At 40.1% G+C, this 144,179-nt stretch overlaps 2 protein-coding genes across 3 annotated transcripts; one reads left to right on the forward strand and one right to left on the reverse strand.

Moving 5' to 3' along the window:
• The first annotated feature begins 67,307 nt into the window (after positions 1-67,307).
• On the forward strand, positions 67,308-119,243 carry LOC149312522 (solute carrier family 2, facilitated glucose transporter member 9-like). Of its 2 annotated transcripts, none has more exons than XM_089524791.1 (12): positions 67,308-67,550; positions 74,722-74,820; positions 84,337-84,497; positions 86,912-87,036; positions 89,377-89,522; positions 92,881-93,013; positions 95,961-96,148; positions 100,400-100,510; positions 103,976-104,077; positions 106,660-106,735; positions 109,862-109,989; positions 118,084-119,243. In XM_089524791.1, exons 1-12 carry the CDS (start codon positions 67,500-67,502, stop codon positions 118,336-118,338), a joined length of 1,575 nt encoding a protein of 524 aa, XP_089380917.1. In that variant the 5' UTR covers positions 67,308-67,499; the 3' UTR covers positions 118,339-119,243. The 2 variants fall into 2 exon arrangements, with proteins under 2 accessions (XP_089380917.1, XP_089380916.1); XM_089524790.1 differs by lacking the exon at positions 118,084-119,243 and adding an exon at positions 112,379-112,446 and having other exon boundaries at positions 67,446-67,550.
• Positions 119,244-137,285: 18,042 nt separating this feature from the next.
• On the reverse strand, positions 137,286-139,430 carry LOC149312523 (dopamine receptor D5-like). Its single transcript, XM_089526898.1, has 2 exons — positions 139,367-139,430; positions 137,286-138,814 (listed from the first exon to the last, which is right to left on the reverse strand). Exon 2 carries the CDS (start codon positions 138,780-138,782, stop codon positions 137,853-137,855), a length of 930 nt encoding a protein of 309 aa, XP_089383024.1. The 5' UTR covers positions 138,783-138,814; positions 139,367-139,430; the 3' UTR covers positions 137,286-137,852.
• Positions 139,431-144,179: the final 4,749 nt, after the last annotated feature.

Below are 144,179 nucleotides of genomic sequence, written 5' to 3' on the forward strand. Positions count from 1 at the left end.
TAATAATAATAATAATAATAATAATAATAATAATAATCTTCTGAAGCAACAGAAAACACGCTTGCTCCATCTTCCACCTGGCAGCCCTTTGGATATTTAGAGAGGGCTGTTATATCATCTCACAGGTTTCTCTTTTCTAGGCTAAGCAAACCTAGCTGCATAATTTTTTGTTGCCCATCTACAATTTGATTGCACAAGCATTCAGTTGCACCATTGACCCATTGCACAACCCATGAAGCAAAATGGTGACAATACAATACCAACAATATAGTGGGTTTAATAAAAATATGGTCAGTTCAACAGGGGGCTGTGCCAGGGGGAAGGAGAGAAAGGGGGTATGTATAGGGGAGCCCTCCATGATCATGCTCTGCCAGTGTGTCACTGGGTGCACTGATGAGCCATATAGGCAGCTAATCAATTGGTACAATGGACTGGCAGCTGGGCTGGGTGGGATGAAGGAGGTGATTGGTGGCTGGTGGCAGTGTGTCCATGTGCCTTTACACATGTATTTGGGGTGGAACAGAACATATAATGGTGCAGCGTAGCTTGTAGCCATGAATGCTCCATTTTGGAGGATCCATCCTTACAGCAGGAGGGGACAGTGTGGACTGCTTGTCAGTGCTCAGCCTGTTGTGGGAGCCAACACTGATATCACTGATATCACTGATATGGTCAGTGGATTCTTCCTCTTAATTGGGAAATCCCAGCGGTAAGACAGATTTTCTGCTCCACGTGTCTCCAAGCCTGTCTCACATATCTTGGTTCCAAGTTGGTAATCGCTTGAGACTAAAAAACCAAATCTTGGCCTGGTAGCAAACAGGTAGCTCATACAGTTCCTTTATGCCCTATGTTGATAAAAAGCATTTGCCAGCAACAAATGAGACGCTTCATTCATTAGCTGCAGCTTCTTGACCAACCTGAAGGGCAACTGACAGAGACTGTTGTGTGACAACCCAGTTTTGAGGTTACTAGTGCCTGTACCACTTTGTCAAGTCCAGTCCAGGAGCAGCTGTAGCAAATGTCCCACCCTAATCTGCTAAAAAGCAGTCCAAGTAGCCACAATACCCTGGGCCTCCTGTATTTAGGCTATAATAAATGTTTTCAATTTTGTCATCTATGCATATATATAGTTTTATCTCACTCACATGAGCAAAATTTCTACCATTGATTTTATGCAGAACTGGAACTGCAATTTCATCTCAAGAAAAATTTGAAGAAAATTTGGAAGTTCCTCCTTGAGCAAAATATTCACAAATTTTTTTGGGAACCCTCAGTAATTTGAACTTTTAATGAGATTACAAAATGTTGGGGAAAATGAGGTTCTGCACAGCTCTAGTTAGAGCAGGAAAGGTAAGACTTAAGTATGTCGCCATATATCTTTCCTCTGGGAAGTTTTGGACGTTCCTTCACCCTAATTATTGAGAATACATAGTTACCAACAGGGATGGGTCCATACTCTGGCAATGAAACCTCTAATTGGTAAAGAACATGTCAAGCAGAAAATTACCCAGAATAAGCAAAATTTATTACTTAGTTGTATTAAAAACATAAAACAAAGCAGAAATGCTATTCATATGAGAAATTTAAAAAAAAACACTTTGAAGTAATTAATTTGTCTTGTTCCAAGTGAGCCAACTCCCACTTCCTCATAAATCTATGCCAAAAAAGACACAGATTTTCCTGCCTTGCAGACTATGTGATCTACTGCTAGGAAAAATGAAGGTGAAAGTCGAGGTCATTCCAGTTTTGGGAACTGGCTCTTATGGATTGGTAGTACACAGCCAGGTCAACCTCTCTTCTGTCTCCATGTGACTTTGGAGAAAGAGAATGCAGTTGTGTTGCATTGCTCAACCAACCAGGTCACTTGAAATTATTCTTAATCTATCGCCCTTAGGAAAGATGTATAAAGAGAATGACACATCTTGCTTGGCACTATCTGGTTGTCTTGGACTGCTTTTTGTGGTAAATGGAAATGCTCACCTTGTCTGGTGTTACTTGCCACACTTGAGCTGCACACCTAAAGAATATCTCCACTCTCTTCGTCATACTGAATAAAGTTCTTGGAAGCATAGCAGAGGGATCTGAGGCTGGGGAGTAAAGGATATAGAAGAAGAAAAAACGTTGGGAAAAGAATTGGAAAGAAAAAAGGTAATTGGCTACTATACATTGTGGCAAGTTTGATTATATAATATTATTGTGAAGTTTATTTCCTGTTTTTTGTGTAATAGTAAAATTACAAGGGCCTCTGAGCAGTTAGATACCCCTTGTATTTGCATTCCACATAGATATCCATATTTATTATACTGTATTGTATTTATATCACCAAGAGTTATTCTGTTTCCCAGGCAAAGGGCAAGGTGTATTATCTCTGTATCAGGATCCCTGAATTTGCCTCCTAATTATTTTATTTATTTTAAATGTGTGTGTTTTTTCCTAGGCATCAAATGCAATGGTGTATTGAATTTTAATTTATTTTAACTGGCAGGGAGGCAATAAAGTACAGTTGGTGCAGTTATCAAAATCACTTGGCTTGAATTTATTATTTAAATCAATCGAATTATGTCGGGTGCATTTTAACATCTTGCTCTACTTTGTGTGACCTAATAGAAGCTAGAAAAATGAGATATAACACGTTATGAGAAACAATTTTAGCTTGCGAGTGAGAAAGTTACATACTTACAGCTTTTTTACTGCTTTTTATTTTGTGCTTTAAGCTAGTTGATTGGTTTTAGCAATGTATATTTGCTAAAATTTTCAACGTTGTATTTCTTTCAGTAAATTCAACATTAGACCTACCCTATCCATTCAAATTATGGATATCTCACAACTACCTTTCAATTTGTGTGGGTTTACTGTAAGTAGGGCTAACAAAAGATTTAGCCCTTCGGCTTTCCTGCTTTCTACTCCTCTGGTTCAATTTTAAAAATAAGGAGAGAACATTTTTAGTCTCTGTCCGTTTTATTTCGTCTTTTCTAATTGTATGGATGGTTTTCAATAACCTAAACACAATTCTAAATTGAAGCAGGCTTACCTTTTCAGATAAGATTTTTTGGTCCTCCATGGAAAATCTTCTTATTTGACTTTGATATGGCCTCCAGAAAAATAGGAGGCTATTGTTTCTTTCTTCTTCTTCATTTTTAAAGGTAATCAAAGCTATAAAATCTGCTTCTCACATTCCTGTGTAAAACTTTTCGTATCCATAAACAACCCTTAAAAATTAAGTTTATTTTTAATGGACAAGATTTATCTGCTTAACTTGTATGGAAGATATCTGCGGCATCTTAAGAGCAAAATAGGGAGTGGCTAGTAGGTTGCTGTGGATGATCTTGAAGGCAGTACCACTGAGAAATTAATTGGTGAGTCAGCACCACTCATCCTCAGCTTGGCCAAAGAGGACTCTTCCATGGAAGTATGTCTAGAATGTAATAACCGCTTACCCAGGATAACCCTACTGATGTTGCTGGTAGCTGAAACCTTTTTTAAAAAGCAGTAGCCCTTGGCTGAAAGCAGGAATAGGTAATGTGCAGGCCTTGATGTTGCTAGACCACAACTCCCAGCATTTCTCACCATTGGCTAGGGGCTTCTGGGATTTGCCATCCATCAAAATCCATGGAGCGATATGGATGTTGAGAAACTGGAGCGTGTCCAAAGGAGGGCGACAAAAATGGTGAAGGGTCTGGAAACCATGCCCTATCAGGAACGATTTAGGGAGCTGGGGATGTTTAGCCTGGAGAAGAGAAGGTTAAGAGGTGATATGATTGTTTAAATATTTGAAGGGATGTCATATTGAGGAGGGAGCAAGCTTGTTTTCTGCTGCTCCGGAGAACAGGATCCGGAGCAATGGATGCAAGCTACAGGAAAAGAGATTCCACCTCAACATTAGGAGGAACTTCCTGACAGTAAGGACTGTTTGACAGTCGAACACACTCCCTAGGAGTACAGTGGAGTCTCCTTCCTTGGAGGTCTTTAAACAGGGGCTGGATGGCCATCTGTCGAGGATGCTTTGATTGAGAGTTCCTGCATGGCAGAATGGGGTTGGACTGGATGGCCCTTGCAGTCTCTTCCAACTCTATGATTCTATGATTCTCCTCTTCCTTAGAAAGAGATACACAGATCCTACTAGAAGGAGGAGAATAAGAATGCTATTTCATCCTTCTGAGGTGTGTTGAGGTTGGTGCTCAAAAGGGCTATGGTGGCACATATCCTGTACTTTGTATCTATAAAAAGATGTTGATTGAAGTTATTGTTTATTAATTTATTCTGATTTTACCTACAAATGATGTTTCTGTGTTCAGTGAAGTACCCAAATGCCTCAGCCAATCCGTAGAAGTTGGTTCACCCAGATGGATTTCAGATTCAGGAAGTAGTCAGTATTCCTTCCTTCTTTCCTTATGAAGCTATAAAGAAAGCTTCTCCCACCATAGTACTTTCAGGGAACCCCAGGCAAAACAACTGGGAAGAATATTTCCATCTGGTAAGAGTTTATTTTACCATTATTATGAATACTGTATCTACAAGGTGGATATCAGATGGAATTTTTTTTTCTGTAATCTAGGGTCCTATTACAGTTGATGCTGAAGTCCCTAGAAAAACATATTAAGGATTAGGAATTTTCAGAATTATTGGTAATGAATACCTATTTATTTATATAAAACATATTTATTTATATAAAACATATTTATATAAAACATTCTTTATATAAAACATATTTTCTCCTGGTTTTCTTTATCCAAAAATTTAAAAGTTAAATTAGGAGAGTTATTTGCAATTACAGTGAACTGTGCAGACAAAAATAAGGAGGAGGAGGAGGAGGAGGAGGAGGAGGAGGTCAAGCTGAATGTACATCCCAGGGCTACAGTTCCAAATTATCATATTTCATATTATCAATTATGTCCCTCTGGAACCGGTGGTGCTAATATACATTTTTGGAATGACTCTAATTGTTTTACACTCTGGAAGTTTGGGGTGATAGATAACATAGTTTTCAGTTATCCAGTCTTATAAAACTACTAAATGTTATAGATGTTCTTTTAATATTTTAATTCCTGGAGTTTAGTTTTAATTATTCCAATATGGAATTATTCCATTCTGGGATCACAAGAGAGGGTTTTGTAAATATTTATTTGTTCATATGCACATTTCAAGGTAATTACCATACTTCTGATGAATTGATTTATTTTATTAAATCCATATATAAAAAATGTTGCATTGGATTAGTTGGATAGCCCAATACTAAAGATTTGCTAGTACATTTTAAATAGTAATTGAAGTGTGCTAAGAAAATATATATAAGCCATTGCAGCCCACCTGCCATATGCAGCAGGTGACCACAAGGGCCTTGGTACCACTGAAATTCCATACATGTCTACACTGAAACAAGCCCCCCTGAGTTTAATGGGACTTACTCTCAGGTAACTGGGGTGTAGAACTGCAGCCTGAAGCTGTTCTTGCTGGAAAATCACTAAGAGGAAACAGGAACATCGCCAAATATTTCTTAGACCCACACATATTGCTACATTTAGCTGGAAGCATCATACATTGCTGTGATAAACTCAAATCATTTTTAAAATGGGGGGAAATCTTACTTTTATCAGTGCATCTATTCTGCACAATACTACTAGCAAAACCTGTGATGTTCCATAACAACTATCACCAATACAACTTCCACTGCTACATGTTTTTCTGTCTATATGTTAAGGCAGGGGTAGGCAACCTGCGGCCCGCAGGCCAGATGCGGCCCAGCGAGGCCTTGGGACCGGCCCCAGCCCGGTCCTGCTGCCGATTGCCGCCGGTGCCTTTGGGGGGCAATTGTCTATAGAAGCCTCAGAAACATGGATTTATATTAACATTTTTTTAAAAATCAGCAAATTTTTTTGCGTGTCCTCCATTTTTTTTTTAAAAAGTGTCTTCCATTTGAAAATTTTGTCCTACATTTGTCCTGGTTTATTTATATATTTAATTTTTTAAAAAAAAAAATTAATTATTTATTTTTTGGCCCGGCCCCCAGCTGAAACCCGGCCCCCAGCTGAAAAAGATTGCCTACCCCTGTGTTAAGGGAACACACATGGTACAATGAACTGGGACTCTAGCTCTTCAGAATACAGAGATGGGAGAATTAATTGAATCTCCTTTCCCCCCCAAAATGATCAACGCATTCCCATGCACACACACACATATACAAATATAGCATGTATAAGTCCCACATATTTATATATACTGTGTATACACACACATATATATACACACACACCCTATTGTGGGGTCTGGTTCCCAGACTCTCCATGGATACCTAAATCCATGAATGTGCAAGTGCACAATTTATTTCAGTATGCCTCCTCTTCGTGTTGCGAATCAGTCCACCCATGTGATGCTTCCTTTTTCTAATAGGGCTGCAACTTCATCCTGTAGCTCAGTGTCCTACTTGAGGTCTTGCAGGACTGAAATTTTGGTTCTTGCCCTACAAAAAACACTGAAGAAACATAATGATATATCACAAAAACATAAAATATTTAAAATATTGACCTAAAGACAATATGATGGTGAAAGAACCACTTTAAACTTCTTGGCCAATAAAATTTGTTCCCACGTGACTCAGTATAGTCATTTTTCCTGACTATACTAGTATGTCTGTAACTTGCCTGGTTTCACTTAAAAGATTTAATCCCCTTCTTCATTGCCATCCCCTTGTATGTCGTGCCTTTAGACTGTAAGCCTGAGAGCAGGGAATTTTCTAATTATCAAGTTGAAAGCCACTCTGAGAGCATTTCTGAAGAGCCAGTTACAAATACAATAAATAAATAAATCTAAATTATGCTTGCAAGACATATAGGGTACTCCTACACCCACTTACTAATGCATCCGAGGAAGTAGATTTAAGTCTACAAAAAAGTCAATTTCTTTCTTTCAGTTAGTCTCAAAGGTGCTACAAGATCTCTCTACTTATTTTACAGAGTAAGATTACTGAATGAAATGGGACTAAAGTCTGTCATAATTTCCCAAGAAAATCTTCAACAGGCAAGATTTTTGATCATTCTGTTTCAAAACAGAGTATAATAATATAATGCTGCAGACCTTGAAATACTAAATGTGTCTTAAGGTCTGAATATATTGAAGGCTCAATTGTAGATTGAGTGCTTTCAACCTGATTTGTGTGACCATAAAATTTAATCTCTTTAATTAGTTTAAAGTTTAAACCCTGATGACACACTGAGTACAATCACGTAAGGTCTTATAAAAAATCACTTAGTGACAAATTCCTTTTAAATTGTTATGCATAATATGTAAATTAATCAGAATCTCATTCAATTAGTGCAGACTGAATCATGCAATCAGTAGACTGGACTGTTGTATGGAGGTTTGAAGCTAGTTGACTCCAATTTCTATTGATTATACAGCTAGAGATGCTGACTCATTAATTGAATGAGTCAGGCTGTATTAATTGCATGGGACTCTGATTAATTTATGTTACGTGTTTAAAATTGGACAGGTCATATGAGCATAATAAAAACAGTTATTTCAACAGAAGCATGGCCTATTTTCTGTATTAAACTACAGTATAATGAAATGAATCCACTCAGGTGACCTAACATCACATGGAAATTTGTGCTGCGCTTTTGTAGCTGGTTTAGGTGTGATTCTTCAAGAAGATCAAAATGTCTAATTATTTATTTAGAAGTCTGTATATAGTCTCTTTCTGCTGGTGCTCAGTTGGTGGAATCCAAAACACATTACAGAAGATGCCTCTGTGGAAGATATTTTACAATTGTTTCAGCCACTGCTGAAAATGCTGCTTTTCTTACAGTCCTCCAATTTATCTTAGCACACAGAATACTTGGAACTGACAATCCCAAGGCTATGTATGGGAAATGAGAACCTTCGTATAGTGATGTCCTAAGCTACAAAAGGCCTCAGAGTTCAAAAAAAGCACTTTCAAATGTTCATATAAATAAACCAGGAGACAGTGATGCTTACAGTACAGCTGTAATTGCACAGGGAGAGAGAGGCCAGGCATTGAAATTATGGGGTCCTGGACCCACACAGCACACACTACTGCAGTGCAGAGGCCATGTTTGATGGTTTCCATCTTATGCATTTGGAATAAGATTTCTGGGACAGTGTATATGGAAGTGGGCAGAGATAGAGGCAGTAAAAGGGCTGCTTGGCCCTTCGTGTACCTAATGCTTGCTCCCTTTCTATGTCAGGTAGTGGTTTAGGGGGAGATGATAAGAGTTTTGTTGTATAGAGTAGGGCTCTGGAACTGCGTTTCTAGGGTCCTGGGGCCTGGAGCTGGGGAAGGAGTTTATCCTGGGGGTTTTGCTCTTACCTGTACAGTCCTGCAGCTTGGGTGGGAGTCCCCTGAGTTGCTTTCCAGTTAAAGACCAGCTGAGGAGAAACCCAGTCATTGGATTGTCCCTGAGGTCAAGTGTTTCACCCAAGGGAATTCTGAGATGGTAGTCATGGGGTGATGCTTGGCCTCAGCTAAACCTACATGTTAAAAAAGCAAATCTGGCCACCAAAAGGGACATTCTTAGATAGTTGGCATTAGAAAGAAAGATGTCAAAAGAAAAAGTCATCCCTGCATGCATGTTGGAATAAGCCTTGAAGTGGTTTCTAGAAGGTTCCAGTTTTAGCCTTCTAAAATACATTCAAGCTGCTTTTCTTTTTTGTAGTGCAGGAACCTATCACTAAAATTCCCGTGTTATTTCTGCCTCTGGTACCAAGGTTTCTATTAAAGTAGTAATGCCCAGGAGCACATCCACTTTGTTAACTGAGGTATACCTATAGTATCATCACCATATAATCATAACCATAGAATTGTACAGTTGGAAGGGGCCTCATGAACAACTGAGTCCAACTCCCTGCTCAATACAGGATCTCCAGCTAAAGCATTCCTGGCAGAGAGCTTTCCAGATATTTTTTAACATATCCAGAAAAAGCCAGATCAGGGCTGCAGCAACCACATGTGGCGGCCCTGATCTGGCCTTTCCAGGGCACAAAGAGTGGCTCCTTTTTGCATCCTGGAAAGGACACAATAGCCACAGCACCATGGCTATATGGCGCTCCTTCGTTACGGCATTATGCGAACACAGCACTGGAGGAGCACCATGACGCTGCATGCCGTATGGTGTCACAGCATCCTGGGGGCAGAGCCGAGGTGTGCATCATGGAGACATTACACCCCTGACTCCACCCCCCACCTGCCCTTTCAGGCCGTTGTGTACTGGCTCAAAGTATCAAAGTCAGAATCATCCAGGGCATAGAATTTCCAGTTCCTATGTATGGATGTGGAAGCTGGATAGTGAAGAAAGCAGATAGGAAGAGAATCAGCACATTTGAAATGTGGTGCTGGAGAAAAGTTTTACAAATACTGTGGACTGTCAAAAAGACATAGAGCTGGAAGGGACCAACCCCCTGCCATGCACGAATATATAACTAAAGCACTCCCAAAACAAGCCATACAACCTCTGTTTAAAGACCTCTAAAGATGGAGAGCACAACACCCTCTGAGACAATCTATTCCCACTGTCAAACAGCTCTTACAGTCAAGAAGTTCTTTCTAATGCTTAGTGTAATTTGAACCCATTTGAAAATAAATTTCTAAGATTTGTAATAAATTTTGTAATAAATTTGTTCAAGAGCAAATCAAGTCTAAACTCTCACTAAAAATCAAGCAAATAAAAACGTAACTAATTACTTTTTTAAGGTAACCTTTCAGGCTCTATGATATTTTGCATGACTCTCTATGGCACTTCCCTAGAATTATTTTCAGGAAAAAAGATATTTTCCTTTATATAACAACTTCTTTCTTTTATGATGATCAGTTGTATTTGTATTCCAAGGATTTGTACAGGAAGAGTCAGAGAGAGCGAGAGCTAGTGACCTCCAAAGACAAGGCATGGGCAACTGTGGCCTTCCAGTAGATGTTGGATTACAGCTTCCATCATGTGTTGCTACTGGCTATGCTGGCTAATGATAATGAGAAATGTAGTCCAACAACATTTAGAGGGCCGTTTGTTTTCCCTCCTAAGCTATTCACTTGTTTCAGAAAACAGACAATGGGAGGCCAGGAATATTTATGCCCCCTGACTAGTTGTTTCTGATTCTTGGCTGTTCCCACTTTGGGTTTAGCATTTTCCACTTCCCAACAGCAGTGCAGTTGAAAAAATATTTCATTGTGTTGTTTTAAATCTGTTCTGTGTAACTTGGATTACATTCTAGGTTAAGAAACAGTAGAAAAATATTAGCAACACACTCTTCCAGAACAATTTATTATTCCATATATTTCTGTTATACCAGCTCATATTTCTGACTGTGGCATGTGTCATTCTTTGGAGCCCAACAAAGGAAAGATACTTGCCCTCCTCACTTATTTCTCCCCCACTCTCCTTATTTCATACTGGGTTTTGTTATGTGATGGCTCTTTACCTAAGGATGCTGGAGGGAGTTTCTTTCTTTACCTCAGGCCCCATTCCCACTAGCTCATGTGCCCTGGGTAGATCTGGTCCAGATTCGCTAAACTGGTACCGAATCTCCTCGGAAAGAAGTTCCCACCTTTATGGCTTAAATCTAATAAAATACTCAAATTTTTTGGAATGGCAAAAAAATAGCTACCAGTAGGTGAAAAAATGCAACTAGCAATTAGGGTGACCCCATGAAAAATAGGACAATTCTCTTATACATTTAATAATTGTGTGGAAGAGGCGATTTAAGCATGTGTACCTTGTCATGCAAGCTCCCCCGATGACATTTTTTCTTCCACCCAACTGTGAGATGTCCTTTTCCCCCCATGTAGCTACCCTGTTAATAATGCAGAACCTTTATCACATGGGATAATGGGTGGTTACAGTTTCATCTACCAGCAGACAGTCTCCTGATGTCATACTAATAGAATAGTTTAGATGAATTGCTTGTAAGCCAGAAAAGAAAAGAAAAGGTTGTTAGATGAAAATTGACCTGGAAAATTGGTCATAGTTGAGGGGGGGGGGGAACCCAAGAATTCACCAGATGCCAAGACTTTTTTAGAAACTACTTAAAAATGATTCAAAGATGGCATTTTATCCCATTAAAAATTTCCAAAATATACGAAACAGTATTCAAATGGTAGGATCATGGTACCACATGTGGTGAAACTGTCCCTTTTTGAAAAAGTACTGGAAAAATCTCTATAATGTTTAGGAAGATTTTAGGAATTGATTTCAAAATGCTACCGAAAATATACCTACTTAATATGATTTTAAAAACCTACAAAAAAAATTGAAAAAGGACATTGGAGAATGCTGTTATATATGGTCTCAGCAGCAGGAATACTTCCAGCAAAAAAAATGGAAAGAGAAAGAAACTCCAACCATAGATGAGTTTTTGATCAAATTAATGGATATGCAAGAACTAGATATACTAATCGGTTGGTTAAGTAGACGAAAGACAAGGAAAACAAAAAAGTGACTGGGCTCCGATATTAAAATGCTGCAAAAAGAAATGGTTATGAAAGAGGAAATGAAAGTATAAAAATGGATAACCATCAGGTCAAAAACAAGAAAGATTATTGTTAGCAGACTAGAGAAACTGTTTAGAAAAGACTTGATTGTATAAATTTGAAGACAGGGAAAATAATAGGGGGGAATAGTTTGTTGGCATACTAGAATAACAAAAGGAAATACAAATGTTAAATATGAAGGAAATTGAATATAAGATGTAAGAAACTGTACTGGTGGCAATGTCCTTTTGTCATGCCAGCATGAGCAAGGCTAGGAAGTGCTAACAGTAACCAACCATTCTGAGACAATAATTAGTTACTGTGTCTATCTATATTTTTTCTTTTTTTTCCCTTTCACATTAGTCAAACTTGATGATGTAGTTTTACACAACACTATTTTATCCTCGTAACAGCCTTGTGAGGTTAGACTGAGAATCAATTACTGATCCAAAATCATCCAGTGAGCGTTGTAGTGAGCAGGGATGGAAAGCTGGCTTTTTCAAGTCTCAATCCATCACTTTGACCACTGGAAAATTTTCCGCAGGCAAGTTTGACTAATGTGAAAGGTATCTGATCTCCTATTCTGCTTCAAGCAAATGAATTAATATGCTGTTTATTTTTAGTGTACTCTTAAATATGCAATCTGTTATTTATTAGATGAAACCATTCAAATGTTGCTTCCCTTAGGTTATTGAACTTGGTTTGTTCCTATACTATGTGTTGGCCAAAAATAGATTTTTACCCAACAAGGCCATTTCTGTTTGTAATTTGAGATATCTTGCATTGCTGCCCTTGCTGAAGAGCCCATATTTCTCATGTTAATATAAATACAACTTACTCCTAATATGAATAACTTTTAAAAAGTACATTTTTCAGTGCACCACTAATTTAAGACTGTTGGGATGTTACTTTCATATTTTCAGAATGTAAATGGAAGGGGTAGATAAAAAATTTCTTCCCATTTGCATGTGATTTCTGTGTACAGCACAGTGTCTGGCAGCCAAAATATTGTCATTAATATGCGCTGCGCAGCATATTGTGGATGATATACATGCTTAACTGCAGCTCATAGAGAAAACAATTCATAAACTCTTTTAAAACATAAACCTCGATGAAGTTGAGGTGGCCCACAAAGTTATGATTTTTCACCAGATAAATAGTAGTCTTGAGTGCAAATTTAATAGTTCTGGATTTGTACTACTAAGGTTTCTGCTGTAATATTTCACTGTATTAATGATTAGGTTTAGGGGTATTTGTCTGGATATTTTCCCCCTGGGCCTGCAGCCAAGGTGTAGTGGAAATTCTTCTGTACTATCTTCTAAAGATTTCTTTACTGATGTAGAAAGAGTTTTGTGAAAGTAATTTCAGCAATCGCTTCTGCAAAATATCTTCTAATTAGAAGGTAAAGTGTTACAGTATGAGTGAATTCTGTCTGTTAGCTGGGCGGAGCAGCAAGAATAATTGCCGATATTCTGAAAGCTAGAAAGAAAGAAAAAAGGATATCTATTTCCTTGCCTCAAATTATTTTAGATGCATCAGCACCCATGTGATCAGAATTATAAGGGTCTCAGATTCCAGGCAGAATTTATTTCTGAAGAGAGTTTCAGCTCCTGAATCCAGGCCTTATAAGGTAAGAATAGTATATTTTTTAAGTTTGTGCAAACATGATGTGGACAGTGCTTACTATTAATAAAGTAAAAAAGTGAGCAATCAGATTAAGAAGTTATGTCTACAATCTCAGGAATGTATACTTGAATGTATGGTCTACCGAACTCATTAGGACCTTTCATAGGTCAGGCTACCAATGTATTTCAGGATTTAATTATACCTTAGAATTGCTGGCGGCTTTGTTGTGGAGACTTTTACAGTGTAATTTGTTCTTTATTTCTGAATCTGTAGATCATATTTCAGAATAACCCATCTCAGAAGTGTTGCTTTATATTTTTAAATACAGTATACACTCGACTATACGTCAAGCTAATGTATAAGTCGAGGGTAGGTTTTGGGGGCAAAATTATGGATTTTGATATGACCCATGATAGGGTTGCCATAATTGTCCACTATTACCAGGGACAAAATGTAGGACAAATTTGAGACCAAACTGTAGGACAACTGCAGGATAAAACTCAGCCCAAAATGTAGGACATTTAAGGTCCTCCATTTTTGATGGATAAAGTCGAGGGTAGAATCTAGGGGCATGTGACAAAGGATCTAAAGGATAAAGTGAGGAAAGCAGTGCCAAACAACTTACAAAACTCTAGCAAGCACAACTGAAGAATGAATGGATGAGAGAATAGAGAGTGGTCAATTCTTCCAGAATAGATTATTCTCTTGCTTTTCACCAGGGCATTGTTCCTTTTTAAATAAGAGTTAAAGTACAGTACTTACATTGACCTGTGGATAAGTCAAACTGTTTGGAGTCAGTTTTTTGTCTTAAATTTCTAGACTTATACATGAGTATATACAGTATGTACTTCTCAAAGTACAGCTCAGTTTTCAAAGCATATTAACAGAGTAATGGGTACGGTTATCTTAACTGTTCAGTCCTAATTTTCCGAAGTGTGATTTGCAATACCAGTGAATGCAAGAAACAGAGTGTGCTGTCTTTTAACCCCTCAACAGTTAGTTCAGTTTAGGTGCAATTTTTGCAATACACGAAGTCAGTGGGAACTCAATAATTGTCCCTCTTCGTGTTCTTTTGATGTGTAATGTTGTTTTGTCACATGTGTCTAGAGATACATTTTGCTTTCACCCAAGCAGCAGCCTCTATGAATTATCCTCTTTAATTGTCTGACTTTGCTCTTAGATATTTGGTGATTACTTCTATAACTCTCTATATTGATTTTTCCTTTTTAAAAAGAGTATACTTATATGAGAGCCAACATGGTGTAGTGGTTTGAATTTGGGCTAGGATTTTGGAGAGCAGCATTCAAATTTTAGCTCAGCCATGTTGACTACCTGGGTGACCTTGGGGAAGTCACACTTTCTCAACCTCAGAGGATACCAATGGCAAACCCGCTCTGAGGAAACATGCCAAGAAAACCCTGTGATAAAGTCTCCATGGGTCCAAATACATTTGAAGGCACACAACACACACAAATTCTTAGAAAACTGATTTATGCAGGCTGTAGAAATATCTGATATAAGGGATACAGAGCTTGAAAATGACTAATTACAAATAATGAGATATTTTTTATTAATCCCTTTTCCAATAACAAAAGTATAAATAGCAATTGCAACTTAGAGGCATAAAACTATCCTTTTCATGATGCAATTGTAACATCTAATTAAAGCATGGAAGTAAAGAGTTACAGGTAATGTGGTCACCTGTAACACGTTAACATTTTTGTCATGCCAATTAAAATTTGCTATGGTCGTATGACCCATTCAGATTAAAATATCCAAACCTTGATAACAGAGAATAAAACTTTAAAAAAGAGGTACTATTATTGTTGAGGTCCTTACAATAAAACACTTTTAAAAGTGAAATGGTGAAGTGTGCTGATTGAAATAACAGCAGTGACAATGAAAACATCAAGAGAGATGCTTTCAGTAACAGTGACACACTATTGACTATGGAGACCAAAAAATATAATGAAATGACATTTTAACATTAACATATTATAAAACTGGCAATGGAGTTATTTATTGGTGCAACAAGTAATCCTTACTAGCTGATTCGTTAAAGTTACCTTTCAAGGACATTTTAAAGAGAGATTTGATGAGTTTGTTTCAAGTTTTATGTAATGTCAACCCTAAACTGTTGTTTCTTTTTAAAGTTTTTTTAACGCAGCAAGTAATTACAAGTTAATTTTTCAAAGCTGTAACAATGAGGAAATTACTTTGTAATATTTACTTTACAAATCCTATTTATAGTTACTTTTTTAGCTGATTATGCTATATAGTGGAGGGGAAATATCACATGCTTCAGCTGCTGGCTTTTGAGGTCTCTTCTGCCATTGCCTCATACTGTTATGCATTATTCCAAGAATACACATGAAAGGATCATGTATTTTATGGCACAGGCCAACAGCTTGAAATATACACTTATTTCTTATTTGTCTTGTAAGTAATTAAATAAGTTAATTATTATTAACATCTGCATTATTGTTCTGGAAGCCACATCAAGAGTACTGGAAGTGATGTAATATCATTTATGGTTCCCATTTTTGCTGGGTTTTTACCTCTGTTTTTTTCTTTTTGCAGAATATTTTTTGGGTGTGGGTGGTTCTGGAAGGTTAGGGAAAGCAAACTGCTGTTTTATAGGATGGGGGAATTGCTTTTGGTTAATTTTCAATTGAAATATTGTCTGAAAATCAGAAAAAATAAGGTGGATCTTGGAGCTTTGGAATTTCATGGAGGTGCACATAGAGGTCTCAAGGACCGCATGTGGCCAGTGTGCCACATTTTCTCATCCCTGCTTTAGCCTAAGAAAAGAAAAGCAATGAGAGGTGTGGTAATGATTTGTAAATTATTTTAAGAGCTGTTTCATAGAAGTTGGAGTAAACTGGCTTTCTGTTACTCCCAGAGGGCAGAATTAGAAGCAGTGAATGGAAATAGCAGGGAACCAGGTTTTCACAAGTCATAAGGGAAATTTTCCCAATGATACATGTTGTTTGGCAACAAAACAGATTGCCAAGGGGGTGGTGCACTCTCCTTTTATGGAGTTATTTAAGCAGAGAGTAGACGGCCTTCTGTCAAGGGTAAAAACCAGAGACAAAAATGAGAAAGCAATAGCGCAATATGAAAAAAGGTGGAGGAAACTTCAACTGCTGCAAGGTTTTTACATGTTTGGAAAAAAGAGATAAACCATCTTTTTATACGGAATTATCTACTATATCATTTTTAAAACTTGGTTAATGTATTTGTATTTGCATTTGTATTAGTATTTTTGCTTTCCCTTCCAGTCTTTTGTCCCCAGAGGCTGCAGGAATTCTTTATCATTACATCTGTTAGGAAATGTTCATGAAGTACAGTTGGCCCTCCTTATCCACTGATTTTTTTATCCACAGATTCAAGCATCCAAGGCTTGAAGATATTTTTTTAAAAAGTATAAATTCCAAATAGCAAACCTTGATTTTCCACTTTATATAAGGGACATCATTTTGCTATGCCATTATATTTAATGGGACTTGAGCGTCCAGGGATTTTGTTATCCACAGGGGATCCTGGAACCAAACCCCAACAGATAACAAGGACCCACTGTACAAAACACTAGTACTAGTCTGAATAGGGGTACTGAGTCAATAACCGCATCCCAAATGAACCTGACAGTAATATCAGTAAAGTTGTAAAATAGTTGTTAGTCCATTTCTACAAAATAATAAACTGTTATATATTAAATTTTATCCTATCTTTCCTATTAATTTGTCTTTGTAGCTTTTTCCTTCAGTGCTAGGGTTACCTGGAAAAAGTGATGTCTGGGCTATAAGTAGGATCCTGAGTAGAATCCCCTTGGCAAATTCAAAGATATAATCATGTTAGTCTACAGAATCAGTATGTAGAGATATCTTACAGCACCTGTGTGGCTAACTGAAGGAAAGAAGTTGGCAGCATCATGAGCTTTCCTACAGTCATCTGAGGAAGTAGACTGTGGTCTACAAAAGCTCATGCTGCCAGCTTCTTTCTTTCAGTTAGTCTCAAAGGCGCTACAAGACGTTTGGAAAATGTTTCTTTTTCTCCAGAATATAGTAGATTGGAATTTTGCCCTGCAGAAATGTTATCCCAAAATCAGTTTAGTTCAGGAATACTGAGGTGGGATGGGGGAAGCGAACAGATTATAAGAATGGGGTCGGATTCACTCCTAAGATTTGAGTATTTTTCTCTTCTCTAGCTCACGCACTTAAAATCTTGCCTAAAGTCAAATTGGGAAGTGTTATTTGGCTAATAAACGTGCACAGAGAATAAAAATACAATATGCTGCTTGGTGCTCAGGAACACTGAAACCTTATCCAGAAGAATGTCTCCTGTGTTCTTCTATCAATGTATGATGGGGAAGTGGGACCTGACTAATTGGTCCTGCCCAGTAAGTAAAATAAGCCCTCTCTATTGCTAGCTGGCTTCCTTTCCAGTGCAAAATGAAATCAGTGTCATAGTCTCTAATAACAGACATCCATTACCATAATTTGGCACTGTAATTCTTATAATATTTTCAATGAAGGGTGGAAATGAAATTAAGAAGGATGGATTGAAAAAAATATATATTGAAAACCAGTTGTTTCCTGCTGTCCTGCCTAAGGGATGAATAATCCACTCTGAATAATTTGCAGTTATCTGAAGTCTAGATTTATTTATTTCTACTTTTATTTTTCCCTTGGCAATATTGAGAAAAAGAAATGCCGCCTTTTCTCTGTTAATTGGTCATTTGTAAGGGGAAAGGGTATGTGTATGTATGACATATGTATGACCTCTATGTATTAGTATGAAACTGACAGTTCCCTCCTATAGGAACCTTGCAGATGTAAACATGCAAAATAACTGGTTCTACAATATAATAAATTGTTATATATTAAATTTTATTCTATACTTCCCATTCATTTGTTTTTGTAGCTCCACTTCCTCAGTTCTAGGGTTGCCTGGGAAAAGGTTTATCTCCAGAACAACAGGACAAACCTCTGCATTTTCCCATTTTCTTTTTATCCTTAAAATCTGCTGAGTACTCACATCATGGCATCCAGGTATGAGTGTTAACGAAAACAGATGCTTTGATTTATTTGCATACCTCTTGCCCTAAAAACATGCCTCACTATTCCATGTGGTTCCATTCACAGTTGTCCCGGCTGCATAAACTTCCCCACAAAAACCCAAACAAATTTAAAGCATGTGTTTGCTCCCTTCTTGCATCCTGTATCAGTGGAGTTTCTCCCACGAATCAGTAGCTTTCACTTACTATATAGACACTATTAATTTATGATTTTATCTTAGTTCATTAACTAACAAGTAATCCACTGGCTCATGCACTGATGCAAATACCAACTCCGTGGCACATGGAGTTCAAGGGCCGTTCCTGTTGCCTTATCAAATTTGTGCTGTCAAAACTGGGCTTCTCCTGTTTTCACCTAGATTGCCTGATAAACACTATCACTGAAATGCTTAATATACCTTGACATGTCTAGATTCATTCCATTTTTCAAGCACACATTGTCAGTTTTTAGACCACCACTTTCCTCCCCCACCGCCAATTGCACATTTTCCAAGTGCACACTATAAGAACAAAAATAAAACTGGATCCATGGTGGGAGGGAAGACATCTTCTTTTGTTGGATAGGATGTTGACAAGCTGGACCATGTCCAGAGGATAGCAACCACAATGGTGAAAGGTCTGGAAACTATGCCTAATGGGCAGAGGCTAAGGGAGCTGGGTGTATTTAGCCTGGAAAAGTGAAGGTTAAGAGGTGATATGAGTAAGCTCGCATGGGGAGATAGGGGCTTTCAGATAGTTTGGGTTTTATAGGTCATATAACCAGCATTTTCTGTGGTGTCTGGAAATGGACTGGTAGCCAGTGAAGCTTTTTCAAGAAGGGAGTTATATACTTCCTGTAACCAGCAGTCTAATCACAGCATTTTGGACATGCTCAAGTTTCTGAACTGTTTCTAATTGCAGTTTCATACGGAATGCATTACAGTAATCCAAATGGGATGTAATCAAAGTATGTGTTACCATGGTCAGATCTGGCTTCTCCAGGAAGAGATGCTGCTAGCTCATTTGTTTTAATTGAGCAAATGCACTTCTGCCCACTGCTGAAACCTACACCTCCAGGTTCAGGGCTAAGGCCAAGGCTAAACGAATTTTAGATTTCTGGGAGAGTGTAATCCCATCCAGCACAGGTTGAATCAATACTGCCTGATCTGCCTTCCATCTGACCAGGAACATCTCTGTATTATCTGGGTTAAGCTTTGCTTTGTTCGCACTCATTCAGTCTATTACTGTCAACAAACACTTTTTTAAAAAATACTGAAACAATTCCTTTGGAATTAGATGGAAAGGAGAGATAGAGTTAAGTGCCTTCAGAATATTCCAGACAGCCTCTCACGGGGGTTTCATGTACATTTGTCCCACCATTTGTGTGGACTTCAGATCTGCGACCGTCGCTTACTCACGAGGAGCAAATGGGGGGTTAGAATGGGGTGCACACCAAGGCCTATAGGGCTTCAATATCTGCAAGTTTCCATTTTTGAGGGGGGGATTGATCTTCCATGAAAACAGAGGGCTGACTGAATATGTTAAACAGCATGGGCAGAAAAACAGAACTCTGAGGGACACCAAAGATCAATGCACAGAGTGTTGAACAAGAATCCCCCAACACCACCTTCTGAGTGTACTCCTCCAGAAAGGACCAGAACCACTGTGGAACAGTACTTCCAAATTTGATCCAAGAGATATAACCCAAAAGAATGGTCACTGGTATCAAAAGTCATGGGGCCGGGGTCAGCAGAACCAATAGGGTCACATTTCCCCATTCAATTCCTTTCATAGGTCATTCACCTAAGCTGCCCCTGTTACATTACTGAAGCTAGTTTGAAATGCATCCAGATCATCCATTTCATCTTCCTGGAACTGGGAATCCATGACATGCCCAGAATTTTCCCCCAAAAGGGATATTGATGGAATTCAGGGAGGTCCCACCCCACATATAAACCCTCACCACAGGCTCTTTTAGTCAGGACAAAAGTCTACTTTGCTAAAGCAAGACATTCACTATTCCTACAATCCACTCAGCCTGTTCCCTTCTGGATGCTTTAATGAGCCATTTTTGTGGTGGGTCTCCCCTTCCCAAGGATCTTATCCTCATCTTCGGGCTGCTCAAACAGAAATCAGTGGGAGCTTACATCTGGAAAGACAGACATGGTTTACACTGTTAAGCTTCTACAAATAGTATGGAGAATAGGTCCACTGGATTTTCAAATTGTGAAACGCCCGAGTCAAATGTCCAAGACATTTCCATGCCTGAGACAGAAAATGCTGATAGTATCAACCCATACAGGTTGACAGGAAGCCCAATTCATTTAAACTTTTTTCCATTCCTTATGAAAGGAACGGAAGTTGCAGACTAAAATTGAAATCCTGAAATGTGGCATTCTGGGGTGAGAATTGCTAGCGCATAGCACAACAGAGAAGGAGCAGATGGCCATATTAGTTTCTGGATGGCCATATTAGTTTCTGTAATAGTATTTCAAAAGTACATAAGGGTACAAAGTTCGCACCCAGATCTGACACAAGGCCTGAACTGCATATGTATCTCTTTTGTGAGGCCTGTCATCTAACATGATTGTGATGTTCCAGGTGGCAACTGCATCTAAATTTACTCTTTCTGACTGGTTTCCAGAATGCCTTACAATTTCTGGATTGTGTGTACACAGTGACGCAAACAGTCTCACTTTATGTGATTTTCAGCCACTAGGCTTCACAAATGTCACACCCATACTCATTCACTCATCTCAATTATTCAAATAGCCTTCTGATAAAGCATGCAAATATTATACAATAATTATATGTTATAGGTAGACTTCTGATTCAGCTGCGAACCTCACCTTATCACCTAGTTCTTGGTTCTAAACTTGTTCAGCTGACCTGGCCCACATGACAACCTCATTTCATCAGTATTTCCAAGACGCTTGGATTTGTTGTCTCGTATTGTATTTTGTGAAAATATATTATTTTCCAAATTAAAAAAATCACCACTGTTGCAACTTAAATTCCACTTGTCATACTACGTACCCATGGGGATGCTGTAACGATAATTCAGGAGTCAGAGCGTCCCTCGGAGCACAGAACCACCACATTAATTAAAAATGGAATATCCTGCTGTGACAAAATACCTGAAAAAATGCAAGGTCAGTCAAAAGAAAACAAACCAAACCAAAAAACCTCAAGACAAAACATCTCATAACTTAGCAAAAGACATCAGGGAGTTCCTCAGACCCTTCTAATGCCACTTCATTCTGTCTTCAATCAATGTTTTAGACATCCTTGGATGTCTATACATAGGCAAAACTGTTCAAGAATGTTGCAGGAAATTTTTGAGTTTAGAATGGTAAAGCAGCCTATTTTTGGTCTTTTCATTTGCATGTGTGTTTACCCATAAGTCTGCTCCATTCTGTTCCCACATTAAACTGTTAGTTTAAAAATATCGGCACACAGCCTCAACCAACCAACCAACCCACACATTGTATTAACATCATGTTAAATATATTTTTCTAAAATATCATTAAAATATGCATTTGTAAACATTTGTTGAATGGAGAACTTCATCAGAACATTTGAGAAGTGAAGAGGCTGGTAGCTAACTGAGCTAGCGGATAACTATGTTTTGATCTGTACAGTCTGTACTACATTGTTACAGATCATAACAGTTCATTTTGGGAATTTCTCAAGGGATTTCCCTGGATGCACTGAATACTGGCATTTGTATTCTATATGTGTTGCTCAGTGTTGACATAATAATCTATGCAGAACTGGAGAAATCAGTATTTGTTTTGCCTTTTTTCTATCAAACTCCTACACAAATTATATCCAGTGTTCCTGAAAAATAAATGGTTTCCTGTCCTTTTTTTCTTCTTCTTCCTCCCAGCAATAAAAGGAACAGAATTATCTATCCATATCCTTACTGGAGGAAAAAATGACATGAACTAAGCAGCTAGATATAATAAAGTTAGACTATGTACTGGTAGAGAAGCCTGCAATAAATTTATAAGATAAAAGTAATATATAATCAGACTTGGCCTTCTTCCACAACAAAACAAGGATCCTTTGGTCATGTAAATATGAGATAGGCTTTTCTTTTCGTGTCACTTGTTCATTAAGACCAGGGTGGGAACCATACAGCCTTCAAGATATTTTTGGACTACAACTCCTATCAGGTTTGCTGGCATAGTCAATGCTGATAAATGCTGGCTGCTGCAGTCCAATAGCATTTGGAAGCCAGCATGGTTCCTGCACCCCTGATTTAAGCAAAGACATTTTATAAGGTCATATTTTGATTTACAGCTCTGACTCTATATCAGCACATCCATTTTCTCAGGTTTTCTCTAATTTACTGACATTTTAACATAATTTCTCTCTCTCTCTCTCTTACCATTTTCTTTGCTAGCATTTATTTCCGTTCCCTTATCTCATTTATCAGTTTAGATAATAAATCCACACCAAACTTTTATTTTTAATTCAGTTTTTTTATATATATATTCTGAAACATCTTATTCTCTTTCATGAAAGAAAATACCAGAATTTTCTGTCAGTGCTCCAGCTGGTACAGCAAATGTGTAGCCAGGACAACTCTGCAGATTTTTGAAAGGGTGCAATATTCTGTATCAGTACAATCCATTGACAAAGGATTTTGGGAATTCTGGTTTTCACCATTGCCCCCATCACTTTTGTGGAAACATAAGGCTGAATCTTAGCTGTACAAGTTCATAATTCAAAGTAGCTGACAGTTTCTTGACATACAAACACTGTGTGTGATCTTTTTTCCAGCTGCCAGTATAATCAGTGTAACTAATTCAATGCATTGGGTGATCAATGTAATAACATTTATATGCTGCCTGATAACAAGATTGCTGGACTTACAGTAAATATAAAAGCAATCAGCATGAATAATATAAATGATCAAATGACTCCAAATTTCATCATATATATCTTCTTTAATGTTTCCTCTTTCTAATTGGAATATACATGTTAACTTTTCTTATAATGCTATGAAATTATAGCAGACTTGGTTAGAGAGGCGTTTTAAAGTTTTCTGTAATAGTGGCCTGTTACAGACTGCCAAAATAAAGCTGCTTTGGGTCTCTTTGGAGGTATGCTGTTTAAATGATGCATGCATCCTAAGAATCTGGAAGCTGCACCAAAGCTGCCCTCCAGTGCTTAGGAATGGAGTGTGGCTTTGGCGCAACCTCCGGACTCTTAGGACCCATGCATCATTTAAATAGCACACCTCCAAAGAGACCCGAAGCAGCTTTATTTTGGCAGTCTGTAACAGGCCTTTGTTATGTCTAAACCCGAAGTGATTTTAAAAAAAATTAAAAATTTAAAAATCTAACACCAGTACCATCCCCCCTCTGCTGTTGATAGATCATTCTCTATTTAAATAAAAGATAAACATAATGAATATAAGCAATGAGGAGATAAAAAGATATATAGGATAAAATATTTGTCTTGTATATTTACCAATATCAATAGAATTAATACAATTAATGCAAATACATTATTTCCTTGGTACATTAAATAAAACAAAAGGCCCCTTGAGAATTCTACCTTCATCTGAGTTATAACTGTAGCAATAATACAAATAAAAACAACAGTGCAAAACTGAGGAATATATAGACCATTACAAGAGATGTTTAGGAAATCCAAAGGAATTATATTTGTATGGAAGTCAGATTTAAGAACAGAAATATCAGTGAAAGTAACAACCTAGGAATCAATATTTGTCCAAACTGTAAAAAATATATTACATAAATTGTATTACTGTTCAGTCAAACTGCATAAAAATTAATAGGAATGTGTCAAAATTAGGCTAGAGAGATTGGCAATGTGGGTGTCTAAACTGCCAAACAATAATTAGCTTCTGAGAGAAAATTAAGAGCCGATAAGACTTTTTACCTAGCCCTAGAATCATAGAATCGTAGAGTTGGAAGAGACCACAAGGGCCATCCAGTCCAACCCCTGCCATGCAGGAAATCACAATCAAAGCATCCCTGACACATGGCCATCCAGCCTGTTTAAAGACCTCCAAGGAAGGAGACTCCACTACAGTCTGAGGGAGTTTGTTCCACTGTCGAACAGCCCTTACTGTCAGGAGGTTCCTCCTAATGTTGAGGTGGAATCTCTTTTCCTGTAGTTTGCATCCATTGTTCCGCGTTCTAGTCTCAGGAGCAACAGAAAACAAGATTGCTCCCTCCTCAACATGACATCCCTTCAAATATTTAAACAGGGCTATCATATCACCTCTTAAAGTACAGGTTGGGTTTCCCTTATCATTTCTTGGGATATTCTTGAGAAATATTTTCGATCTTGGAATACCTGTATTTGCATACACATCTATAATCGGATAACTTGGAGATGGCACCCAAGTCTACATACAAAATTCGTTTGTTTCGTATACACATCATATACATAGTCTGAATAAATAATTTTGTACATGAAACAAAGTTTGTGTACACTGAACCATCAAAAGTCAGAGGTGTCACTATCTCAGTCCCTCAAGAAAAATGTTTTGGTTTTTGGAATATTTCAGATTTTGAAATCCCAGATAAGGTAGACTCAGCCTGTACAAAGAAGGTGCCAGACATTCTACAACAAAGACCATTTCTCTAGTAACTGTCGGCTATACTGTACGTAGCAGGGGCATTTATAGAAAAGGATCTCAGGGTTGAAATTGCTACATTTAGGGGAGACAACCCTTCAAATAAATGGGTACCAAGTCATTAAAGGCTTTAAAACCAGTGCTTTGAATTTGACCCAGAAATGGACTGGAAGCCAGCACAGAAGAAAAGGTACTGCCATAACAGCATATACTGGAGCCTTGCCTTATGTAGGGACCCATTCCGGACCCCCCCCCCACACACACACACACACATAAGGCAAATAATGCATAAACTTGTGCTCACAGTGGTGTGACGCGTGTGCACCATAGGCACACACGCCATTCAATGTATTGCAGCGTGGCTTCTGAGTAAAGAGGAAGTCGTGTATGGCATGCCTGCATATGGAGCAGTCATGCTGTAATTGTTTGGACTATTGGACAAGGTGATGTTTGTGACAATATTCAAAGGCAACCATGTATATAGCACATGGCAGTAATCCCAATTAGTATGGTATGGCTCATGGAAGTAGTTGTTAATTCTTTATTTTGTACTTTTATATGAATGAATGAATGAAATATTTATTTATATCCCGCCTCTTCTGTTTTGGCGATCGAGGCGATTAACAACATGATTTATACAATATACAATAATAAAAACAGCAAAAAAAACCTACAAAACCCTGACCCTAACCTTCCCTTCTAAACTATAAATTTTTAAAAATAATAAAAACATAAATAAAATATATGACAGCACATCAAGATTATTATACAATCAACGAATGAGAAGGAGACATGGTGAGTTGGGTGGATTCAATCGGTTCTGGACATAATCAGTCAGGGAAGGCCTGCCAGAAGAAAAAACTTTTTGTCACCTTTTTGAAAGCCTCTAGAGAAGATAGTTGGCGAATCTCTTCCGGCAGGTCATTCCAAATTTTTGGAGCGGTGGCAGAGAAAGCCCTCCAGGAGGTCACCTCCAATTTGGTCTTCCTTGGTGTGTACAGAGTGTACGGGATAACGTACAACGGAGTGCATGGGAAGGATTATATACATGTACAAAGCCCCTCACCCCCCACAACAATTGGTTGAGTTAATACAATTAATTGTCACAATCTTGCACATCTAATTGGAAAAGAGACTTGTGAGCAATTTCTGGACTTGTTGCAAACACTTTAGGTGGAAGAAGTGTATGACTGTGACATTTGATTGTATTAATTCAACCATTCACTATGGCTCCAAACAATGGGCCAAAAGAAGTGGCTGGAAGTCACTTCAGGGGTGTGGCGTTTAGATGATGTATGCCCCCAAAGTGACCAAAAGCCATGGTGAAGCCACACCAAGCAAGCAAGAGCAAGCTCTTCCAGGAGCAGATTTTATCCACTTCTGCCACCTGTCAGCTCTGGCACCACAGTGGCAACCCACTTTGCAAGCGGGCCTTGTGGTCACTACACTCCTGGGTCAATCACTGCCCAATCTCTGCTGGAGCAGCCAGAGGCCACTCCTTGCTCCCTGTCTGCTTTGGGACCAAGTTACCAGAATGAGTAGTAAATGTTACCAACCCTTGAGAATGGAAGGGAAGAAATTCTACAGCCCTCTAGCTATCAGGAGCATTTTTTTCTCTTGAATGTATCACATATGAGAAGCTTGTGTGGGTGTATGCATGTGGCCCTGCCACCAGCAACACTGGCTCCCTACTCACTGACAGCCCTGGATCATTGGCTCCTGTTGTATCTCTGATAAACCTTGTGGGTTAGCAATTGTTCAATAGTAATGCTAGGTGTTTCAAATACCCCAGCAGGTAGGCAGGCAGGCATTTTATCACCCAGACATGGATGGAGAAATACACAGCAGTCCCTCTTAAGGCTCTGACCTACAGCAATGTTGTTGAAGCTGGTGCAATGGAACTAATATTCTCCCCCAGTTTCCTTATGAATCAGCCACTCCTAAATTGATCTGCTGGTATCATCGTGCTACCGGCAGCAGGCCTGGAAGAAATGCCTCACCCACTCTCAACTGATTAACTGATATGACCATTGGCATCAAGTGTCTTTACAGCCTAAGAAAGGAGCATGAAATATAGCGAAAGGTTTCTTGGTAAATGTCAGGGGAATGATGGTGTTTCCATTTATTTCCTTATAACGGGTCATAAGGATGTTGTGCTGATATCTGTTGACTTGATTTCAAATAGGAAGGCTATTTCCTAGCCAGATTCCAGTTTACAATCAAAACAGGGCAGGACTGATTATTTCTCTTCATGGATCTACTACAGAAAATGGAAGTGGCAGTACTACAGTTTTGTTTTTGTCTATCAGTAGTACATAATCTATACCATAAAATAATTTCATTTAAACACAAACTTCCCTAAAAAAAAGTTTCAACTTTAATGAAAACTAAGATTACCCATGGTTAATTTAGTTATACTTTTTAAAAAAAACCATGTTGGAACAAAAAGTTGTTAACTCTTTTTTAAAATGTCTCCAGTGTCAAGTTCTGATTTGTTACCTGATTTGCATAGTATGCAAATTATTATAATCATGCATATTATTAATTTGCATTCTGATTATGCAAATTCAATACATTAATCTTTGCAGTTTTTCTACTATTATGTTTAAGCCTCCGTACCAGTACCAATCTAACAGCTTTCTTCCCCTCCCAGCTGGTATGAAGGGAGGGAGACATGCAAGGAACCTTAGTGAGTAAAGGGACTCCCTTTACTCTCTTTAGTTTGTTTGGAAGTGAAGTTCCTCCATGCTCAAACCGCTAGCACAATCACCACACAATGCAAGGCCATCTCTGCTTGCCTCCTGCTTGCCTCCTTTCCTTTCCCACCTTCTAGGCCTGTACAGGTACGGGATGAAGAAATGGAAGAATAAAGTGGCACAGGCCTGTGCAGTAGCAACCAGAGCCCAGAGGGTGGGATGAGGCTCCCACCAATGCCAGTCTTCTTGCATGGTTTTCTGCATCACCGCTGCCACATTTTAACCTACTTATCAGCCTGGGTTGAATGAGAAATCCACTATTTACTGCTTCAACTGGCCCAGCCATCCGGGATATCTTTGGTTTCAATCTGGGATATTCCAGGTTTTCTGGGACAAATGGCAAGCCCATTTATAATGGTATTTAGTGCTACTATATAACTGAATGATTTCTTCAACAGCAATTAGAACTGATTCACACTTGCAGGTTTGTCACTTGATACCTAATTATCCAATAGATATTGGAACTGTCCTTATTGATAATCGTTGCATTGACTTTTCAGTGACCTGCCTGTGTTTGATCTGTGATAATTGTTTCATTTATCATAATTACCACTTGAAGTGCAAACTGATGTAATGAACATGCATTCATTCATGCTACGCTAGACAAATATACCAAACTCCATGCACACCAATGGTTTGCAACAGATTACATAAAGGTGCAAGTCACTTATTTATATCCAGGGTCACACAGTATATATACACCCAATTTTTCCAGATCAGTATTCTCTGAAGATGTCACCCACAGATGCTGGCGAAACTTCAGGAATAAACTCATCTAAAACATGGCCACATAGCCTGAAAAACCCACAAAAAATTATACTTACTTATAGTTTAAAAAATAAACAAGAAAGATCATTCTTAAATGAAGAGGTCAGGTTGGAAATTATCTATTGCTGCCTCTATCCAATTTTTCATATTCTTTGTTTTCTAATCAAAACAAAGCAGTCCCCATCTCCTGGTAAACATATGATTCATTCCATCATGCAACAAGCAGTATTGTTTAAAGGACATTCCAGTATTTAATACTGATGGTTGTTGAGTTAAATACATTTTGCTGCAGTCTGACTTTCTGAGGTTATGGCTGTTTTGTTGTGCATGACCTGTTCCAATAAACAGTGCATTACCATTTTCATGAGAGTCCTTGTCCTACCCCTAAGCAAGCTTTGTTTTGTATCAATGTTGTGAATACCCCTACCAAATAAAAAATAATTTTACTGCATTTTTTAACAATGTGTAATGGTCTATATAAACTTTTCGATCCTACTTCTACTTCATGAGGTTAACTGGGACTGAGGAGCAAGGCCATTGGATGTGAAGTCGAAGGCTTTCATGGCTGGCATCCATGTTTTTTTGTGGTTTTTTGGGGCTACGTGGCCATGTTCTAGAAGATTTTCTTCCTAACGTTTCACCAACTCACACAGCATATATAGACCTACTTTTTCCAGGCACACATTCTCTGAAGATGCCAGCTGTGAAGGGATTGTTGGCCAATCTTTTCTTATCTCTTCTTCAGTAGCTAATTGCCCTTCTCATTTAATTGGCCCCTTGGGGCAAGGTACTGCTACAGCAGAGATAAGATAAGTCAGTCTACTAAGGAGCCTTCAACATTTCCAACATCCAAAGACTAATCACGCTTTATTCTGAATGCTCCTGGGTGGACAGTTTGTTCACAGGCAGGATCTTTCAGCACCAAGGAATGGGCCAGCACTTGCTCTACTTTCAATCCACAATCCAAATAATTTGGGGACAATCCTGAGGCCTTTTCATACTGCACAACAATAGTACTGTGGTTCCATTTGAATTGCCATGACTCCATCCTATGGAAAGCTGGGATTTGCAGTTTGGGGAAAGACATTTAGGCCTGTTACAGACAGCCAAAATAAAGCTGCTTCGAGTCACAGTGGAGGTATGGTGTTTCAATGATGCATGTGTCCTAAGACTCCAGGAGCCACACCAAAGCCACGCTCCAGTCCTTAGGGCTGGAGCGTGGCTTTGGTGTGACTTCTGGACTCTTAGGACGCATGCATCATTGAATCACCATACCTCCACTGTGACTCGAAGCAGCTTTATTTTGGCTGTCTGTAACAGGCCTTAGAATTCTCAGCCAGGCAGTAACTTTCATGCCTCTGATAAAACTGCAAACTCCAGGATTCCATAGCACACTGCCATGGCAGTTAAAGTGGAATCATAGTACAGTTGTCCCCTCCCTTATGCAGGGGATCTGTTCCGGACCACCCCCACCACCCCCTGCTTAAGGAAAAAAAACGTGGCTGCTCACAGGTGCACACGCTATTGTTTTTTCTGGCACACAGCGCCCCAACTTCCGGTGCGGCTTCCAGCATATGCTGAAAGCCACGTAAGGCATGCCCATGTATGACACGGGTGCACTGTACTGTAACTGTGTTGAGTGAAAGGATCCTAGGTAAATATTTGTGAGTATTTATGATGTGACTTCCATAGCATTCAGCTAGATTCTCAAAGACATGGCCCAGGTTCTTACACACCTTACATTATTTCTCAATTCTGTATGAACCTGCTAGAAGTTTAAGATCCTCAATGGAAGACTTTCTCTCAGTTCACAGGTCTGTCAGGTGAGGACATGAGGAAGAGCCTTCTCAGTGGCTGCTCCCCGGCTATGTAGTTCCCTTCAATGGAAGGCTAGGCTGGTACCTCCTTTGCTCACCTTTCACTGGCAGGCAAAGGCCTTTTTATTTAAACAGACATTTAATTGGTTGTGGGAAGTAGTTTTTAATGATGTGTGGGTGTTATATTTTTACCTTTGGTGGTCATGTTTTTAAAATGATTTTACACTTAGTGGCATCGTAATATAATAACAGATGTTACTGTGTTTTAACTTGTCAAGCTTTTAGCTTTTATTATCATGCTTTTGGATCTCATACTGGGAGAAAGGTGACATACAAAATAAATAAATAAATTATTATTATTATTATTTATACCCTGCTCTTCAGCCAAAAGGCTATCAGAGCAGCTTACAAATTGTTAATTAGACATTTCCCTGCCCTCAGGCTTACAATCTAAAAAAGACAATACACAAAAACAGAAAGGAATGGCAGTGGGGAAGGGGAAAAGTCCAGCAGATCTTCTCTCCCTCTGAGGCCTGGACCATGGCAGATGGACTGGAGGGAGGGCCCTTCTTCTTACCCTGATTAGGTCCCATTATGTTTATATAATTAAATATTAGTATAAATAAATAAATACTATACAAAATAAATAAATAAATAAATGCCTATCTTGTACATAGAGAGGGAGATGTATGGAGTGCCAGATATTGCTGGATTGCAACTCCCAATCAGCACCAGCCAGCAGCATAGTCATGGAGAGGGATGCTTCATTTTGCAATTCAGTAGCATCTGGAGCACCATATTTTGAGGTAGACATCTTATTTAATTAGCTTACAGTCCCAAAGGAATAACCGTGTGACCTCACCCACACTAAACAATAATAAGAATTGTTAAAGTCTAGCAAAATGGGCAGGATGGTATAGATGCCTATTTCTCTGTGTGTTCATGTGGAAATCTGATTTGACTTTATTTACCTGGTGTTTACTTATATCTAGCTGTACTCAGCTTTAGAAAATCCCTGAAAGTAACTATGGGATGATGAAGAATATATGGAATGTAACTGAACAGGCCACTTACAAAGAGAAAAAGAGAGAGAGATTTATATATACATGCTATTGAAAGAAAGATCAGCATTTTTTAAACAACTGTGGTATTGTTTCATATTTCCTGTTGACTCTGTCTCTTTCTAATGCCAGGAAGAACACACGTTTTGAGATAATATGGCATGGCTAATTAGATACAAGGAAAGAGGTTGTTATTATTTAATTAAGCTTCAAACAAACTCTTTAGTGTAACCTTCATCAGGCCTTAATTTAATAACAACATATTTATCTGTGTCTTTGCATCAGGAGAGCAATTCACCTGCTGAAGATTAATCTATCATAGAAGCTGACAAAAAATACATGTATTTAATGCAACAATCTTTATATAGTTCACATCAGGTATAAAGTGACAAGATTTTTAAAGACTTTGAAACAAACTATGTGTCTCCTGTGAACATACCTAATTCAGGTCACCCATTCCAAAAAAAGATAAAAGCTGTAATACAAAGCCAATGTATTATTCATTTAACATCAGTAAAATGTGTGCATGCCTATATGTATGTTTTGATCTATCTATGATCTAATGGCATTAGTGAATAAGCTCAAAAAACCTTAAGTCATAACAGAAAATACTTTCCTGCACTCACAGAATTCCCCCACAGCATATAATTTTAGGTATGGGATAGCATGTTAATTTGCACTATTGTTCTCCCTCTTTGCCACTACTCCTGCTGTCTTCATTGGAGCTTTTCATTCCTTTGTTGGTGGCCTGTACCCATGAATGGTGCCAAGTTTAATAGATAGCTAAGAAAGGGAGGGAAGGGAGAACAGGGAAGAGGAATCTCACAGTGCCCTGCCTTGTGGCACTCAGGTGTCCATAAAAAGGAAAGGCCTGTGTAAAAAAGAAATGAGGCAGGGAAGGCCTCATGGATGAAAAAAGACAAATGGGGATAGAGGATGAGAGATCTTGACAAAGAGGCAGGGAAATCATGCTACAGATGAGAAGGAGAAGGAGAGAGAGGAGTGAAAAGGTGTGTGGAAGAGAGGAAAGACAAAGCAGAGTGGACAAGGCAGACAGATAAACAAGAAAGAACATAAGATGGAAGGCGGTGAAGAGATGAGACGTTGGGCACGTCTACATGGGCGATTTACACTAGTTTCCCCTCTCCCTCATATTGCCTGTCCACAAGATGCAGGGCCAATGTCTCAGTTCGACTGTGGACTGCCTTAATGAGTGAAGGCCAGTTCTGGATTGAATCTAGGACATTTGTTTTAAACCACATTTTAAAATCTCACTGGAAAATCCAGAACAAATGGGGTGGCTGTTTACATGTGCATCCCACTGTGCTGCGCACTGCTGCCACTACTGGCGCATCACACCCTCGGAGGTCACAACTAAGTGTTCAGCCATGTGATTAACACTGGGTTCCTCTTTTTCAATCTAAGAAGGCGCTACTTACACCAGTGGCCATGGCACTTAGAGGAAACACCATATAACTTCTGGGAAAGCCCATCAGTATAACCATAATCCAAGTTTATGCTCCAGCTACAGAGGCAGAACAAGAAGAAATTGAAGGATTATGTGCTGGAAATCCAGGAAGAAATTGACCACACTTGTTGTTAATTATAGGTGATTGGAACACAAAAATAGGAAATAAAGCAGAATCAAAGATTGTAGGAAAATTTGGCCTAGGATCAAGAAACCATGAGAAATACTGTATGTATTTTGTGACACCAGCTGTTTGTCCACCACAAACATATTCTTCAAATGACTAAAGACGTGACTGCATACATGGACATCACCTGATGACCAATACTGAAATCAACTATGTAACTGGAATCAGAAGATCAAGTACCGTAGTTGTATTATTTCTGCAAAAACAAGACCAGGAACAGATTGTGGCACAGACCATGAACTGCTAATATCAAAACTTAGAGTAAAGCTAAAGAAGAAGGAGACATCAATATTTCATTTATGTGGATGAGTGAAACATGGGGTTTTCCAGTATTCATGCAACTTTTTCAGTCTCTCCCAAGCTTAAAAAAGTAATGGGACTGAGTATAATAATGGATGGGATTTTTCACTTGTGTTCCAGTAAGACTGTTGCATGTAGTACCATAACCATTTAGGATTAACAAAAGTGTAATCAGCATTTCCTTCTCAAAGTATGCTTTTAGATTTGTAATGTAAATGTTAATCTAGTGGCACTTTCTCATCTCTTTCTATTTGTCTATCATGAATGTGCTTTACATTTCATTATTTTACTTCTTAACTTCTGTCAGGTTGTCAGCATCTTTAAATGCAGGATACTAGACAAACCCAAACATTACTTAGTAATAACAAATGTGGGGTTGGCTGACCCATATTTAAGATGGTCAGTTGTATCTTTGCATTTCCAGGTTCCATAATCCATCTTAATCTAAGTATTTCCTAATTCTTCCTGCATCTATCCATTTCATGGACTTCAACGTTAGGCTATGTACCACTTATTTGTTTGTTACATGCATCCAAGGAGTTCAAAGAAGCGAACATCGCCCCCCCCCCCAAAAAAAAATCATTGGTTAGACTAAGAGATAGTGACTTGTCCAAGGTCATTTTGTGAGCTTTCTGGTAAAGGTTTGAATCCAGGTCTTTTCAATTCGAGTTCAATATGGTGTGACTCTTCTTAGTGGACTCTTCTTACATGACTCTTAGAGAGTCCTGGAAGCCAGTTCAAGAGAACAAATGAGCAAGTACACATGCTGCATGCCAGTGTCCAATACACTTTAAACATTTTTCTTAACCCAGATTGAGCAGGTAGTCCAAACTGTGTGGGTTGCTCATGCTGGAAATGACATCCTACATATTGAGAGGAGCACTATTCTCCTGCACTTGAGGTTCTGTTAAAATGAGGAAGCTGAATAATAAAACACTCCTCCTCATCATTCTGTCACTGCTACAGGAGAAAATTGGCAGTCATTCACATTTGTATATAGGAATCCAGTGAGGTAATGCATTATTTAGACATTGTGAGAAGAAGTTACCCAAGTGTGTAATACTTCAAAGCGTGTGTATTACTCAGAGGACGGGAATAATGAAGTCAGCAACCACAAGTATTAAAGAAGTGTAATAAGTAACTGATTTTGGCCACACATCTGTGAAATGCAAATACATTGCTAAACTTTACTGTTAGTACTTTCCCACTGAAACAAAAACAAGTGTTTCCTTTTCCCCATTCTTCTTGCTGTAGTGTAAAAGTTGTTGGAAGCAACACTTATTATGAATGGTGATAAATTATTTAAAATTGCAGTGCTACACAATCTTAACTAGGAATGCATCCTACAGAACTCAGTGGGCTGTACTGCTCAGTAGGCCTTTATAGGATTAGACTGTATAATTGAAGAGTCTTCTCATTGTTTTAAGAATAACTCCAGTCACAGAGTTGGGGAGCTGAGCAGAACACGTAAGCAACTGCATGGCAGTTTTTGCAGAAGATTTATAAACAGAATTGTCCAATCATATAATAATAATAATAATAATTTGTTTTATTTATATACCGCTATTCCAAAGATCATAGCGGTGAACAGCAAGTAAGCTAATTAGCAAGTAAGCTAATTTGCCCCCAACAGTCTGGGTACTCATTTTAGCTCCCTCCTCGGAAGGATGCAAGCCTGAGTCGAGCTTGGGCCCTTTTGCTGGTCTTGAACTTGCAACCTTGTGGTTTTGAGTGAATGGCTGCAGTACAGGCATTTAACCACTGCGCTACCAGGGCTATGAATTAACTTCTGCATCCACTGCTGACCAGTTGCTTCCATGTCAAGTGTGTAGGGGTAGAATGCAGCACTTTGGATAGCTCTCGTAACATCTGCAATAAAACCCAGTGTAGATTCACTGAATAGTACAGAATTATAGTGGTATGATTCCACTTTAACTGCCTATGGAATGCTGTGGTTTAGTGACATACTGGAGCACTGGCTGAGAATTCCACATTAACCCCACTAAACTGCAAATCCCAGTAATCCACAGGATGGAGCCATGGCAGTTAAAATGGAATCATAGTGCTATAATTCTGCAGTGTGACTGGCTCCCTCTGAATGGGTCTAATAAGGAAGAAGTACACAGGGACGTTGCAAAAATAGAGATAAAAACGGCTATTGGCATTGGGGAGTGAGGAGGATTCAGTTTGGCTCCATCCAATGAGGATTCTTGCCTGCCAGAAGAACAGTTGGTAGAAGCTGCCCTGATCTAGGTCATAATGATCTTTTCTGTTCCCACAGTTGTTCAGGGCTTCTAGGGAGAAGGATGCTTCTAGAGATCCAGTGCTCATTTTCTCCACTCTCTACTGAGACCTAGGCATACAGAAGCCAAGGAGGCATAACAAAACTTATGTGGAAGGAATTACATACACCTCTGCTAAAAAAAACAAAAAACCCTTTCAGCTTGCAGGATATAACTCACGTTGAGAACTTGTAGTTGCAAATGGCCTATAAATGTCATAAATAAGCAGACACATGTAACCACTGTCGATGCGCCTGTTCATGTGGATCTGTTAGTAGCATTTCATATTGCCAGTCATGGTGTCTTTTGGGATCAGCTATCAGGATGGAAATCCAATTTTGCTGATAATTGGGTTTGAGGAGGTGACGTTTGGAGAAAACCCGTCAGTTTCATGGTAGTTATCCTATGATGTTGTATGGGACCCTGTCTTGATTCCCATGATATTAAGCATCTGCATAAAAATCCAGAATGAGATCATTTTTAAAAATGAGTCCTATTAAGATGATCACACAAGGAGTAACATTGTGTGGTTAAGGAGTTAACTTAACATGAAAAAAGGAGCATGCTAGTTCTCTTATCTCTATAATTTGCTCTCTTCATGTGGGGAGCGGAGACCTGAAGGGGATACCATTGTCTCCAGACAAGGGTTCCTGACTGTGTTAAAGAGATATGCAATAAAGAGACAGGACTTCAATTTCATTCACCCTTTCACACACGGATTGTAATTCTTTCTGAATACGGCTTTGATGTGAGATGCCATCAGAATGCTGTTGACATCTACCTGTATTTTTCTTCTTTCTCTCTATCCTTCTCTTTTAAAAATTCAATTAAATGTGATGTTGAAGAAGTACTGGATCATTGTTTTCAGCGGTGAGGAAAATCCATGAAAGACAGAGATACTATGAGCTGGGAAGTGCTGTTCAGCCTGTTCTGAACTGGTCTGCCCTCCTCCTGGAAAATGTGGTTTTATATTTGCAAGCGCTATTAAGTCTAGCTCTTTTTTAGCGACCCAAGTCCTTCTGTGGCATAAAGCACCTTTCATCAACTGAGCCTGGCACACTATTTGGACTCCTTCCTTGCAAGGAATAATCTAGCCAAATTCATACGTGGGCTGATAACTTTGTTCTTAAATTACTGTAGTGTATTATAGTACTGCCTTTGAGGACTCTTCAACTACTCATAATAATACTGCTGCAAAATATTTGTTAACTGGGGGCAAATACAGGGGTACAGTTTGCAAAATCTGAAACAATATATGTGCAAGTGCAATTTATAAGTCAAGATCAGCACTTTAAATTGCACTTGCACATATATTGTTTCAGCTTTTGCCAGCTGTACCCTTATATTTGTGCTCAGTTAACAAATGTTTTGCAGCATTAGTCTTATGAGTAGCTGAAGAGTCCTCAAAGGCAGTACTACAACACACTACAGTAATTTAAGAACAAAGTTATCAGTCCATATATAAATGTGGCTAGACTATTTCTTGCAAGGAAGGACTCCAACTAGTATGCCAGCCATACATTTTGGGACCAGGGTAGCTCACCTACATGTTGAGCCTGGTCTTGGAAGATCTGCTCTGAGTCTGATTGGCATCTGAGTTAAGGCAGGTGATCAGCAGACACAGGGCGTTTTCACTTGTAAGTTCCTCCTATAAGAATCTTTCATTGCAGCAGATATCATCCATGTTCTCTTTCTGATACCAAATGAACTCTTTTATTAGTTCACATATTTTTAGGATACTTGGAAAATCTATCTATGGGTATTTTATGCTGGAACTTTTTACCTGCTGATTATCATTTATATCTTTTACTGTGTCTTATAAGGCTCTGAGAATTTTGGCTATACTCAGTGGGGCTTGCATCTAAGCAGACATGTATAGGATTCCATTGTTAATAGATCAAGAAAAGCATTCACATACAGTGCTGGTCTGGGCCTCGTACAAGTGACTGGATGTGGTCTTGATGAGCCTGATACTGCATCCGGCATAACCAGTAGTTATGGTGATTAGTTGCTTTCAGCTGCTTAGGGCCTCAGACCAACATCTTCTAGTCACTGTTACTCATGGCACTTACTACCTTTAGAAGAATTGCTGCTATTGAATTTGAGGGAAACCACGCTTTAGTGGTGACTGGTGGCTTCGATGAAGGTGGGATGGTGAATCAACCCTGAATGTTAGTACAAAGTTTAAAGGAGCTATTCAGGGTTCTGAACCTCATCTCCCCAATAGATTCAGAACTTTGGACAGCTCCATTAAAAGTCAGATTAGTGCCTGGAGTGAATTCTTTGCTTCACTTAGATGGGAGCCACCATCTGCCAGCAAATTACACATTCACCTATTGAACTCTAGACAGCATACATGATTCTCCTCTTCATCTCCCCTAATTTATCCTCACAATAAGCACAGGCAGATCAGGCTGATGGCCACCCAAGGTCACCCAGTGAAACGTGGTTTAGTGTAGATTGGAAACTGGATCTTCCAAGTTCCAGTTGAACAATGTCCAGTCCATTAGATGGCTGTGTTCATCTTGGTGTTTCTGAGATATATGGCCCTGATGTAAAATGACACAGTGAATTCATATCTGAATTAGGGTCCTCATAATCCACATTTCCCAGGTTCAAATCCAACAATAGATGATCTTCTGCTGTAGTACCTCTCTAGCTTGTTTCTGCATCTGGAGTTTGATAATGTTACATGTACATCATGCCTTTTACTATACAATGGGCCCTCGTCTTATGCAGGGATCCGTTCGGGATCCCTCCACGTAAGGTAAATTCTGCCTATGCTCAAGCCCCATTGTAAACAATGGGGCTTGTGCACGGCGGCGCACAGAGCGCAGAGCGCAACGGGCGCGCGCACCCATGCAACTGAATAGGACAAGCCACCCCTTCCACCCCACGCTCGCCCTGCGGCTTGAGTGCGTATGCTCAAGCCGCGTAAAGCACGCCCGCGTATGTCGCGGGCGCGCTGTAGAACTATCAAGTTCCGCAATCATATAGCCCCTGTATTTTTTTTTTTTAATATACTGTTTACCTCTAAATCTACAAACAGCCTGGCTCCTTTTGCTGTCTCTGAGGCTGCTACTGCCTGTTCCTCTTCTTCGTATTTACCATCTTCTTATGATGGTTGCAACTTATTCTGATAGTGACTTCACTGTGTGAAAGCACTATCTCAGTGCAATGCCACACAGAACATTTTCATACTGTTTCAGTACTTTTAAATTAAGGCAGTTCACATATTAATTCAGCTGACAATTATCCACTAATCAGAGAGGACTACATGTAGGTTTGAACTGGCACATAATCTACCAAATAATAAATTGGCAGCACCATGAGAATTGCCCCGGGGAAATTGTTCCATTTCAAAATCTTCCAATTGCAGATGGACATACATCCAAGGTAAACATAAACTGGGGATGAAATCCAGCCTCAGACATAATGAAAGTATGTTTCTGTAGATGTCAAGAGAGCATATGTGTATTGGTTGCTTTTGTTTTATATAACATAGGGAAATTTCCTTTCTTATTCTTGATTTCTGGGGGCGGAAGGGAACAAAGGAACTCTTGTTAATAAAATAAATATATGCATGCATTTTATTAGAATGAGATAAAGTCTGTGGCAAAGATATTTTTTATAAATGTTCACATTCTGCACTGCAATAGAATTCAAGGTCGTGACATCAATTAAGTAAGCTATGATACAGTAAAATATTAAGTCCATAGTAAAAGAGAGAGGAAATTATTTTTGTAGAAAGGAATGAGATTCTTTATTTCATTCTGTTGGATGTATGCATAAAATTAAACCTATTAGGCTGATGAAAGCATTTGAGTCACACATTTCTAAGAACATTGTTTTGCTTTAAAAAGCATGATGTATTACCGGTATATATTCCGACCACAACAACTTGCATTTTAAGGGGGAAATCAACAATTTAAAAAACTGAACTGCTGGATCACATGTCTATCTGGTTCCAACATTTGTATTGTAGAAATATAAATGTCTACTTGAGAAGATAAATCAGCATGAGATTTAAATTCTTTATTCAAAAAAATATAAGATAGAAAGAAAACAATAGGACCACAGCATTATGTACTGAGTTGAAATAGACTGACTCTCAAGTATTTGATTGTAATAAAACAGTTGATCAGACTGCACTTATGCAGCAGTAGAAATTATTTTTAGACTACACATAAACACTATTTCTAGCACTGGTTCTTAGGGTAGCCAGATTTCATGTCTAAAGAAACTGCTGGGTTGCTTCATCTGGGGAGACACATGTTAGAAAGAGTAGATCAAGAGGAATGAAAAGTTTGGTTTTATTGTATGAGGTAGCTTTACAAGCCTGGGTACTTATTTCCTCCCTACTGGTATCAGGCTCATTAGCTTAATGTGAAGGTGTTTCCATTTATACCGCATCAGGACAACATCAGCACATAAAAAGTAATTTGAATTTTAATGCAGATGAAATATGTTTAGGTTTGATACAATCAGTATATTTCATTTTCCTTTTACAGTGATTTTGGGCAGATGCCAGTATTAATGCTATGACCCATACTTACATTATATCTGCTGCTCCATCTGTTGATAGCTACTGACTTTCAAACAGAACTCTGTAAAAGTCTCTGCTTAATAACAGAACAAGATTCAAACAGTGTAAGTGGGAGATACAAGAAGAAGAATTTTAATCTGAATAGGATCTATGGAAGCCTTCCATGTTCAGAAGCAGAATGCTGAAGGGATCACCTGTTTAACCCTCCTCCTTCCTACTATTTTTCATCTTAATGGCCTGTTACAGACTGCCAAAATAAAGCTGCTTCGGGTCTCTTTGGAGGTATGCTATTTAAATGATGCATGGGTCCTAACAGTCTGAAGGTCACACCAAAGCCACAATCCATTCCTAAGCACTGGAGTGCAGCTTTGGTGCAGCTTCCGGATTCTTAGGACCCATGCATCATTTAAATAGCATACCTCCAAAGAGACCCGAAGCAGCTTTATTTTGGCAGTCTGTAACAGGCCAATGTACAGTGGGAGTAATGCAGGTCTCCAGATATTGCTGGTCTGCAACCCCCAGATGTCCTCACCATTTGCTGAATGGGCTTTTAAAAAGGCGAGGGAAGCAGAAACTAAACAAATTAAAAGTGGCTTCCATTTTGCAAGTTGGAAATAATGGTGGGACCTATGTCTGGAAGAGCTAAAGATCAAGCCATTTTTTTTTTAAATGAACCCTATAGTCTCCAGCTGTTTGAAAGGATTAATTGCTCGTTCTTGGATGTACATAGAGTATAGTTATCCCTTCATATCTGAGTCAGTGACCGGGGGGGATCCATTCCAGACCCTCTCCTCCACAGATGCAAAAAAAAACGTGGGACTTCAAGGCCTGTTGTTTGTAATGGCGACATGATGTGCATGATTGGGGTCAATGGGGCTTGTCATCCATAGATGCTTACATCCACAGAAGGCAAGCCTATGGGTAGCAAGGCCCCACTGTATTATTGATGCTACAGTGGTTGGGAGATGAGGAGGATAAACTCAGAAAAGGAATATTTGATTAAAAACTACTCACCTATGCATTTATATGTGTCAGCAGGCAGCTCACACGTAGTTCCACTAAAATAGCAAAGTCCCATAGCACCTTATAGACTAGCAGTGTTATTGTTACATAAGCTTTTATTGTCTAGAGTCTATTTCAGCTAAGGCATGAAATGTTTATGAGTTTAGAGAAAGAAAAACAGAAGCACAGAGTGGATCAAATGTCATGAAATAAAAAAAAAGAGTACAGACTGTAACAATAAATAAGTGTCAGTGGAATCACAGATTGTCAATGCCACATGCATACTGCCAAATGGGGATAAAGGTTATGCCATTGTAACTTTAATCTGAGATGTTACAAGATTCTTTTGTTGCTTTTGCTACATACATTTCTACTGTGTTTCAAAACTAGGGTTATTCGGGGAAGACAAGAAGGAAACAATTGGGCAGATCTCATGAAACTTAAATTACTGGTATCAACAGCACTTCAGATAAAAGCTGGGTAACCATATTTCTTGCAGTCTCTCCGCCTTCTAAAAATTCTTACATAGGAGCTGATAGAGTTTAAAGAGAAATGCTTAAGGGGAAATTTCCATCCCCACCATCTGTTTGAGCTGGAGTGGAACACTGGACATTTACTTGCCTGTAAAAAATGTAATGTATACCATGGTGCTTTGCCCTAAGGCTAGAGTGGCCGAGTTACAAGGTAAGGCTGTTAGATTTAGCACTGACATCTCACAGTCAAATAGCTGGGCTTCTTTGCTTTAATAAGCAGGTGCTTGGTGCGTCCTTACTCTGACCCAGGATAAGGTTAAATATAAAACAAGCTGGCTTTGATCATTTGGCTCACAGCTAAGTAAAAGCCATAGAAAACCAACATAATCACTGGTTTACCTAGGTTTGACTCTGCTAAGTTTACCCTAGATTTGCCATTTCCCATGTTTCCAACATTTAACAGTTGAGCAGCAATGTAGGTATACAGTAGTGTTCCAAGAGCGAGCACAGGCATTTTAAAAGATATTGTTTTAATGGATGCATCTTATTATAGAATAATAGAATTGTAGAGCTGGAATAGACCCCAAGGGCGATCCAGTCCAACCCTCTGCCATGCAGGAACTCTCAAGCAAACATCCCTGACAGATGGCCATCAAGCCTCTGTTTAAAGACCTCCAAGGAAGGAGACTCCATTACACTCTGGGGAAGTGTGTTCCACTGTCGAACAGCCCTTAATGTTAGGAAGTTCCTCCTAATGTTGAAGTGGAAGTTATTTTCCTGTAGTTTGCATCCATTGTTCTGGGTCCTGTTCTCTGGAGCAGCAGAAAACAAGCTTGCTCCCTCCTCCCTTCAAATATTTAAACAGGGCTATCATATCACCTCTCAATCTTCTCTTCTCCAGGCTAAACATCCCCAGCTCCCTAAGTCGTTCCTCATAGAGCATGGTTTCCAGACCCTTCACCATTTTGGTCACCCTCCTTGGACACACTCCAGTTTCTCAATGTCCTTTTTGAATTGTGGTGCTCAGAACTGGACATAGTATTCCAGGTGGGGCCTGACCAAAGCAGAATAGAGTGGCACTATTACTTCCCTTGATCTAGACACTATTCTTTTATTGATGCAACCTAAAATTGCATTGGCCCTTTTAGCTTCCGCATCACACTATTGACTCATGTTCAGCTTGTGGAGCCCTGGTGGCGCAGTGGTTAAATGCCTGTACTGCAGCCATTCACTCGAAACCACAAGGTTGCGAGTTCAAGACCAGCAAAAGGGCCCAAGCTCGACTCAGGCTTGCATCCTTCCGAGGAGGGAGCTAAAATGAGTACCCAGACTGTTGGGGGCAAATTAGCTTACTTGCTAATTAGCTTACTTGCTGTTCACCGCTATGATCTTTGGAATAGCGGTATATAAATAAAACAAATTATTATTATTCTTATTACTTGGACTCCTAGATCTCTTTCACATGTAGTCTCATTAATTTGGGATATTCCAGAACACATAGAGCATAATCAGCAGTAGCCTTGAATCTCTCTCTCTCACTCACTCTGGTTTCCCTCCATATGCATACTGTTGCTCCTTCGAGTGACAGACTCCCCCCATACCTCAGTGACCATGAATGTAAATTAGGCAATAAAACACTTTTAAAATCTCAGGAAAAAATACGTTATTTGAAAGAGTGGATTAAAAATTATTTATCTGAGTTATAAATTACCCTCAGCATACAAAAAAGAAAGAGTGTTCCCAGACACACAACTTAATACAGATAACAGAAAATACAACAGACACAAATCCATGTAATACAGGTAACTTCATCCACACAAACATGCTGTATTACAATCGTGGGCTAACAAATACAAATAAATTTAACGATCTATTACCTGTTAGGTTTCTTTCATATCATGTAGTAATATTTTAATCTCTTTTTTAAAAAGTAAGGATAAAGACATTTGCTAGTTGCTTTTTAAAAATAAATTCAAAGCAATATTTATCAACCTAACCAGAAACCAATAACAAGACAAGAAGGGAAACAAGTAGAATTAACAGTTCAGTCTTTAAAATGAAGGAAGAATATTTTTTACTAATTTCATTCAGCACATCAGTGTATTTTACTTTAATTAAAAATTTTAACCTGTAGATGGGACATAATACTTGCAAAAGCATGAGGTTGTGTATCGACTTTCTCTTAAAGTGGGGGACAATAAAAACTGTGGAGCTGAGTAATACAATTTCCCCATATCCTTCACAATTTCCTGCATCTTTTACCTGTAAAGTCTTACAAGAATCTCTCTCTCTATCATATACAAGTGCAAGAAAAGATGCAACTTTTCCCCTACAAAGAAAAAAGCAACAAGATAGGGGAAATGGCCATTGGAAAAGTGTTGTGAATTCCCCCCCTGTCCCTTCTTCTTTTGCTTCTATTTGCAACATCCAACAGGTGTATATTTAAAAAGTCAAGGAAAAGTTAAAACTCTGCTTGATCCATAAAGGGTAAAATGGAGTCTAAAATCTCATACATTTTTTTTACTGAAAACATACCTCTAAGTTTCTTTACAACAATAATGCCTCTGAAAATGTAGGTGTATTCTTTTCAAAATGTATACAGTTCACCCGCGTCATACACGGGCGCCTTTTACGCAGCTTATGCTAGAAGCCCCACACCATTTAATGACTGGCGCATGCACTCGCAGCACTCCCGCCACCTTGCCGCCTCATGCACGAGCCCCATTATTCTCAATGGGACTCGAGCATAGGCGGAACCTGCTTTATGCGGCAGGGTCCAGAATGGATCCCCACATAAGGCAAGGGACCACTGTATATTCTTAAAACTACAAACTGTACTGTATTGATTTTCTTCATCCTATCATATTCACCTAGAGCAGCACAGTTAAAAATGTACAGACCCCTTTCCTGGATGTTCTTCTAATTTTCAGAAACAGCAAGATTGTTTCAGATCTTTTTTATAAACCAACTCTGGGGTGGTTCCCACTATGGTTTAAACCATATTGTGATTTGAAATGATCCTATTTAAACCACCATGGTTCCCATTTAATTCAGATCGCTGAAGTGATTCAGAAAGGGGGGGGCATGTTTTTTACTCATTTAACCTATGTCAAAAAGGCGCTGGGTTAAAGGGATGTTTTTGAGATGAATCAATTTATACTCAAACAAATCAATTCATCCCAGTGGGAACCACAGGTGGATTCAAATCCACCCCAACCCAAGTGGGAACTACGTGGGGCAGATTTGATTCCACTGCCAGTGATGGGGGGCAGCTGCAATAGCCCTGGCCATCTCTCCATCACCAGCCTCCCTGCCTGTCTGTACCTGGACCACTGGCTTCTCTTTGGCCTTCCTGCAATCTCTTTCCCGCCTTCTCCGGGTGCGGGGAATGGAAGGAGGCCACAGGGAAGCCGATCAGAAGCCAAAGGAGGCCAGAAGAAGCTGGTAAGGAGGCCGGGCCAGGGACAGTCGGGGCTAGGAGAGGCGAAGGTGCCTGATCCAAATTGGTAGAATCGGCACAAACATAGTGGGAACCAGGAAATATTTTTGTGCTGATTCATCAGTTCGGATCAGGCACCGATTTCTCCGTAAATGGGAACAAGTCCTGATAGTCGCATGCATTTGAACTGAATTTTTTACCATACAAATCTGTAGAAGAAAACTGTGTACAATTTGGCACTGAAGATTAAACATCTATGCAGTAATGATACCACCTACCACCAAAGCTAATACTTAAGATTCAAGATAACCCTAACAGATTGGAAAGCTGACTGCAAAATGAATTCCAGTAGGGATAAATGTAAGATCATGTGGGGAGGAAAAATCAAATATATACACGTAAGATCGGCAACATCTTGCCAGCAATACATGTGAAAAAGACTGAGGGGTCTTGCTATACCACAAGCTTAGTATGCGGCAACCTGGTGGCATGGCAGCACAACCAAACTGGTGAATATGGCAGTGACTTTGGGTCCCATTTTGGTCAGACCTCACTCGAAGTACTATATCAATTTCTGGGCACCAGATTTTAATAGGGATATTGGTAAGCAAGACCAATGAGGAATGATTGAGGGAGAAGTTGAAAGGTGATATGATAGCTATCTGATGGGCTGTCACATAGAAGAGGAAGCAAAGTTGTTTTTTTGCTGCTTGAGAGTATAAGCCCAAAAGCAATAGATTCAAACTACAAGAAAAGAGATCATGACCAAGTGGGGAAAATTCATAATAATAAGAGCTGTTTTAACAGTGGAATCAACTGAAAGCACTGGACTTCAGTGGAAATTATTAAACAGATATTAGATTGCTAAATCTTAGGGATGCTTTAGCAGTGCTTTCTTGCTGGCAAAGGGTTTGAACAGGATAGCCTTTTCAGTCTCTTGCTATTCTATGAAAAGCACAGAGGAGCTAAAATCCCACATGTAGAGAATATCCACTTCTTCTAATGGACTTTAACATCCAATAAACTGCTATACTCACTATATTGTTCTCTACAATACTATACTCTTCTCTACAAAAAAAAAAGGGGGGGGGGGATAATAAAAAAAAGGAACAGTTGTGTTACTTTTGTGAGTGAATTCCATTCATTATCTTCCAAGTTCATGTTGTTGTGTGCCTAGTAGTTTCCAATTTATGGTGACCCTAAAGTGGACCTATCCAAGGTTTAGGAGGATTCTTTTGGCAAGATTTGCTCAGAGGGAGTTTGCCTTTGCCTTCCTCTGAGGCGGAAAGAGAATGACTTATCCAGGGTCATCCAGTGGGTTTCCATGGTTGAGCAGGGATTTGAACCCTCGGCTCCAGTCATAGTCCAACACTCAAACCATTAGATCATGCTAGCTCTTATCACTTGGCATCCAAAGGAAGTTACCTGTTGTTAGCTGATTCAACTACATTTTTAAAGTTGTCAATAAGCTTTCTGTCATTGCTTTCTCTGGTTTGAGTGTTGGAATACAACTCTGGAAACCAAGGTTTGAATCCCTGCTTGGCCATGGAAAACCACTGGTTGACCCCTTGGCAAACCCCTCTGAAGAAAGCTTGCCAATAAACCCCCATGATAGTTTCATCTTAGGGTCCCTATAAGCTGAAAATGATGAAGGCATATGACAAGAACAACATTGCTTTCTATCACTAGTGTATACTATAGAAGATGCTGTTGAGAACTGAAATAAAGGTCATCATAAAAATACCTATTTTCAGTTATTTTGTCTAGTATGTTTAAATGTTATGGTATCTTTCTGATATCCAGTTTCTGAGAACAGTGCTGTTCCCTTGGTTCATATATGTCTGTGTGATATTTTAAACAACAATAATAAATAAAATGCATCTGCATTTTTTACTATATTTTGGATTAGGTACTTGATAATCTAGTTTACTATGACTCATGGCATTTATAATTTTATAATGCAAGGTAGCCTGCCTATTGTTATATCTGAAAATCATTTTCAATTGCCTTGGCAGTTTTTATTCCTTTTTAATAACTATGATCACTGTCTGGTTTAATGATGAAATATGTTGTACTGCTTGCAGGCTGTAGAGACTTTAGAAGAAGGTAAGTTAAAGTGAGAATCAGGCCAAAATAAACAACTATAATTCAGAATGACATCTCTAGAGGATTTATGGACTAGACAATAGTAAATATTTTTTGTACGCTGTTTCCTCATATATTAGTGATGCTGATTTACAAAATATTGATCGATCTTACTCAACATAAAGCCTAGGTTAATGATTCACTCACCATTCATGAAACCTTATAAAAGAGAAAGTTACAAATGGGAATAGGTGGGTTTAATGATTGCTCAGTCATTTTTAAATCACATCAACTTTTTCTTCCGTCTCTGTGGCATATATGAGTGCTCTTTAGACTGTGACTAAATTTCAAGTAGTCACTGAAAGCTGAGAGACCTCTGAGAAGTGTAAGTACCAAATTTGGTTTTTTGGTTTGCATTCTTGCTTTATCTAGTACAAGAAAAGTTTATTTGTCAATGTAAAGAAATTACTCTTTGTTAGAAAAAAAACTTGTTTACATATTTCATATCTGTGTTTTAAATCTCATTATTGTAACATCTGATCCACTTTCTTGTTTTTAACTCCTTTGTGCACAATCCCACTTAAAGTTATGTAATCTAGTTTATGGAACTAAAAGGTATGTTACTGGGGATTATTCTATGACATTTGGAAGCAAATTTTTACAGTTTTTCACTCAGAAATATGTAATTACATATTATTATACTATTCTTTCTGTGCCACAAAACATGTAGTAAACTTATTTGTTTCAATGCAGTCACTGCCATCAGTGGAAATTGTCCCCCTTTTGTGTATATACACCTCCATCCACCATAAAACACATATACTACAATTGGAAAAAAAGTGCACTGTTTTTGTCAGCTGTTCTTAAAGAAACTCAATTTGTGAAGCTATTTTTAATGCCACCGCATAATTATTTGTTATCCTTAATTATAGAGTTTTAACCCCTGATCACATATAGGATAGGACTATTGGGATCTGGGCTGTACCACAGACAAAGTCAACTTCGTGTGCATGATATCTATTTTATGATGTTTTTGTAATTGGTTTTAAACTCTATGTAAACCGCTTTGATCTTTTTGGAAAAGCGGTATATAAATAAAAATTATTATTATTATTATTATTATTATTACTATTACTATTATTATTATTCAAGAATGGTTTTCTGAAAGAAACATTGTTTTTCTGAAGCAAATATCTATAATTTTCTATTAATCTGTAGGTTATATTTCAGAGGGAGGAACTCAAAAAACCTTCTTGAAGTATTCCTCGCCTAAGAAAACCTATGAAATTTATGGGGTGACCATAACTGGACAGGCACCTTGAAAACACATGCACACACACACACACAAAATCAATCAATCGATCAGTTATACAAATAAAGACATATTTCAGTTGAGCCAAAGACAGAACTTCTGTTTAGTCGGGATGAAGCTTCAGTTTCTTAGTCCTCATCAAGCCATTAGTATGCAATCCACATGGGGACCAACTGAAGACATGAGGAACTTCCCTGGAAAACAGAGACAGAAGGAAAAGAGAGAGAAAGTGGAACTGTGTGTCATGCATACTGTTGAGGCATCTCACATTCCTGGGCAGACTCTTCCAGGTGGCTTCATGTAGATTGCAAATTAACATAAAGGACAGAGGTTTCCCAACAACGCAATAAAATTCTCTCATATCTCCCAGCAGGGTACAAAACAACATCCTGTTTTAAACAAATGTTTCATAAAACATTGCTTTGTTTTATACATAGCATAACAAAACTCTGTATAAAATATTTCCCTCCCCATTGTTTTTTTTTTTAAGCAATAGTAACGCACAGAGTGGTGAGCAGTTTTGGAGACTGTTAAAGCCTACATACATATTTTTGTTCCTTATCACAGAATTATAGAATCATAGAATCAAAGAGTTGGAAGAGACCACAAGGGCCATACTGTCCAACCCCCCTGCCATGCAGGAACTCTCAGTCAAAGCATCCCCGACAGATGGCCATCCAGCCTCTGTTTGGGTATGCTTTGATTGAGAGTTATTGCCTGTGAATACTGGACAAACAAATACCTGTCTTAAACCAATTCCTACAATGGGAAAAAAAAGAATTTTGATAGCTTTTGACTTTTGACTCATTTTTTTTAAAAAATTGCATTAAGTTTTATCAAATAACAAACTTATAAACAATCGAAATAATAGAACTTGGGAATGAGAAAAGAGTATTTCCATACATTCTTTCAAAGTTGTAAAAAGATCCAAAAAGGGAAATCATAGATTTCCTGCAGCAGGGTTGTCAGTATCAAAAATGTCCTTCCAAAAACCAGCTTAGTGCAAAGTTGGAGCAAAATGAGATATCTTGTTATTGACATAATCAATAAAAAAGACCAATCCTCAAGGAATGTGTGTGTCCTTTTTTCTCTGGATCTGTTCTTGAAGGAATAGGAAAGTTTTTCTGACAACCATGTCCTCATAGGACATGGTTTCCAGACCCTTCACCATTTTAGTCGCCCTCCTTTGGACACGCTCCAGTTTCTCAATGTCCTTTTTTAACTGTGGTGCCCAGAACTGGACACAGTATTCCAGGTGGGGCCTGACCCTTTATAGAAGTGATTGATACCATTGATACTATTGAAATTTATCATTTGCTAAAAGAGAGGGGTTAAAACTCCAGATCCGAGATCACTGTCCCCTGTCCTGTCCTCCAATTCATGATGACCGAGGCATGGTCAAAATGTGTAATGTCATTGATTTGGACATCAGTAATCTCAGGAAGGCGCGACTTAGAAATAAAGAAATAATCAATTCTAGATTTATGGGCACTGGGAAAAAAGTGTATTGCCTCTCATGGGGATGTGTGGCTCTCCAGGGATAAATGAGAGAAGCTGTTAATGATATTTAATAAAGGTGAGGTATTTATGTTTCTCTTAGCAGAATGACAGGATTTGTACATGATTCAGAACTTTGTTTGCATTCCCACATATGCTCATCTCCTCAGCTGATAATCTTGAAAGGTTTTAATAAAAGATTGGAAGAAGAGGTTTTGATCTTTATTTGGGGACTAGAAGGTGCTGAGAGTGATCCTCCTGTCTGCAACTGAACTCTTTAGAATAGTGGTCCCCAAACTTTGGTCCTTCAGGTATTTTAGACTTCAGTTCCCAGAATTTTTGACAGTGGGCCCAAGCTGGCTGGGGCTACTGGGAACTGGAGTCCAAAACATCTGGAGTACCAAAGTTTGGGGACCACTGCTTTAGAATGATAAATTGACCTGCTGGGTCTCTTATTATTAGTTCCTCTATGAATGGACATAATTTGTCAAGCAAAAAAGCAACTCCTCTAGCTTTCATAGAGTTGCCTATCATATACTGGGTTTTGGAAAACTGAGCTGGAGAGGATTTGAAATAAACTGAAATTTGACAGCTTTTGACTTTTGACTCGGTTTTATTCAAAATTTGACTAGGTTTTCTTCAAAAGCAAATACATCTGGCATTGCTTTAAATTTTTCGTTATTTTTACTGGAGGGACAGAAACACATGTTTAAATGTTGCACTATAATCAACTTTTAACACTGCCCTGGATTGTTCCATAGTACAAGAAAGTAAAGCTAGACGTGAGCTCTCTAATTTGTCTGGGTTTTAAGCTTGTGCTTCCAATTCAATCATGCCATTCAAATTTCCAGTAATGTACAATGAAAGAGGAATATTTATCATGGCTGATGATCAGGAGTTCCTAACTATGCATTTCCTTTCTGAAAATAAATAAATGAGCATGTGTGTGGTGGTAATATTTTGAACATTTCATTCAGTAGAAACAGGGATGGATGTAATTTTGCTGTTGACCTTGATTGCAATCTTCCTATATGCCCCCCCCACACACACACACACACAACACTTAATTCATTATGCCTGTGAGTACTTACAGAAATAATAACCTATGCTTCATTAGATATTGGCAAAACCCCCAGATTTTATAGGCTTTTTTAAAACTGTTTTAACAATTAAGCATTAACCAAACATTGGAATGAAACACCGGAGAAGTAAATGCCAGACAAGGAGTGCCCATAAGCTGAAGAGCTGCATATCTCTTTCCTCTTTCAGGGAGAATTTATTATTGACAGAGCCATTAAGAAAAAGCGAAATGCTATTAATGCACTAGAAAAGAATCTTAGGAGCGCTACAGACCGCCCCTTTGGGGCGGCCTGTAGGCACTCCTTTCCCCGGTGTATCGGGGCCTCAGCTGCCAGACCGACAGCCTCCGAGGCCCCGATCCACCGCTTTCCAGGCCACGAGGAAGGGGCAAAAGGCCACTTCCCCGCGGCCTGGAAAGGGGTGTCCTTGGGGCTTCAAGCCCCAAGGACACCCGACAGCAATGAGGAGGAGGAGAAAGGGGACGTTTGGCCCCTTTCTCCTCTGCATTGCTGGGTGCAGCCATCTAAAGGCTGCGCCCAGCGACGCAAACCTGGAAGGAGCTCCGAAACGGAGCTCCTTCCGGGGCCACAGAAAGGGCGCACTAAGCGCCCTCACACAGCCCCACTATGTCACAACTGCTGCGCCTCGTTTGGAGGTGGCGCATTCGTTACATAGTCATGGCGGCGGCCATGTGGAACGGCCGCCGCCATTTTGTGTGCGCTCCGCACGTGCTAGGGTTGCGGGGGCACGGAAGTGCCGCCGCTTCCTAACCCTAGGACGCGCGGAGCACGCACTTTTAGGCCTGTCTATAATGGGCCATAGAATCAAGCTTGTTTTGTTTTGCTTCCTGAAATGAATTTCAGGCAGATTTAAAAAAAAACCAGTGGTTAATTAAGATTTTTGAACTACCATCAATAATAATAATAATAATAATAATAAACATCCTGATTCTTTTTACCGAAGCACCTAGCCACACTGTTTATTATACAGAGGCTGAAAAATTAGATAACTTAATATTTTAAAAAAACCTAAAATATAATACTCATTAAACAATCATTTCTGATGAAAATAATTCTAACACATTAGCATATCCAGCATTTTAAACAAAATTTTGCATTATTTCTTTGAAGCCCTACTTAGAAATGTGGCAGCTCCATCTAGTGAGGAAGGTAGGCTATAACTCTAGTTCTCTAAAATTGCAAAACAGGTCTGGCTTTGACAAGTTGCAAGCAAGACCTAAGGCAGTGATTCCCAACCTGTGGGTCGGGGACCCCTTTGGGGGTTCAATGACCTTTTCATGGGGGTCACCTAAGACCATTGGAAAACATCTATTTAATTACAGTTATGAAATAGCAACGAAATAATTTCATGGGTTTGGGTCACCACAACATGAAGAACTGTATTAAAGGGTTGCGGCATTAGGAAGGTTGGGAACCACTGACCTAAGGGATGACAGAGCCGGCTGGCCAAAGTAAACCCCAATGGTTTCAGTGAAAAGACTTAAGTATTAAACATGCTTTTTTTCTAGACCAATTTCCGAGCATTTAGCAGTGAATATTTGTACATGCATAGAATTAGAGGATGATTTTATAAAGATTAAAAAGCAAAGTAGGATAATGAAATAGCCAGCCAGCATGGTTGAGCAATGTGGATGTTGGACTGAAGACCTGGGTTCAAATTCCCAGTAAGTCCACTAGTGTCCTTGGGCAAGTAACAATCTCAGCCTCACAGAAAGGCAAACCTCCCCTGAACAAATCTTTGCCAAGAAAATTCAGTGATAGGTTTGCCTTAGGGTTGACATAAGTCAGAAATGATTTGAAGGAACACAGCAACAAAGGAGGATGAAATTATCAGAAAGATTGCAAAACTGGAAGCAGAAGATGGAGATGCTCCGTTTTTGTTGCAAAAATCAGGAATAATTTCATAGTATGGACCATGAACTATTAATAACAAAAATTAGAGTAAAGCTAAAAAGAAGAAAACTAAACCAGCTATCATGCTGAAATATCCTTGTTTAATTTAATGATAATGTGAAAAAGATTTGCACTTGTAAGCTTAATTAATTGGGATTCAGATGAGCTACTGACTGAAGCTAGAGACATTGGCAAGAAGGAATGCAGAAAGACACTATCTATTAACAAAAAGAAAGAGAAATCTACCTTATATGGAGCATATGGATGACAAACACTTCAAACAATAACCAACAGATGAGAAGCAAAAGTAAAGAGTAACAGAAATACAATCAGAATCCTGGATGCAACTGTTTAATTACTAGTGTGTAGTGATGAAGAGAACTGCTTCATTATTCAATGCAAAGAAATAGACACTGACAGCAAAAAAAGAACAAGAGACCGCTCCAACAAGAGCCAAGAAATCAAAGGGAAATTTAATCCAAAGGAGAGAATGCTCTATGATCATCAGGGGAACAAAATGCATGACACAAATAAAATAAAAAGATAATGGAAACAATACATGGAAAAACTATATATAAGAGATGAAATGATAACAGGTTCATTCAAAGAAGTACCATATGAAGATGAAGATGCAATTTTAGAAAGTGAAATGGAAGCTGAACTCAGAGCACTTGGGAGAAATAAATCACCAGGACCTGAAGGCATATCAATAGAGCTGCTTCAAGCTACAAATACAGAAACTACTCTAGTTCTAACCAAAATCTCTCAACAAATATGGAAAATAAAACAATGGCTAACAGACTGGGAATTATATATATATATATACACTCCTACAAAAGAGAAACAAAAGAATGCAGTAACCATGGAACCATTGCATTGATCTCTCATGAAAGTAAAGTCATGCTCAAACTTCTAGAACAAAGACCTCTACATTAGATGGAGCAATAAATGCCAAATATTCAAGCTGAATTCAGGAAATGAAGTGGCACTAGGGATCACATTGCAAACATATACTGTATAATGGAATGTACCAAAGAATTTCAAAAGAAAATCAACATGTACTTTATTGATGGTATAGATCATGAAAAGCTATAGTCTGCTTTTAAAGAAAGGGATGTGCCACAACATTTTATTGTTCTGTTGTGCAACCTTTACTCAGGACAAATGTCTACTGATAGAACATACAGTTGGCCCTCAGTATTGGTGGGCTAGCTATCCACGGATCAGGGCATCTGTGGATTATTGTCAATGGCAGCACATGCACATGACTGCACCAATGTGCTCTCATTCATACTGCATGTTCATTGACCATGATGGTACTTGAGGTCCCATGCTTTTTGTTATCTGGGGGAGGGGCAGAACAGAACCCCCACAGATGTAGATGGCTCATTGTAACACAGAGAAATAGAATGGTTTTCAGTCAGAAGGGGGGGGGGGCAGGCATTCTATCACCATATTGCTTTAAACTTGTATGCCAAAAATACCATATGCACAGAAGGATTAGATGCAGAGAAAGAAGCTGTGAAAAACTGACAGAAGAAACATCAACAATGTAAGATATTCAGATATCACCATATCACTAACACAAAATAGCAAAGAACTAGAACAATTATTAAAGAAAGTCGAGGAGAAAAGTGCTAAGGCAAGTTCAATGCTGACCACAAAGAAAACAAAAATAATGACCATGGATGATTTAGCATAGATGATGAAGAAGTTGAAATAGTTAAAGATTTTCCATACTTTGGATAAGTTATTAAGAAATCAGAATAAGACTTAGACTTGGAAAGGCAGCTATGAAAGAACAAGACAAGATCTAGAAGTAGAATGATATTTCACTGAATACTAAAGTTAGAATTATCCATGCTATTATATTTCCCATCACTATGGGAAATGGATGTGAGAGCAGAACAGTAAAGAAAGCTGATAGGAAGAAAATCTACTTATCTGAGATGTGGATCTGGAGAAGAGTTCTACAGATACCATGGATTGCTAAAAAATACAAATCAATGGGTCCTAGGTCAAATCAAGGCAGACACCTCCCTAGAAGCCAATGACAGACACAAAGCTGTCATACTTTGCGCATACCATGAGAGGGCACAATTCACTAGGTAAGACATTAATTCTAGGTAAGATAGAAAGCAGCATGAAAAGAGGAAGACTGCATTCCAGGTGGAATTTTAAGATGGGGAGGGCTTAGGGAGTTATACTATGGAACGTACATTTTAATGTTGTAAGCCGCCCCCATTGTGTTGTGCAGAGGGGCAGGATAAAAATAAATATTATTATTAATAATAATAATTATTATCAAGGAAGCCATAGTTCTGAGTCTGCAAGAATTGAATGCAGCTATTGAGAATAGGGTGTTCTGGAGATGTCATTGTGGCATAGTGGTTTGAATGTTGCACTATGAATTTGGAGATCAGAGTTTGATTCCCAACTCAGCCATGCAACCCATTGGGTGACCTGTCTCATGTACTGTATATACGCATGTATAAGTCTAGAAATTATCAAAAATTTGACCCCAAAACACTGAGTCGACTTATCCACAGGTCAGGGTAAGTATTATACTTTAGCTCTTATTTTAAAAAAGAATCATCACCTGGCAAAGGTAAGAGCATAATCTCTCCTGGAATCACTGACCCCGTCCCCTGCTCTATTCTCTCGTCCATCCAGCCTTTAGTATTAGCACAAACATGCCTTTGCAATTTTGTAGGTTTGGGGGCATTGTTTTCCATTGCTTCATCCTTTAGAGCAGTGGTTCCCAACCTGTGGGTCGGGACCCCTTTGGGGGTCGAATGACCCTTTCATGGGGGTCGCCTAAGACCATTGGAAAACACCTATTTAATTACAGTTATGAAGTAGCAATGAAAATAATTTCATGGGTTTGGGTCACCACAACATGAGGAACTGTATTAAGGGGTCACGGCATTAGGAAGGTTGGGAACCACTGCTTTAGATCATTTGCTCATGTCTCTAAGTTTTACCCTCAGCTTATCCATGGGTCATGTCAAAAATCCTTAATTTTGGTCCCAAAACCTGATCTCAAGTTATACATGAAGTCGACTTATAGTCGAATATATATGGTAATACCATTTTGACAGCACAGAGAGAACAGGTTTGATTTTCTCTGTGGGTTAACAATGTTGTTGTCCTAATTTCAACACAATTGTGACACTGTAATTATAGCAACAAACCTAATTGTCCCTTGAGACCTCAGCTGTATGAAAAAGCATTCTCCATTTACATGATGTGAAGTAATGTGTCGGTGTTTGATTAAGGACATGGATAGCATTATCATAGTGCATTATTTCTACAATCAGTCTTGGATCACTGCTTTTGTTGTAAAGACATACACATAATCCCAAAGCTAAATACATTTCATTTCCTTAACAGAGACATTACTTATGGAACATAAGAATGGTATATTAGGTTGTGATTAGTGCTTGCTTCATTAGTCCCTTGAATTTGGATGGCTGTCAGTGGCAGAGTGGTGAAGTCCCACTTCATCTCAATTACATCAGTCCCATACTTCTATAACTGTTATGGCTCAACTGTATGGAATCTTGGGACATATAGTTTAATGAGGTACTTAGAATTTCCTATCAGAGAGTTCTGGTGCATTTCCTCAAGAATTTTAAATACTTTGTTGAATTGCAATCCCAGGATCCTGTAAGATGGAGCCATGATGCTCAGAGTAGTATGAAATGGATAAAACTCTGAAGTGCGTATATGTGTCTGTTAGAAGCCACTGTACAGCTATCCTGTCTTTTTTTTTTATTGTCAACAGATTTTGTCTGGTAAGGAAAAAGACGGATGAAACAGTGGAATAGCTTGGGAAGATTACAAGTGGAGAGTGACAGTAAAGCAGTTTCACTCCACCTTATTCACTGTCACTCTCCACTTGTAATCCTCCCTTGCTTTTCCACTGCTTTGTCTGTCCTTTTCCTTACTAGACTAAATCTGTTGACAATAAAAAAGACAGGACAGCTGTACAGTGGATTCTAATGCTGGAGAATCCTGTGTCTGGAAATGCCCAGAGTCTATGTAACTGATGATGCTAGCAAACAGCTAAAGCTATCAAGGTATCCAGCTGGTAACCAATATAGTGTTGGAAGATTATTATTCTTTTGTCATCAACTGCACATAGCACTCCTCTTGGAAATTTTCTCTACAGATGCAATGAAATGTTCTTTTTCACAAGTGAAAGCTAAGATCAAAATGTTCCAAAATGATTTCATTCCTTGATAGGTTTTTGCTGCGTAAAATCAGGCTTTTAGAAACAAAACTTCTGAGAATGTTTGGAGGTTAAAGAACCTTCTGCTAGTTAATTTTAAGATAATTTTTTTCATTGCAAATCCCTTTCCATATCATCAACAGATAACAAAAAATGGAGAATAACACAACAGATACCAAGGAGAAAAGCCCTTCTGAAGTTAAAGATAACCCTGCAGTAAAGAAGAAAGTGGTAAGTGAGATGTTCTTATTTTGAAATCAATAAACATGCAAGCAGTACATTTGGCATGGATGTAAATTATCAGTGAGCCCATTAGAGTATCTTGTGAATGTGTACAGTTTTATCAGTTTGGCCATGCTCCCAATCTTTCTTAGGCAACATGGATTTCATATGCTTACAATTGTATTCCACTGATCCAACCTCCTTTTCATTGCCAAGAATGGCAGCCAAGATCTTGAATGATCATATATATCGCAGGAAAAAAGGGAAAAAATATTCTTTGATATTATTAAATCTCATCATTAGGTTACTAAAAATAGTGAAAACACCACCCATTAGTAGGTTTCTGTTCCATCAAACTGTCCTAGCTTACTTGTCTGTCAGGTTGCATTGTATGTTCATTTTAAACTAATTCTTAAATTCTGCTGCCTTCATAAACATCTAATAAATTACTTCCCTTAATGCACCACTAGTATTAGAGTAGTGAGATATCATGTCTCCACCTTCTGCTACCACTCTGGATGGAAGCTCTATTGCTGGGCTACAGAGTATCTATAGAGATAGGCCTCCTAGCACTACCAGACAATAGGCACTCTCCACCTACTCCATCCTTCCCTCCTTAACATGTGTGAAGAGAGGGGAAGAGCTGAAAAAAAGCATGAACAAAACACAGAAAGGCTAAAACAACTTGGTCCTAGTCCCTAATCCCTCCCCCAGGATCCAGGCATTTTAGGCCCCATATAGACAGGCCAAAATAAAGCTGTTTTGGGTCACTTTGGAGGTATGCTGTTTAAATGACGCATGCATCCTAAGAGTCCGGAAGCCATGCCAAAGCCACACTCCAGTCCTAAGGACTGGAGTGTGGCTTTGGCATGGCTTCCAGACTCTTAGGACGTATGCATAATTTAAACGGCATACCTCCAAACTGACCCAAAGCAGTTTTATTTTGGCCTAATCTGTACAGGCCCTTACACTCTACGTAACCATGGCAGCTGTCCAGGGTAGGGTGCTGCTAGTTGGCCTTCTGCTGCACTGAAACACAACCACTGCATATGACCAGAAAGTGGCAGTATGAAAGACATGCAGTACATGTACAAAGCATATGGAAGGACTTTGTGGAAGGTGAGGTAGCTCGCCAGCACATTAGAGTAGATGCACTTATTCAGGAAAGCAGAAAGCATCGGGCAACACAAAATATGTATCACTTTGTTGGTATGTACTCTAGCCAACTATGTCTTTCCTCCCCTGACCCACAGCCAGTTCATTAGAGGAAAATATAGTTGCTGGGCAGCTGCCTGGTATATTTGTTCACCTGTTTACTGTACCTCCAACACCAACAGTCTATATGCCCATAGTACAGCGGGTCCTTGTTATCTGCTGGGGTTTGGTTCCAGGATCTCCTGTGGATAACAAAATCTGTGGATGTTCCAGTCCCATTAAATACAATGGCATAGCAAAATTGTGTCTTTTATATAAAATGGAAAATCAAGCTTTGCTATTTGGAATTTTTACTTTTAAAAAATATTTTCAAGCCATGGATGCTTGAATCTGTGGATAAAAAAATCTATGGATAAGGAGGGCCAACTGTATATATAAAACCATATAAAGCTCCCTTCTGCTCTTATTGCAATATAAATCTCATTCTGATATAAATCTCATATAAATCTTACTGCTATATAAATCTCATTCTGATCCTATTTTACACAGGAAGCATTCATGATATTTCATCAGAGATGAAATTTCCTAATTATCATATCAGTCATCAAAATGTGTACAAAACTACATATTTTTACAATGCTACAATAACTTAAGCTTATTTTCTGGGCTGTTGGGCCAGTCACAATCACTTAGGGGTATAAAACATTTTAAAACATTTTCTATAAAAGAAAACAAGCTTTCTTTCTCATATTTTAATATGAAACTATTTACTCAACTGTGGCATGGTATTTTTCAACCCACCATGCAAATGCAATGTTCTTGGAGTTACATAATTACAAAGTGTTCCACAGCAAGGACTTTCAGAAAGCTCAGAATCTGTTTTTCACATTTTATATTTTCCAGACTTAGGCCTGTTACAGACTGCCAAAATAAAGCTGCTTCGGGTCTCTTTGGAGGTATGCTATTTAAATGATGCATGGGTCCTAAGAGTCCGGAGGTCATGCCAAAGCCACACTCCATTCCTAAGCACTGGAGTGCAGCTTTGGTGCAGCTTCCGGATTCTTTGGATGCATGCATCATTTAAACAGCATACCTCCAAAGAGACCCGAAGCAGCTTTATTTTGGCAGTCTGTAACAGGCCTTAGTTAATGAGGATTTTGGGTGCCTCATTCATGACTGACTGTAAGAAGATCAGTTTAGCCTTTAGTACTATGACCAAATATCACAAATGCCAAATCAGTGTTTGCTGACTTATCATGCCTCTCATTCTGATTTTTCACTTATGGGTACTGATAATATTGTTATTGCTATTGCTACTGATAATATTGTGCAGTCAATCAGTTTTTATGAGTGAAATAAATATAACACAATTTTTATTAGCACTGTATTAGTCTCATCAACTAGCTACACCTCAGTGCAGAAAATCAAGTAACATTGGAACTGCATGTATTAGTCAGAAGCTTTTCACTCCAGGATTATTCAAACACAAAACTAAAACAATTTTTAAAAATAGAATTAAATGCAAAACTAAACAGCAATTTAGCAACCTAGATTTAGCTATTACTATCAAAATTAAACTGTTCAGGAATTATCACTTCTTTCTCCATATCATCAAAATATTGATAGTGGTAGGGAACTTAGGAATTTTTTCCTGACCTTGGCAGACAGTACAAAATTAGTGGTTAATAGCAAAACTGCCCCTTCCCAGGGCATTGAGGTTACTCCCCTAATTCATGCTGCATGCTCAAAAGGGAGCATTACCTATTTTCTTCTCCAAATTTAGAGCTACAAAGAGAAAGGTAGGATGTGTAAAATGTGAAAACAGACCCAGTCACCGCCCTCTCACTCCCAAGCAATTGCAGGGCTAAGAGGAATCCCATGCTCCTTCCAAACTATGGCTGGTGAGCAGGTGAAGGCCATATAAACATGCAGTTTACACACACTGCAGAAAACAGCTTTTAGCCCAGATGTTTCTATGCTTAGGACAAACTTTTCAGTCTTATGATCAGTTCTGCTTCCAACACCACACTAAATGGCATATGTGATTAGCTCCAGGCTTCTTCCCCACTATGGAGCTATAAGGAATGTAGATGATTTAACCAGAGCTTGGAAAAATAACTTTTGTTAACTACAATTCCATACCATGCAGCATTGGCCATATTGACTGGGGATATGGATATGGATGCATACCCGTCTGATACTGGAGGTGGCATAAAGCCATCTTTACCAATATCCATTGAGGTCCGCTGCCTCCAAGAATGTATCCAGACTCCTTTTATCCAAGTTGATAGGTGTAACTGCATCCTTTGGCAGCAAGTTTCATGTTTTAATTAAGTGTGAAGAAGTACTTCCTTTCATCAGTGCTGAAATTTTTCATCATTCAGATTCAGTGGATAACTCTGATGTATAGTATAATGGTGGGGGTGTTGTTGTGTGCCACCAAGTCATTTCCAATTTATAATGATCCTAACAGATTTTTTTGGCAAGATTTATTCAGAGGAAGTTTGCCACTGCCTTCCTCTAAGACTAAAAGAGTATGACTTGCCCAAGATCACCCAATGGGCTTCCACAGCTGCATGGGGATTTGAATCTTGGGCCCCATTCATACTGGTCTAAAAGACCTGGAAGGAACTGGGCTGATCCGGATGCCCCTCCCCCGAATCGCTCCGTTAGCAAGTGCCCACTACAAATTTGAAATCGAATGCATTTTGACCTGCAAATTCAGAAATCGAATGCATTCAAGTCTGCTGGCGAGGTGGCCGCTGCCAATCAAGCTATCGTCATGGTGACGTTTGCAGGGCATCGGGGAAAGTGTCCTCCCTTTTTAAAGAGCCAGGCACAGGGGTTTCAGCGGCTGAAGCAGGGAGAGAGATGCCTCTCTCTCTCTCTTTTTTTTTTATAAACCTGTGGGCTTTGGGGTCAGATCTGCCCCTGTCCCAGGCAAAGGATGGGATTGCCATGCATTTTTTTTATGCTTTTAAAAGCAACATTAGCTTTCCCTTTGCTTCCCTTGCTGTATCTGCTCAAGAAGACAAATCATGCGCATATTTGCTAAAAAAAAATTGTTAAAGATGTAACATTGATTGTTTGCAACATTTGTAGCTTCCCCCTCTGCAGAAGGCAAGGAGATCCAAGGATATAAAGTGCAAGCCCAGCTCCATCTGCCTCTGGAATACAAACATAATGTATTCAATGCGCATATATGCTCCAAAAAAATTGTTTTAATTTGAAAAGGGGGGGGGGGTTGCCTGACATGAGCTCCGTTCGTGACCTGAATTTTTAGCTCCTGCAAGGGAAGGAATGCCCAGCGACAGAGGGCTTTGGGCAGGGGATGCAGGGAAAAGAGGCTCCTAAAGAATGCCTTCCCTTGCTCCCTTCTTCCCAGGGCTCTTTCCTCCTCCCCCTCCCCTCCGATGAGGGGAGGAAATGCCTTGCCCTTTGCCCACCCTCTGACCTAAATCCCTCCCTCAATTTGCCTCGATCGTGATCGAGGCCAAGTTCTCATTCCCAGGACCCGGGGTTTTCCAAAAGAAACGGTATTTGCGCCGATTTCAAAAACACCGCGCTAGGGGCCATTTAACACGGAACGGGTGTGCAAGCCCCGGATTCGCTTGTGTGAGATTCGGGGTAAGTAGGAACTTCACGTGATTGAATCGGTTTCAGAACCGATTTTTTTTGTAATGTGAATGGGCCCTTGGTCTTCCAGAGTCCTAGTCCAAAATTCAAACTGTCTCCTATATGATTTCTCTGCAGTATGCATAATTGTATATACCTCTGTCACATTTCCCCTTACTCATCTTTTTTCTAACCCCCAAATTTCTTTTCCTTATACAATAGTTCTGTACTTCTACCAGTATTATAATGTGGACTTTTATCCACATTATAATAGAGAGGAGCATAGTGGGATGCTCCTGTCAATATTGAGGTATAGCATGAAGATTGTTATATGGCATTGCACGATATCACAATTATCCCATGATTATCACATCAATAAAGAGGCATTCTAGTGCTGCTTTTTATTCATGGGAAAAAGCGGTGCTAGAATTCTTCCTTATTCAGGCAATAATCACAGGATAATTGCAATATTACACAACGTCGTGTGATAGTCTTTGTGCATTGTGTAATATTGACGGTAGCATCCCGCTATGCTCTCATCTTTTCCCCCATGGGATAAAGTCCTATGTTTTTAGGTGCAGTGACCACAACTATACACAGTGTTTCAGATCTAATCACATCAAGGAGGATTTCTACAAGGGCAGAATGCTAGTGCCAGTTTTAGTTTCAATTCTCTTTAAAATATCCCCAATATATCTTTAAAAAAAAAAAGGCAGCCACACCCTTGGTTGACAATTTCACTGTGCTGTCTATCACAACCCCAAATTCACTTTCTTAGTCAGTCAGTGCCAACTCATATTCTGTCAATGAGCTGACAAACCATGTTCATTTATCCAGCAAAATACCAGCATGTTTTAACTTAAATATTTTACGACTTAAAAATCTAAGTTAAAATATGCTTGTGGTTTTCTATGAAGCATTTACCTTTGGTTCCACACACTAGCAGAATAGTTTTATTTCATATTAGTTGTACCCAGCCATGTGTTGCTGTGTGGCTCAGTCTGGTTAAATGGAAAAGAAACAACAAAGAAAGCGCACGTTTCTAAAATATTTAACTTCACAATGCATGTGGGTATGCTTGCCAACTCTATAACATGCAACATATAATTGTCCATGTGAGAAGCAATCCATGTCTAGATCGAAACTGCAAATTTTTAAAGATTGGCCCTGAGCTTTGTTGATGGTAATTGCAAATGCCAGTCGAATTGGGAATTGCAATCTCTTAAATTGATATGGCACCCCGTTGGGGTGTGTTGCTGTTGCATCCAACAAATGGCATTGTTTTTTTTAATGAGAAAACATATTTTTACCTGTCACAGGTGTGATATCTATATAATAGTAGGTATATGAAAACATAGTAGGTATATAATAACATATTAGCTATATACGAACATGTGTGTATTCGAATGGAACGTTGTGTCAAAATTTCAAAGCAATCGGTGAAGAACTTTCAGAGATTTAAGATTTTGAACAAATGAACATTTATATTTTTATTTATAAAGATTTATTTGATAGTTGATATTAACTTGATATTTATTTGATAGTTATTTATTTGATAGTTGGCACAAAAAACTGGAGCATTCTCCTGTGGTGGCTGCCTACATGAGGACTGTCCTAACTGAGGTGTGCATAACTTTGTTGTTGTTAGCTTGCTTCAAGTCAACTTCGACTCATGGCGACCGTGTGGAGATTACTAGCTTTTATTTCCACACTAGGCGCTGTATGTAAATGCACAGCGATGAATTCTATCGCATAGCCCCATCCCTGGGCAGTACTCATCCTGTACCTGACCTAGGCTTGTCCTGGACCCTTTAAAGAACAGGAAAATCCCATTCTTTAAAAGGTCCAGGATAAACCCAGATCAGGAACATGATGAGTACTGCCCGGGGATGGAGCTGTGTGACAGAATCCATCCCTGGGTGTTTACATCCTGCACCTAGTGCGGGAATAAAAGCTGGTGCACTAATCTCCTGTGAATGAGAGGTCTTCAAGCCTCCCTATCTCCCTATCTCCCTTCCTGCTCAGGTCCTGTAGTCTCAGGCTTGTGGCCTCCCTGTTTGAGTCTATCCGTCTGGCATGTCTTCCTCTCTTTCTGCTTCCCTCCACTTTCCCCAGCATAATTGTCTTTTCTATTGAGTCATGCCTTCTCATGAAGTACGACAGCTTCAATTCAGTCAGCTTGGCTTCCAGGGAGAACTCAGGTTTCCTTTGTTCATCTTTTTGGCTGTCCATAGTATCCTCAGCATTCTTCCCCAACACCACATCTCATGAGTTGATTTTCTTCCTATCTTCCCTGACTGACAATTTCACTTTTACAAGAAGTCTTAGGCCTGTTACAGACAGGCCAAAATAAAGCTGCTTCGAGTCACTTTGAAGGTATGGTATTTCAATGATGCATGAGTCCTAAGAGTCCTAAAGCCACACCAAAGCTGTACTCCAGTCCTAAGGACTGGAGCGTGGCTTTAGTGCAGCTTTTTGACTCCTAGGACTCATGCATCATTGAAATACCATACCTCCAAAGTGACTCGAAGCAGCTTTATTTTGGCCTGTCTGTAACAGGCCAACATGACCTAGTTGTTCCAGGTAGCTTTTAACTAAATGTAGTTTACCACTTGTACTGTTGTTTTTATTGTTGTGGCTGCCTCAAATGGTTTTATTTCACTTTATTTAATGTTGTAAAGTAAACGGGAAACATTGCCTCAAGTCGTAAAGAAATATATAAAATATAGAACTATTTTAAATATATAAAAATAAATGCATGCAGAAAATTAACTTGGGGATGAACACTTGCGTATCCATGCTTCATTATTTTCATAACTTCTATTCCCTTTCCCTAGTCAGTGTGAGTTTACCTACTCTACTCAAGAAAAGGAACCCTAACAGTGCAAGATGGAACAGGAAAGATTACTTTATCTATTTTTTTCCTCCGCTAGAAAGAGTGTAGCCCAGAGGCAAACTTTTCATTATACATCTTTATGTAAGACAGGAAGGAAATCATGCCACCTTCCAAATGCTGTTGGACTGCAGTTCTCTGCAACACAAGCTGGAACAGCCAAGGATAAGGAGTGCTGGGAGTTGCAGTCCAACAATATTTGGAGGGCATCATGATTTGCAAACCTGCGTAAGAGGCAAGGAGGAAAAAATGGAAATAGGTGCTGCGTCTGATATTCTCATATTGTCAACTCATAAATTAAGCTCTCAGATCAGCTTCTAAAAGAAATAGACATTGAAGAGATTAATAACAGTATTGTGCGGCTGTTGGTACATTTTAAATGAATGTTAGTGTTAAAGAGTTAGAAGAGACTCAGTGTGCTTATGAGAACTCACTGCCATTTATATGCTACTAACTTAGAATGGGAAGCTAAAACGACAGGGAATTTCTTCATGTATCACATGTCTTAACACCGCCAGTTATATAACTCTTAAAGGGTGTGTCAAACTGGTTTGCCCCCAAGATCATAGAAGTGTTTAAATACTATTCCTTTCAGAAATTTAGTGCATCATACACTCTGTGATATGGCAAATAGAAATTTTACAATTCCTATCGGGTTTTATCCAGGAAAGCCAGATAGAAAGTTTAGCAACATGCCTGAGTGAAACAGCGTCCAGTGTACACTGTACAAGTTAATTCCAGCAGGAGATTAAAACAGGGCTGTTTCAGTGTTCTTAACTGCAGCAACTTAATGGATGTGAATAGGGTGAAATGGTACAGAACCTCATAGTTCTGCTGTGGAATGTTTTGGAAGCAATGGGAATGCGCCTAAACTACAGATATAGTTTAGGGGATTAGCCTTAATGCAGAAATCCCTCCCCAATGGGGAAAGAACACATGGGCACCCCATCTCTTCAGCATTTTAATGAGACACAGGCAAATGCCACAGCCCTTTCTGCCAAAAGGCAGATGTTTGAGGAGAAATGGTGTCACCTTCCACTTAGGGTGTCACCTGGTGCAGACTGTATCCCCCTAGTCACTGGCCTTTGTCTTCCTCTGAGCATGAGAGAGTGGGTTTTTATGACACCAACCCTAGTGATGCCACTGGTGATAGGGTTGCCATATGTCGGAAATGACTTGAAGGCACCCAACACACACACACACACACACACACACACAAAGGTGGCACAATGGTTAAATGCCTGTACTGCAGCCATGCAGGGGTAGCTGTGTTGGACATTTAACAGACACAAACAAAAATCATAGAACCATAGTTGGAAGAGACCACAACGGCCATCCAGTCCAACTCTCTGCCATGCAGGAACTCTCAATCAAAGCATCCCCGACAGATGGCCATCAAGCCTCTGTTTAAAGACTTCCCAGGAAGGAGACTCCACCACTCTTCAGTGTGTTCCACTGCCCTTACTGTTAGGAAGTTCTTCCTAATGTTGAGGTGGAATCTCTTTTCCTGCAGCTTGCATCCATTGTTCCTGTTCTGTTCTCTGGAGCAGCAGAAAACAAGCTTGCTCCCTCCTCAATATGACATCCCTTCAAGTATTTAAACAGGGCTGTCATGTCACCTCTTAACCTTCTCTTCTCCAGTCTAAACATACTCAGCTCCCTAAGTTGTTCCTCCTAGGCAGGGCATGGTTTCCAAATCCATCAGTGATACCTTTACTGACCAACTGAAATGCACAATATACTTGTTGCAAGTTTTCGAAGCTCTGTAGGCTTCTTCAAGATGTTACAAACCGCACAGGAGGGGGGAAAATGCACAGTTGGTGATGTCAGGCAGGTGCCTGCATGTTGTTCCAGTCCTTAGTGAAGAGATGTTATGATGGGGAGGATATCTTTTGCAGGCAGCCTCCTCCTCCTCCTCCTCCTGTAGTGCAGCCACTTAAAGCACAAGGTTGTGGGTTCAATCCCAGCCAGGGGCTCAGGGTCGACTCATAGGTTGCTAAATGAGTACCCAGCTTGTTGGGGGGGGGGGGAGGCAGCTAGCTTCCACTTTGCAAACCGCTTAGGGCAGTGATGTCCAAACTCTGGCCCTCCTCCAGGTGTTTTGGACTTCAGGTCCCAGAAGCCTCAGCCACCTTGGCCAATGGTCTGGGATGCTGGGAGCTGAAGTCCTAAGCGACTGGAGGGCTTTGGACAACATCACTGGCTTAGGGAGGGCTTAAGTGCACTGCTAAGCAGCATAGGAATGTACTTGCTATTGCTATCTATGGCTAGGTTTCCTTTTACCCATCCGCTGCCTCCTCCACCAGCCTGCCGTTGAGTTACATAAGGAGCCCATGTGCTGCAGAACAAACGCAGCCTTTCAGAGCCGGGGCCCAAACTCTGCAGGAGAGAAGAGTTGCTGCCTGCCCCTCCACTCTGGTCTGATAGGATCCGGTTTGACTCCGGTTTCGCCTCTGATCGCCCGGGGCGGCTCATCCATTGGCCTCCCTTGGATCTTTTTCCCCTCCCTGGCTTCCTTGGAGCTCCACCTTTATTGCAACTCATCAGATGCCCCGCCTGGCAGCAGGAGCCCAGGCAGGTAGAGAGGAGCCCATGCCCTTGGCACCCAGAGCCTCCCAAAATGGCCAACCTGGTCCCTTTGATTCAAGGCGAGAGCAAAAAAGCAAGAGGCGTAAGTAGCCGTCGAACCTTGGCCGCGGGCTTCCTCTCCACGATGCGTCCGCACTGCAGAACTGTTCCGTTTTAACACCAGTTGGGCTGCCAGGGCGGTCTCAAACCGAAACAGTGCTGCAGTGCAGACGCAGTCCTCCACGTGGTTCTGAAAAGCGAGTTTCTAGGACAATCTTTTTCCCTTCAAGCTAAAGGAAAAAGAGACTCTTAAGTGATGATGCTCCAAAACACACTGCAGAAATAATCCAGTTTGAGACCGCTTTAACTGCCCCTGGCTCAGTGCTAGGGAATGCTGGGCACTGGAGTGTTTTGTGAGACATTGAGCCTTCTCTGTCAGAGAGCTCTGGTGTTGCCACAGTAAACTACAGTTCCCAGAATTCCCCAGCACTGAACCAGGGCAGTTTAAAGCGGTCTCCAACTGGACTCTTTCTGCAGTGTGTCTTGGACCAATGATAACTGAGGTCCAAAACACACTGCAGAAATCACCCACTTTGAGACCGCTTTAACTGCCAGGGAATCCTGGGAATTGTGAGCTTTATGACAGAGAAGGCCAGATGTCTCACAGAACTACAGTTCCCAGGATTCCCTAGCATTAAGCCAGGGCAGTTACAGCAGTCTCAAACTGGATTATTTCTGCAGTGTGTTTTAGACCCAAATCAGTAAAGAAATATATAAAACCTACAACTGTTTTAATTTTAAAAAATGCATGTGGAAAATTAGGGAGTACTTTAGTGTGTATTTAATATTCTCATAGCTGTGGTCTCATAGAGCCCCACTGCCTGGCCTGGTTGGTTTCAGCCTTTGGGCGAGGGACTCTGGAGAGCGGGGTTCGAATCCCTGCTCAGACATTGGGCGAGTCACACTCTCTCAGCCTCAGGAGATGGCGGTGGCAATGGCACACTCTTCCTCTGAACCAATCTGGCCTAAGAAACCCAGTGATCATTTCACTTTAGGGTCCTCATAAGTCAGAAAGGACTCGAAGTGTGTTTTGCACCTGCTAAAGGACCTTCACGTTTTCTTTTGGTGGCGCAAGATGACTTGTACCTGAAGTCATAATTCAATGGGGAATTCTCTTAGGAGTCAGTTGTTGTTGTTGTTGTTGTTGTTGTTTAGAACAGCGGTTGTCCACCTGTGGGTCACAACCCCTTTCACAGGGGTCGCCTAAGACCGTCGGAAAAACACATCGCAAAATTACAGTTATGAAGTAGTAACGAAAATAATTTTATGGTTGGGGCTCACCACAACATGAAGAGCTATATTAAAGGGTCGTGGCATTAGAAACATTAAGAACCACTGGTTTAGAATCTCTTTTCCTTTAGGTTTAGAGCCTAATAAAAAGGAGTAATTGAATTCTTGAGCCCTGAGGCGCCTCTTCCAGAGAAACCAGCCATACCAGTCCCTTCAGATTTCCCTATAGTCAAACAGTTGGCTGGGGGAAGTTTTATGCTGGATTCATTTATTCAGTTCTCTCTCTCTCACACACACCAATAATAGTTTAGGGAAATTCTGGGTAGGTAGTGCTGGAGCGCAAGGGAGCCATGGTCATGGTCTTTGTTTTCCCTCCAAATAGAAAGACAAGGCAATGTGGCCCTCCTCCGCCAGCCCTTGGCAGAGAGTGGCCTCCTTCCCCTCCGAGAGAGTTTTGGGCAACAGCTGTTGGGCTGCAGGGCTAAAAATACTGCCTCCGCAGAAAAGATTGGCCAAGGAGTGGAAGAACGAAAGAGAAATGAGCCGGGGGTTATTATTAGCCATCGCAGAAAGGGCACAAGAGACAAAGTATAAGTTCGACAAGTAGGCAGGGCTTTCTGCTCTTTCCTTTCACTATTCATACCAGCTGTGTATTATCTTATTCTCCCGGAAGTCTTTAGCTTTGGTTTTCGTCCAAAGCTAAAGAGGTACATGTGAATGGCAGTTAATCGCATTAATCCGTTGTTTGCCGTCTTGGTTTCTATGCTGGAGGCTGAGCCCAAATCCATTCCCACTCCTGACAAAAGCATTACAAAGTCTTTCAGATACTTTTCCACATCTCCATCTATCTCTAGCCATCTCACATTCCTGCTACTTGTTTTTCAGGTGTAGTGGTTTGAGTGTTGGACTATGACTGTGGACACCGGGTTTGATTCCCACTCAGCCATGGAACCCCCTGGGTGACCTTGGGCAAGTCACACACTCTCAGCCTCAGAGGATCACAATGGCAAACCCACTCTGAAGGAACTGGCCAAGAAAACTCCATGATAGGTCCGCCTTAGGGTCACCATAAGTCAGAAACTACTTGAAGGCACACAATGACAAACAACAACTTCAGGGCATCCAGGTTGAGGTTTATTTGTTTCACCGAAGCACCACATGTACCGATGACACAGTGTTGGTTCACTGATAACCACACAATCAATGAATTGTAGAATAATAGATAACTAGAATAATACCTGAAATCACACAAAGAAATGTTGCAACTTTGAGAGTTGCTAAGCGTGAGAGCTAGCTAGTCCTTGGCTCAAATCTTGTACCAGTTGAGTCTCCCTTATCCGAAATGTTTGGGACCGGGGGTGTTCAGGATTTTTGAATACATGTATTTGCATTTAAATACATAATAAGAGATTTTGGAAATGTGACCCAAGTCCAAACACAAAATTTGTTTATATTTCATATACAGTGTGACTGCGCCATACGCAGGTGCACTATACGTGACTTCCAGCTTACATGGAAACCACACTGTCATTAAAACAAAGGCACATGCACCTGTGGCGCACGCACCACCCCGAGCTGCAAGCACGCCCTCCATTGTTTCCAATGGGTTGCGAGCATACGTGGGAGGGCCTGCTGTATACCTTACACATAGCCTAAAAGTAATTTTACAGTGGGCCCTTCTTATACATGGATTTTTTATACACGGATTCAAGCATATATGGTTTGAAAATGTTCAGAAAAAGTATAAATTTCAAATATTAAACCTTGATTTTCCATTTTTTATAAGGGACACCATTTTGCTATGTCATTATATTTAATGGGACTTGAGCATACACGGATTTTATTATTCACCGGGGATCTTGGAACCAAACCCCAACGTATAACAAGGGTCCACTGTATATTATTTTTTAATAATTTTGTGTAAGAAACCAAGTTTGTATACACTGAACAGGTGTCACTATCTCAGCCACCAGTGAAAAAGGTATTTATTTATTTATTAGAATATTTTGGATTTTGGCACCTAATCTGTATGACTAGTAAACTTTCTAGATTGGTATGCAAGCCAATTTCTTCTAGAGCTCAGTGCTCACTCTCCATACAATGCCACATTGCAGTGAGAGCCTTGGAGATGTTCCAGGTCTCATTTTGCATGAGCCCTGAGCTCAGTGATAGTGGGAAAGCTTTGCAGCCTGTATGTGTATGGAGTTTATTGCACAGCCCCCAGGGGCATGACAAAAGGGAGTGGGATGGAAACCAGATGGGGCGAATAACACATCTTACCGCATAGGAGAACGCCGCCACCGGATGTTCCCATTGCGTTCCACATCCGTCCCAGAGGGTTCTCAAAAATCGCCCCCTCTGGGATGGATGTGGAACGCAATGGGAACTTCAGGCGGGAGCGGTGGCATTCTCCTGTGCGGTAAAATGCAGTCTATGCCGCCTCCTGTTCCCATCATGCCCCCTTTTGTAACGCAGCAGGCCCATTCCAGAGCCTGTGCGATGAGCTTATATGTTACCTGTGTGGCTGATAAGAAGTTACCCTCTTCCTATCCTGCAACATTCTGGACAATTAATACAAAGAAATGAGGGTAACTGATTAGCAGCACTAAAGTCATTTCAGAAAATCATACTTTGTTTTATGTATACTTCAGATAAGTGAGTCTTTAAGTTTTGTTAGTCCCTGCTGATTTATCTCATCTCCCTGGGAAAAATGTAGAGGTCCCTTTGTTACATTATTTCTGCCTATGGGCCTGGTTTATATACGGGCTTCACAAGGTTATTATAAGAGTTGTTACGTTTCTGGCCAAAATCCTGTTAAGGCACTGGAGCAGCATAACAGTAGCTGCTGGCATATTCCCAGAGTTTGACCCCTCATTTCACAAGCACACACAAAGCCCCTTCTCTCACACTTTGGATTTGGTGGTTGGAAAGTTAATCATCTGTTTTGTCACAGATGAGGTCAAAGCCATGGTGCCGTTTGTACAGTCAGGCAGCTATGTAATCTAGCACAACTGTGCGGGTGTGTATTTACATTATGTGAAACAGTTAAAGGATCTTAACCCAACATACACAATTTTAGGTTAACCGCTCCACTACTAATGCCTCAGACACTACTAACTGAACTAGGGAATTCTGCAGATTTCTTCTGTGCCGTGAAAACACAAAGTTTTCTTCCTCCTCACCCTCATGCCCATCTGCTATACAGAGATAATAATAATAATCAACCTTCTATTAATTTGTGTGTATACCCCACTTTTTGTGAAGTACTTTGCTAGTTGTACAGCGAGAGGTTTCACTGTCTACCCTGTGGACTTTAGCCTTAGGAGATATCATACTTTGAATTTGTGATTACAGCAATCATATATGCTAGCAATTTTTGAACTCTTTGCCCTCCTCTTACTGTTGCCAAATGAGAGCCCTTACCATGGCAATAGTTCTGCCTACAGCAGTCAGCTACCAAGAAACAGTGACAAAGTGCTTAAAGCTGATTTGTTGCATTCCAGAGTGGAGATTAGAGAAGGAATTCTTGCATTTTGATCCATCTCTTGGATACTTAAAGGGTTTGTTTTTTTCTTACATAATTTAAAATAGCTTTAGAGAACATCCAGATTTGGAATGTTCCTTGTAAAATAATACAGAAAGTGCATTGGTTGACTAATTAACTAAAGCTTTTGTTGATTTTTCAGTTTGCAATGAATATATGGTTCAGAAGACACTTTTGAAAGTTTTCTTGTTGTTTTGATGTATCACTGCATTGTTGTTGTTGTGTGCCTTCAAATCATTTCCGACTTATGGCAACCCTATCATGGGGTTTTCTTGGCAAGATTTGTTCAGAGGAGGTTTGCCATTGCCTTCCCCTGAGGCTGAGAGTATGTGACCCGCCCAAGGGCAGCCAGTGGATTTCATGGCTGAGCTGGGAATCAAACTCTAGGCCCGTATACAGAATGAAAAATGAAAACATCTTTTCCTCCTAAGACTCTGTGGTAGCTTTGGTTTTCTTAAACCATCTCATATGGTTCCGGTAACCTAGAACAAATGCTAGGTCTATATTTAGTCCATATTCTTAGTGAAGGTCTTGTAACAAAATGGTTGTTGAGTCCACATTTGCTTTAAGTTTATCATAAAAGGTATGGCATCCAAATCTTAAGTAAGAACCTTCTAACTGTGAAAGTGTTTTGTTTTCTTATGTTATCCAAGCCTTCATCCACACTAAACCACAAGCACAAAAATATAAGTTCAAAACATGAAGTCTACGACCTGCTATTGGCTTTCATCTTGTAATATTTTAAATCTGATTTTCAGTTTCTTCCCTTGTCAAATCAATTGTGAGATGTTTCTTTGCCATTGTTTAAGTGGCAGATCACTTATTTAAAAAGTAGAATTGTTTGGAACAACAATAACAAAGCATTTTTGGTAGAATGTTCACATTTATGACCGATATTCTTCCTAACAGTGATAGCTTCAGTTTATTAAACTCTCTACTGCCCACAGGATTTTGGAGCATAATCACGGCATTGCCTGCAAATGCTCTCACTTTAAAGTGACCTTTATTTTTATTCCTTGTATTACTTTTTCTTCTCTAATAGGTTTCATTTTGCCTGCTAAGCCCAGCTTCTTTTTGCTCTGACTTTTCAGCCCAGAGTGTGGCTTCATATTGATTTCCACCTGCTTTAGAGATGTGCTTCATATAAAATGCCCCACCTTCAGAGTGGCTGGAATAGGTCTCATTAAAATTTTGGAGTGAAACAGATGGGCAAAATAAAGCAGCTTTAAGCTGCTATGAAGGTGTTGCATTTATATGAAGCATGCCTCCAAAGCAGGAGGAAATTGATTATGAAGCCATGCTCTGGGGCTAAAAATCAGAGAAAAAAGAAGCCAGATTGCTGTTGCTTTTTTATGTGCAGAAAACTATGCATTTTTTCTGTGCAGGTATCTTGCATAAGCCAAAAAAAAAACCCCCTTTCAATAAAACAGCAATACTGCACAAAAACCCTATGTGGTTATTTGGAAGCAGTGGCCAAAATAAAACTGCTTTGGATCACTTTGGAGGTATGTTTTTTACATGACACAGACATCTTAGGATGCCAGAAGCAGCACCAAAGCTGTGCTCCAGTTCTTAGGACTGGAGCATGGCTTTGGTGCGGCTTTTAGCCTCTTAGGACGCATGTGTCATTGAGGGCCTGAACAGACAGCTGCTTCGGGTCACTTTGGAGGTATGCTGTTTAAATGACACACAAATCTTAAGTGGCCAGAAGCTGCCAGAAGTCTTTAGGACTGGAGCGTGGCTTTGGCCCAGCTTCCAGCCTCTTAGGATGCATGCAGTATTTAAATAGCATACTCCAAAGTGACCCGAAGCAGCTTTATTTTGGCCTGTCTGTTAAGGCCCTTAAACAACATACTGGCCCATTACAAACGGGCCTTTGCGCCGCCCCCATCACATGCTAAGGACCTAGCGTCCACACCGGCCTCACCCCTAGCATGTGATGGGGGCGTAAAAATGGCAGTGCCCTATACACACAGGCGCTGCCATTTTTACGTGCCCCGGATATGTCACTGCAAGTGCGTGAGTAGCGCCTCACGGCGTCCCATCCGGGGCGCAAGAAAAAGCGCCATTTGGGGCTTGTTTTTGCTCCGCGAGGGAGCTGCGCAGTTTGGCTGCTGCGGCTCCCTCGCAGAGCAACCAGCAGCAGCGCGAGACCGCCCGTTTTGGGCAGTCTGTAACGCGCCCTTGTATCTCCAAAGTGACCCAAAGCAGCTTTATTTTGGCCTGCCTGTTAGGCCCTCAGTGCCTTACAACAGACAAGCCCCTTTAAGTATTTCAATAAACTGGAATAGTTTTAAGTTTTCGATTCTGTAGCTAATAAATTGCCTGCAATAATAATTTTTAACAATAAATTTGGTAGGGTATTTTTCCAGTCTATATCTTTGCAAGCAGTAGCCAAAAGATAAAACATTTAAAAGTACTTTTTTTCTTTTCATTTCAGGACTGCTCTGCTAGTCTTATTGTTGCTTCTGTGGCTGGAGCCTTTGGATCATCCTTCCTGTATGGTTACAATCTTTCTGTAGTGAATGCTCCAGCAGTGGTGAGTGAATAAATGTTTTTAAAAGTACATCCACTTTGGGTCAATTCAGTTGAAGCTTTATTGTTATATTTATGATTACTTTTTCCTTGCTTGCTCTCCTCCAAATCAAATACCTGTATCTAAAAGTACATGTCATGTTCCAGAAGTTTTAGAAGTCTGTGCATTTCAAATTTCTGCAATTTAAAAATAAAATCCAGTAGAAGGCGAAGTGAGCATAAATCTGTCAGTTCTAGAGAACAATGATAGCTGTAAGCATTTAGTAGTAACAGAAGAGGAAATAACAGTTTTGATATCCCATGTGTTCCTTTAATGCTCCCTTCATAGGCACAAGGAACTACATGGGGGTTATTTATCTCTGATGCTGATCCACATGACACTGTGAGTGTGTGTGTGTGTGTGTGTGTGTGTGTGTGAGAGAGAGAGAGATTGAGAGAGAGAGAGAGAGAGAGGTGAGAAAATACTGTAGTCAAATGGACAGAGTTGGTTTCAGGATTTGTAGGGGCTGAGAGCAAGATGCCCTCTGATTTCTGTTGTTCACCTGTTGAGGTCATGACCACTAGGAACACTTGAATAGGCAAGCAATCAGTGGTGTCAAGGAGTGGCAGTCTCCTTGCCTCTCCCATCTCACTGGTAACAGCTCTTAGTGGCGATCACTACTTGCTTAACCAACTGAATTCAGTGAATGAAGGATAGGCTGCAGCAAGTGGCTGCCACCAGTCACCCAAAGGCACTGTTACTTGTGCCTTTGGGTGACTGGAAAGGGAGCTAGGGAGATTCTGTGAGTTAAACTGTGCTCCCAAAAGTAATTTTCCAAGCTGTGCCTAATCCCATAGAACATTTCAGTCCTGTCATCACAAACCGAAAGAGGGAGTAATGCAGCAACAGTAAGCGCAGAGGCCAGTAGTTTGCACGTATGTATTAGAAAAAGATATTTATCACCTCTAGCCACATAAAATCCCCTGAAGTGATGTACAACAAATAGAAACATTTAAAATGTTGTTGTTGCATGTCTTCAAGTCATTTCTGATTTATGTGACTCCATGGTGAACCTGTCATGGGGTTTTCTGGGACTGAAAGTGTGTGACTTTCCCAAGGTCATCCAGTGGGTTTCCATAGTCAAGCAGGAAATTGAACCTTGATCTTCAGAGGTAGAATTCAGAGATATAGCCATGTTAGTCTGTGGAATCAGTATGTAGAGAGATCTTGTAGCACCTTTGAGACTAACTGAAAGAAAGAAGTTGATCTATGAAAGCTCATTCGCCAACTTCTTTCTTTCAGTTAGTCTCAAAGGTGCTACAAGATCTCCCTACATGCTTGATCTTCAGAGTTGTAGTTCAGTTCTCAAATCACTACACCACACAGGCTTTAAAATGCAAAATACACAAATGGAAACATTTAAAACCAAGTAAAACAACTTCTTTCAAATAGTTTAAAAACCAGAGAGGGTTAAAACAGACAAATTAGCCATCTCTGGTTGTATGACTAAAGTCCATGTAAAAGTACAGTCTTAGCTACCCACACTCAAAAGTGATGAACCCAGCCTGATATCCCTTAGGAGGGAGTTCCGCAGTTGAGATTCTGCTACAGAGAAAACCATGTCATATATACCCATCTTAGGTACCCATCCACACTGCAGAAATAAATCCAATTTGACACCACTTTGACTGCCATGGCTCAATGTTGTGGCATCAGAGCTCTCTAACAGAGAAGGCTAAATGTCTCACAAATCTACCCAGAATTCCATAGCATTAAGCCACGGCAGTTAAAGTGGTGTCATAATGTATTATTTCTGCAGTGCTGATGCAGCCAAAGATCCAAAACACACAGCCATGGCATTTATATCTGAGGCCATGCTCCAGTCCAAAGGACCAGATTAAAAAGGAGTTGGTTTGAATAGAATCTTGGCTTGCGTGGCTTGGGACTGCATGCTTTGGGTGCAGGTTGTGTGGTTGCTGAGGCCAATCTTTAACTGCTATCTGCTTTGCTCCTTTGTCTCTTGAGGTGGAGTGAGCATGCAATGGGAGGAATCAGTCATACTCTCATGGATATTGGGAGTGTGGCTATCAAAGGCCTATATTTTGTTTCATTTAAGATGGTCTGAGGCAGGGGTAGGCAACCTTATTGAGCCGGGGGCCGGGTTGCTGTCCCTCAGACAATTGGGGGGCCGAAGCCAAAAAATAAATAATTAAATATTTTTTTAAAAAATTAAATATATAAATAAACCAGGACAAATGTAGGACAAAATTTTCAAATGGAAGACACTTTTTTTAAAAAAAATGGAGGACACGCGAAAAAATTTGCTGATTTTTTAAAAAATGTTAATATAAATGCATGTTTCTGAGGCTTCTATAGACAATTGACCCCCCAAGGCCCTGGCGGCAATTGGCAGCAGGACCGGGCTGGGGCCAGTCCCAAGGCCTCGCCGGGCTGCATCCGGCCCGCGGGCCGCAGGTTGCCTACCCCTGGTCTGATGGGATCTCAGTATAGGCAAGGGCCACTCCCATTCTTGGCCACATGGTGACAAAGAACAGTTTTTTAAAAACAGGTAATAAAATGTTTTCCTCATGGTCTCTGTGACTCAAGCAAAATAGGACTTCTGAGTCTGTATTTCAAATTCCAATGCTTCTAAGCTGTAGAGCTGGTGTTTTGGCGGTAGACCCACCCCTTTTCCCCAGTATGTAGAGTGCCCTGGCATCCAAACTTCAGCATTCTTTTGTCCGCCAAGGCATTAGAATTGATGAAGAGCCTCTCTAAAGCTTTATCCTTTTACTTTTGGTTTTGACCCAGGCTGTTTACTACGATTACCCTAGCATTTTTCCTCCTCTGAAAATGGTGTTTTCCATTGTGTCCCCTTCATTTGACTTGGACTGTTCTCCTCAGATTCCTTCAAACAGTGTTCCTCTTGCCAGGAAAAAAAACAGAAAAGGATGGGCACTCCAAGTACCTTCTTTGAGTTAGCAAAGCTCACAACTTGAATGGTGGCTCTCGTTGTTAGATTTTCACACCTCAGATCTGTTGTAACTGTACTTCCCGTCTAAAAGCACTACTTTGGGAGCAGTAGTGGCTCCCAAAAGTAGTCCATGTGGCTGTTTGTCAGCTGACAATGGAAACTGCCTCCACTTCTACATCCCATCCTGTGGACAGACCCATACAATCAGTACAGTCCAATTGCTGACATCAACTACTGCTACGGTCACTCAGTATTGACCTCAACTGCTTGACGTTCTGGACCACTGATCCCAAATGGTTCCATGCTGCTTGCCAGTCTCAGATCATTGCACAGGCTCTATCCGTGAAGCTCAACCAGTTGAAATCTCAGCCAACTCCATTCCCAGATAATCTGACTCTGACTCTCCTCCTAATGACATCTGCTTCTCTGTGGACCAATTCCTTCAATTGGCTTGATCCCTCAACCTGCAGGTCCAAAACTCAGAACCACAGGTTCAGGGCATGATATATAGAAGAATTTTAAGGGAAGCCTCATTGCCAGCCTCTCTCTCTTCCACTCCTTCGCTATCTGCTTCAAGTAGTGCATAAGACCTCTTCCTCAATCCTTGCCACTTTTAAAAAGATAGACTCTCTTTACCACTTGGTGGACACAGACTGCCAGTGCCTCACTCACCACCCCAAACCAAACTTTATCATTATAGATGCAGCACAAGCCACCTCTGGTCAGTGCTTCTACTCTATGCTGTCTGATAAAGGGGGCAAAACATTAGATGCCATTGGCTGCAAGTTCTATTCAAATATTCAGATTTATTATTACGGCACACAGCCAGCATAAGTTCTACTCACATTTGTCCCTTGTTTTCTCCATAGTGATCTATTCTGCCTGCATGGGGGCATACCACCAATTTCCCTGGGACAAAATCTCCCCCTTCTTCCAACATCTTTCCAATGAGAACAAGAGAGTATCTGTGGCCATCCCTACCAAAGCCCGTACCCTAGCTTCCAAACCAATAACCACCACATGCCATTTAGCAGATTGCATAGATAAAGCAATAGCTGGAGCTGTTGGCCCCTGGAAATTATGCATGGCTCCGCTCTTCAGAATGATCGCAACAGGCCCAGAATACAATAGAAGACATACCATTTGATGAGACTGGTCTGTTTCATACCACCACTGATGAGCACTTGGAACATATGCAGCTGCTTAGAAGTTCGGTCTCCAGAAGCCACCATGACAGTTCAAACCAAGACACCAGGAATCCACACCTACTTACCAAAGAACCTCAAATCCCTCTCTCCTCCAACAACAGAAGTCTGTCATCTTTCAACCAAGTCAAAATCACAGGTCCATCTGCCAACCTAAATCCAAGCAGTTATGATCTTTAATCAGTGGGCAACCACATTTGAATCTGCATTGGGAAAAAAAGGTGTCAACGTGGAATACTTGAATGAAAATTTGGACAATCCCAAAAGCAATAAATTATAGATTGCAGCATAATAGTGGTATACTGTGATAACTGGAAATAGACAAGCACTTTTCAGGTAAAAATCAATTAGTACAGAGTTTGTCATCATAATTAAAGCTTAGGATACATCTTTTACTGAAGTATGGTTGGTAGCTACTTCTGGTTGTAGTTTATTGTTATTCAGCTGGAATGCTGAAATTAGTCACAGTGGATTTGTATTTATCTCACACCTTTGACCCCATTACTTGCACTTCGTTCATAGCTTAAATCCATTACATGGTTCAACGATCTATTCAGTAGTCATTGGCAGTACATTTTATTCAGAGATGACTTAACGCACTCTCCTTTAGGACAGACGGAACATGCAAGCATGCTGTTTTGCTCTTTGAGAGGTGTGAAAACAGAACTAATGCATCTTTGATATCTGTAAGACTTAAGCTCAGAGAGGGTCTGAAAACCAGGGGTTTATATAGGGGGAAACGTATCCCGAGGCTATGAGGACTTGCTAGAAAAAGGCGTGGATTGCCTGGGCTTTGTTAATTCGATTGCAGGCAATGTGTTTGCACAATGCATTAGGTCCGGACACAATTCAGAGGGGCAGCCGACTTGATTGCTGAGCCGTTAAGCTGATCGCTGGCTCATTAAGTGAGAAGCCAAGGCTATTGTCTTACTTGGGCTAGCAGAGGCGAATCTGGTTTGGCGACTCCCAAACTTCCTATGGAAATTCCCAATTCCAGCTCTTTCTAGGGGCTCTGCCTGTGTCAGGTGAGCTGCCTACGTGGTCTCTCCACTCTTGGGTTAATGGCGGGTCTCCTATAAGGTCAGTCAGGGGTCATAGCACAGACCACATGTACCCAAAATTTTATATAAATCCAAACTTGGTAACAAATTGTCTCTCAGGGTCTCTGTGACACTGACCCCAATAAATGCAATTTAACATCATCACTTCAATAACTCTTTGGTTACCTGGAAAGGAGACCATATCCCTCAGCTGTGTTGCCAGGTAATGGGAAATTCCATTATCACCCCCCTCCCAGTCTCAGATGGTTTGGTAACAGCTGGAGGCTGGAACCACACTGGGAGTGATTTCATCCTATAACTTAAGAAAGAACAAAGTTAAAACATACATACAAACACATAATACTACAGATTAACTATACTGTAAATCATTAATCAGAATGGTGACCACATACAAGAAATTAGAAGACTAGGATTTGGTAGGGCAGCTCTGAAGAAGCTACATAAGAACCTGAAGTGTAAAAATATATAATCAAATACTAAAGTTAGGCTCGTGCATGCCAACATATTTCCCATTTCTATGTATGGTTATTAGAACATATTTATCAACATTATTTTTACACACCTGGCTAAAAATGGCCCAAAATAGTCCCCCCCCCCCTCCAAAGTAAGATTTATTAAAGCAAACATTACACTTGCTAAATTAATTGTTTGAATGACTTGTTGTATTTAAAAAACTTAATATTTGCCTTGTTTTTGTTAAGTCATCTAAAAGTAATGATGTTATCCTTCATTGCTCAAATAAATGCAACATCTGACAATTAACAATGTCACTTTGAGAGTGTTATTTGAAAGCTCTGTTCCCTGTAAAGACAACTTGGTGTATTTTTCATACATCAGAAAGGGAAGCAATATGAAGTTGCCATCTCACCTTTTGTAGCTTTACCACTGATCCAATTATAGTTTAAAACAAAAATTAGTTTAAGTGTCTTTCCTTAAAGGATGCAGGAAAATACAATCTCACAGCAATTATTAGAAACTAGGAAAATGTCTGTCATCTGCACACAGAGAGGTGTAGCCTTTATTGAATAGGTGCATACTTATTTTCTTTCTATCCCCATTCCACAGTACAATGCCTATTTTGCTGCTAAATTAATGTTTTCCCATCTACGTGAGCAATGTTTTTTATTTATTAAAATAGCTATAAGAAACATCCATTTAAAAGCCATCAGTTTCACTGGTGGCTCAGTACAAATAAAAATGATAGCAAGCAGGTTTGTACCTAATCCACTGATTTGGGCAACACACCTCAAAGGCTGGCTTCTTCAAATAGACGTCATTACCTAGTTCTTCCAGAGATGGCTCAGTTGTGGCAAATTAAACTATATCTTCATTCTCTTTTCTTGGGTGACCAGGGGCAAGTTCTGCTCTGCCAACAAAACAGACAACAGATGCCATTATATTTTCCATTTCTATGTATGGTTATTATGTATGGTTATTATGTATGGTTGTAATAAAAAAGGCCAAAATTATTTATTGAGTACAGCTGCAGTTGAGTTACGATCAGTTCCAGGCATCGGCTAACCCACTTGTTGCCCAATGAGACCAGCTTCCAGCTTCTGCCAAAAAACAGAATTGGAGCAGTGGGGGACTCACCTGGACTGGAGCACATACCCAATGAGAAACTCTTACCTTTCCGGGGAGGGTGGGGTTGACAGAAATATATCAGCCTTACTTAGGCAAGCCATTTCCACCATACTCCCAGCCTGGTCCCTTTCTAGGGTCCTGCAAGTATTCCCAGATCCCAAACCCATGCACCACCCACATAGTTGTAAGAAAGCATGATATAGACATGGAGCAATTATCAGCCTACTCCGTATAGCACAGCCAAAACAATGCCACTATTGAACAGTGCAGGATGCAGGTGGTTGGCTGGAGCTTCTGAGAAACTGACCCTGGCTGGCTGGGGTTGCAAAAAATAATATCTCTCTGCCTGACCAGAGTGAAGATTACAGCAGTTTACTTTGAAAGATAGAGCAGTCAACGGGGCTCAAGCAGGGGCCCAAATTTCATTGGCTAAACCAGCCGGGTGGCGCAGTCAACGAAGCTCAAGCAGCCGCTCAAATCCCATTAGCTGCAAACTCCTATCAGTGCTGGCAGATCCTTGGGGCTACACAGTCATCTGGGAAGAAGACACTGGCCAATGGCCAAGGGCAGCGGCCCAGGCTCTACTCCCACCCTGGCCCCACAAAACAGCTGCAGATAATTTCATGCAGCCTTCTTCCACATCAGTCTCCTTTAGTTCTTCCACAGTGGCTATGTTCACCATTCTGTCTTTCTGTAGAGAAAGGGGTCGCTCTTGCATCTCACATCTTGGACTTCTTCTCTTGTTTGGTAACTGATACCAGGATCACTTATGATATCAATATGTTTTAGCTCCGTTCCAGCAGGACCATTTCCTGATCTGTCCTGGAGATGAATCAGATATTCTTGGGATACTACTCCAGCCCTTTGTGTGATCGCAGATGGTCATGCACCCTTCCATATGACATCATGATTTTGCTGTTTTTGTACAGGTTAAGTTGCTGGTTGGGGGCTCACATTGATTTCACCATGGGCCCATGAAAAGTGACACCCACTTACATTGAACCCCTGAACTAAAAGCCCTTCATGCTCCTAGGCCATGGGAAGCAATATTGCCTCTTCATGTTCCTAGGCCATGGGAAGCAATATTGCTGTTTTAAGGCCAGCAGTAGCCTTCTCCTTTCAACCATGGAATAAACCTAAAGTCAAAAAAGCCATTCCCAGCTTTAAAAGAGGTCACAGCTCCTCAAAACATGGTGAAATTGTCCCCCAAATCTGTTGTACTGGTGTTCATTTGGCAGTATGTAATTTTTAACTGTTGTGAACCGCCCTGATCTTTGGAAGGGCGGTATACAAATAAACCATTTATTATTTATTATTATTATTAGTATTCCTGATCAACTGAGGAATTGGAGGGGCTTACTACAAACGCACATTGGGTTCAGGACAGAACCTGTTATGCCACTGCCTCTCACCACAATCAGCTAATTTCTGTTACCTTGAATTAACTCTTACTGTATTTCAATTCTGTATGGCCCACTGTTGACTTGGAAGTACAGGTTTGGCCCATACCAAAAACAAGTTCTCCAGTGCAGCAGTTCATTTCCCCTGCCTAATAGGAATGAATTTGTTGTTGTTGTGTGCCTTCACATCATTACTGACATATAAGAGCGCTGGTGGTGCAATGGTTAAATGGCAGTACTGCAGCCACTGACTCACAAACCATAAGGTTGCGAGTTCAATACCAGCCAGGGGCTCAGGCTGGACTCAGGCTTGCATCCTTCTGAGGTCGCTAAAATGAGTACCCAGCTTGTTGAGGGCAATTAGCTTAAACATTGTAAACTGTTTGGGAGTGCTTAAGTGCACTGATAAGTGGTATAGAAATGTTCTTGCTATTCTATTGCTATAAAGCTACTCTGTCATAGGGCTTCCTATCCATAGGAAGGAATACCTTTTCAGAAAGGAGTCTGCATGAGATTTCTCCTGCACTTCATTGCTTTGGATAAACCAGAATAAACTGGGGTGGGCAACTGTGGAAAGCTAGGGGACATGATTAGCTCCCCAGATGGCGTTGGAGGACCACATTCCTCCACTGTAACTATTTGTGCAAGAGCATTTTTAAATGCTTCCAAATGCTCTCTATGAGGACATGGAGGCATTTTCACCATGTTATGGGTTTTCCTGTGTTATTGTAGGCCCAGGAGAGGATTTTTTAAACAACAGGAAATGAGCAAAAGTCACTGGGCCTACATTTGCCCAGAGATGTGCAAAATGTGGTAGAAATGTATCCCATGCCCCCAGGAGGATATTTTAAGATAACACAATTGTTTTGAAAAAATTTGCAAAATTGTTGATCGGGGGGGGAATGAGGGGTTTCTAAGTGTGGACACACCCTATATACTTCTAGAGGGCATTTAGGGGGATTTTGAAACAAAAGATTTGTTTTGAAAAATACCTCTGCTCCCCCCACCCTGAGGTCACAAAAACAGTTCTGGGGGGCAGCATGGGGTCCATAGGCTGCACTTTTACTTTTGTCCACTCCTGGGATATGTGTTAACATCAATATATTTGTTTATACTAGAGCTGTGTTACCTTTTTGAACAGAACAGGTAATATAACTGAAGAAAATTTAATTTATTTTTTTATAACAAATGATAGAATTAATTGTTTAAAATTTATAATGTTTAAAATTAATTTTTAAATTAAAAATAATGTTTTTTGTTTTACCGACCAGCATGTTCTTGTCATTTAAATTTTTTTCTGTTGTTGTTGTTTTTAGTTCATCAAGAAATTTTATAATGAAACTTGGGAGAGAAGATATAACCAGTCAATGACAGAGCAGTCAGTTACCTTGTTCTGGACTATATCTGTTTCCATTTTTGCCATTGGTGGGCTTGTTGGAGCTTTAATTGTTACTCCAGCTGTCAGGTATTTTGGCAGGTAAGCATGTACATATAATGTGCATTATACATGTCTGTTTTCTTTGTTTTTTGATTAATCATTTATATATATATTTTTAAAAGTAACTAACTCTCAGCAACTTGGCATTTTTAAAACTTAAATTAAAAGTTATGTTTTTAAAAACCTACACCATCAATCCAAAAGAAGATGTGTTTTTCTGTATAAAATCTTATCATGCTGCTGCTTCAGTAGTATTTACAGCTTGATTTTAAGATTGAGATAATTTCTTCTACAGCTTCTATTAACAATGGACAAAAGAACAAGTGAGAATCAACCTTTGGATCAAATCTGTCATATTGCACTGGATCTGTCATATTGCACTTTGTCTGTGACAAAATACTCAAAATGTTCACTTTCCCTTCAGCATACTGTCAAATAAAATGCTATCTGTACATATGAAACAGACTGAATTGAGAATCATGTCATTCCAAGACAAATGTGGTCTGTTTGATGAACTCAGCCAGAACGCTTGGCAGTTCTCAAGATTCCAGCTAGAAGTTTTTCCCAACCATACTGTCTGGGATCTTTTCAGCTGGCAATGTCAGGTTGAAAGTTAGGTCGCAACCTTTGAATTAGAAATTGCCTATGTATGTTGTCTCTTCAAAGAGCAAAGGACCATTTTGCACAATATACAACACGACAATCCTAGTTTTTTCGCAGGAAACACTACCAAGTCCTTGATTTCCAATGGATATGTTTGCATAGTATATATTTTAACAAATACAGTGCTACCTCGGGTTACGAAATTAATTCGTTCCGCGGCGCCGTTCGTAACCCGATACATTTCGCAACCCGAAAAGGCTTTCCGTTAGCGCTGGAAAGCCGCTAGCCGCGCTTCGCATTTGAATTTCGCGCCGAAACGCGCCGAAATGAATTTCGTAACCCAAAAAATCTTTCGTTACCCGGAACAGTTTTTTCCAATCTAACTTTTTCGTACCCCGGAAATTTCGTAACGCGATCAATTCGTATCCCGGGGTACCACTGTACCTGGAAGAAGTGCTATGTTTGAGAATTGACTTTGTACCTCATCATATAACTAGATTTGTCATATTGAAATATTTTATATTTATGATCTTGCAAAGCTGACTTCAGACATAATCATATCATTGATTTCCACATAAAATATGCACATACAGCAACAATGAAGAGATTTTTCTAAGAAATTATCAAATATAGAAACCACTCACTCTTTGTCCTCAATGAAACATTTGTAACTTGTAAGTGGCAATGATTACAGATTCCAGCCTCAATGGAAACATAACAAGTAATCATGTAATATCTCTACTGAGTCTGGAATATTTTAGTCTTATAATATGCGCGTGAGAGCATGATTTTTTAACTAGCTGTTGTTACAACAAGCCACAGTTTCTGATAAGTAGATGCATGAGTTAACTGCAGTGTTTTTTAAAATGCAGCCTATGAAACAAGAAAGAAGTGGAAAGAAATTTCATGAGCCTGAGCCTGTGGTGAATTGTCAGTATATCATGCCAGCATTGCCAGTGCACTATTGTTTCCTTTAATGAAATGGTTCATTATGAGATAAGATTTGACCGTATCATCTAGCTTTCTTTCTTAAGATTTCCTGACCATTGATTTATTGAAAACAGAAAGCAGCCTGTTCTTCTCTGTGGTCTATTTTAGAATTCCAAAGGTGAAGTAGTTCCTGACAGTCCTTAGTGTCGGTGTCTTATTTTTAAGAATCAGACTGGTGTCTTTCAGAGTGGGACAGAGAGCTGCCATTCAAAATGGTAGCATGTGCGGATTACACACACTTTCTCTTTAGCAACAGTTACAGGCAACCTCCAGGCCTCAGATCTAATGCCCATTTGGCTTGCCAGCCTCCTCTTGCCTTTTCTCTGCTCAGTGATCAGAGATGAAAAATTGCCTTTCCTTCCTCTCATGCTACACTGAGGTGCTTAAAATATTTTAAAATGGCTAAAATACCCTTTTGCACCTCTGAGGTGGCATTGGGGGCACTTTTACAATAAATGCGTGAATAAAATAAATCTCAAAAAGTTAAAAAATTGGGATGGCAGCACCAGGAGTATCCTTTCCTCCAGGGCCTGTGAACTCTCCAACTTGTGGCAGTTACCTACCCCTGCTTTAAAATATGGAATGGTTGAAATAGAAGTGACAAAGGGTAAGTGGGGAACTAGAGGTTAGCACACTGACACTCCTCATAACATGTAATTCCACCCTCAACATCATCCTGTGACACTGAGCAACATGCTTATACAATGCACCCTTTTTGACATCATGGATGTTAAGCCTTCACCTATTCCATCATGTCACAACATACTGAGGTAATAATAAATTTTTCTGTATTATGGTTTCGCTTAAATCAAACTGTAAACATGTAATATGTATGTGAAATATAGTTTATTTTTTTCCAGAAAACGTACACTGCTGCTAAACAATATATTTGCCATTGTGGCTGCATTGTTGATGGCATTCTCTCATCTGGCAGGTGTCATGGAAATGATAATTCTGGGTCGATTCATAATGGGCATTGATGGAGGTATGATTTAGTGGATACTATTCTACCAGTTCATTAAAACATATTGTACATGTGAGGCCTGCAACAAAGTCATGCTGTACAGTCCTGTTCAGGATTCCCACAAGATCTTCCAGAATATTCTGTTCCATCCCCATCCTTGTTTTCTTTTCATTTCAATGTATAGCATTCCAGTATTTATTTATTTATTGTTTTATTTTTTGCTTCTATTGTAAGCCCCTTAAGTGTTCCCCTGAGAACACAGGACTGATACTTGTTTTCCTATTTGAGGGTGGTGCTGTTTTGGTTATATAAATATTTACACTCAGAGAATGATCTTTGTAAATGGATTGGATTTGAGAACTAAATATTTTTCACTTCTTTAATACAAACTCAGATAGTTATCTGCCATGACTATTTCTCAGCCAGTTGCTATTTTCTTTTAGGCCAGACAACAGAAAGGGTACTGGTAAATAGTCTTGGAGGGGAATCAGCCCTTTGCTGTGTATATTTGCTAGATAACATGGTGTTTAAACAGCAGAAGAAAACTGCAAGCATATCTGTAACAGATTTGCTTCACATGCATTATCTCAGTAAATACTGAGAATGACAGAACTATTGCACTATGGTTGTTGTTTGCCTTCAAATCGTTTCCAACTTATGTCAGCCCTAAGGCTTTCTGGGGCTGAGAGTGATTCACCCAAAGTCACTCTATGGGTTTCCATGGCTGAGTGGTGAGTTGAACCCTGATCTCCAGAGCTGTAATCCAATGCTCAAACCACTACACCATGTTAAATCATCCTTATTCCATATACAGTGAGTCCTTGGTATCTGCTGGTGGTTTGTTCCAGGATCCCCCTTGAATACCCTAAGCATCCATGGATGCGCAAGCCCTATTAAATACAATGGTGTAGTATAACTGTTTCTTTTATTTTAAAATCAAGGTTTCCTTTAGGAATCTTTTTTGTTGTCATTTAATAATTTCAAATCATGAATCCAAGGATAAATAATCTGTGCATATGGAAGGCTGGCTGTATAACTTTTCATTAAACTTGTCAAAGCTGCAAATAAATCCAAGCAATTTCAAAAACAGAAATTTAGGAATGGTCAGAGCAAAGGCATCATAAATAGTTCATCTATATGTCTCTGAAAAGCCAGTAAAGAATGAGCCACATGAACTTTTCAAGGGAGAGAAGTGTAAATTACTGGAACCATAGCCCAAAAGGCCTACTTGTTATAGAAGCTAAACTCACTTCCCCATATTAAAAAAAATGGACTTCAGTAGGTGGTCTTAAGTATCAGGAGGAAGAAGTAAATTCATATGAAAGAGATGTCTTCTGGCATTGTCAGGAGCTATGTAATTTAGGACTTTAAATGTTAAAAACATCTTGAATTGGACCCAGAAATAAATTTAGCAAGTATAGGTATTTTAAATGATAAAATTGACTGCACTGCATAAAACAATCAAGCAGCAGCATTTTGGGATGATTGAAGTTTCCGCACTGTCTTTAGTACCTTAATTAAATCAAGAAAGCATGAATGACAGATGCCAAGTCTTGACTGACCAGTAATGGGTGTAGATACTGTTTCCACATTTTAGAGTGTAAACATGTCAGACCTTTTCTTTCTAAAGTGCTATGTACATAGATGATGTTGCAGAAATAATAACAATAATAATTAAAAATAGACACTTGAGGTCATAGTTGATACTTGGGATTGCAGGAGCAGTGCAGGATGGGTTTAAAATCTAAGCCATTCAGAACATTGCAGTTTTCTCTAGGATAGGCATTTCCCCAACTATCTTGTTCACAGAGATTAAAAGAGCCCATTACTATCAACTTTTATCTTCTTTGGATTAAATTTAATTGTACCCACCCTTTCATTGATCTCAACCATATATTCAGAAGCATGATTTCTTTATATTTAGAATTTTGGAGGGGTATGAAGGAGGATAATGACTTGCAAAGATTGTTTGGTGAATTGTTGGCTGTTCTGCAACCAGTGGCTTTATGACTCACAACTCATAATTTTAATCAATATGTTATATCAATTTACTTATTATTCTCTGGGTCCCCACTTCCCAAACTTTGGTCATCCAGGTGTTTTGCACCTTAACTCTCAGAAGCCACAGCCAACTTGGCCAGGAGCCAGGAATTCTGGAAGCTGAAGTGCAAAATATCTAGAATACTAAAGTTTCAGAACTACTGCCCTAGGTAGTTCAGTTTTCATCCTGATAAGCTTTTAATGTTATCATTTGGACCATAGTCTAAATACTTCTACCCAAACTTTGCTAAATATTCATAAGGGATATTCATTATCTTTTATTTTACTAATAAGTTTTCCCCCTACTGTTTTCTTTCACAGGTGTAGCTCTGAGTGCCCTCCCAATGTATTTGAGTGAAATATCTCCTAAACAGATCCGTGGCTCCTTAGGCCAAATTACAGCAATCCTCATCTGTGTCGGTGTCTTCGCTGGACAGGTTTTGGGGCTACCTGAAATATTTGGAAAGGTTTGTCACATCTTGCATCCAACGTTTTTACATTTTTAAAAAGTTGTTTTAACTGTTGATTAAGTTAACTACAAAGTTATAAATCAGATATATTGCATATCAACTATTTGTTGTCTGCCTGCCTGCCTGCCTGCCTGCCTGCCTGCCTTCTTCTCTCCATCTAAAGTATAAATATGTATATCTGTCAAACATGAGATACAATCCATTGTGTAATTCTGCCACTAAGTGCCATTAAATGAATAAAAGTTGCAGAACTCCCAATCATTTTGATGGATTTTGTGCAGAGGGATTGCTTATTGCATATATGAAGGTATCTCTCGGACAAAATCTCAGACCCTTTTTTGTGTCCAAAACAGTATGGAATGGCTAAAATTGCTTTATTACTATTTTGTTGTTTCTCCTGCTTCTGTTGTATTAAATGCCAGGAGTGGTACACAGTCATGAAATAAATGGGTATAGTTCTGCATGTGGCACAATTAATTAAACAAAACAAAACAAAATATTTTTTTTAAGTGTCTTATGTTTTCCTGTCATGGCCACACTCCAAATGTGGGAAATATAGCTGTGTGCAAATGGCCTCTTGCTTCACCCTCTTTGTGGACAATGTAGTTTGGGGCAGTTAGAAAATCAGGGACCCAATTTTGCCAAATTTATCCAGAGGGAGAAAAATTTACATCATTTTTTTCAAAAATGAGGCTCATGGTTAGCAGTGACTGTAGCAGTTTTGTTTTTTTACCCTTAAGGTTTTTTGTGTTTGTTTCTTTGTTTTGTACTGCCCCTACAAGTGGAAGTAAGATCACCTGTTTTGGCAGTTTCCATTTCCATCCTCCACAGTGCCCTCTGGAAATGTCATTCTGGGACATTGTCCTAAAGGTGAGGAGGCAGCTCAAAGTGCTGAAAACATGTTGAAAAAATGTGCCGTAACTTACTACTACCAGGGAATTAAGAAAAAGAAAATTCTCCAAAAAAAGTTGTTCCCCCCCCTCCCCTAGAAATGTGTCTTCTGAGAAATTTTGGCTCAGCACCAGTTGTCATTTTTCAGGGTTCAGCACCTTTTGCAGGTTAAAAGGATCATTACAGATACATTTGTTCCCTACTGCAAAGCCTTACAACACAGACCCTTCCCTAGGCCCTTGAACAAGTATGAAGGCAGAAAGTGTTGTGTCCAAATATAGAAAAGAAGTAGACCTAGTGCTGTGCCAAAATTTGCCCTCCTTCTTACAAAACATTGTATTTCAATATGCAATTCCATTCTCCTGCCTCCTCTCCTGCCTCCTCCTCGGGAGAGGTGGGACAATATAAATAACCCCTATTATTTATTTATGTATTTATTTGGTTGAACTAATAATTCCATTACAAATTGACCAAAGATGCTGCATTTTATTTATTTATTTATTTTATTTCTATTACACATCTCTTAGCTGTCTTCTACCTTCAACACTTTCTGATTGCAAAGGTCTTGTGGGAGGATTTACCTTACAGCATCTTCCCTTGGATTTCAGTTGAGGTTTGGGAACCTATCAGCAGTCAGAGAGGCATAAGCATTAGCCCAGATATAGCTGAACACTCTTCTGCTAACCTGTCTTGAATGCGGACAGTATCATTGCTTATTTGCATTCTCATTTGCATTCTCTGCAGGAGATATATTTGTGCAGGACTCATCTATTAAATTAGGCAACATGTAACCTTTCATATGGAAATTTTTAAAGAAGTATGCAACTGAAGATATGAAGACAGAAGCCCACACGCAGTAGCCTTTTCCCATATACACATTAGTTTGTTCAATTGTAATTGTAACACTTGAGTATTGATATCATAATATCGCTGTATAATCAATCAGTCAAAACTCAGTTTGCATAAGACCTTCTGAAGAAAAGCAGATTTTTGTCTCAAAGTATTTTTATGTATATTCTTTGTGTGTGTCCTTAGATGTGACAGAGATACTGCAAGCCTTTGTGCAACGCAAAGCCCTGAATCTGTTTGTCTAGCTAGATAATGCTTTAGCAGTCTGAAACAACTGTCCAGTTGGAAAGTAGAGGCACTAGATACAGAAAATTTCAAAGTGTAGCTAAGTTCAATTTTATGGCCACATGATGGCATCATTACTCTGAACAGATGTATTTAATACCTTCACCTTTCTATCATTCCTTCGTATCTCTCTGTACATCTTTCTTTCTTTGTTTAGTCCAGTATTGATTTGTATCTATCTATCTATCTATCTATCCACACACACACACACACACATTAAATAGTGTCTGCATGGAATTGGAAATGTACAATATGAAGTAGCTCAGGGTTGTGTGGGGCCCTAGGCTAACATTTAATATTTGGGTCACAGTAGTTCAAAAACCAAAAATAGTCTTCTGAACACAAATTCCTGCTGCAAGGAAAGACTGTCATTCTGAAGCCATGCATGAAATCAACTTACCCCAGATCTATCACAAAAGAATGACTTTTTAAGAGGCAAGTTGAGGTACCTATTGGAACTCACAGCAGCAATAAAATAATACAGGTAATACAAATGGTACAAAATATTAATACGAACAATAAAACACTAAACTTTCTTTTGTCTGTGCTGACTCTGCTGACACCATTCAATTTGATTTGTTCTAACATTACAAGAGAAGGAGAAAAAAATGTCCCTACAATCACTCCACATTCTTGCTCCCTGCTCTTTTTCTTGAAACTAAAACATCCAAATAAGCTCACGTTACTTTAGCCTCTTGATCCTTTGCTTTCTCTTTTATGTACCTGCTGCAGCCCCATATTCTGAGAATCTTGCAGATCTTATTGGTGCAGTGGTCTCTCTAACAATGCTTAGGAAAAGTATTCCACACCATAGCAGTTGTTCATAGCTGCTGTGGCTAGTTCATCCCATGGAGCCAGCCTTCCAGTTATAACTCTCTCCATACTTATCAAGACTGATCCTTATTTGAGAAACACCTTCTGCCACTGGGTATAACTTGGTATAACTTCCCAGAGCTTATGCTCCGCTGTCTTACTCTTCAGAAATGGGGTATCATCTCTACCCCATGAAGCTGCAGAATAGGATTTATGGATGTCTAACATCACAGCCTTTAAAAAAAACAAGTCCTAGACAGAATCTCACCAATCTGTCTCTATGTATGGCTACCTTATACTAAATAGTGAACCAGGTCCACTATGACTGACATTGTCTTTCTAAGGCCTCAAGTCCTTCCTTTTAAAAGAAAAAAACACACATGGAGATTCACAGAAAATGAATCTTCAGCATGTGAAGCAAATGCTGTGCCACTGAGCTATTGATCTTCTCTGTGTTTCTGTTTGTTTATTCATTTTGTTGCACTTGTATTAAGACTGTGCCCTGACTATCTTTCAGGAATCCCTGTGGCCCTACTTATTTGGAATGATTATTGTTCCATCAGTCCTCCAGATTGGGATCTTGCCCTTTCTTCCAGAAAGCCCTCGCTTTCTTTTGCTTGAAAAACATGACACAAAAGCAGCAGAGAAAGGTACTCCGCTATCATTTTTCATCATGATTGTATTTTCATTTCATTTCATATTTCATGAAGCTTAAAAAATAAGGATATTGGTGAAGGTACAAACGTGCCTTTGTTTTGCAGCATTTTTTAATGCCAGGAGTGCAGGATATAAAAATTACATAATCAAACAAAAACTATCAGCAGTGATGACCAGCATCACACTTCATGCAGTTCTCTCTCTGTTGTAAGGTATCCTATTAACTATTTTGTGTGTGCATGAGTATGTAAGCACATGGATGTGTGTGTGTGTGTGTGTACTTTTTTGGAACTCCATTCAATTTTTAGTGGATCAGACTTCTCAAAATCTGTTTCTATCATGCTGATATGCTTCATTCCAAACTAAACAGTGAAGGTGGTTAGGCTGCCCCACACAAACTCACTATCTTCTGTTTCAGGGTCAGAATGATATGGCAAAGCCAGTGTTGAAGATTGCTGGAAGTTACAGTTAAAGGACATGTGGACATCTGCATGGTTTCTACCCTGTTCTTTATACATACCCATATGTGAATCTAGTAGTGAGATAATCTGCCATTAGAAAGAAGGGAGATGTTTGCCTCATGGAAGTTTCTGAAGTAAATTTGCTGGATACCTGAACTTGCATGCTTCAGTGGCTCATCATCTGTGCATTTAGCATGGCAAGTAAAAGGTTGACCTGAAAGGGCTAAGACACTCATACAGGGAGAACATCCAGGCATGTGTACAACATGTTTTTCACATAATGTGCTGAAAATGTAGATATTGAGGGGATGAGTGCAACAAGACTAATAATTATTATTATCATTATTATTTATACCCCTCTCTTCAGCCAAGGCTATCAGAGCAGCTTACAATTTGTTAATTAGACATTTCTCTGCTCTCAGGCTTACAATCTAAAAAAAGACGAGACACAAAAAAGAGAAAGGAATGGCAGTAGGGAAGGGGAAAAGTCCAGCAGATCTGCTCTCCCTCGGAGGCCTGTTGGAGCTGGCTTGTCTTTCTCTCCTTCAAGGAGGGCTCTTCTTCTTTTCAGGCAAAGCCTGATGGAGCTGGCTTGCCTTTCTCTCCTTCAAGATGGTGGATAGAAGGAAGGCTCTTTTTTTCAGGCAAGGCCATGGTCCACACATACTGTTCAGAGTATGAAACATTCTCAGGTTCATTCTCTGGAAATTGCATATTGATTTTCCAGACTAACGCAGCTATGTCTTTGAATTTAAGTTCTTCATAGGGCATGGTTTCTAGGCCCTTCACCATTTTAGTTGTCCATTTGAAATGTAGTGCTGGAGGAGACTTCGATGTATACTGTGGACTGCCAAAAAAACAAACAAACATATACTGTATATACTTATGTATAAGTCAAGAAATTTTAATCAAAAAATTGACCCAAAAAACTTGAGTTGACTTATCTATGGGTCACTGTAGGTAATTTAACTGTTATTTTAAAAAAAGGAACCATTCCCTGGTGAAAGGCAAGAGTGTCATCTGTCCTAGAAGCACTTCCCCCCCCCCCCCCCTCTATTCTCTCATCCAGCCATCCTTTAGTCTGGCCACAGTTATACCAGCCAGAATTTTCTCTTTGGCATTGTTCTCCTTTCCTTCATCCTTTAGATCCTTTGTTACATGCTCTTACATTGTACTCGCGACCTATCCATGGGTCACATCAAAATCCATCATTTTGGCCCCAAAATCTGCCATCAACTTATACATGAGGTTGACTTATAGTCAAGTAAATGTGTCTTGAGGGCAAATCAAGCCTGCGCTTTCACTAGCAAGTAAAAGGACTAAGCTGAAGATATCTTATTTTTAACATATCATAAGATGACATGGCATAAGAACAGGTTAGTAGAGATCTAATCTGATTGGTAAGGATATAAAACTAGCCCAGAAGAACAGTAGACTGACCAAATGTCAGCCTCCCACATATAAAGACAGCTGTCCATGACAGCTTTAATGTCAATAACACCATTTCTGGCTAGTAATTATCTCTTTCCTAGATAAATGTGCATATAGCAATACCTGAGTGTTTATCCACAGATGAGCATTTAATGTTCTTCTGTGGTTTAAATATAAAAATGCCTGCTAGAGAAGTGCCGAAGATATTTCCTCTATTGTTAACTGTAGAGATGACTACTGGGAAAAAGCAGATGGAATATGTGCTTGGATACCGTCATAGTAAGATTAACATTGCCTTGGAATGTAATGTGCCTAGATGGAGAGTATATGTTTATCTATCTATGGCCCAGGACACACCGCCCCAAAAGAGCGGCCTCCCAGCGGCTTATGTTCATCTGCAGCCCCCAAACGGTGCACTGTCACTGCAGAAGAAAAAGAACCCAGTATTTCCAGGTTCTTTTTTGGGTGCTGCAATGGCGTTGCAAGTGCGCCACTGGCACACTAGCAATGTAAGTGACATGCAGCACCATGCAGACACTGCACAGCACTTATGTCACAATGACGGCACCCATATGGATGGGACGCCACCATTATTACGCCGCCACTGCATACTAGGGTTAGGGACCATGCAGTTGCCGCGTGGTCCCTAGCCCTAGTATCAATGTTGGCATGCCACTTGTTGGCGGTGTGTACCAGACCTATGCCTGCAAAGAATAAAATAGCTTTAAAATGTTGCGAGAGCCTGCTCATTCTCCCATGTGAATAATCTATGATTCCAATACTTAAATGCTTAGTGTTGGTGATAACAGTGCCTGTTTGGATTTTTTTGTGGCTCATGACTTGAAAGCCCAGTCAACCACATGTCTTCCACACAGATACAGATTAGCTGACAAATGACAAAGAACCTGAGACTAAAGAGATAGAGGTGGGAAACTATGTCTATTTCAGTTTCTTGCATATTAAATAGAGATTTGATATAACTAATGCCAATTTATGCCAACAGTAACTATTTGCATTATAAACAAATGTATCAATTCTGTTTTTACAGCATTTCAGACCTTCCTTGGGAAATCTGATGTGTCATATGAAATAGAAGAAGTTCTGGAAGAAAGTCGAGTGCAGAGAAACATCCAAGTAGCTTCAATATTTCAGCTGTTATGTGATGGGAGTAAGCGATGGCAGATACTAACTGTAGTTGTAACCATGGCCTGCTACCAGCTCTGTGGCCTCAATGCTGTAAGTAATCATATTACTGAGGTGATGAACTTTTCAATAATTATGATACATATCTCTTAGAGAAGATTTGCTCTAATGTTTGTAGAACTTGAGAATATTTTAAAAATATTTTTGATGATAACTCATCTGAGGTTAAAGGTAGATATGATATTAATCATATGGCTTGCTCCTGAATACCACAGACAAAACATTTATCCCATGCAAATAGCAGGTTTGAGATCTGCAATCTCTTCCAGGACTGTAGCAGGTGGTAAAAGATACCGAACCACCCATGCCAAGGTCTTAATATCAATATGGCTCCCTCTCCTGGCTGTTTCCGAAAGGAAAATGATACACTCATGGGCAAACCATGTAATTAATGCCATTATAATAGAAAGATTTTAGGGGGGAAAATAATGTTTTATTGTTCTGACCATCCACCAAATTACACCTCTTCCCCTGAAATTGGGGTGTTGCTTTGGATGGTGCTAGATTCAGCACAGTCATTGCTGTACAACTTCTCAGCAACATCAGCCTCCCTTTCACACATCCAGTTTGGGCAGACTGACAGTTGGAATGGCTCCCTACAGTAGCGTCTTCTAGCTCAGTGCTTCTACACTCCAAAAGGCATGTATTGAAGATTATTTTGAATAATGGAGCTCTATTGGAATAGCAGAACCAATGCAAGATACAGAAACTAGGCTGCCAGCTGATTCAGATAAAATATGATCGTCATTAACAAACTACACCGATGACTGTAGGCTAATTGTACTGAGGGCCACATTCAGTACTGTAGATCCTTATAGCAATAGGCTAATATGTTTACTAACTGATCTTTTTCAGCCAATATGTTTTATCAACTATAGGTGAGGTCCAAAATAATATGATTATGCCACTTTGGTACATGGGGTAGTCATTTATATGCTGTGGTGCCTATATAGCTTTGGCTTTTATTTGGAGAATCTAAGGAACTGGGAGCAGTACAGGATAGGCTGGCAAGCTTGGCATTGCCATAGCCAGGTTCTGGTCCTGCAACTTTCATTTTTGTTAAAAAAAAATAATTTCTACATAACTAGGGTCCTCAGAGTTGCTTAAAACTATTTTTAAAATATAGTAAAATAAAAATTAAACAACCAACTAAACAACAACTCTAACAGGTGTACCAGCATGTAATTAAACAAAATATTTCAAAGCTGCAGAGAAAGAATGCAATATGAAAGTAAACTGGAATGCACTCTTAAAAATACATTGTCATTCTCTATGTTTTTACTCTCTATCCAAAAATGTTCAAAGAGGAGAAGAGCCAAACCTCCACTATATGGTCATTGCTGATGAGAAGTACAAGGTAGCTAGCTGTAAAGGGGCTTCTCTTGATGACCTCAGTTTCTGGGTAATTTTATATGGTGCAAGATCATTGTTCATTGAATTTGGTCTCAAATTATATATATGTATACAGTGTGTGTGTGTGTGTGTGTGTGTGTGTGTCTTTTAGCCAGGAGTTCTATGAACTGCTGATGTCCATGCTGTTGCTCAGTGGTGAGCACTGGTCAGTTAGCCAGTATGCTCTACTTTGTTGCAGTATAAAAGTTCCCTTTACTGTGACTACATTGACAAGGTAGACCCAGTTGTGGTGGAAATATTCCTTGTTGAAATAAAAAACTATAGAAAGATGGAGTCACCTTTGTCAGCCAGAGAGATGGTTTTTGAAATAAAGGCTTGGAGTTTAGAAAAACTAGAGCAAAGGAATAACGAGTGCATCTTGACCTGGATGAAAGCTGGCACCAGTAAAAAGACATAACATAAACTACTGAGATAAGGACATTCAGAAGCAAGGTTAGGAGGAAAGCCACTGAATTCCTACAGGAGGGGGTAAGGAGTGATGATGCAGTTTTAATGTATGCATGTATTTCTGTTCTGATTGTAAGAATTCTGTATGTTTAAATTGTAATTAGCCAATCAGGTGTATTGAAGAAGCTTCTTTGTCTTGAATAATATAAAAAGAGCCATTTTGTCTTGTTCGGGGTCTCAGCTTTTGGAACTTGAATTCCACTGAGTTCATTGTTTTCCTTTGTCGACAATTGGAAATAAACTTATGGATTTTCAATTACTAGGTCCTCTTGCCAATCCTATTGCTCTGCCAATCCTAGAAATTTAAGTTTCCTGACATTTCTGTTACAAGTACACAACATTTGCTCAGTTTGTGCAACCTGGATAAACTGGGACATTTACTATACACTTCAAAATATGCAAAACACACTCTTTTCTCATTGAGATTGGCATCTATCTAGGAAATTACAATAACTGAAACACCCTGAATGGATCCACTTCACTTCTGAATAAGATGTCTGAGCTGATGGTATGGCTACATCCAATTAAGGCATAACTTGAAAATCAGTTGGTATGATGGATGCAGTTATATTTAAAAAGGAAAACATGCCCCTTCCAAAGCATTTCATTATTGCTTGCCAAGGACAAATAGTAGCATTTCCAGCATCACTGTAAGAGTTAATTAGATGCTACTGATAAACTTTCAATGTTTCCTGAGAATAAGATGAAAAATAAATAGTGTTGTAGCTTCAGTAAGCCTAAAAAGACATCCCACAAAGAGTATAGCTTTCCGCTAACTGCTGGATTTCAGTACTAATGACAGTCTTCTTCTGTTCCTTGTTGCAGATATTTTGCTGAAAAAAGACATGGAATTATCTTGTCACCTACTCTTTTTAGAAGAGCTCTACTTATAATTATACTTCACAAGTGATAGGGAAATGGCATACACAGTGAAATAAACTAGTTTCTGCTAAGTTCTGTGCTTGAGAAACTGGCTTTTAGTAAAAGAAGAAGAAGAAGAATAGAAATGGAATAATTTTAATTAATTGTAGGACATATCCATCACATAAAAGGCCAGTATGTACACAACACTGATATCTTGTGGTCTGTGTGTTGTCCAATTAAAACCAGTAAAAAAATACAAAGAAATTCCAAGAAATCAATGGTTCTGAGCAAACAGATATCAGAGATGTTTTTTAAAAAAACTGATAAAAACAAACACCAGCTTAGAGAAAACACCCTTCTCATATTGTAAAACACATCCAAAGAGACTGACAACCAAACTTCCTTCCCTTTATTCTCCCAACTCCTGTGCTTCCCTAACCCTGTTTTGGAGTCCACTTCTCTCCCTAGCCCCACATCCCAGCAGGCTTCCTCCAAGCCCCTTGTGTCCATTACTCCATGGTTCCCTCTCCCAATTTTCCAGATAGAAGCTTGTTACCTTTTTATGAGCAGCCTGGGGAGCTTTCAAGCCAAATTTCCCACATACTTTGTAATACTTAAGAGTTCCTTCAGAGTGTACATTGAAAATAGTGATGGCATCAACTAGAGGCTCTCATGGGATATTCAGATGTTGTTCATAATCTCACTCACACATTCCGGTTTTGTTGTTCATGCTATTTTTTTTTTAATTGAAACCACATCTATACACATCTCTGTGAGTTTGAATAAAGATAGAGTCAATGATGCAGATGTATTCAAAATACATCCAAGGCATGCAGAGCTTCATCCCAGTTTCTCCTAGGTCTGTTTGCATCAGTTATTCACCCAGCTGACAATTTTAGGAATGCTCAGGAAAAAAACCAAGATTGATTGTCCCAGGTTAAGAGGGGGTTTTGGCAGCTCGGAGCATGTAAATAACAAAGTTTCAACTCACATTTTACTGGGATTATTTTCACCAACTGAATAAAACCTCAGTTTGGATGAAACACAGCCACTTGGAAGAAAAATTAGTTTTAAAAACATTAGAATGGAAGAGGTAGATGACTTAGCAAACACCAGAGGGAGTGCCCAGGGATGAACCGGAGCTCACAGGAACCACACTGACTCCTGGTGCAAAACTATTATCTGGGCATATATACTGATGCAGTTTTATTTCTTTTGATTCCTTAGTAATTCAGTTATTTATACAAAAGATATAATTAGAATTTTTAACCAGGTATTAAAGCAGTTATGGATTTTAAACCTGATTTATTGAAGTACTCTGTCCAAAGTAATTGGAGCATAGGATTGCTGTCTTAAGTGTCACTGACATTTATTCACGCATAAGGATGTGTCAGCTTGGATTGGATTGTGGCCCAAGAGCTAGATCCTCAACAAAATAACTTACATCCCTTGGCCAGCCCATCATTACTCAGGCATCAAATATATGTAGATGTAAATTTTAATTAGTTGCTGGAAGATCTTTTTTGAAATCAAGTAATTGGAAATGGCTTCTTGTTACAGATTTGGTTCTACACAAATGATATCTTCAAAGGTGCTGGACTAAGTGCAGAAATGATCCCTTATGTTACCTTAAGCACAGGAGCTGTTGAGATTTTGGCTGCTGTTTCCTCAGTAAGTACAATAAGTTTTGTATCCACTGTGCGACCAAAGAAATAATCCAAAATCCAGGACATGATCTATTTCCGTCCCCTTTGGGTTTGATATGATATTCTTAGATAGCATGCAGAGGGAACAGCTACATTTTATACACTGGCTTAGCTATTCTTAGAGCTTTCCTTTGTCCCTTAGTTGTATTCTTTGTATCTTAGTTGATGTTACCACACAAGTAAAGAAAATCACGGTTATCTTTGATAGAGAGGCAGGATACAAATAAAAAATATTTTATTATTATTATATTCCATAACATAGTAAGCCTCAATCAAGAAAATAGCTGGCTTTCACTAGTAACAACTAGTTTCCTTTAAAATGCATATGTAACATTATTAAGTACATTTGAGACCCATTTATTTTATTTGAAGTGGAAAAGATGCTGAACTATATCCCACTGAAACGAATGGCACTGCACTGAACAGATTGAGACTTACTTCCAAGAAAACATGCATAACATGCATAGTCTTGCATTGTAAAAGTGCAGGATCATGCCAGTAGACACACAGATTACGAAATGTACATAATCAAACAAAACCACCCTCATTACTGCTTTTTCTGTCCAAGAAAGAAAAAGAGCCTAACTTCACACCTTTGAACTCAGTAGTACAATTTTTGAGTAAAACTGTTTTACTCAAACAGTCTTGAAAAATATAATACTTGCTACCAATAAATTGTAAAATTGGTAAAAGTGAAGAAGGCTGGGCAAAGCAAAAACTGAAATTGATTCCACTGATTGCATCAGTTTGTTAATTCTGTCCAAGCAGACAATTCTGCTGCTTTGTCATCTTTGCTTTCATACATGGCTCTGTCAGAAGACAAGTTCCCATAGCAGCAAAGCAGAAAATGAAATGTAAGGTCATAAACAATAACAGAGAGACAGAATACAGAGGCTACACAGATTAACTCCATTTTTGATAAGTAATAGCTTAATAGCAAAAAATGAGCTGGGATATCACTGGTTCAAATGTAATAGGCACCTTTAGGCAAACCATTGTTTTCCCAGCCTTACTTCTGCTGTTTGTAAGAGGCAGAAGATGATAATACTGTCCTGAATTACAGAGCTATAGGAATGGTGACTATGATTCTGGCTGTATCTACACTGCAGAAATATTGCAGTTTGACTCCACTTTAACTGCATGTATATAGAACTTATAGTCACCCACATTGAAGCATCTAAATGTGAATATCAGTGAACCTTACTAAGCATATTCATTCAGTTGAAAGAAGTACAACAAAATGTTAAGCTTGAAAATATAAGTCCCCAGTAGGAAATTACTGATGTATCTAAGAGAATCAAGAGTGCTGTACTCCTGCTTAGTACAACTGAAGTTTGGAATTCCCTATCACAGAACTTTGGCAGCTCATGGGGCTTTCTTGAATAAAGGACAAGTGTTGCAACATAAGATGTCTTGTTCAGCTTGGATCATAATCTAAAACAGTGAAGACCCTCACCTTCTTGCCTCATAGCCTTGTGGTATCTGCCTTAACAGTAATGGTGGTAGAGGAAATGAACATTTGTGGAGCCAAGTGGCTTCCTTTTCGGTGTCAGAGTTTGGAATCTCACAGGAATAGGGGTGGGTTTTTTTTGGGGGGGGGGCGGGTTGGACTATGAGGCTGTGTTCTAGAACAGTTTTGTCCTGATGTTTCACCAGCAAGTGTTGGCTGGCATCTTCAGAGAATGCTGGCATGGAAGAGAGTGAGGTATATATACTGTTGGTTGAGGGGAAGTGATTTACATGTTAATCTGTGTATTGTCCTGGTTTTGAATGCCAAGGCCTCAGGGTGTCTATTTAATTAATGCTCCATTGTCTGCTGAGAAAACCCACTGACCCTGGGTGGTTTTCGTAAGCATTTGCTGGATCTTGATTTTGCTGGTTTTCAGGACTGTTAGCCAAACTATGGCCCATTACAGACGGGCCTTAAAGTACGTGCTGAGCACCTACTAGGGTTAGAAAGCAGCGGCGCTTCCGCACCCTCCCAACCCTAGTACGTGCTCAGCACGTACAGAATGGCGGCGCAGTTGTTACGTAGTGGGGCTGCGCGAGGGCGCTTAGTGCGCCCTTTCCGTGGCCTCAGAAGGAGCTCCGTTTCGGAGCTCCTTCCAGGTTTGCGTCGCTGGGCGCAGCCGTTAGATGGCTGCGCCCAGCGACGCAGAGGAGAAAGGGGCCAAGTGGCCCCTTTCTCCTCCTCCCCGCCGCCATCGGGTGTTCTCGGGGCTTGAAGCCCCAAGGACACCCCTTTCCAGGCCGCGGGGAAGCGGCCTTTTGCCCCTTCCTCGCGGCCCGGAAAGCAGCGGATCGGGGCCTCGGAGGCTGCCGTTGTGGCAGCTGAGGCCCCAATACACCGGGGAAAGGAGCGCCTACAGGCCGCCTCAAAGGGGCGGTCTGTAACGCGCCTTTGTTTACTTTAAGTGTCTTTTCTTCCCTATTGAAGTTGTCCGGGTGTTTATGGATTTCAACGGCTTCCCTGGGCATTCTGACCTGATAGTTATTGGCATGGTCCAGAATTTCAGTGTTTCATACAGCATTTTATGCCCAAGATGGTTTATAATGTGTTCTGATACTGCTGATTTTTCTGGCTGACCCTGTCTGCAGTGTCTCCCATGTTCCTTGATTCCTGTTTGAATACTGCGTTTGATGGTCCCTATGTAGACTTGTCCGCAGCTGCACGGTATGCAGAAACTTCCTGTGGCTGTGAGAGGGTCTCTCCTGTCCTTTGCTGAGTGCAGCATTTGCTGGATTTTCTTGGTCAGTTTGTAGATCATTTGGAGGTTGTGTTTCCTCATCACTTTCCCTATTCTGTCTATGACTCCTTTGATGTAGTGTAAAAAAATATATTCCCTTTGGTAATTGTTTGTCTTCACTCCTATGGGTTTTTCTGGGTCTGGCAGCCCTGTGTCTGAGCTGGAATAACCATTAGTCTGTAGAGCCCTGTCCAGGTGCTTCAATTCATCTTCCAAGAAGTGGGGTTCACAGATCCTTTTTGCCCAGTCTACCAGTGTTTTTATTGTGCTTCTTTTTTGTCTTGGGTGATGGTTGGGGTTTTTGTGTAGGTATCTGTCTGTGTGTGTAGGTTTTCTATATGCTGTGTGGCTCAAATGTTGGTTTGGTTTGCCGATGACCAGTACATCCAAGAATGGCAATGTTCCTTCTTTTTCTTTTTCCGTCGTGAATTGGATGTTTGGAATGTTGCTATTGTAAAATGCTGTCATCATGTCAGATAAAACTTAGGGTAACTTCTTTGTTTTGTGTGTTCCACTTTGTCATTTGTCTTTGTAAAAATGATTGTACTATGACTCATTCAGTGTCCTTGGAAATCCCTGAGGATCATGAACCCCTATTGCCTTTGGATAGGAGTTACAAGAGCTGACAACATAAATCCACCACTGTTTTTGTGAGTAAAAAGCTAACATTTTTTTTCCTTCAGGGCTTGGTGATAGAGCGAGTTGGACGCAGGCCTCTTCTGATTGGCGGATTTGGCTTGATGGTTCTCTTCTTCGTAATACTTACTGTGTGCATGACCTTACAGGTAGGCAAGATTTTTCTGTTCTGCTTTCTCTGAAACATGAGACCATTCTTTTCACTGATTCTGTTCTAATGTTGATCTTTAATATGTGACTATGAATTTATATTAGTGGGCTAACTATGAATGCATTACACTTCCCAGTTTTTTATTTCCTCATTTATTTATTATGCTTAGACAGGAAACATCCAACAACTCCTCCTTCAAATTGTTTTTGCCATTTACAAAATGTGCAGTGAAACAGTTAGGAGATGAAGTATTAAGAATTACTTAGCACATGGCAGAACTAAGTGGAAGTCCCTTTAATCTCTACCTTGTTCGTCTTCTGTTGATGTAAATTATTGTACACTTCCTTTTGTTCCAGGAGGCTTTTCTCAAATGGATGACAGCTAAAATTCTGACAGGTTAGAACAGCCTGCTTGGGTGAACTTTCAGCACATTGCATTTCTGCAGGCAAAGTCATGATCTCCATTCCTCACACAAAGGTTAAAACATATTTTCCATGATCATCAGAGTGGAAGCAAGAGTTGCTTTAAGTAGTGTGCAGCCCTCCTTATAGCTGGCCTGTGAGTCAGAACTTGGATATAACATGTTGCCTGAGTCAAACCATGTGTCCAGGTAGCCCACTGCTATCTATGCCAGCAAGCTGCAGCTGCCAAGCTTCTTACGTTGCCTGCAGTCTTTTGAAACCAAAGATGATAAGAAATGAAGATGAAAGCTGGCATCCTGTTAGACAGTTACAATGTTGTAAACTCAGCCTACAACCTTGTAACTGTTTTGTATTGCCAATTACAGTTGTGGCACTAATGCTGTGACCTCAAATGTCCCAAGATTGACCTTAGAAACCACTCAGCCCTCCAAAATGACAAGGTCTGTGATGCTGGCAAGCAGAGCACTGCAGGATGATATGGCCAGCTCCTTCCTATTAGCTAGTGATGGGGGCCCATTGCAACTCTTGCTTACACTGTCACTTACACTGGCTATTATATAATTCTGCAGTGCCCCTCTCACCAACACCATAGAGGTCTATGGCTTGGAAAAGCTGACTGGCTTTTAATATGGGTTTCAAGGGTAAGATCAGGAGATGGCTGTGATGCAGGATTTTGACCAGGAGCTTGTACGTGCACATTATGTGTTTCATAACTCACAAATCTTCTCCAGATGTGGTTACTGACTTCTTCAAAAGAGCTATTCCACAACTGAGGGATATTTTACTAGCTACCAATACAAAAGTATTTCCCAGGTACTTTGCAGTACATTTTATAATATGCTGAAGTAAGGGTTGAATTGGTAATTGATTCAAGTGGAGCTGTGTCAAAAATTCTGTCACATTTGCAGAGCATCGTGTGGTGCCTTAACAAGTAATATGTTTTATTTGTCATAAGTATTCATGGAGTCTGTTGTTTTGTTTTTAAATTAAATTGCTTTTAAATTTTTATTGTAAAGTTTTTAAACAATTTTATCTGTGAGTCACTTTGGGTCCCTTTCTGGGAGAAGGGCAGCATAGAAATGAAAAGAAATAAATAAATGTGGAATTGGTTTTTTTCTGCAACAAATTAGCTATATATTAGCTACCCTTTTGAAAACTCATCACATGTGCAGTAGCAGAAGAAAAGAATGCTTTACTGTAAAAGGAATAGATATAATTTTCTATGGGAAATTGTATTATTCCCCCCCATCCATATATTATGGAATGAATGCTTTGGCTTGGAAGCGCATTTATAATTCTGTAGCCGAGAAGTAACATTGTCTTTATTCCCAGTTCATATTTACTATAAGGTAAATATGAGTTTCAAAATGAGTTTCAGTACCAGCCAGTACAGTACAAAGACAAGGTCAAAAGACAGTGTTGATCATTTATCACATTAGGCAGGTGGGAATCATAAGACCTAAAGCAGAAAACATTGCAAAATACAGGCTGAAAACAGGTAACTGTTGAAGGCAGAGTAGCTCTCCTTCCAGTGAGTTGCTTAGTTTTATGAATACAGTTTGTAAAAGAGTTATAGAGATCCAGCCAGACCTCTGATCCTTCTCCAAGTCACTAGATCCCAAGGAACTACATTTCTAGCTTGGCTGTTGCTATAGATGGTACAGTAATATATAGTAAAGACTGGACTGGCACCTTCAACTGTCTCAATCAGGCAGGGAATCAAATGTCTATGCTCTGTTGTCTGAGTTCCTTGTTAGAGATCATTGGTGTAATAGTCCATATGTGCAATCTTTATTGCTTCTTTCTTATGGAAGCAAGTTGTGAGTTCAAGCTACAACGCTTAATGATATAGACTGGGCTTATTTGCTAGCAAATGACATTGTTATTAACATTGTCTAAATGTATTAGTGAAGATACATCATCCTGAGCATGTTTGTGTGCTAGCACAGAAACTGCCTTAAAAGCCTTAAAAGCCTCATATCCTTGCAGAATGAGTTATTATGGCAACTATGAAGTTCATTTTTATGTACACTCTTGTCTACCTTTTCATGATTGTCTGTAGACTACAGAAAACCTGTGATGTTCTTTGCATTTACTACAAACAGTATCAAATCTGCACTTTACACATTAATAACAATACTCCCCTTTTATTTTTTAGAATCAGGCAGTTTGGCTTCGATACCTCAGTATAGTCTGCATTCTTGCAATAATTGCATCATTTTGCATTGGACCAGGTAATTATCCCCCTCTCCCCAAATGCATTTGTTAAGTGACTACTCAGCTATTCAGGCTAAAATAATGATTTCAGTAGCCTTTCTCTCATAACTAAATGGTCTACATATTTCCTGTTGTTGCTCATGATATTGATCATGTGGGGACTGGAAAACAGGAAAAATTGAGAAAATAGTGTTTATAATGCTGACTTGATGTATTCTGTATAATAGAAATGTTCATCTTTCCTGTTGCTCTCTGAATACCAGGAGGTCACCGCAAATGTTGAATGGTCACTGATTTAACTCTAATCTTATAGGCCCGTTACAGACGGGCCTTTTAGTACGGAGTCAGTCCATATTAGGGTTAGGAAGGTGCGGTGCTTCCACACACCCCTAACCCTAGTACGGACTGAGTCCGTACAAAATGGCGGCGCCCCATCTACATGGGGGCCGCTATGACGACGTCACGACCGCGCCGCCTCTATACGGGGTGGCGCTGACGTGATGTCATCGCTCCGTGCCAGGGCGCTTTCGGAGCTCCTTCCTGGTTTGCGCCGCTGGGCGCAGCCTTCACACGGCTGCGCCCAGCGGCGCAAAGGAGAAAGGGGCCAAGTGGAACAAATCCACACACAGATATATATCTTGTACAGTTCCAAATCTTCCAGCTGTTTTTCTTAAAAAATGATTATCTGTTAAATCAATGTGGTAATTCACATCACTTTTTATTTGTTACTCTAATCTTTTGACATTCTTTCAACTGTGTGTGGCAGAGACTTTGTATTCCCTCAGCCTCAGAGGAGCTTGAGTAAATGAGTGACTTTCCAGTGCCCCACAGGTTTTGCTCATCAGAGTCCAAAATGCTGCAGGTGGTGATGAGTGGCACATCTATAGGGTCATCTCACAGCATTATTCATGCTTCTCCAGGCCACCAATTCTAATTCCTGCATACATAGAGTAAATCATCTTAGAAAGACCGCAACAGAGTGTTGGACTAGGTCACTGTGCGACCAAGGTTCAAATCCCCACTCAACCATTGAAACTCACTGGGTGACCTTGGGCAAGTCACATACTCTCAGCCTCAGAGGAAAGCAGAGGCAAACTGCTCCTGAACAAATCTTGCCAAGAAAACCCTGTGATAGATTTGCCTTAGGGTCACTTTAGGTCAGAAAAGACTTGAAGGCATGCAACAACAGCAGCTAGTTCAGAGGTTTCCTTTCCTTTTTCCCAAGAGGTGGCCATCTAGCCTCTGCTTAAAACCCTCCAAAGAAGGAGAATCCACCACACTTACAGGGAGTTTGCTCCACTGTTGAATACCTCTTACAGTGGATATAGCTATCTGTGGATATAGCATCTGTGAAGGCTGTGGATATAGCATATCTTGATTTCAGTAAGGTTTTTGACAAGGTTCCCCATGACATTCTTGCAAACAAGATAGTAAAGTGTGGGCTAGACAATGCAACTGTTAAATGGATTTGTAATTGGTTGACTGGCCGAACCCAAAGGGTGCTCAGCAAGGGCTCCTCTTCATCCTGGAAAGATGTGACCAGTGGGGTCCCACAGGGTTCTGACCTGGGCCCAGTGCCATTCAACATCTTTATCAATGACTTAGATGAATGAATAGGAGGCATGCTTATCAAATTTGCAGATGACACCAAATTAGGAGGAATGGCTAATACCCCAGTGGACAGGATCAAAATTCAAAATGACCTTAATAGATTAGCTAGCTGGGCCAAAGCTAACAAAATTAATTTTAACACAGATAAATGTAAGGTACAATGTAGGGGGGGAAATTAAATGCACAGATATAGGATGGATATATTGAAACAGGGCTACCATATCTCCTCTGACTTGTCATCCAAGTTAGTTCAGAAAAGATACTTCCATTTCTTTCAACTCACCAATCAGCAAAGCAAATCATCCAATTTAATTCAATACACAGTCAGTTCATCAGGATTAGTTCATAAAAAAAACTCAGTGCAAATTTATTCTCAAAATTAATTTTAAAGAATTAGTTCATTGAAAAGGAACAGTAGCACACTACAGATTAATTCAAACAGCTGGTGTGAGTGTAAAACTCATATAGAAGGTGCGGGAATAAAACAAAAGAGGACAACTCTCACTAAGTCCACTGAGGGAAAATCAGACATTTAATGGATATAAACATTGTATCACATTCTAGTATATGGTGTGGTAAGATTCTCCTTACCACTTGGCAAAACATAACTTTGAGTTAAAAGTCTTAAGTAGAGGAAGTGATATCCTGAAATTGGGTGTTAATAGAAGAAAGGTAGCCTACTTCTTCCAGCATGATCCTCCTTGATTTTGAAGATGGCAGCAGCAAAAATTGTTCTTTTTTTAGTCTTTTTTATTGTGGCAACAGCAAAGCTCCATTCCCTGCATTTTCTGCCCCTCAGATGTTTCTGGAATGAGACAGTATGGATCCATCACTCCAAGGAAGTAGTCTAGGCACAAATGGTAGTCAACATTTTCACCTTACCTAACCCATATAGATGAAACATTCTGTCACACATCCTTTCACAATGTTTGAGTGCTGATATGTGATACGCAGCTTTGCTGACTGATAGACAACGTAAAGCAAGCATTCCAGAATCTAACTAAACACACAGTCTTATCAGTGAAGAATACAAAGTGCTATGGAATTACACTGTTACTTCTTCTTCCAGAAGCATTGTGGAAGAGCAATGCATAATCATTCCTGAAGAGCCCTAGTATGAAAAAGGAACGTAGTGTTACTTAAATTTATATTCATAAAGCTACTCTCTTACTTTATGTTATTAGTTGGTATGCTGCTGTTCAGAGATTTGTTTGTTTGCTTGCTTATTGTTTTAATTTTGATTTAGTGGGTTTATATTTTGGCTCAGAGTGCCCCTTATATGGTAAAATTTGCAAGATGCTAAGAATTTCTTTCACAGCTAGATCTCACTGTTATTATTATTATTATTATTATTATTATTATTATTATTATTATTATGCTTTATTTCTATAGTGCTGTACATAGCACTGTACATACAAACAATAAAATAGATAAAGTAAACCTGTGACAGAGATGGTGAGCTAAAATAGGATAATATGGTCTTTTCTGATCAGGAAGATGTTTATTAATGATTCTTGACTACTTCTTTGCAGGTGGGATCCCATTTGTCCTAACTGGGGAGTTCTTTCAACAGTCTCAAAAGCCAGCTGCATTTATGATTGCTGGGATAATCAACTGGCTGTCCAACTTTATAGTTGGACTTGTTTTCCCTTTCATCCAGGTATGAACTCTGAATTATATAAGATAGAATGAATGCTGGAATGGTAAAACCCAGAAAATGATAAAATAAGGTTCATGGTGGAATGATTTGTTGCATATTAATTACTGTGTTATAACATAAATACTTTAATTACAAGGAACCTCGACATAAGGAGAATTATAGTGTTAAGGTGTATTAAATGTAAGTTAGCTTCAATATGAAAGGGTATATTTTGTACCCTGAATGCATAGCTTGGAATTTACTTATTAACCTACTGAGTCACTGATTTTTCTAGTGATTTCTCCAAACTTCATAGATTCCCCAAATAATACTGAAATTTAAAATATGTTTTAGTTAATCATTGTTAACTGCCCTTGAGTCAGCCCCAACTCATGGCAACCCTGTGGATGAGACATCTCCAAGACCCCTATCCTCCACTGCTCTGCTTGTCTTGTAGATTCATGCCTGTAACCTCTTTAATTGAGTCTAGCCATCTGCTGTATGGTCTTCCTGTCTTTTTATTGCTCTCCACCCTTCCCAGCATAATTGTCTTTTCATGTCAGCCGTACCTTCTCATGATGTGACCAAAGTACAATAGCCTCATCATCTTGGCTTCCCGGGAGACTTCTGGTTTGATCTGTTCTAGTACCCATTTGTTTGTCTTTTTGGCCGTCCACGATATCCTCAGCACTCTTATCCAGCATCACATCTCAAATGAGTTGATTTATTTTCCTTATCCACTTTATTTACTGTCCAGCCCTCAAATCCATGCATGGTGATGGGAAATAAAATGGTCTGGACAGTTCTGACTTTGGTGCTCAGTTGTATGTCTTTACTCTTTAGGATCTTATCTAGTTATTTGATCACTGCTCTTCCCATTCCTAGTCTTCTTATTTCTCATCTGCAGTCACCTTTCTGATCAAAGTTTGATCCTAGGTACAGGAACTCTTTAACTATTTCCATTTTTTCATTGTTTAGGTTGAATTTATTTATTTCTTCCATGATCATTATTTTTGTTTTCTTTTTGTTCAGCATTAAGCCTGCCTTTGTACTTTCATCTTTGGCCTTCCATAAGTAAATTGTTCCAAATCTGTGATGTACTCAGCTAATAGTACAGTTGTTAGATGCTGGGGTTTGGTTCCAAGATCCCCCGTGTATAACAAAATCCATGTATGCTCAAGTCCCATTAAATACAATGGCATAGCAAAATGGCGTCCCTTATAAAAAATGGAAAATTAAGGTTTGATATTTGAAATGTATACTTTTTTTGAACATTTTCAAACCATGTATGCTTGAATCCGTGTATAAAAAATCCATGTATAAGAAGGGCCAACTATGTGGTGTAATCTGCATATCTTAAATTGTGTATGTTCCTTCCTCCTCCTTATAAGTCTAAATCTGCTTTTGTATGGTATTTTATGAGTATAAGTTGAACAAGTGGGGAGATAAAATTCCCCTAAGCCAATTTGGAACCATTCTGTTTCTCCATATTCTGTTCTAACAGTTTCCACCTGTCCTAAGTACAGATTTCTCATCAGTACTATTAAAAGTAGTAGCACTCCCATGACCTTTAGGGCCACCTATAACATTTCATGATATATACAGTTAAATGGTTTGCTATAGTCTATAAAGCACATTCTGATATTTTCTAGAATTCATTTGTATGTTCTATTAGCTATTGTATGTTTCCAGTGCGGTCCCTATTGCCTCTTCCTTTCCTGAAATCCATTTGGACCACTTGGATTTTTCTCTCCATTTATCATTGGAGTCTATGCTCTGGAATTTCTGGCTTGCATGTGAAATTAATGTTATGGTCCTATAGTTACTGCAGTGTTTTGTGTCTTCATTTTTTGTGGATGGGGATCTATATTAATCATTTCAAGTCTGTTAGCTATCATTTTGTTTTCCATATTTGTTGACATATTTTAGTTAACACTTTAATTGATTCTTTCTGTTCAGCTGGAATATCATCTATTGCTGGTAATTTATTCTTCCCAATTTCTCTTATTCTTCCACCTCACTTGATAGAATTTGAGGTTCATCTTCATATGGTTCTTCCTTCCATGTGTCATTCATTTTATCAACTCTTTTATATAGCTCTTCTATGTATTGTTTCCTCCATTTTTTCTTCTTCTTGGTCCTGTAGTATGTTCTTTTGAGCATAGAGCAAAGGGTTTGAACTTCCCTTTGAGTTCCCAGATCTTGTGGAAAAGGTCTCTCATTCTTCCTTTTTTGTTGTTGTCTTCTCTGCATTGATCATTATAGTAGTTTTCTTTATCCTTGCACATTGGTTGTTGAATGGTTGCATTCGTTGATTTGATTCTATCTCGTTTTCTTTTAATGTCTCTTCCTTCCTTAATTGCTTGAATCAATCTGTCTATTATGCATTGTTTCTTATTCTTCTCTTTAGTCACTGATAGTGTTTTAAAGCATTCCTCCTTGACTGTGTCCTTGGCTTCTGTCCATAGTTCTTCTGGGTCCTGGTAAATTATACTTAATAACTCAAATCTATTTATGTGTGTGTGTGTGTGTGTGTGTGTATAATGTTTTTATTTATTATTGAAATAATACAAATACATATGTAATATTTAACATAAGCTATCTCTTATTCCAAATGATCTCACACCCCAATATTTATACAGAAAGCTTATTTTCCCATAGTTTTGCAACCTCTTTCCATTTTGCTTTATATTACTGAACCGTTCTATCATTTTTGGACATTGAGATCATGTCCAAGATTGCTAACTCATTCAATTTCAAAATCCATTCTTCTAAGGATGGGATAGAGTTGGCTTTCCAGTATTTGGCAAATAACATTCGAGCAGCAGTTATTGCATATAGTAAAACACTCAACTCACCCTGAACTAGATTGTCCCAAATCCCATCAGTAATATTTAACAAAAATAACTCAGGGGTAAATGGAATATTTTTCCCCATTGCATTTGTTATAGATCTGTGTATCATTATCCAAATTTTTTTAGCCGATTTGCACTGCCACCAAAGGTGATATAAGGTGCCTCCTTTTTGATTACATTTCCAACAGTAAGAAACGCCGTGTTTAGCCAATCTAGCAATCTTAATTGGGGTCAAGTACCACCTAAAAAATAACTTATAATAGTTTTCTCTTAATTTAACACATTTATTTTCTTTAAATTATGTTGAGACATTGTTCAGATCACATTTTGGGATGATAACTGGTTTTGTTTTCTTCTTCAACTTTACAGTAAGTTTTTTATACAGTCAGCACCTGGTCTAGAAGAATAGAACTTCTCCATCTTCTGCTTCCAATTATTTAGAATGTCTGATTTTTTTATTGAGCAAGTGGTGATGTTCATTTATATAGTCCCCTCTCTGGTTGTATGAAGAAGGTATTTGTGATGAATAGATCATTAGACTCACATAATTCTATTTGTCACTTTCCTGCCTCATTTCTTGTGCCGAGTCCAAATCTTCCTACAGTTTTTTTTCTTTTTTGCTTCCTACTTTAGCATTCCAACCTCCCATCATTACCAAGTAGTCCTGTTTTGGTGCGTTGTCAGTTACTTTCTGAACCCTATCATACAATCTCTCAATATCTTCTTACTCTGCCTCTATGGTTGATAAATATACTTGGATAATAGTAATATTTATGGGCTTTCCCTAAAACCTTATCAACATGATTCGGCCAGACTTTGCATTGTATCCATTGACTGCTCTTGCTACATCGCTCTTTACTATTAAAGTCACCCTGTTTTTCCCTTTCTTTTCATTAGTCACCAGTGACTAGGGAACCAATAAAGACTTGTTTTCCAAACTTATCTCCTCATAGCGGCTTTGCGGGAGGAAGGGCTGAGGAGAGAGGGCTGACATTTAGGCCTGTTACAGACTGCCAAAATAAAGCTGCTTCAGGTCTCTTTGGAGGTATGCTATTTAAATGATGCAGAGTCTGGAGGTCGCGCCAAAGCCACACTCTGGAGGGCAGCTTTGGTGCAGCTTCCGTATTCTTAGAATGCATTGATCATTATAGTAGTTTTCTTTATCCTTGCACATTGGTTGTTGAATGGTTGCATTCGTTGATTTGATTCTATCTCGTTTTCTTTTAATGTCTCTTCCTTCCTTAATTGCTTGAATCAATCTGTCTATTATGCATTGTTTCTTATTCTTCTCTTTAGTCACTGATAGTGTTTTAAAGCATTCCTCCTTGACTGTGTCCTTGGCTTCTGTCCATAGTTCTTCTGGGTCCTGGTAAATTATACTTAATAACTCAAATCTATTTATGTGTGTGTGTGTGTGTGTGTGTGTGTATAATGTTTTTATTTATTATTGAAATAATACAAATACATATGTAATATTTAACATAAGCTATCTCTTATTCCAAATGATCTCACACCCCAATATTTATACAGAAAGCTTATTTTCCCATAGTTTTGCAACCTCTTTCCATTTTGCTTTATATTACTGAACCGTTCTATCATTTTTGGACATTGAGATCATGTCCAAGATTGCTAACTCATTCAATTTCAAAATCCATTCTTCTAAGGATGGGATAGAGTTGGCTTTCCAGTATTTGGCAAATAACATTCGAGCAGCAGTTATTGCATATAGTAAAACACTCAACTCACCCTGAACTAGATTGTCCCAAATCCCATCAGTAATATTTAACAAAAATAACTCAGGGGTAAATGGAATATTTTTCCCCATTGCATTTGTTATAGATCTGTGTATCATTATCCAAATTTTTTTAGCCGATTTGCACTGCCACCAAAGGTGATATAAGGTGCCTCCTTTTTGATTACATTTCCAACAGTAAGAAACGCCGTGTTTAGCCAATCTAGCAATCTTAATTGGGGTCAAGTACCACCTAAAAAATAACTTATAATAGTTTTCTCTTAATTTAACACATTTATTTTCTTTAAATTATGTTGAGACATTGTTCAGATCACATTTTGGGATGATAACTGGTTTTGTTTTCTTCTTCAACTTTACAGTAAGTTTTTTATACAGTCAGCACCTGGTCTAGAAGAATAGAACTTCTCCATCTTCTGCTTCCAATTATTTAGAATGTCTGATTTTTTTATTGAGCAAGTGGTGATGTTCATTTATATAGTCCCCTCTCTGGTTGTATGAAGAAGGTATTTGTGATGAATAGATCATTAGACTCACATAATTCTATTTGTCACTTTCCTGCCTCATTTCTTGTGCCGAGTCCAAATCTTCCTACAGTTTTTTTTCTTTTTTGCTTCCTACTTTAGCACTCCAACCTCCCATCATTACCAAGTAGTCCTGTTTTGGTGCGTTGTCAGTTACTTTCTGAACCCTATTATACAATCTCTCAATATCTTCTTACTCTGCCTCTATGGTTGATAAATATACTTGGATAATAGTAATATTTATGGGCTTTCCCTAAAACCTTATCAACATGATTCGGCCAGACTTTGCATTGTATCCATTGACTGCTCTTGCTACATCGCTCTTTACTATTAAAGTCACCCTGTTTTTCCCTTTCTTTTCATTAGTCACCAGTGACTAGGGAACCAATAAAGACTTGTTTTCCAAACTTATCTCCTCATAGCGGCTTTGCGGGAGGAAGGGCTGAGGAGAGAGGGCTGACATTTAGGCCTGTTACAGACTGCCAAAATAAAGCTGCTTCGGGTCTCTTTGGAGGTATGCTATTTAAATGATGCAGAGTCCGGAGGTCGCGCCAAAGCCACACTCCATTCCTAAGCACTGGAGGGCAGCTTTGGTGCAGCTTCCGTATTCTTAGGATGCATGCATCATTTAAACAGCATACCTCCAAAGAGACCCGAAGCAGCTTTATTTTGGCAGTCTGTAACAGGCCTTAGCATCCCTGAGAAATTACAGTAGTAGCCCAAATATTTACTCTCCCATCATCTATGCATTGTTTTCCCTAGCAGATAGGGAGGGCGTACATGCTCTGATATTTCCTTAAATTAAAACAAGTAAGATTTTCAGACAAAGCAGGAAAAGGCCACTTCCCTATTTCAAAAGGAACTCATTTAAAATTTCTATAGCAACATACTGCTATAATTCACTTTGACATATTATCCCAACTTTTATTCAACATGTATTCAAAATAGAAGGAGAAATATAATAAGGCACTTTTTCCATATCCTTATTTCCACTAACATGCTCCTTCTTGAAAACGATAAATGTGTAATCTTCAGTCTGTGAAGAGAAAAGAACTGATGTAATGCATCCTGATAGTACATTCCAGGGTGTCTCAGGTCTCATGAACTGGTGAATGTTTACATTTCCTTAGTATCCTTAAAGGTATATATGCCCAGGGCAGAAAAACATGTTACCCTTTTGAGAACTGTAGCATTGTTCTTAGGGGAAAGACTACTTTGACCTTGATATTGTGGGTAGCAAAGAGACTAGCTGAATAAGAAGCTAAGGATCTAAGAGATGTTCATTAATATATTAAGTCTTTGAAAATCTGTAAAAAAAAAGTAGACTTGAGACACCATGATTACACACTTTCAAGAATCAGATAAGTAAATCAGTAGTTGACATCCTTACTCACCTGACATGAAACTGTTATCATGAAGTGAACTTTGGAAAATGTTATGCTTTCTCAACAAACTGTAAAATGGGTTGAATCCCTATTAGAGCAAGAATGCAGTACGAGCCTCTATTCTATAACCTGGTGAATGTAGTGGTTACTGTAGCAATTAGGCTGTTTATAATTGTTTATCATGTTCTGTAAGCAAGATACACAGAGAGAGAGAGAGAGAGAGAGAGAGAGTTTTGAAAGAAAAGCACTAATCAGTTAATAGGAATCAGAAATTTCCCTAACAGTAAGAACAGAATGTCAGTGGAAGAAATGACCTCAGGTGGTAATGTGTTCTGCTTTGCTTGAAGTAGGTAAGCAGAAGTTGGCACACCATCAAGGATACTGTCATTCAGGGGTTGGCAACTGCTGAAGGCAGCATTACCTCTAGGAGACCTTGGAGTGCCACACCTGCTCCCTAACACCCCCCCCCCCAAATATTTTGCCTTGAAACGCTTCTGGGGTGCATAGGGGCATTTTCACTATGTTTTGGGTTTACACCCAAGGGAGGCACAAAATATGGTGGAAATGCACCTCACACCCTCAGTAGACATTTAAAAACATTTCAGAACAAAAAATATTTGTGAAAATTGTTACAAACACTGTAATCCTGTGGTGGGGAGAGGGCTTCAAAATGTGATAGAAATGCCATCCATACACTTGTAGTATGCATTTGGGGGCATTCTCAAACAAAAAGCTGGGGAGTTTTGCCAAATCACCACAGACCACACTTCACCCAGTCCTGTTCTACTTATATCCAGCATTGCAAAAGACTGCATTGAGCAGAGGCCTCTATGATTCTAAACACTCAGTAGCAAGTGAGCCTTGACTTACCTTGGCACAATGTACCAAATGGCACTTAAGACTAATCAGTTTCTGCATTTTTTTGTAAGTTCATAAAGTTCATTTTGGGATGGTTTCTTCTAGGCTTTGTTCTAACACAAACAGGCAGGACAATGTTTCAGAAATAGTTTTGCCAGTGCTTAACCTATAATATAACCTATAATATAGTTGAAGGAGTGTGTACTGAGACTGAAATTTAATTTAATTTAATTTACATATCTTCTGCATCCAAAGCCCTAATCTCTTAACTGTGGTTCTTCATTGACAAAACAGAAGCTCTCTGGGTATAGTTAAAGGCATTTTTCCATCAATCAAGGGAAGTATGTTGGCTCTCCAGCTAATACTACTATTGGCTATGCCAGTTGGTCTGATGGAAGTTGCTATTCAGAAGCATCTGGAGCAGTGGTTCCCAACCTGTGGGTCGAGACCCTTTTGGGGGTCGAATGACCCTTTCATGGGGGTCGCCTAGGACCACTGGAAAACACCTATTTAATTACTGTTATGAAGTAGCAATGCAAATAATTTCATGGGTTTGGGTCATCACAACATGAGGAAGTATATTAAAGGGTCGCGGCATTAGGAAGGTTGGGAACCACTGATCTGGAGGGATGCATGTCCTATGCCCCAGCATTACATGTTGTTCATATCTCAAATTGAGATCTGTTTGTTGCCTTTATATGATTGATAATGTTGCTTATTATATTTTTACTTTATGTTTTCAGGAAGGTTTGCAGACCTACTGTTTCCTCGTCTTTGCTGCTGTCTGTCTCGCTGGGGCCATTTACCTTTATTTTGTCCTGCCTGAAACAAAAAACAAGACTCTTGCTGAAATCAACCAGGCATTTGCCAAGAAGAAAGTGCCATTAGAAATTCGTGAACTGGACCATTTTGAGGACAAGAGAAAATCAAGCAAAGAACAAGAACTCAACTTGTCTTCTACTCTGGAGAACGGAGAAACCAAAAGCAGAATAGTTTAAAATTCAGTGTTTCAAACAATTTTTTTTCTTGTGCCTTGATACCATTCACTCTTTCAACCCAGACATTTTTAACCTCAGTGTGGTTGTAGGGGAAATGGTTGTGACTGGGTTTCATCTGTGGTATAAGATATGTGAGGATATAACACAAAAAATTAACAAAGGCAAATAATGGAGAATAGCTCCATCTCCATAATGGAGATGTTGCTTAATGATTCATTTTCATATATAAGAAAATTCAAAACTGATCATTGTTGAGATGGTGGTTCAGAGATCAATTCAGCATTTCAAATAGGAATTTGAAATCAAGCCCTTCCGTGCTGTATCTGGTAGGGAATGCTCTCTCTTGTTCTTAATGCCTCACATTCTTAGGTTTGCCACTGAGGTGCTTCATCACTCCTACTGCTGGCCTTGCTATTCCAGCCAAACAGACTTGACACTTTTGGAGGAAGAAAACTAACCATGTTTCCAAGCTGTTTTTCAAAGGTGCCTATTAAACTGGACATTATCAAATATTTTTAAATGCCACTGAAGAGACTGGGTGGCCTCTTTCATCCTAGCCCTGGTTGTTTTGTTCATCTCCTTGAGTTCAGAGGATAAATGTGGTTAGCAGTTTCCTATGCTGCAAGCATACTCCAGTGTAGGAAAGAGCATGCTTTTTGATCTATTCAGTGGGCGGGACTGCTGTAATTTCCACAGAAGATGTATTGCACTTGCAGAACTACAACTGCCATGTGCTTCCATTGTGAGAAAAGTGACTTATTATGTGCTGATGTTGCACAAACCGATTAATTAACAGCCGTTTAGCTCCTTGGGTTTAAATTTTCAAGGAATTATAGGGGGAACTATTAAAGATTGCATGCATCACATATACTATAGATTTTTCAATTTCAGAGTCCTCATGTGAGACATTGGCCTGTTACAGACTGCCAAAATAAAGCTGCTTCGGGTCTCTTTGGAGGTGTGCTATTTAAATGATGCATGGGTCCTAAGAGTCCGGAGGTTGCGCCAAAGCCACACTCCATTCCTAAGCACTGGAGGGCAGCTTTGGTGCAGCTTCCAGATTCTTAGGATGCATGCATCATTTAAACAGCATACCTCCAAAGAGACCCAAAGCAGCTTTATTTTGGCAGTCTGTAACAGGCCACTGTTTAAATCTGTTTTAGGAGACTGGTGAAATGTCAGGAAAACTTTTCTAGAACATGGCCTCATAGCCTGACAAATGCACAAAGTTCAAGGAAAATTGTGTGAAGACAGAGCCACTTAAAACTTCAACTATCCTGAGGAAATATTAAATATACTTATATATTATGCATGCTAGCTAGTCAACCCTGAACCCAGAAACTTTAGCATTAATGGAAAAACATTAAGGCAATAAATTTAAGAATATTTTTCTTTTCCCCATCATGAAACCTGTTCAGCCTTCTCACCCTCTGTTAACTGGGAACAATACCACCACCTGGCCAAAGCCCAAGATGGGAGCTGGGAATACACTAAAACCTTTTACTGCAATTTTTCAGTGTCACTTACTATGTGAACAAAAAAGATAAGACATAAGCTAGCAGATTTAGAAGTGTCAGATACTGTACAAACTTCTCACTTACTGATATTTAGTTTGCTAAAGGGGAAGTAAGTACTCCATGTTAACATGTTACAGCAGTAAGTCTTCATCTTGTCAGACCTCACAGCCATTATCTGCCCAACCTGCATTTCTTAACGTTTTGCCATATAGTCCTATGGGGCTAGTGCTGCAGTTAGGATCCACCCAGCTGAAGCCATCAGTTGAAGAGCCGCCTTGGGTCCCAATTTGGGAGAAAGGAGGAGTAAAAATAAAATTAAATAAATAAATAAAAGATCAATGTCAGAAGACACAGCGCTAGAGCATTCAGCTTCAATTGTAGGACATAGTGGAAATATCAATGTTCTATTTAAAAAATGTCACCATGTCTCATCATCCAGTATTCCTGTTGGTGGCATTACTTTTTTCCATTCGTATGCTGCTGTTTCCATTACTAAAAAGGGAAGAATGAACATAATAGTCTTATTGGATGTGAATAATAGTTTACAATGGAGCCAATAAATGTTTTGTTTGTGGTAGGGTTCTGTTTCACTCAATCACTCCTACATCTATTGACTTGGGACTAAGTACCTAAACACTCGAAAGGCACCAGATCCTGTCTGATCTTGCAAGCTAAGCAGGATCAGCCCTGGTTGGCATTTGGATGGAAGACAATCAACAGATACCACATACTGTAAATTATACTTCAGAGAAAGGAACTGGCAAAACCACCTCTGAGTATTCCTTGCTAAGAAAACCCTATGATATTCATGGGACTGCCATAAGTCGACAGATGACTTGAAGGCACACACCCACAAGTAGCATAATAGAAGTTTGTGCTGTTAGAATTAGATAATTGCTAGTCTAGGTCTCCCCTCCCTCATTTTTTTTATTTATTTTCTGTTCAGTAGCATTCAGGCTATTCATAAGTCAGCTCAGACTTTATTACTTGAATCCAACACTGATAGGGTCAGTGTTTGTAACTGAGAAATTATGAGAATGTAATCCAGAACTGAATAAAATATTATTAATTTTTTTTACTTACATGATACATGTTTCATTTTTTATATGGTTTAAAGAAGGGCATGCAAGCTCCATGTGTCTGGGGACCATTTTTCCAACCATAAAACTCTGAAGGCTATAGTAGTCTCTTGATTCAATCCAGTTGAGAAAAAGGAGATTCTCTGCTAAAACAGGATTTGGAGAATGTGGCCCATATCCTCAGTCATAGCCTGAGGTTTATAGCCTCAGTCATTTTGGCTTCTACTGAGAGTTCAAACTTGATTTGCTCATCTTTTGGGCATCCATGTATCTCCAGAATTCTTTCTGGCACCACATTTCAAATTAGTCTCTTCCTATCAGTTTTCCATGCTGTCCAGGTTTCATAACCATGTATAGAAACAGAAAATAATATGTCATGGGTTATTATTATGAGTTCTGAATTCACCCCCACTTACCAACTTTGCAGAACTCTGTCCTTCAATATGGCTGCCTGGATTTAGGGTGGATTTGAGTGGTCAAATTGGGAAATAGAGCACAGCCACAACACTGGCTACATATCTGATGTAGGATCTCAACCCACATCTATATAAGAATAGACTGAACTAAATGCAAGCCTGAAAAGGCTTGCAATAAGATGTGTTTTCCACTTGTACCTAAAAGTAAGACACATCAGAACTTAATTTTTGATGCAGGGTATGGGATAGAGTAGGGTCGTGGTGGCTTAATGGTTAAAATGCTGACTGATGATTGCAAAATCGGCAGGTCAGCAAGTCAAGGCTCAGGTGCCATGTGATGCGAGTGAACTCCCGTCACTAGTCCTAGCTTATGCCAACCTCGCAGTTCGAAAGCATGTAAAACTGCAAGTAGATAAATAGATGCCAGCTTGGTGGGAATGTAACAGGCTCTATGCAGTCATGCTGGCCACATGGCCCACAGAGTTGTCTTCGGACAGTTCTGGCTCTTTCATAGAATCATAGAGTTGGAAGAGACCACAAGGGCCATCCAGTCCAACCCCCTGCCATGCAAGAAATCTCAATCAAAGCATTATCTTTTCAGCTCGTCATTTTGATCATGTCATCCCACTTCTGGCATCTCTTCACTGGCTACCCGTTCCTTTTAGGATTTGGTACAAGCTTCTTAGAATCATAGAATCATAGAGTTGGAGGAGACTGCAAGGGCCATCCAGTCCAACCCCCTGCCATGCAGGAAATAGTTTGCCCTCCTCCAGTTTTCTGGGACTTCTCCTGTTTTCCAAGAGTTTTCAAATATGATTGCCAATGGCTCCGATATTACATTTGCCAGTTCTTTTAATACCCTTGGATGTAGTTCATCTGGTCCTGGAGACTTAAATTAGATTAACAAGTTATCCCTGTACGATCTCTTTACTTATTCTGTGCTGAAATTCCCCATTTCTGTCCTCTGCTCCATTATCCTCAGGTTGAGCTCCCTTTTCCTTTTCTGAGAAGACTGAGGTGAAGAAAGTGTTGAGTAATTCTGCCTTTTCTCTGTCTTCTGTTAGCATTTTGCCATCTTCTCCACGCAGTGGCCCTACTGTTTCCTTCTTCTTCCTTTTGCTGCGGACATATCCAAAAAAGCCCTTTTTATTGTTCTTAACCTCTCTAGCAAGCCTGAGTTCATTCTGCGCTTTAGCTTTTCTGACTTTACCCCTACACATGCCTGCTATTTCTATGAATTCCTTTTTTGTGATTTCTCCCTTTTTCCATTTCTTATACATGTTACATTTAAAACTTAGTTCACTTGAAAGTTCCTTAGTCATCCATGCTGGTTTCTTGAGACACCTCCCGTTTTTCTTTCCTACTGGAACTGTTTGAAATTGTGTCTTCAGTATCTCCCTTTTGAGAAACTCCCATCCGTCCTGAACTCCCTTCTCTTTTAGTATTTCTGACCACAAGATCACCCTCAATACTTCTCTAAGTTTACTGAAATCCGTTCTCCTAAAGTCTAGAATGCATGTCTGACTATGCCTGGCTTCTCCTTTCCATTGTATAACAAACTCCAGGAGAACATGGTCACTTCCACCTAATGATCCCACCACTTGCACCCCATTAACCAAGTTGTCCTTGTTGGTTAGGATCAGATCCAAAATAGCTGACCCCCTTGTTGCCTCTTCCACCTTTTGGACAATGAAATTGTCTCCAAGGCAAGTGAGGAATTTGCTAGACCTTGAGGATTTTGCTGAGTTTGAATTCCAGCAAATATCAGGATAGTTGAAGTCACCCATCACTACTACACCTCTCCTTTCTGAGTGTGTAATCATCTGTTCTAGAAAGGCGCCATCCAATTCCTCCATCTGACTTGGGGGTCTGTAGTAGGCTCCCACTTAGTAATGGAGATGAACACCACCCCCTAAGTTCAGTCACAACTAGACAATCTTGTCAAGGAAAAACCTTTACATTTTTACCTTTTATGGGATATTTTGGGCACCACTAAACTAAATCCTTTTCCCTTAACAAATGCAGAGTAAAGATCAATAGTGTGTAGCACCACCAAGAAGAATTCAGCAGAAAACCTCAGAATCAAATGGATATATATAAGAAAAGGTAAGCAAACCCCAAGTAGTTTAGCCTACTCTGATTTCTGGTCATGCCATTGCCACCTTGTAGTCCTCAACAAATTACCACCATCATCATCACAAACACTGGCCTCAACAGGAAGGAAAGGAAGATCCCTACCCTCCTTTGTAGAAAGCACCAAAATGTGGCGCAAATTATATAGTATGCACCAGAAGAAAAAGTAGTAGTAGTAGTGTCAGAAAGTATTTTAAAATCCAAGGAGGAATATTCCATAGAATGGTTATCACCACACTAAATGCTCTGCTTAACAACTGCAGTGTGAACCTCAATAGCAGGGAAAGATACTTTGGCCTGTTACAGACTGCCAAAATAAAGCTGCTTCGGGTCTCTTTGGAGGTATGCTGTTTAAATGATGCATGCATCCTAAGAATCCAGAAGCTGCACCAAAGTTGCACTCCAGTGCTTAGGAATGGAGTGTGGCTTTGGCGCAACCTCTGAACTCTTAGGACCCATGCATCATTTAAATAACATAACTCCAAAGAGACCCGAAGCAGCTTTATTTTGGCAGTCTGTAACAGGCCTTTGATCTACAAGGAACATAACATTGTAGAGGGAGTTCATACTCCAATCTTCAGGCTACATGGAAAACATTTGCCCTTGCAAGCAATCTCAGGCCAGCATCCCATATGGCTCAATTAGTGTAGCAGTTCTGCATAAAAAACTATGGCCCCAGACAGATGAGCAGGAAGTGCCGTCCTCAAGCCAAAATTAGGGTCCAGGGGCATGCAGCAACTCCTCGCTCCCAAACCCTAATACGGAGCGGCGGCGCCATCATGGCGCCCTCCAGTCCACATGGAGACGGCCATGATGACACAAGCACGGTGCTGCATCCGCACAGAGGGGTGCCGCGCTTGCATCATTGATGTGACACAGTGCGCCAGTGGTGCACTGATGGTGGCACCCGCATGCACCCAAAAGAACCCGCTTTTAGCATGTCAAGTTGTATCCAAAGGTTATAAAAGTGGAGGCCCACTCTACACACTCGTTCTTTCTCCTCTGCTCACTCCTCTACAATCCCCTTTACCACCTTCCCAGTATCTCTACATGGGTCAGGAGCTTCTCATAACTGTGGCGGTATCATGCTGGAGGTTGCAGGAGGAAGAGAGATGGGCCTTCCTCTCCCATCCTTGGATGTTGACTCTGCGAAGTGTCATTCAAAATTTAATATGATGGAATGATGTGTCTCCATCACATTGAATAGGGCCAAATAAAAAGCTTCATGGGGACTCCTGACATTCAACGATCCCATGAGCTGATAGCAGCAGCAGCTAGTGGCTTCCATATCAATGGACTGGTGAATCCACTCTAGGTCCTAATGTGAACTTTAATGGAAATGTCCAAAAACTACATGCAGTGATTGCATATGAGTGGAAGGTTAAAGAAAGATGGAACTCTATTAGATGGAAGCAATATATATCAGAGTATATGATGTTTGATTTTACAATGGAAAGGGGAGGGTTTATTTCAGTCAATTGTAAGAAGAGATTTGGCTAAGCAATTGGAGAATAGTGACTGAGGTTGTTAAGGAGAGGTAGGGGTATGAGAATGTAAAGGAAACAGTTAAAATTATCTTCCACATGAAAAAAAAAAGGATATTAAAAAGGAAACTCCATTGCTGGTGGGATGAAAGGGAGGGGGAGGGGGGAATTATTATTATTATTATTATTATTATTATTATTATTATTATTATTATTTGTATCCCATTCTTTTCCCAGAACTGGGATTCAGAGCAGTTTCATAATATTAAAAGAACAATACAATATACAACAGAAATATTGGGGGGGGGGGGAGAGAGATTAGTTAATAGCTGAGCACAGTTTTAAGATAGGATCTGAATAATTTGTTGATATGTAAGGCAATATGTTATGTTAATAAACTCATATTTTAAAAAGAAACATCCAAGAACTATTCTTTAAAGTTCAATCTAAAAGTCAGAGTGGATTCTTTACTCCACTAACCTGGAAGCCATCATCTGCTCTTGGCTGACAACGCTCTGTTCTGTTCCTGGAGAGCAAAGTATTAGTCAGCTACAGACACCAGCCGTTCTCCTCTGTCTCACATTTTAATCCAAGCAGTATGAGGATGTCAGTGTTTGTAAAGGTTGCCTTGCCTTTGAAGGAAAGAGCTGTGATAGGCATCCAGTGATCTGTAGGATGTCTGCTGTTATATAACAAGCACATAGCTTCTTGTTAATGAGTCAGGATTCCTCATGAGGTTAAGTAGCATACTGCAAATGTGTGTGCTATGTAAAAGTGAAAAATACATAATCACTAGCCTGTGGAAATTGAATTACTTCAGCTTATCCGCTAGACGTGACTACCAAGGCATTTGGAATCTTATCACAAATGATATTTCAAAATCCATTATTTTCAATAATTAGGCTGAATAATAGCATGCTAGGGGGCTCGCAAAAGCAGAGGCAAGCCAATAATTCAAAAGGGTCATAATTAAAATATTTCTTCCTATAACTCTGCTATTTTAACATCTATTGTACAATGACAGGGTGTTCCCCATGCTTAGAAGGACTCCAACCTGCCTTCTACTACCTTTCCCTGGATCAAAGAAACACCTATGTTGTCTAGCCGTCGAGGTTTAAATATCCTCAAAGAGCTGATGTCCCACACACATTTACATTATAAGATAATATAAATATATGTAAAATTAATGTGTTAGGTATTTTAAAATAGGGCTGTGCAATTGATCCAGCTGAAATCCCAAACCAATGTTGATCAGCAAAAGCTCCCCCCCCCCCCCCATATCTATCATTCCAGTACTGGTAAAATAATGTATTAATGTAGAAGGAAAGTTGACTTATAGGTTGTATTTATGTAGATCAAGGCAATTCAAGGGGCTGTACAGACCGGCCATTAAGGCTGACCTGGAGGCAGAGTTGGGGCATGGCATTCACACAATGCATGTCCTGACTCTGTCTCCAGGCCAGCCTGACACCATGCGCTGCATCACAACTGCAGCACAGTGCAGGCGGCTATGGCACCCTTTCCACGACACAGAAAGAAGCCACTTTTTGAAGCTCCTTTTTGCGCAGCAGAAAGGCAAGATTGGGGCTGTGGAGTACAGTTACCACGGCTCCAATCTGCCACTAAAAGGGGTGGCTGCAGGCCACCCCATAGGGGTGGTCTGTACAGCCCCCAAGTCAAGTTCTTCATTTGCACATTTCCTAAACAATGGTGCAAATCTGACCAATAAGCTACAGTGTTTTATAACTAAATATACTAGAGCAGTGATTCTCAAACTGGGGGGGGGGGGGGGGGGAGAGTTGTTCAAGGGAGGCATGAGACTTGAAGGCCCTGATCCCTCCTCCTCTGCCTCTTCCCAAACTTTTTTATGTTTTAAAATTTACACATGTGTTGAGTTAAATATTGAATTTACTCAAATAAAATTGATCTAATTTGAACAATGCTATATCCTTATAAAATGTTTAAAAAATGAATGGACATGAATGGACAAATGAAAATATGCACATTAAATAAACAAAATATTTGTTGGGGATGTAGCAACCATACGCCACACCTCCAACCCAGCAGTTCCATGGCACAAAAAGAAACCGCAAAAAGCAGCTCCTTTTTGAGCCACAGAAAGGGTGCATTAGCCGCCGCCATGGTTCTTTTGTGGCTCTTTGGTTCAGTGCATGTAAACACTGTACCAAAGACACAGTGTGATGCCTCCCACCATGCGGTGGGGCACACAACATCACACTGGCATGGGCAGAGTCGGGGCATGCACCACACACCCCATTCAATGCCAGCATTTATCACCAGTCTGTTTAGGACCTTAGTTAAGTATACTTAAGTAAGCAGCTGATACAGAATGCTGGCAAATCTCTTTATGTGGCAGGAGGGGTTATTATGTTGTCTTGGCAGGGACCAGTTAAAAATGGAGGCTAATCTGTAAATAGTGCAGATTTGGTGACTGCTGAAAGTGGGGCTGGAGCTAGAGTAATTGGAAAGATTTAGTGAGATCTGTTTAGTGAGGTCTATTCAGATGCAAAGAGTGTTGGAGCTCTTCTTCCATCCCACCACTTCCCTAAATGGTAAATGTGTTAAATAAAACCAACCCTAATGGATAATATAAAAATGTAACACTTAGAGACCTCTCTCTTAAATATTTGATTTTCACTCCTCTGCTTCCTGCTCCTTCTGTGTTCTCCTCCGCATTTATCCTCCAAGCTCACCCGAAAAGGTCGTTTTTAAAAATACTATCGTGAAGATTAAAAGAATCCATAAATTGTCCACTTTCAAATAAAATAATTAATAAATGTAACAGCCACAATTCCTATCCCATACTTAGATACATAACTACCTTAGTTATGTAGCCAAGCACAGTAGTATCATCCAGCACAAAATCTCAATCCTCACATACCAGGCATCTTCTGCAAGTAGCAGGGGTCTGTTTCCTTGATGATCAGGAAGCTGCTGACTGATGTTTCCACACACCCTCCTGTGAGTGATTTTCAATCAGAAGCAGAGTCCCTATTGCAATTCCCCCTTACACCAAAGATTGTTCATAGGAGTGGGGAGCTGCTTTGCAGTCAGCGGGAAGAACAGATCCCTATCACTCCCAGAAGCTGCTGCCTACTAAATAAGGACTGGGGCACTTTCACAGACCCTATATCCCTTAAACTTGGGAATATGTAGCGATCATGAATGCAACACAGTCATGAACGTATAACCTAGGTTATTCATTCATAACTGTCCTAGTGCAGTGGTTACCCTGTGGTCCACAGGCCCTGGAAAGCCATGATTTCACAGGAAGGAGCTTATTGCTTAGCATTTTAAACTGGCTCCAGCCTCCCAGGCTGGAACTGGGACGCGGAATGGAGGCAGGGAATATCGCTCACTAAATCACCACTGAATCAGCAGCCACCATCAGCCCAGGTCCCAGCTGCTCTCCACCAGCACTTTTTAGAAGTCAGAAAGCTGGGACCTGGACTGATGGCGGCCGGTAGTTTGGTGACAATTTAGTGCATGATAATCCCTGCCTCCATCCCACATCATGGCTCCATGAGTGGGAAATAGTAGGCAGCATATTCCTGCTCAATTATTTTTTTAATTGAAAGCATTTTGCAGTAAGATGTGCTTATGGAACTCAGATCACAATAGTAGCCTTGAAACATCAAAATGGAATAAAGTCATTAAAAAACAAACCACATCCCTTTGAATTATAGACATTACCAAATGCAGTATTTTTAAAAAATATATTCATATAACAATTTCTGTTATGACCAAAATAAGGAACTGTGGTTGGCAGATGTACTTAACAGGATCTGAAAGTAAAATTTGCCTGTAATGGAAAATTGGTTTGAAGGGACCAATGCAGAAATGTGACTCTGAATGCAAAGGAATGGGGGGCGGGGGGAGAGAATACTCCAATTCCTGGTTTATTAAACCATTGGCAAACCCTATGGATCAACCCAGGACGTTTGTGTTTACTCTGAACCAATCCAGGGTCTTCCACAGTTGGGAGAGATATTCTCATTTTCTTTTAATAGTTTTCAGGGGAAATTGGCTCTGATTTACTGTGTGGTACACTTAAGTTCCATTAATATATGGGCCTGGACAGACAGGCCAAAATAAAGCTGCTTCAGGTCACTTTGGATGTATGCTGTTTAATGCTGCATGCGTCTTAAGAGGCCAAAGCTATGCCAAAGCTACATTCCAGTCCTAAGGACTGGAGCGCAGCTTTGGCACAACTTCTGGCCTCTTAAGATGTGTGTGTCATTTAAACAGCATACCTCCAAAGTGACCCGAAACAGCTTTATTTTGGCCTGTCTGTCCAGGCCCATATATTATTAAAAGTATTGTACAAGTAGAGTCAGGAGTAGAGGGAATCTGGGCTAGCCGAAATGTTTGTGAAAGCCTTACAGAGAGAACAGAGATAAGAAGTTAAAATAAGACACAAAGCTGAGGAAGTGGTAATCCTACTGTGCACACTCTTACTAAATCAAGGGTTTGTTTAGTCATATTGGTCCTTTGACCATGCTAACCACACTGTTCCAGTAGTGCACATTCCGCATCTGTTTAATCATCTGTGAACTTGGATCTTCTTAGTTAGCGGACATGTTCCCCTTGTGCTCTGAGTTAGATCTTTCTGAAGAATATACATGTTTATATGTTAGCATGCCCACCCTTTGCTCAAAGTAATGTAAACACAAGAAATGCTAGAAAAATTTGCCACCGATATTAAGATTTAGAGATAGATTTATTTTAATGTCTAAGGCACACAGCTGTGTGATGAAATATGTTATTCCTATTAAAATTGCTTCTGTTATTATTTGGATTTGTTATTTGTTAAAAGATGTATACTACACGTCTCTTAAAAATAACTTGATTTATGGTATATAATCTCAATATAAGCATGGCAGCTCCATCTCTAAACTGAATCATCTTAGGACTGGAAGGCAGCCAATATAACAACAGTTCTTAAAAACAGATCCAAGGAGGAGACCTAAGAAATCACTGCATAAAATCTGTTTTGGCCTAAGTTGGTGGAAAGCATTATGAAAGAAAGTTATCAAGCTTATGGAAGGCCACATCTTGCTAAAGACGAATAAACATGATTTCTGCAATGTTACAGTGCCTTGAGGTATAGCCTACATTGATTTAAACCCCACTTTGACTTTTCCACATTTTATTGTTACTGTTTCATAACCTGGAATTAATATGGATTTAATGGGCATGGATACGACTTGATTTACACAAGATGCTCTACATTGTGAAAGAACAAAAATGTATGTATCATAGCAGAAAAGTTAAGTTAAATGGCCTTTGTTGGTTTTATAAGTATTCACTCCCTTTGCTGTGACATACCCAAATAAATTCTGGCGCAACTCAGTGCTTCCAGAAGTCATAGAAGTAATTGAATGGAGTACCCTTGTATGTAATTGAAATTACTCATTATCTTAAATACACTTGTTTCTGTAATGTGCCAGAGTTTGTCGGAGAGCATACCTAAACAAACAGTATCATGAAGACAAAGGAATTACAAAAAAAAAGTCTAGAAAAAAAGTGCAGAAGTATGAATAAGGTTTAAGTAGTAAAAAAAAACAAACATCCAAACTATAAGCATCTCCCAGCACCTTTAAATCTATTATTACAAAATGGAATGAATATGGCTCAAAGAAGGCTGTCCACCAAACCTCAGTGTCTAGGTAAGGAGGACGTCATTCAGAGAAGGAAGCAAGAGGCCAATGATAACTCTGAAAGAGTTGGAGAGAAATTCAGCTGAGATGAGAGAAATTGTGTATGGGGCAACTATCAATTGGACGCTGCACAAAAGTTGGGCTTTGGGGGACTGTGAGAAGAAAGCCATTGCGGAAACAAACTTATATCAAAGCTTGTTTGGAGTTGCCAAAAGGCACATGAAGGGCACAGCAAATATTTTCAAAAAAACGTATCCATGGTGATAAGACTACAAGTGAACTTTTTGGTTGGTGCCAGAAACTCACAGCTCAGGGAATGCTATGAAGAGGGACTGGGAGGGAAGCAGAGGAGAAAGGATACAAAACTGAGGCCTATCTCGGACAGAAGGTAAATGGAAAAACAGACAGAAACAGGGAAAGGATTGCAGAGGGATAGCGGAAAGATGACATGTGTGTATGGGTGCCTTAAGGTCACCTTTCATCTTGTAGTGGCTCCATTAATTACATAGGGCCTTTGCAGTCAAGGATTATTCAGAGGTGGTTTTGCTAGTTCCTTCTTGATGGCACAGAAACATGGAAGTAAGAAAGATAAGATAGTCAGTAGGGGGAAGAAATGAATAGGGTTTTGAGGATCTGCAAATTAAATACTTCAGAGGTTAATGTGTGGCCTAATTATGTATTAATAATATTCTACTTCTTTATCCTTTTTTTATATAACTGTGTCTGGCTGTTCCTGTTTTGGTAGCTGGTGTAGTCACACTTGTCACATCACTGAACAACACATCCACTATTCCATATAAAGATCGCCTTGAGGCCCAAGTACCAGATCCAGGGAGGAATTTTCAGTGGGAAAGGGTCAAGGTGAGCGGAAGGATCCCAAGACTTGGAACTGTGGGGCTAGCCATCACAACTATAGTGAAGCAAGGTAGCGGTAACATCATGTTGTAGGAATGATTTTGCTTGGCAGGGACTGGGAAAGTGGTTAGGACTAAGGGCAAAATGGATGGAGCCAAATACAGGGCAATTCTAGAGAAAAACCTGTTTCAGGATGCAAGAGAACTGGGGAGTTTATCACATGGGGAAAATCCCATGCAAAGACGGGATTTAAAAGATGGGAAAAGCCCACAAAAGCAGGTTGATTTTCACACATGTTGTTGTTAAAGTGATGTTGACACGAATGAAAAGTAGACAAAAGCCACTCCTTTTTGCATTCAGGACTTTCCGTTCAGGTTAACACCACTTTAACAATGACTATGTGTGAAAACCCGCTTTTCCAGGGGTTTTCCAATTTAAACACCTGTTTCTGCATGGGATTTCCGCCATGTGATAAATTCCTAAGACTGGGGTTGACCTTCTGTGACTCTGAACACACAGCCAAATTAACACTGAAGTAGTTTAAAAACAACAACCTGAATGCCTTAGAATGATAAAGCCAAAAGCTAGACCTCTAACTGAATACATGTGGCAAGACTCAAAAGTGATTGTTCGCCAATGGCTTCAATTTCCAGTTGAATCCAGAGTCATTTTGCCAAGAAAAATGGGTAAAAGGCTCAGGACAAAGCTGGCTGTGATTTATTCAAGAATACTTGCAGTTTTAATGGTGCAAAATATCTTGTGCACATCAAATGGTAATTTTTCCAGTTGAATCTATTCAGAATCAAATGAATTGATTCTCTTCATGTCAGCTTCCTTCACTGTCCAGCTTTCACAACCAGACATAGAAATTGGAAATGTTTTGGCCTGGATGACTGTGATGCTAATTAGGAAGCAGCATGGTTTTTGATATGATCTGGTCGGGCAACTTAAACTATTCAGTAGAAATCAGAATTACCCATTTGACAGTTGTATTAGCAAGAGATAGGATAAATATCAATGCTTCTCAGGCTATCTGATCTGGAAGACAAGAAACATTTCCCCAACATACCAGGGATTGGCACTATAATTGTGTCCCTTCTTTCTTACTTTCTTGGCAACTTTAAATGGCTCAAGGACTAGCAACAGTACAATAGGCACTGGACTAGATGACCTTTGAGGTCCTCCTTTCTGGCTGTACAGTTTTATGCTTCTGGGGCAAACGATCGCTGTTATTTTTGTTTTCCTGCTATTTTTGTATCCATGCGCATTTTTGGACCAGTCATTATAATGTTGGCATTTCAGTCTTTGCAACTCAATGAGCCTTCTGCTTCTATTATTTCAAAGCCTGCTGATTCATTGCTGTTGTGTGCCTTCCAGTCATTTCTGACTTGTGGCAACCCTAAGGTGAACCTAGCACAGGTTTTCTTGGGAGAATTTGTTCACTGGAGGGGTTTGCCCTTGCCTCCCTTTGAAGCTGAGAGAGTGTGACTCGTCCAACGTCACCCAGTGGGTTTCTGTGGCCAAGCAGGGATAGGAACCTTAGCATGATAATACATCTTCCATTGGTCATATATCTTGTAATACATCTGCTAATATTCCACATACAGCTAAAGTACTCAGTAGTAAGTCCCATTCTAGCCAATGAGAAATTCACTTCCTAGCAGATTTAGAGCTGTGGCCTGAAATGAAATACTGGACATGTCTACCTAGAAGTAAATACAACTGAGTTGGATGAGACTTACTCCAGGTGAATATGTACATGACTGCAGCCTCAGTCTCCCCAACTGAATTCAATGGGATTCACAAATATTTTAACTTTGGTTGAATTTTGCCATATATTTATATCAGTAAATTTCATCCTATACTTTGCAGCATCACTTCAGTGAAACATCCCACATATATTCTATTCAGCTAGTTCTTTTAATGGCTAAATGTAAAATGAAACGTCTAAACATATTGTTGTTGTTTTAAAAAGCATTTATAGATTTCATATTTTAACATTTTTGTTTGGATTTAATGCATCAGTTGTACAGATCTAGAAATAAGTGTGCAATGCTATGCTAATTTACAACCGCCGTTATTATATACATATCGCACCCTTCAGTTTTGTGAATGAATGGAACAGATCTGCCCTACTATTATTGTTATTATTTTCTCAACAGATTATGAATGGAATTGAAGAATATGTTTTTATATATTATACCAGCATATGTTTCATTACTACAGGACATTAAAACATTTCTGCACCGTATAAGAACTGTCCCATTAAACATCAGAAGGAAGTGATGTGCAGCTTGATCCTGGCATGTTTCTTTGAAAGGTAGCCTTGTCAACAGGAAATCCTCCCAGGTACATCGAAATAACATTTTACACCACAATCCTATACTATCTTTTCTTATACAGGAATGATTCCAGTAAACATGCAGTCCCATACATCCCACACCCTTTTAGGCAAGGGTAAGATCCATTGACCTCAATGGGAGTCGCTTTTTACTCTGGGATTCAATAAAGGTGTAGTAGTTCAAACCTGCAGTTCTAGACTCTCTTCAATGGTCCCCAAACTGTGCCCTTTAAAGAGATGTTGGACTTCAGCTCCCAGAAGCTTCATGTTGGCCAATAGTCTGGGACTCTGGGAGCTGAAGTCCAAAATCCCTTAAAGAGCACAGTCTGGGGATCACTGTGCAAGAGCAAGTCTTATTGACCTGAAGAGGATCCAGGACTGCAGACCTAAACTACTACTACACCTTGAACTCTAAAGTGCACAGTCCCATTGAAATGAATGGACTAGAACTCAACTGTATCATCTCCAAACAGGCATCTGAGGAAATAGGCGCAAGTCTAAGGAAAGCTCATGCTGCCAGCTTCTTTCTTCCAGTTAGTCTCAAAAGTGTTACAAGTTCCTTTTGCAGTCTGATTTTCCAGACTAACATGGTTATGCCTTTGAATTCTTGTTTACCATCTCATTCATTTCAAGTGCGCAAGGCCAGGATATCCTCATGGATCTTTTCCTCCCTGATGGTACTAGAAAGAAGCTTGGAAGACTAATCAAAATGTTGCCTTGTTAAGAATCCCCAAGAACTCACTCGATCCCAAGAACTTTATGTGCCTTTAATCCTCAGGGACTCATAGAAACATTTTGGGAAAGGGCCATCCAGTCCAACCCCATTCTGCCATGCAGGAACTCTCAATTAAAGCATCCCCTACAGATGGTCATCCAGCCTCTGTTTAAAGACCTCTAAGGAAGGAGATTCCACTACACTCCGAGGAAAATTGTTCCACTGTCAAACAGCCCTTACTATCAGGAAGTTCTTGCTAATATTGAGGTGGAATCTCTTTTCCTGGAGCTTGCATCCATTGCTCCGGGTCCTAGTCTCTGGAGCAGCAGAAAACAAGCTTGCTCTCTCCTCAATATGACATCCCTTCAAATATTTAAACAGGGCTATCATATCACCTCTTAACCTTCTCTTCTCCAGGCTAAACATCCCCAGCTCCATAAGTCGTTCCTCATAGGGCATGACTTCCAGACCCTTCACCATTTTAGTCGCCCTCCTTTGGACACGCTCCAGTTTCTCAATGTCTCTATGATCTGATCAAAGCAGAATAGAGTGGCACTATTACTTCCTTTGATCTAGACACTATGGCCTGTTACAGACTGCCAAAATAAAGCTGCTTTGGGTCTCTTTGGAGATATGCTATTTAAATGATGCATGGGTTCTAAGAATCTGGAAGCTGCACCAAAGCTGGACTCCAGTGCTTAGGAATGGAGTGTGGCTTTGGCGCGACCTCCGGACTCTTAGGACCCATGCATCATTTCAATAGCATACCTCCAAAGAGACCCAAAGCAGATTTATTTTGGCAGTCTGTAACAGGCCTATACTTCTATTGATGCAGCCTAAAATTGCATTGGCCTTGTTAGCAGCCGCATCACACTGTTGACTCATGTTCAACTTGTGGTCTACTTGGACTCCTAGATCCCTTTCACATGTAAATGGAGCACAGGCAAGCTGTCCTAAGGAAACATCAAACATAGAGGGTGAACTGGTAAAATCCTGTCCAGAAACAGGATTTTAAAATCCGGGTGTTGTCTGCCAGATGCGTTGGCGTGAAAGAGAAATGATGCGAAAATAATCCAAACGGAAAGCTCCTTTGTACTTTTGGAATTCAATGGAGATAAAAAGGAACTGGTTTTGACAACTTTGGATTCGGGTTATTTTCACGTTCTCTTTCACACAAATGTTGGAGTTTATCACATGAAGGAGATCGGGGGTTTATCCCAGGAATATCCCGGAAACAACATGAAACGATTTCACACGACGTTGCACAAAACCTGCCATTAAAGTGCTCACAAAGAAGCATTAATGCACATCTATTTATTTTTGGGACTTCAGCAATGATGCATTTCCGATATCACTTTATTTGCCCAATTGCGTGTGATAACCATTTGTGCAATTTCTCGCCATCTTTGCTTGATTTGCGGTGTGCTTTAAATGTGCTTTAATCTCTCTTTCATGCCGAAGTTAGCCCCAGTGTGATACACTCCGTAGTTCTGAAAAAACAACCCGGGGGGGTTAATTTATTAATCAAGTTTAATTGAGTTCAAATTTATTAGTTTCTGTTTCAACTTGGTTTAGTTTCAAAATGTAAAAATTTTAGTTTCTCCACTGAAATTTGGCGGGAAGGCCAGCTGCACCAGAAAAAAGGGGGAAACAAGGCCCTCACACCCCTTTTTCCCTTCTTTGCTTTGTTTTCCTGAGGGGAATCCAAACCTGACTCTTCAAAAGCCCCGGAAGGGAAGGGGTTCGGGTTGGTTTATTTCTTTATTTTTATATTTTAAAAAGCTGTTCCTGTCAGCACTGGGGGCAGGAAAAGCCTTTTTTCACCAGAGGGTCGGAAAGTCTCAGAGTCTTGGGGAGGACTGGGGGTTTTAATGTGTAGCCGCACTGAGGAATTAATCCATTTTGGTCACGCTTTTAAATGCCATGGCTCCCTTCTATGGAATTTTGGGAAGAGTCGTTCGTTGCGGCCTCAGAGAGAGAGAGAGAGAGAGAGAGGCAGAGAAATAAAGAGAGAGAGAGAGAGGAAGAGAGAGAGGGAAAGAATGGGAAAGAGAGAAAGAGAAATAAAGACAGAGGGAGAGAGAGAGAGAGAGGCAGAGAAATAAAGAGAGAGAGAGAGAAGAAGAAGAGAGAGAGAGAGAATGGGAAAGAGAGAGAGAGAGAGGAAGAGAGAGAGGGAAAGAATGGGAAAGAGAGAAAGAGAAAGAAAGACAGAGGGAGAGAGAGAGGCAGAGAAATAAAGAGAGAGAGAGAGAAGAAGAAGAAGAGAGAGAGAATGGGAAAGAGAGAGAGAGAGAAAGAGAAAGAAAGACAGAGGGAGAGAGAGAGAGGCAGAGAAATAAAAAGAGAGAGAGGGAGAGAATGGGAAAGAGAGAAGGAGAGAGAGAGAGAGAAAGACAGAGGGACAGAGAGAGAGAGAGGCACAGAAATAAAGGGACAGAGAGAGAGAGAGAGAGAGACAGACAGACAGAGAAAGAAAGACAGAGGGAGAAAGAGAGAGAGAGAATGGGAAAGAGAGAGAGACAGAGAGACACACACACACACAGAGGGAGAATGGGAAAGAGAGAGAAAGAAAGAGAAAGACAGAGGGAGAGAGAGAGAGAAAGAGAGGCAGAGAAATAAAGGGAGAGAGAGAGAGAGAGAGAGGGAGACAGATAGACAGAGACAGACAGAGAAAGAAAGACAGAGGGAGAAAGAGAGAGAATGGGAAAGAGAGAGACACACACAGAGAGAGAGAGAGAGAGAGGCAGAGACAGAGAAATAGAGAGAGAGAGAGGGAGAGAATGGGAAAGAGAGAAAGAGAGAGAGAAAGAAAGAGGGGGAGAGAGAGAGAAAGAGAGAGAGGCAGAGAAATAAAGGTACAGAGAGAGACAGACAGAGAAAGAAAGACAGAGGGAGAAAGAGAGAGAGAGAATGGGAAAGAGAGAGACAGAGAGACACACACAGAGAGAGGGGGGGAGAATGTGAAAGAGAGAGAGAAAGAAAGAGAAAGACAGAGGGAGAGAGGGAGAGAGAGAAAGAAAGAGAGGCAGAGAAATAAAGGGAGAGAGATAGCGACAGAGAAAGACAGAGGGAGAAAGAGAGAGAGAGAATGGGAAAGAGAGAGAGAGAGAGAAAGAGAGAGAGCTGAAAGGTGTGTGGGAGAAGGGCCTCACTCCATCTGACTGCCAGAGTCCGGTCTTCGATGGCAAACCTCTAATCCGACATTTCCCCCAATTCCATCGCATTGAGCCATGGCAGTTAAAAGCGGGACCAAAACGGATTAATTCCTCGTTGCGGACGGGATGAAGAGGCTAAAGGTGGCTGCTAGTGGCCATCTCCCGACTGGGGGGGATGTCCAAGGAGAGCTCTCCTTCCCCGCGGCCGCCCAAGAGCCGTCGGAGGGGATGGCGGCTGGCATTGGCCGACTCTGCCGGGGTGGCGTCGGACTCCCGCCGCCGCCGCCGCCGCCGCCAAGCGGGTCCTCGGAGGAAGCCGGCGAAGACCTTGCGGAACTCGGCGTCGGAGGCGTAGATGAAGGGGTTGAGGGCAGAGTTGGCCCAGCCGACCCAGACGAAGGCGTCGAAGGTGTCCCGGCTGACGCAGGGGGGCTGGGTGGCCGGGCAGAAGGGCAGCAGGCAGTTGAGGACGAAGAAGGGCAGCCAGCAGCAGACGAAGACCCCCATCAGGAGGGAGAGGGTCTTCAGGACCTGGGTCTCCTTGCGGATCCTGGAGGAGGAGGAAGGCGGGGGATGATGGGAGCGGCAGTGCAAGGCGGCCCTCTCCAAGGAGGAGATCCGATGGATCTGAAGCCGAGCGATGCGGTAGATCCGGGTGTAAGTGACCCCCATGATGGCCACCGGGATGTAGAAGCTGACCAGGGAGGAGGCCACCGCGTAGGTCCGGCTCAGGCTGGCATCGCAGTGCCAGGCTGCCTCCTCTTCGCCGTCCAGGCTGCCATTGAGGCTGGGACTCGGCTGGTGCCAACCCAGCTGGACGGGCAGGAAAGAGACGAGCAGCGCCAGGCCCCAAGCGAAGGCCACCATGGCCAGCGCCACCCTGGAGGTCATCCTCCTCTGGTAGCCGAAGGGCTGGGCGATGGCCCAGTAGCGGTCCAGGCTGATCAGGCAGAGGTTGAGGATGGAGGCCGTCGAGCAGAGGATGTCCGAGGCCACCCAGAGCCGGCAGAAGGCGGCCCCGAAGGGCCACCGGCCCCACACCTCCGAGGCCGCCTTCCAGGGCATCACCAGCACCGCCACCAAGAGGTCCGAGGCGGCTAGAGAGACCACGAAGAGGTGGGTCAGACGGGACCTCAAGCGCCGGGAGCCCACCGCCGCCGCGCAGACCAAGGCGTTGCCCAGCAGGGTCCAGGCCACCAGCAGAGACAGCAAGAGCCCCGAGGCCACCCTCCAGGGGGACACGCTCCGCCCGGGAGGAGACGTCGGGGAGCCCGGGCCTTGGCTCCAGGGCGAGGGGAGCATGGCCGGCGGAGGGGGGCAGCCATCGGAGCCTCACCCCAACGCCTCCATCAGGGAGTGCCTTGGCTGCTTCGACGGGGCAGAAGCGGAGCCGCGCCCCACGGAAGACGGTGGGAGAAGGAGGGGCGCGGCTCCGCTTCTGCCCCCCAGCCTCCCGCCCCGTCCAACTGGCCCCGCCATCCCTTCAGAGCCAACCATCAGGAACCCCGACGGGACGGACCAGCCCAGCCTTTCCCTTCCCTCCCCTCAAGCCTTGGCCCTTTTTCTCCTTCATCCTCCTCCATCCCGAACCATCTCCCCCCCCCAAAAAAAAACAACAACAACAACAACAAAAGAAGATGAAAACGCACAGCCAGGATGAGAGAGTTGCCGTCCAAGAGCGAAGGCAGGCAATCCGGTGGATTTAGGCTCCTCTCTCGCAGACCTTTGAGCTTTCTCTCTCTCCCCCTGTTCATCTGTCTGTCTGTCTATGTGTCTGTCTCTCTGTCTGTCTCTGTCTTTCTGTCTCTTTGTCCATCCATCCATCCATCCATTCACTTCTCTCTCTCTCTCTCTTCATCTATCTATCCATCTCTATCTCTCTGTCTCTCTATCTTTCTGTATCTTTGTCTGCCCGTCCGTCCATCCATCCATTCACCTCTCTCTCTCTCTCATATATATACATATATTCATCTATCTATCCATCTCTATCTCTCTGTCTCTCTATCTTTCTGTATCTTTGTCTGCCCGTCCGTCCATCCATCCATTCACCTCTCTCTCTCTCTCATATATATATACATATATTCATCTATCTATCCATCTCTATCTCTCTGTCTCTCTATTTTTCTGTATCTTTGTCTGCCCGTCCGTCCATCCATCCATTCACCTCTCTCTCTCTCTCATATATATATATACATATATTCATCTATCTATCCATCTCTATCTCTCTGTCTCTCTATTTTTCTGTATCTTTGTCTGCCCGTCCGTCCATCCATCCATTCACCTCTCTCTCTCTCTCATATATATATACATATATTCATCTATCTATCCATCTCTATCTCTCTGTCTCTCTATTTTTCTGTATCTTTGTCTGCCCGTCCGTCCATCCATCCATTCACCTCTCTCTCTCTCTCATATATATATACATATATTCATCTATCTATCCATCTCTATCTCTCTGTCTCTCTATTTTTCTGTATCTTTGTCTGCCCGTCCGTCCATCCATCCATTCACCTCTCTCTCTCTCTCATATATATATACATATATTCATCTATCTATCCATCTCTATCTCTCTGTCTCTCTATTTTTCTGTATCTTTGTCTGCCCGTCCGTCCATCCATCCATTCACCTCTCTCTCTCTCTCATATATATATACATATATTCATCTATCTATCCATCTCTATCTCTCTGTCTCTCTATTTTTCTGTATCTTTGTCTGCCCGTCCGTCCATCCATCCATTCACCTCTCTCTCTCTCTCTCATATATATACATATATTCATCTATCTATCCATCTCTATCTCTCTGTCTCTCTATTTTTCTGTATCTTTGTCTGCCCGTCCGTCCATCCATCCATTCACCTCTCTCTCTCTCTCTCATATATATATACATATATTCATCTATCTATCCATCTCTATCTCTCTGTCTCTCTATTTTTCTGTATCTTTGTCTGCCCGTCCGTCCATCCATCCATTCACCTCTCTCTCTCTCTCTCATATATATATACATATATTCATCTATCTATCCATCTCTATCTCTCTGTCTCTCTATTTTTCTGTATCTTTGTCTGCCCGTCCGTCCATTCATCTCTCTCTCTCCCTATTCATCTATCTATCTCTCTATCCCTCTGTCTCTCTGTTTCCCTATCTTTCTGTCTCTTTGTCCGTCCTCCCATCCATTCATCCATTCCCCCCCCCTCTCTCTCTCTTCCTCTTCCTCTATCTCTCTGTCTCGGTATGTTTCTGTCTCTTTGTCCATCCGTCCATCCATTCATATCTCTCTCTCTCTCTCTCTCTCTCTCTCTCTCTCATTATCTATCTATCCATCTATCCCTCTATCTCTCTGTCTCTCTATCTTTCTTTGTCTGTCCGTCCGTCCATCCATTAATCTCTCTCTCTCTCTCTCTCTCTCTCTCTCTCTCTCTCTCTCTCTCTGAGGCCGCCTTTGGGTCTCTCTCACCCACACATTTGGGGTGGAATCCGAAGATACAGCCCTGCGATAGTCTGAGTGTAGAGAGATCTTGGAGCCCCTTTGAGACTTGTTGAAAGAAAGAAATTGGCAGCAGGAGCTTTCCTAGGTTTCAGTCTACTTCCTCAGATGCAGTTGGATATAATAATAATAATAATAATAATAATAATAATAATAATAATAATAATAATGTAGAGAGATCTTGTTGCACCTTTGAGATGAACTGAAAGAAAGACAGACGTTGGCAGCAAGAGCTTTCCTAGGCTTCAGTCTACTTCCTCAGATGCATTTGGATATAATGATTGATGATGATGATGACGTAGAAAGACTCACTGAAAGAAAGAAGTGGGCAGCAGGAGCTTTCCTAGTCTACTTCCTCAGATGCATTTGGATATGATGATGATGATGATGATGATGAGAGACCATGTAGTCCCTTTAAGACTCAGTGAAAGTAAGAAATTGTCAGCAGGAGCTTTCCTCGAGACTTCAGTCTACTTCCTCAGATGCATTTGAGGTTTCTGTTTCTGACGCTGCTCTTGGAAATCGACGGGATCTTGGGGTCTCTTTGGGGTTTCATCCAAACCCCAGAGGCTCCAATCGGTTCCGATTGCCTCCACAAAGGCAAAAAGATAGAAAATGCTTTGAAATCTAATGAATCTTTTCTTCTTCCCCCCCCCCCCCCCAGGAGAGAAGGAACTGAAGGAAGGAGAAGCATGATCACTGGAGATCAGGGGAGTTTGGCATATCAGGGGGAGTAGCAGGAAAAGAAAGGTTCCCAAGGTGATATAAAGGCCATTCTCTTGGCATGAAGCAACCATCGAGGAGGAGGACAACGGGAGGAGGACAACGGCAGTGACAATCTCTGTGACTTTGGCCCTATACAGACAGCCAAAATAAAGCTGCTTCGAGTCACTTTGGAGGTATGGTGTTTCAATGATGCACGCGTCCTAAGAGTCTGGAAGCTGCACCAAAGCTGCACTCCAGTCCTTAGGACTGGATCGTGGCTTTGGCGTGGCTTCTGGACTCTTAGGACGCATGCATCATTTAAATAGCGTACTTGCAAAGTGACTCGAAGCAGCTTTATTTTGGCTGTCTGTATCAGGCCTTTGGCAGGAAACAGGCGAGGTTTGTGCTTCTGACAACTGTGCCTAGTGGGCGGTGGGAAGAGGCAAAGCACAGAAAGGACACTTTGGCAGAACAGCTCAAGAATTAACTTCCATGGAACTGATTTCAATTTCTGAATCAAAGACCTCCAAGTCAACTCTCTCCTCAACAGCCCAGGCAGCTCAGGTCTTGCAAAGGCAGGGCTGCCTCAACCGAGTCTCTCTACCTGGAATGCCATCTCCTTTTCCTACCGCCTTCGGTCTGGCTGTCAGGGATGCTTTGACTGAGAGTTCCTGCATGGCAGGGGGTTGGACTGGATGGCCCTTGGGGTCTCTTCCAACTCTGAGACTCACTGAAAACAAAAGACATTGGCACTGTGAGCTTTCGTAGACTTCAGTCTCCTTCCTCAAATGCATCTGAGAAAGTAGACTGAAGTCTACGAAAGCTCCTGCTGCCCACTTCTTTCTTTCAGTGAGTCTCAAAGATGCTACAAGATCTCTCTACGTACTGATTCTACAGACTAATATCATGGCTATATCTTTGAATTCTTCCAGCTCTATCATTCTGGGAGCCAAAATGACTGCATGATGGCCCTTTCTAGTGAGCGATGGCTTCTCATGATGTGGCCAAAGTACCCCAGTCTCGGTTTAGTCAATCGGGGCTTCTAGGGATTGCTCAGGCATCATTTGTTCTTGTTCTGTGCCTCCAAGTAATTTCTGATTCATGTCAACCCTGGGAAGTGTATTCAGAGGCGGGTTGCCGTGGCCATCCTCTGAGGCTGAGAGAGTGTGACTTTCCCAGGATCACGCAGGGGGCTTTATGCTCCTGTGGGGCATTTGCTCTAGGACTCATTTATCTGGCTTTTTAGCAGTCTACGGTATCTATAGAAGTCTTCTCCAGCACTACATTTCAAATGAGTTTATTTGCTTCCTATCGGCTTTCTACGCTGTCCAGCTTTCACAACCCTACATAGAAATGGGAAAATTGATGGCATGGACAAGCCTAACTTTAGTGTTCAGTGACATATCTTGACACTTTAGGATCTTGTCCAGTTCCTTCATCGCTGCCCTTCCCAATCCTCATCTTCTGATTTCTTGACTGTAGTCCCCATTCAGAAGAATTATTGAGCCAAGGTATGACAAATCGTGAACTAATTCAGTGTTTTCATCTTCTGCTTTGGAGTTACGTTAATCGTCTATGCTCATTGTTTTTGTTTTCTTAACTGTAAACTTGCCTTTACACTTTCTTCCTTGATTTTTTCAGCAGTAGCTCCAAGTCTTTGCTATTTTCTGCCAACAGCACGGTATCAGCTGCGTATTTGTGAGATATTGATATTCCGTCTCCATTTTTCATGCCTCCTTCCTATGAGTCTAAGCTTGCTATACATATGATATGTTCGGTGTACAAGTTAAACAGATAGGGTGATAAAATACAGCCTTGTCTGAGCCCTTTGCTAATCGAAAACCATTCCTTTTCACCATATTCTGGATCAGGATAATAAAATGTTGTGGCACTTGCATGTCTTGATGAGCAACCCATCGTTTTTCAGGATACATACAACCAGAGACTTTGCTATAATCTATAAAACACAGGCAGATTTTCTTTTGTGCACTCCATTATCCAAGGTATGTTTGCAATATGAGCCCTTGTGCTTTCTCCTTTCCTGAACCCAGCTTGGGCATCTGGCATTTCTCATGCCATGGATGGTAAAAGAATTCGGAGCATCACTTTGCTTCAATGGAAAATTAATAGTGGCTACTGCAGTCCCTGGTGTCCCCTTTCTTGGGGACTGGAATATATATTGAACATTTCCAATCTCTGGGCCTATCTTTTGATTTCTATATTTGTTGACAGATTTTAGTTAGAACTAGAGTAGATTCTCTCTCTGTAGCTTG

This window comes from Sceloporus occidentalis, unplaced genomic scaffold, assembly GCF_023333645.1.
Source record: "Sceloporus occidentalis isolate IW3139 unplaced genomic scaffold, rSceOcc1.0.p SCAF_5, whole genome shotgun sequence".
In the NCBI taxonomy this organism is placed as follows: domain Eukaryota; kingdom Metazoa; phylum Chordata; class Lepidosauria; order Squamata; family Phrynosomatidae; genus Sceloporus; species Sceloporus occidentalis.

Coding starts and splice junctions, on each gene's coding strand:
- LOC149312522 (XM_089524791.1), top strand. CDS start 67,500: ATGGCCAACCTGGTCCCTTTGATTCAAGGCGAGAGCAAAAAAGCAAGA. Junction 93,014..95,960: donor CACAAAAGCAGCAGAGAAAG/GTACTCCGCTAT, acceptor CTGTTTTTACAG/CATTTCAGACCTTCCTTGGG. Junction 106,736..109,861: donor ATCATTTTGCATTGGACCAG/GTAATTATCCCC, acceptor ACTTCTTTGCAG/GTGGGATCCCATTTGTCCTA.
- LOC149312523 (XM_089526898.1), bottom strand. CDS start 138,782: ATGCCCTGGAAGGCGGCCTCGGAGGTGTGGGGCCGGTGGCCCTTCGGG.